This window comes from Oncorhynchus mykiss, chromosome 19 (genome assembly GCF_013265735.2).
Source record: "Oncorhynchus mykiss isolate Arlee chromosome 19, USDA_OmykA_1.1, whole genome shotgun sequence".
Lineage (NCBI taxonomy): Eukaryota > Metazoa > Chordata > Actinopteri > Salmoniformes > Salmonidae > Oncorhynchus > Oncorhynchus mykiss.
In genome coordinates, this window is record NC_048583.1 from 57,827,695 (window position 1) to 57,956,253 (window position 128,559).

Below are 128,559 nucleotides of genomic sequence, written 5' to 3' on the forward strand. Positions count from 1 at the left end.
CTGCCAGCCAAAGTGGACTTCTTCTTGTCCGGGTTGTCAGGAGGTGTTGCCCAGGTAGTCTACTTATAACTAGTATATTAGTCTATACTGTTGCAACGTTACATGAGATGGTTGCTTGGCATGGCCAATATTGGTAAGTTTCAGTCAATTTAATTAGGGGAACTAAAAAAATAAGTTCCCCTAAGCAAAACTGGATCATATTCACTAGGAACCAAATGGGCTGAAACACGACCCTGATGACATCATACCACAACACCTTTGAGTACTCTCTCCCTTGTCCTCTTTAAGGTATCTGTAATGGCACCAGCTGACATAGTAAAAGTACGGATGCAGTGTCAGACGGTACACCAAGGCTTGGACGCTCAGCAACCCAAGTATCGCGGCCCAATGCACTGTCTGCTGACCATCGCTCGTGAAGAGGGCTTCCTCGGGCTGTACAAGGGAGCTGGTGCCCTCGCCCTGCGAGACGGCCCCTCTTTTGCCACCTACTTCACTATTTACCACGTTATCTGTGAGCAGCTATCTCCACCTGAGAACACCCAGCCAGGTAAACACGTAGTACCTGGGAACACCCAGCCAGGTAAACACACAGCACCTGGGAACACCCAGCCAGGTAAACACACAGCACCTGGGAACACCCAGCCAGGTAAACACACAGCACCTGGGAACACCCAGCCAGGTAAACACACAGCACCTGGGAACACCCAGCCAGGTAAACACACAGTACCTGGGAACACCCAGCCAGGTAAACACACAGCACCTGGGAACACCCAGCCAGGTAAACACACAGCACCTGGGAACACCCAGCCAGGTAAACACACAGCACCGGAGAACACCCAGCCAGGTAAACACACACCACCTGGGAACACCCAGCCAGGTAAACACACCACCTGGGAACACCCAGCCAGGTAAACACACAGCACCTGGGAACACCCAGCCAGGTAAACACACAGCACCTGGGAACACCCAGCCAGGTAAACACATGGTACCCGAGAACACCCAGCCAGGTAAACACATGGTACCCGAGAACACCCAGCCAGGTAAACACATAGTACCTGAGAACACCCAGCCAGGTAAACACACAGCACCTGGGAACACCCAGCCAGGTAAACACACAGCACCCGGGTACACCCAGCCAGGTAAACACACAGCACCTGGGTACACCCAGCCAGGTAAACACACAGCACATGGGAACACCCAGCCAGGTAAACACACAGCACCTGGGTACACCCAGCCAGGTAAACACACAGCACATGGGAACACCCAGCCAGGTAAACACACAGCTTCACTCTGTAAGAATCTTCCAAAGCGTATGCTTCTGTATCTCGTATGCTTCTGTCCTCTTAAGTGTACATGGCTGCTTTTGCAATTGGTCATCATGATCCAGGATAATTTAGTGTTGATTATTTGGTGTCTCTTCCCCCCCCCCCCCCAGAGTGGAATGTGGTTCTGCTTGCTGGTGGACTGTCAGGGATGTGTGGCTGGTGCATAGGGACACCCATGGACGTGATCAAATCCCGTCTGCAGGTGGACGGTATGGGCAAGAGGAGATACACAGGTTTCTTCCACTGCATCGCACAGAGCATACGCACTGAGGGGCCGGGTGTTCTCTTCAAAGGCCTGAGCCTCAATTGCATACGGGCCTTCCCTGTCAACATGTCCGTGTTCGCCATGTACGAGGTGGTTGTGCGCCTCCTCCGACCGAAAACTTGAATTTAAAGGCTTGGGTTGTTCATTAGGTGCCGAATGGACTGAAATAGGGAGGAACTACTGGTCCGAGAACAAATTTGGACACGGGCTGCACTAATGAATCCAACCTTGGCTTTGAAGACTTGGGTGATGGGATTCTATTTTAATTGTTTCTCATGCCATTTTCCATGACTAGAATAACACCCAATCCGTTGTTTATGTTGTATCATTATTCACCATTGCCTCAGTTGCTATGTGATTTTTATGTAGTGCCATACTGCACTACATTTCCCCAGTAAGATTTATTTGAAATATTTCTGTATTTCAAGGGAAAATATGAATTGAAAATGAATACTAAGCTAAAAGTTTTATGGTAGAGTTCTGATTGTTTAGAAATAGGACCTAATAGTACTACAGAAACGTCATCATTTTGACTTACCTACTTTTTACACAGCATTCCCTCACTGCCCTTAGAACATAACAGGGGTGTATTTTACACCGCACGATCACTTGATTTCAATGGCTACAACTGAAGCTGATGGACAACGTGTCTTAGAAAATATGAAGTTTTTCCTGAATACTGTATTAATGAAAGTTACTTGTTGATCCTGCCCAAATAATTATCCCACTGTTCATATCGCTCCTATCGGCAGCTCGGAAACAAGCGTCTTTGAAGTAGGGCCACCACCCAGCAAACTGCAGTATACTGGTGGTCGGTCTTTAGGAATTGATTAACTTCTGCCACAGGCTTTCACCTCACCTTCAGTATGAAAGTGAGCTGTGGCTAGGAATTTATCAACTTTGCTTTGTTACTGTAGCCAAGCAGTATCAATTATTTGTCCTTGACTTGGACAGTATTTTCAATGGTACTGGTAAACTCCCAGTTCTCAAAATACTGCAAGTCATTCTCTGTATACCACATGTACTGATGATCCTGTACTTGTGATTTGGTGTTTGAGAAAAAACAAAACTTCCAAGTATCGCATCTGATTTTGCTGTGAGTGAAACGTATAAGGGAGTTTTAACACGCACAAACATTTCAGCAGTGTAAAGTGAAAAAATAAAATATATTTAATGAATGAATAAAGATTCACAAGACAGACATTATTTTATTCATCCAATGGTATTGCTGTTAGCACAAACTAAAATAAGACTTCCTTTGTCAATGCTTGGTAAGTTTGATGTGAAGCCATATCATAGTTGGTTAATCATTAGACACAAACTGCCCAGCATGGGGATATGTCGTTGACACATTTAAGTTTCATGTTTCTAGTATGGCGCATGTGATGAGACCTGGGACACATCCAGTAGGAGGTTGTGGAACGTTGCAGATAGAAATATCATGAATAGAAACGATTCCTTTATTCTACATGTCAGAGGCATATCTATTCTACAAAAGATATTTATATCTGAACGTTCCACAACGTTGTGCTCTGCTGAACACTCCTCTGCTGAGTTTTGACCTGAACGACCTCCAACATTGTGTCAGGACTTAGCACATGAATAAAACTGGCTACGCACGGGCTAGAAACTGTAATTTAGAGGTCTCGGGGTCATGAACTGCTTGACGGTCTCTTCTGTGACCTGCTTGCGTCTCTCCTGATGGGATGTGATCATTGGCTGCAGGGTCTCTATCAGACGCTTCTTCAGCTCACCGGTTAGCAGGGCTCCACTGGCGTAGTCCTGGAGACAGAGATACAACACAGCAATGAGTGGGATTATTATACTTATGACACAATACAGCATAGAACTTTATTTCCTGGAAATCATTAGCCTGGTGGTCCAGTCTGTTTGTGCTTTTGCCAGGCCAAACATGGCATGACATGACATCAATAGAATAGATGGCTACAGCACATCATTGGAGAGTGACCAGGCTAGAAATCTAGACAGTTAATCATTCGGATAAGACTGACACACACAAAGCATCAGTGTTCATTTGGGGAGATTTTTAGAAAACAGACTGGCACAATTTTGTCTGGCACAGTCAAATGTCCCGCCGCGTACAAGAGTTTTAATACCAAATAGAAAACTTAGTTTGCTTATTTCCTATAAGGTTATTTCAGATTATTTTTCAACTGTTAGGGTAGTCATCAATAGTATGGTTGTTTGGGTTAAAAACACCAATTCAAATGTAGGGCTATGTAGCTAGGTACAATAAATACACACACTTCAAAATGTAGGACAGTGTGGCTGTCAATATAACACCAGATTCTAAACCTTGACAGCAATACTGTAAAAAGGTTGATCCATGTCTGTCTATTGTTCCAGTCCAAGTTCATTGGGTTCTCTGGCATTTGTCCAGGCAGCACGCTCCCCCCCCCCCCCCCCCCCCCCCCCCCCCACCTGTCGGATTTTCTCCAGCTGCTCGTCGTCCTCCAGGAAGAAGGTCAGGTACATAAAGGACACGTCCACATCGGGGTTGCCGCCATATTTCCTGTGCTCCTCTACCGTGTCTTTCCCTCCGGAGAAGGCGTGCTTGTTCACCTAGGTGATGACAGCAAAAATGACAACTCGAACATGAATTACAGTTTTTCCCCCTCTTGTTTCCTGTAAACCATTCTCTTATCAATCGATCAAATGTAATATGATTTCCATTTCAGGTGACTGTATTTGACTGCCATGTGGAAGTAATAAATTAAATGTACTGTATTTAGTCTACTAAGCTGGGCTGTACTGTGCCAATCTGGTTAAGCATTCACTATTGATAGAAAGGACGAGGTAAAAATAAAATACCCGAGCCAGTATAGTTCGAGTGGGCAACAGGGTATTAGAAAGCTTCAGTGTCACCTTATTTTTGATCTGCTTGGGCGTGTCTGTGAGGAAGATGGAGGAGTTGGCGTCACTGGCGGACATCTTGGTCTGGGCACCCTGCAGCGCTGGAAAGAAGGTAGAGTGCAACAGGGCAGGCTTGGGGTAGCCGATCCTGGGGGCCACATCCCGGGTCATCCGGAAGTAAGGGTCCTTAAGGGGTAGAGGATGAATATATCGTTATAAAAACCGTTATAGTGCTCTAGATGTAACGCTACATTGAGTCCCAATGAACTTAAACATATCAGACTGAACTTTATAGTTCTTTACTCTCTCAGTGACATGCTGTCGGACCCTGCTACTCAGATCCTTCTGATTTTAACCTTGCAGGATTTTATTCTGGCTAAATGAAAATAAAGTCACAAGCATAGTCTGTAGGAAGAGAGGTTGAGGTTAATCAGTTGCCACTAGTCAGAGTAGTGTAGATGATCAGTCAAAGCATCCAATTTCTAAAATTAACTGTTAAATCTTTAGCAGACAGTGTGTCCTGGTTGTTACAGGTTAGCAGACAGTGTCCTAGCTGTTACAGGTTAGCAGATAGTATGTCCTGGGTGTTACAGGTTAGCAGATAGTATGTCCTGGGTGTTACAGGTTAGCAGTCAGTATGTCCTGGGTGTTACAGGTTAGCAGTCAGTATGTCCTGGTTGTTAAAGGTTAGGGTTAGCAGACAGTGTGTCCTGGTTGTTAAAGGTTAGCAGACAGTGTGTCCTGGTTGTTACAGGTTAGCAGACAGTGTGTCCTGGTTGTTACAGGTTAGCAGACAGTGTGTCCTGGTTGTTACAGGTTAGCAGACAGTGTGTCCTAGTTGTTAAAGGTTAGGGTTAGCAGACAGTATGTCCTGGTTGTTACAGGTTAGCAGACAGTGTGTCCTGGTTGTTACAGGTTAGCAGACAGTGTGTCCTGGTTGTTACAGGTTAGCAGACAGTGTGTCCTGGTTGTTACAGGTTAGCAGACAGTATGTCCTGGTTGCGCTGTGATGCTTGACTGACCTGGTCTATGGCACAGGGAATGAGACACTGGACATCTTTTCTGCCCTTGAAGATCTGAGGGAAAGAGCTACTGAACGACGGAGCGGCCTGGATGGCGGGGAAGGCAATCTTTCCTGGGATGGGTGAGAGAGGGAGGAATACTTAGCTTTTAAAAAGCATTCACCTGGGCTGTATTCATTAGTGCACACCATAGTAAAACAACGTTTTGCATCAGAAAATTAGTGTTTCTTATTGGACAGTTAGTCCCGCTTTGTTTGAGTTAGTTTTTTCCCCGCTTTAGGTTTCTAGTGAATATGACCCTGATCACATTGTAGCAACACTAATGCTACTCAGAAAGTGCTTATTCATAATGAAAGTGAAATCCCGGCATTTGTATAATTCCTCAACAGGTGTTGACTCAATTCCTACAAGTCGTCTCTCTTACCGATGCAGTCACTGTCGCCAAATCCAAAGATGCCTTTGACCTGGTTGAAAGTCACATGCTTCTGTACTTTCACCACATTCCTGTAGAAGTCTGGGGACGCCCTGTAGAGACAAAACAATCAGCAAAAAAGACAACATAGCTGACATGCCAACCTCATTATGAATAAGAATTTGTTCTTAACTGACTTGCCTAGTTAAATAAAGGGTAAAAAATATATATAAACTGAGCAAAAAAAGAAATGTCCCCTTTTCGGGACTCTGTCTTTCAAAGATAATTCATAAAAATCCAAATAACTTCACAGATCTTCATTGTAAAGGGTTTAAACACTGTTTCCCATGCTTGTTCAATGAACCATAAACAATTAATGAACATGCACCTGTGGAACGGTCGTTAAGACACTAACAGCTTACAGACGGTAGGCAATTAAGGTCACAGTTATGAAAACTTAGGACACTAAAGAGGCCTTTCTACTGACTCTGAAAAACACCAAAAGAAAGAAGCCCATGGTCCCTGCTCATCTGCCTGAACGTGCCTTAGACATGCTGCAAGGAGGCATGAGGACTGCAGATGTGGCCAGGGCAATAAATGGCAATGTCCGTACTGTGAGACGCATAAGACAGCGCTACAGGGAGACAGGACGGACAGCTGATCGTCCTTCGCATTTATCGTTGAAGGAACGAGTGTTACACCGAGGCATGTACTCTGGAGCGGGATCAATTTGGAGGTGGAGGGTCCATCATGGTCTGGGGCGGTGTGTCACAGCATCATCGGACTGAGTTTCTTGTTATTGCAGGCAATCTCAATGCTGTGTGTTACAGGGAAGACATCCTCCTCCCTCCTCCCCCATACTGCTAGTTCGGTGTGTGATTTCCTGCAAGACAGGAATGTCAGTCTTCTGCCATGGCCAGCGAAGAGCCCGGATCTCAATCCCATTGAGCACGTCTGGGACCTGTTGGATCAGAGGGTGAGGGCTAGGGCCATTCCCCCCACAAATGTCCGGGAACCTGCAGGTGCCTTGGTGGAAGAGTGGGGTAACATCTCACAGCAAGAACTAGCAAATCTGGCGCAGTCCATGAGGAGGAGATGCACTGCAGTACTTAGTGCAGCTGGTGGCCACACCAGATACTGACTGTTACTTTTGAATTTGATCCCCCCCCCCTCCCTCTTTGTTCAGGGACACATAACATTTCTGTCAGTCACATGACTGTGGAACTTGTTCAGTTTATGTCTGTTGTTAAATCTTGTTATGTTCATACAAATATTTACACGTTAAGTTTGCTGAAAATAAACATAGTTGACAGTGAGAGGACGTTTCTTTATTTGCTGAATTTATATATAAAAATAATTACCACTAGTAGGAATCAGATGCACTTTAAATAGGTAAAGTATTTGTCACTGTGAGCTACTTCTAATTGAAGGATAACCATCAGACTTTAGTATCTCCCAGTCTCATCAGAATTATGATGACAGAAGGCTCATGAGTGAAAGGTTGAGAGCAATGTAGCCTACTATCTAAATATTGACTGCACTATAGCACCACCTTCTGGGAGATCAGTGAACAGACATGGGATTAATATATATACAATGCTCAAAAAAATAAAGGGAACACTCAAATAACACATCCTAGATCTGAATTAATGAAATATTCTTATTAAATACTTTTTTTCTTTTTGTAGTTGAATATGCTGACAACAAAATCACAAAAATGATCAATGGAAATCAAATGTATCAACCCATGGAGGTCTGGATTTGGAGTCACACTCAAAATTTACGTGGAAAACCACACTACAGGCTGATCCAACGTTGATGTAATGTCCTTAAAACAAGTCAAAATGAGGCTCAGTAGTGTGTGTGGCCTCCACGTGCCTGTATGACTTCCCTACAACGCCTGGGCATGCTCCTGATGAGGTGGCGGATGGTCTCCTGAGGGATCTCCTCCCAGACCTGGACTAAAGCATCCGCCAACTCCTGGACAGTCTGTTGGTGGATGGAGCGAGACATGATGTCCCAGATGTGCTCAATTGGATTCAGGTCTGGGGAACGGGCGGGCAAGTCCATAGCATCAATGCCTTCCTCTTGCAGGAACTGCTGACACACTCCAGCCACATGAGGTCTAGCATTATCTTGCATTAGGAGGAACCCAGGGCCAACCGCACCAGTATATGGTCTCACAAGGGGTCTGAGGATCTCATCTCGGTACCTAATGGCAGTCAGGCTACGTCTGGCGAGCACAAGGAGGTATGTGCGGCTCCCCAAAGAAATGCCACCCCACACCATGACTGACCCACCGCCAAACCAGTCATGCTGGAGGATGTTGCAGGCAGCAGAACGTTCTCCACTGCGTCTCCAGACTCTTGTCACATGTTCAGTGTGAACCTGCTTTCATCTGTGAAGAGCACAGGGCGCCAGTGGCGAATTTGCCAATCTTGGTGTTCTCTGGCAAATGCCAAAAGTCCAGCACGGTGTTGGGCTGTAAGCACAACCCCCACCTGTGGACGTCTGGCCCTCATACCACGCTCATGGAGTCTGTTTCTGACCGTTTTAACAGACACATGCACATTTGTGGCCTGCTGGAGGTCATTTTGCAGGGCTCTGGCAGTGCTCATCCTGCTCCTCCTTGCACAAAGGCGGAGGTAGCTGTCCTGCTGCTGGGTTGTTGCCCTCCTACGGCCTCCTCAGCGTCTCCTGATGTACTGGCCTGTCTCCTGGTAGCGCCTCCATGCTCTGGACACTACGCTGACAGACACAGCAAACCTTCTTGCCACAGCTCGCATTGATGTGCCATCCTGGATGAGCTGCACTACCTGAGCCACTTGTGTGGGTTGTAGACTCCGTCTCATGCTACCACTAGAGTGAAAGCACCGCCAGCATTCAAAAGTGACCAAAACATCAGCCAGGAAGCAAAGGAACTGAGAAGTGGTCTGTGGTCACCACCTGGAGAACCACTCCTTTATTGGGGGTGTCTTGCTAATTGCCTATAATTTCCACCTGTTGTCTATTCCATTTGCACAACAGCATGTGAAATTTATTGTCAATCAGTGTTGCTTCCTAAGTGGACAGTTTGATTTCACAGAAGTACGATTGACTTGGAGTTACATTGTGTTGTTTAAGTGTTCCCTTTATTTTTTTGAGCAGTATATATATATATATATATTTTAAATAACTATTGTTTAGTACTCCCATGATGTATAAATGCTCAAAGAGCATGATGAGGGAATTCTGAAACCACTAATATTTAATAGTTCTAAAACACACAGTAGAGTCCCTGCACCTCTTAGGTATATGAGACCCAGGGCCCATATCCACAAAGCATCAGTCAATCTAGGATCAGCCTTTTAGATCATAATGAATAGCATTAGATAGCCGGAGGGGATCTGATCCTTGATCAGGGGTCTGTGATTTAGTTACGTACCCCATGTAGTCCAGGTCAGAGAAGATGAAGGTCTTGTTGATGTCGAAGCCGCAGGCGATGATGTCCTTGGCGTTCTCCATAGTGTAACGGTGACAGTCCTCCAGGGACAGGTCCTTCCACAGGTACTTCTCATCATCCGTCAGCTGGATCACCAGCGGGATGTCAAACGTGTCCTGCAGCCATCTGGGAACAGGTGGAGCAAAAACCCTTTACTCTCAACTCTGATCTGAATCCACTGCCATTCGATCGACCTTAAATCACGAAGTCAGTCTAAAGTAGACCTTTCTTCTACAAACCTGACTTGAAGCGCTGGGGTTTAGGTTATCTGTTATTATAGTCAGTGTTTTACACAGTGTGTTATTATAGACAGTGTTTTATACAGTATGTTATTATAGACAGTGTTATACAGTATCTGTTATTATAAGCAGTGTTTTACAGTATCTGTTATTATAGGCAGTGTTTTATACAGTATGTTATTATAGACAGTGTTATACAGTATCTGTTATTATAAGCAGTGTTTTACAGTATCTGTTATTATAGGCAGTGTTTTATACAGTATGTTATTATAGACAGTGTTATGCAGTATCTGTTATTATAAGCAGTGTGTTATACAGTATCTGTTATTATAGGCAGTGTGTTATACAGTATCTGTTATTATAGGCAGTGTGTTATACAGTATCTGTTATTATAAGCAGTGTGTTATACAGTATCTGTTATTATAAGCAGTGTGTTATACAGTATCTGTTATTATAGGCAGTGTGTTATACAGTATCTGTTATTATAGGCAGTGTGTTATACAGTATCTGTTATTATAAGCAGTGTGTTATACAGCATCTGTTATTATAAGCAGTGTGTTATACAGTATCTGTTATTATAGACAGTGTTATACAGTATCTGTTATTATAAGCAGTGTGTTATACAGTATCTGTTATTATAGGCAGTGTGTTATACAGTATCTGTTATTATAGGCAGTGTGTTATACAGCATCTGTTATTATAAGCAGTGTGTTATACAGTATCTGTTATTATAGACAGTGTTATACAGCATCTGTTATTATAAGCAGTGTGTTATACAGTATCTGTTATTATAGACAGTGTTATACAGTATCTGTTATTATAAGCAGTGTGTTATACAGTATCTGTTATTATAGGCAGTGTGTTATACAGTATCTGTTATTATAGGCAGTGTGTTATACAGTATCTGTTATTATAGGCAGTGTGTTATACAGTATCTGTTATTATAAGCAGTGTGTTATACAGTATCTGTTATTATAGGCAGTGTGTTATACAGTATCTGTTATTATAAGCAGTGTGTTATACAGTATCTGTTATTATAAGCAGTGTGTTATACAGTATCTGTTATTATAGGCAGTGTGTTATACAGTATCTGTTATTATAGGCAGTGTGTTATACAGTATCTGTTATTATAAGCAGTGTGTTATACAGTATCTGTTATTATAGGCAGTGTGTTATACAGTATCTGTTATTATAAGCAGTGTGTTATACAGTATCTGTTATTATAAGCAGTGTGTTATACAGTATCTGTTATTATAGGCAGTGTGTTATACAGTATCTGTTATTATAAGCAGTGTGTTATACAGTATCTGTTATTATAAGCAGTGTGTTATACAGTATCTGTTATTATAGGCAGTGTGTTATACAGTATCTGTTATTATAAGCAGTGTGTTATACAGTATCTGTTATTATAGGCAGTGTTTTATACAGCATCTGTTATTATTGGCAATGTGTTATAAAGTACTGTATTTGTTATTATAGGCAGTTTGTTATACAGTAGGTAGGGTCTAGAGTGTTTCCCGGTCTGGGACAAAAGGTCAGGGATGTACCATAGTGTAGGGAGAACTTTTGGTGGTTATTAATAGTGTCAAGTCCCTCCATCTCACTAATACTAATCAGGGTTGGGGTCAATTCCATTTTAATTCCAGTCAATTCAGGAAGTACACTGGATGTCCAATTCTCTTCTATGCTTTTCACAGAAAAAACTCTGAATTTGGTTTACTTTCTGAATTGACTGGAAGGGAAATGGAATAGATCCCAACCGTGGCTACGTATACCAACAGACTCACTTTGTAAAGATGAAAGGGATGAGGTGGCCCATGTGCAAGGCATCTGAGGAGGGTCCTCTGCCCGTGTAGAGGTAGAAAGACTTGTTCTTCTCATACGTGTCCAGAACCTGGTGCATATCTCTGGAAAAAGACAAACCATAGAGTTACAGCATATGAAACACCCTAAAATGCCCCCAAGACAAGATGAGAGCAGATTAAGACTATATGTTTACTACGTGGTATCAATTGCTCATGCTCAATCCCAGACAGATAGACATAAAGGCAGATGGGCAGATGGACCACCCTCTATAGAGTACATTCAAATAACTGACTAACATAACTGACCTGTGAGAGAAGAAGATTCCTCTGCGTAAAAACCGGTGTGCCTTCTGTCCCGAGACTCTCTCTATTCTGTCCACCAGCTCTTGGTCAATCTTGCTACTGCCAAACCTCACTGAAAAGAAACGTCAGTACACAATCTACCCATACCATTAATTATGCTCTGACAATTATTATTTTTTTTTTAAGAGTTTGACATTCGATAACATCCATGTGTTTGAAGCAAGTTTACAGCAACGTGTGAGATATTGACATATCTCACAAGGCTCTCACAAGGCTCATTCATTTTCAGAGAGGCCCAACTCCTAACTTGAAGATTCATACATAACTCTGACAATTCTTCCATCAATGCATGATTTACACAATTATCAAGTGAAGCGTGCGCTGTGCATAAATTCGGATTCTGCCCAGAGATCTAACATTATGCTTTCTTTCCCCTCTGACCTATCAGCTTGTCGTAGTCCACTCCTTTGGCGTTGGTGGTGGAGACATTCCAGGGGTCGACCATGTCCTCCCCATCTGCAGCTGGCCCGTTGTCTTGTGAAACAGCGCATTCTGAGGGTGGACATCCAGTCTTGTAGTCCTGACCTGTTACCTGCTTGTAGTCCACTTTTAGCTTCAGCAGCAACTGTACAGCAGCGTCAATATCAGCCTGCAATCCAAAAACAATATAAGATAAAAGGTAATACAATAACATCACGGTGGATCATTATCATGGAATAATTCACTATACGAAGACGATATGACCAGTGTTGTATCGGGACTGTATTGCACAACACTTAGCCACTTATTATGACATGATACAGCATAAGAACACACTGGTTGTGTTCTTAACTAATAGAAAACATCCCCATGTGAAAATATTTGTAAATATGTATATGTTATAGGTACTTAGTTTTATATTAGTTGTAGCAGTAGTTTGTTAGTTGTAGGCCTATTATTAGTTTTACAACTTTTCTATGCCGTTTTATTTGTATATCATTGTTATTATTGGACCGTTAGTAATTGCCATATTATTCTTGTTACTAAGTATTGTATTTTTTGGGGGACACTTGAAAACGAGATGGTGCATCTCAATTTTATCCTGCAAAAATAAATGGAATAAATCATTCTAAAAGCTCACTTTTGCAGCCTTTTCAGTTTTCAGAGTTCGGACTGTGTCTCCTTGTGATGTTAGTTTCTCATATAGGTCCATTGGGGTCATATCCCCAGCCCCGTCTCCCAGACAGTCTGTCATCTTCAACTTGGTCAGGACCTAAGAGATACAAGATTGTGTGACACAATTTCATATACAGTAGTTGACGTCAAGTAGCACACATGCCATTGCATTAGTTAACAAGCTATCTAGTGTGTCTTGTCATAAGATGACATTTTGCATGGTAAAGATAAGGCCAGGGTTTTCAGTTCCCTGTGCTAGAGAAAGTAACTAGCTAATCTTGGTTAACTCAGAACTAAAATCTCCGAAATTTGTTCAGTAGTTTGTCCACTAAAATGACTAGCTACCTAATGTATGGGGTATTTCAAATCAACAAAACACACATTGCTGTCAGGGGTGGTTTGAAATCATTTCCACAATGAACAGCAATAGATATCTAGTTTTTCCTATGGTCCATGAAGCCACCTGAACAGAAAGGAAGGTTTAAGGTGCATATGTTGTGATTCAATAACCTCTCTATCTCCACTGCTAAAGCTAGCTTAGCATGGTGGTTAGCCCATATGTTTGCCATAACGTTGTTCTAATCTACTCTACCACGCCATGACAGTGGCTTTCGGTTTGATAGGATGTTTTTTTTTTAAATAAACACGAGTACATCAAAGGAAATATTCAAAATAGTTTCGATTTTGAAATATTCCAAATGTTTCAAAATAATTCAAATGCACGCACCTTTCAGATTCTATGACGCCGGTAAAATCAACTCATTCCACTTGCATCAGCCTGCTTGTTGGCTGGGAAGTGTTCAGGGCAAATGTATCCCCTCACAAACAAGTAGTTGATCTATTCAGTTCCACTGTGAATTTATTTACCGTAATAAGAGAGGTTATAATATTGTTGTCATGTCAAAGAGAAAATCCAGTTACTTTGAATGAGAAGGACATAAAGAGAAATGCGTAAACGACAATGTAAGTCTGTTTAAAACGTCGACGGTGCTTGTCGGAATTGTGTTGGTTCCGACTGACTGATTTCAAAATAAAAGTTGTCAAAAAAGGTTGTGCGCTAATGTAAAGAGCTTGAGATATAATTACAACTTTTATTGCGAAGATGTGGATCAATGGGTTCCTGCACAGGCTTCACACATTTGGAACGGGACAAAATTGATGACCTACATACATTTACTGTACTTTCTCCTGAACCACTGAATTGTAAAGTAGCGTTAGCTACTGCGATTATCCCCCCGTCATGGTACTAGTGACATATCTGTTGTAGTGGCATATCTGCTATAGACACAGGAAGATATTGCTATGCAGCTTCTTGGTTGAGTTACAAAGCTAGCTAACTACTGTGGCTAACCATAGAGCCAAAGATTTTTATAACTAACCAATAGCTCATTTTTCGACTGTATCTGTGATGGAGCTGTTGTGCCTGGCTTCAGCGCGTAGCCAGCTTGCGGGTTCATGTTCGCTAATGCTAAGTGTGTAGCCGTAAATGCAATATGGGTGCATCCACGTTTTGAACTGGGAAATCCCGTCAAAACGTCTTTAGAAGCATTGTGATTGTTTTGCTAATAAAAAAGTACATTCGGATCTGCTTTAACTTTATAAATCAAAAGGAAGTTGAGCAGAATCCATTTTGTATCAACAATTTGTTTTTAGTTCTTACCATAAACAGAGTTGTCCACTATCAATGACCCGTTTGACAGTTTTTTCTCTCAGTCTTAAGTGGCAAATACCACCTTCCTACTTGGTTATGAACGCAGCGTAATAGCCAGCTAGCTAACTAAGGTGAATGGGTTAATGGACAGAGGGGATTCTTCTTTAAGATTGGGTTGGCGGATCGCATCCACATTTTAGGTGTATACATTTTTATTTATTTGTTATGTATTTGTCACATGCGCCAAATAAAACAGACATAGATCTTACAGTGAAATGCTTACTTACAAGCCCTTAATCAACAATGCAGTTTTAAGAAAATCCCTCCAAAAAGTAAGAGAGAAGAATAACAAATCATTAAAGAGCAGCAGTAAATAACAATAGCGGGGGGTATATACAGGGGGTACCCGTACAGAGTCAATGTGTCAATGTGCGGGAGGAACCGTGTCGGGGTAACAGGTAATTATGTACATGTAGGTAGAGTTATTAAAGTGGCTATGCATAGATCAAATCAATTTTATTTATATAGCCCTTCGTACATCAGCTGATGTCTCAAAGTGCTGTACAGAAACCCAGCCTAAAACCCCAAACAGCAAGCAATGCAGGTGTAGAAGCACGGTAGCTAGGAAAAACTCCCTAGAATGGCCAAAACCTAGGATGAAACCTAGAGAGGAACCAGGCTATGTGGGGTGGCCAGTCCTCTTCTGGTTGTGCGGGGTGGAGATTATAACAGAACATGGCCAAGATGTTCAAATGTTCAAAAATGACCAGCATGGTCAAATAATAATAATCACAGTAGTTGTCGAGCGTGCAGCAAGTCAGCACCTCAGGAGTAAATGTCAGTTGGCTTTTCATAGCCGATCATTAAGAATATCTCTACCACTCCTGCTGTATCTAGAGAGTTGAAAACAGCAGGTCTGGGACAGGTAGCACATCCGGTGAACAGGTCAGGATTCCAGAGCCTCAGGCAGAACAGTTGAAACTGGAGCAGGGTATAACAGAATATAACCATGTACTCAATGTAACAGTTGCTGAATGATAAATTATGTTAGACCTTCTGAATATCTCTTCACCCTAGACATGTATGTGACATAGGCTTTGTCCTCAATCCTCTGACAGGTTTTTCACTTATGTCAAATATAGTTGCCCGAGAGGTGTCAGTGAGGGAGGGCAATATGTTTAGGTATCATATTGAGATTGACATTATAAGGGTTTATGATGTTTAGTTCATTGTTTTATTATTTTTCTTATATTCTACATAACTGAGATGGCCTTGCCCGAGGTTAAGAAATGCACATGCTTTAACACTATATGTGAAAGGAGATGTTTGGTCCTGACTCACCAATGTGAATGAGAAACTGGAGATACAATTGTTAAAATGGATGAGAGGTAGATTGCAAACCAGGTGTGACAAAGACAAAACAAATGGAAAATGAAAAGTGGATCGGCGATGGCTAGAAGGCCGGTGACGTCGAAGTCGTGACAACAAGTTAACAAAAAAGTCGTGACAACAAGTTAACAAAAAATTCTGATGACATAGTAAAACAAAAGAAACAAAAAACTAAAACCTTTATGTTAACCTCTCTGGGATCGTTCGGGACGCTAGCGTCCCACCTCGCCAACTGCCAGTGAAATTGCAGGGCGCCAAATTCAAAACAACAGAAATCTCATAATTAAAATTCCTCAACCATATAAGTATTTTACACTATTAAAGATACACTTCTCGTTAATCCAACCACAGTGTCTGATTTCAAAAAGGCTTTTCGGCGAAAGCAGAACATATTAGGTCAGCAACTAGTCACAGAAATCATTCAGCCATTTTCCAAACAAAGGGAGGTGTCACAAAAAGCAGAAATATAGATAAAATTAATCACTAACCTTTGACGATCTTCATCAGATGACACTCCCAGGACTCAATGTTACACAATACATGTATGTTTTGTATGATCAAGTTCATATTTATATCCAAAAACCTTAGTTTACATTGGCGCCATGTTCAGAAATGCCTCCAAAACATCCAGAGAAATTGCAGAGAGCCACATCGAATAACAGAAATACTCATCATAAACTTTGATGAAAGATACATGTTTTACATAGAATTAAAGATAAACTTGCTCTTAATGCAACCGCTGTCAGATTTAAAAAAAAGCTTTACGGCAAAAGCACAGTATTCAATAATCTGAGAACAGCGTTCAGCCACAAAAGTAAGCCATACAGTTACCCGCCAAGTTGTGGAGTCAAACAAAGTCATAAATAGCATTATAAATCTTCAATTACCTTTGCTGATCTTCGTCAGAATGCACTCCCAGGACTCCCACTTCCACAATAAATGTTTGTTTTGTTCGATTACGTCCATATTCCAAATACCTCAGTTTTGTTCGCGCATTTAGTTCACTATTCCAAAGGCACAATGCGCGAGCGCAAAATCCAGACGAAAAGTCAAAAGAGTTCCATTACAGTTTGTAGAAACATGTCAAACGATCTTTACAATCAATCCTTTTTATAATAAATCTTCAATAATATTCCAACCGGACAATAGCGTATTTATTACAGAGGAAAAAGAAGGAACGGCGCGCCTGCGTGACCGCATAGTAAACAACTGATTGGCCACAGCCCAGTCCACTTGTTGAAACAGCTCTTATTCGACCCCCTTCCACAATAGAAGCTTCAAACAACGTTCTAAAGACTGTTGACATCTGCTGGAAGCTGGCCACATAGACACAGTATATTGGATAGGCAATCACTTAAATTAAACTACAAACCTCAGATTTCCCACTTCCTGGTTGAATTTGTCTCAGGTTTTCACCTGCCATATGAGTTCTGTTATACTCACAGACATCATTCAAACAGTTTTAGAAACTTTAGAGTGTTTTCTATCCAATACTACTAATAATATGCATATATTAGCATCTGGGACAGAGTAGCAGGCAGTTTACTCTGGGCACCTTATTCATCCAAGCTACTCAATACTGCCCCCCTGTCACCAAGTTAACCCAAGCTATTATCCAGTAAGTTCTAACAACCTCCCTATCAAAGGATACTTAGAGATAAGGTTTCCAGAGCTTCCCTAGGCCTAATACTTTTAAACAGTGCCCCCAACCCTCACCGTTCAAAAGCAACTCTCTCTTGCTATATCCAAATCATAACTAAAACATTTAATGAATTATCCAACCCAAATTCAGAATAACAGTCCTTAGTTAACTCAAATTCAACCTTCTCAACTTAGCACACATCATCCCTATTAAAATGTACATTTATAAACAAAACCTTTTAGTGCCAGTAATAACTATTCTCATTACAGCCCCCCTTTGTCCCTGTTTTCCCGTCATAAGTGGCCTGGTAATGAAAGATCAGTATCTCAGTGCATACTTACTCCAAACTGTTGGCAGTGTGTAGACTCAGATAGAAGTGATATAATCACTGTCGTATTGCTTCGCCTTTGTCGCTCTTTCTCCAGCCAGTTAGAGAGGGGTTTGAGGTTTACACACACTGTGGTCAAATGATTCCAACCATGCGTTAAGACACAATCTGACGTCACCGTCTATGATAACTCCTTTATTCTACTGGCGACCTCTCGGGAAGAGTTACCAGATCATGAAGTTATCACCCTAACCCCTCCTAGAATCCCACACTCCATAAATCCCAATCTGGTGAAATTTGTATGGAAACAAAAACAAAAAACAAAATCATCAATACATTTATCACAATCCATTTGGAGTAACTGTCATCCCTTATTGACATATATTTTCCCTTCTATATGCAGACTGAACAAAGTACATATTATAGATTTACCCAAAGACCAGGACCCCAGGGAACGGGTCATTTTCCCTATGAACATGTGATTCAAAAACATAATGTTAAATAAAAATAAACAGATTCGAATAACTAATCAACTTTAGAATGACAATTTGTTATAAGTCCCTAAGGAAGTAATAGTATCTCAAAGTAATGTTGCAATTTGAATAGAAACTGGTGTTTTTCATTCATTTTCTAATGAAATCCCACCGGTTTCGATCATTTCTAGTGAGATTGATCAGGCCTCATCAGAAAGTGAGGATACAGGGCATTCGACACCATTAAAATATTTCCTCTCCCTTTTTTTCCCCTGACCTTCAGAAACCATTTAAAAACCTTTCAAAACGTTTCCATCCTACTGCATACCCATTTTAAAACTGAATTGAAAATAAACAATCCGAAAACCCCTTTCCAATAATCTTTTCAGTTTAACATGTTGCATTAGGTTAGTAAAATACAAAACTGTTATTTAACAAATGTAGACCCTTCAAAAAGTTGATGCTGTCTAATCAGCTTGACAGTCAATACTAATTTCATTCTACTTGTATTACTGAACACTGCTCCACGTAATGGAAACCAAGCCACAATAATCAAAAATTGTCAAAGAATGTTTCTCATACCTCTACTTCAAATGTCCCACTACCTCCTTGCTTTCAACCGCAGCTAATCTTTTTTTACAATCTCAATGCTTAATCCCTATACTCATCCTTTACCCTTGTATTGAAACCTCATATTTTCAAATGACTAAAATATCGCATCGTTAGAGTGCTATATAAAAAGGCACTAATAACATATTACCATTCAGATACTCATTATGTTTACACCAATCCTCCTTATCAATGACTATATTTTTATCACTAACCACAGCTTCAAACTCATTAAACATCTATTATTTTAAGATTAATCTGAAAATACATCAGCCAATTCTTAATCAAGCCAAACAATTCAAATTCAAAATTCTTAATTTCCAATTGACTGTCTTTTGTTACCTTCACTAGTCTACATCTCTTCCCTTATCTTAATCAGAGTTTGTTCTGACACTATAATAGGGAGAATTGTTGATCTACCATCAGCTGTTAGACAAACTGGAGCTGTCATTGGAATTAGCTGTGTTTGTCCTGAGAATCCTATATTTTTGGCATATTTTCCAGACATTGGGAGATGAGAGGCATAATTTGGACTTACACATGTGTAAGTGGCTCCAGTATCTGTCATCGTGGGTGTGCCTCTGTTCTCTCTTTGAACCTGCAGCATAGGTTCTTGATCAGCTGACCTTCCCCTGTAGGATTCTCCGGGCATCCCTAGTATCCCTGATTAGGCCCCGCCCATGGGTTCACAGGGCCCTGTGGTTGTCTCTGATTGTTTTGCCAACCACCACAATGTTCATAAACTAACTAAAACATTTTAAAGTTAATTTTAGGTTTAGTAACCTCTTTGCTAAATCATTGTTACCCCTCCCTTCTATAATACACACCTTCTATTAACTATTTTCCAAGGTTGGGCTACCCACTTCCCCGGATAATAATTCATTAGTCACGGCACTAATTATACCTTGTCTTAGAACCTATACTATACTATGTCTGCAAATGTATTACTGGAGAATACGGATGACTTAATGTCTTATTCTAGTAAATCACCTCAAATATCACTATTATTGATAACCCACGTTACCAAAATCATTCACAAAAAAAAGCTCAATTTTAGTCTCATCTGTCCAGAGTACCTTCTTCCATATGTTTGGGGAGTCCCCCACACATGCCTTTTGGTGAACACCAAATGTGTTTGCTTATTTTTTTTCTTTAAATGGCTTTTTCTGGCCACTCTTCTGTAAAACCCAGCTCTGTGGAGTGTACGGCTTAAAGTTGTCCTATGGACAGATACTCCAATCTCCACTGTGGAGCTTTGCAGCTCCTTCAGTGTTATCTTTGGTCTCTTTATTGCCTCTCTGATTACTGCCCTCCTTGCCTGGTCTGTGAGTTTTGGTGGGTGGCCCTCTCTTGGCAGGTTTGTTGTGGTGCCATATTCTTTCCAATTTTTTATAATGGATTTAATGGTGCTCTGTGGGATGTTCAAATTTTCTGATATTTTTTTATAACCCAACCCTGATCTATACTTCTCCACAACTTTGTCCCTGACCTGTTTGGAGAGCTCCTTGATCTTCATGGTGCTGCTTGCTTGCTTGCTTGCTTGCTTGCGCTGCTTGCTTGCTTGCTTGCTTGCGCTGCTTGCTTGCTTGCGCTGCTTGCTTGCTTGCGCTGCTTGCTTGCTTGCGCTGCTTGCTTGCTTGCGCTGCTTGCTTGCTTGCTTGCGCTGCTTGCTTTGTGGTGTTGGAGACCCTGTGGCCTTTCAGAACAAGTTGATATATACTGAGATCATGTGACACTTAGATTGCACACAGGTGGACTTTATTTAACTAATTACGTGACTTCTGAAGGTAATTGGTTGCACCAGATCTTATTTAGAGGCTTCCTAACAAAGGGGTGAATACATATGCACGCACCACTTTTCTGTTGTGTATTTTTTAGAATTTTTTGAAACATTTTTTTTTTTTCATTTCACTTCACCAATTTGGACTATTTTGTGTATATCCATTACATGAAATCCAAATAAAATTCAATTTAAATTACAGATTGTAATGCAACAAAATAGGAAAAACGCCAAGGATGAATACCTTTTGCAAGGCACTGTATCATTTACACTCCCCTCTCCTAGTGCATGATCAAATGTGTCCTTCCTGCCAGGCCACACTTAAGTGACGTCCCAGGAAGGTTGTGCAATCCCTCCCCACCAAGGACAGGCAACTTTCACACCCACTTTCACACTTTTACTCACGTTTTTTCCTAAAACGACCTGCAAATTCAGCCCCTCCCGGATACACTTCCCCCAACACAAGTAGGCGTTATTATACAGGATTTTTCACCTACCAAAACAGACCTTTGCCAAATCGGGTCAAAGCGTTACCGTAGGCTACACACTCACCCAGGCAGACCTTCGCTAAATTGAGCCGAAGCGTTATTGTGAGTGCCCTACCCAATTCAGACCTCCGCTAAATCGAGTCAGAGCGTTATCGTAGGATTTTCCTATTCATTTGTGCTGACCATGCAGACAGACAGCCGCCACTCCAAAGTGAATCAAGCACACCAGCCAGCAGGGCAAACAGATGCACTGAACCAGACTGAATAAATTCTCCAGATGAGCTGCACAGCAAGCCTGATGAACTGAATGACTCATCCAACTCGGAGGCCAACATCATTTTAGAGAATTTGGCAGTACGTCCAACCGGCCTCACAACAGCGGACCATGTGCATGGTGTAGTGTGGGCTAGTGGTTTGCTGATGTCAACATTGTGAACAGAGTGCCCCATGGTGGCGGTGAGGTTAAGGTATGGGCAAGCATAAGCTACGCACAACAAACGCATTTACATTTTATCGGATGGCAATTTGAATGCGCAGAGATACCGTGAAGAGATCTTGTTGTGACATTCATCCGCCACCATCACCTCATGTTTCAGCATGATAATGCACAGCTCCATGGGGCAGAAGGTAGCCTAGTGGTTAGAGCGTTGGACTTGTAACCAGTAGGTTGCAAGATCAAATCCCCAAGGTAATAATCTGTCATTCTGCCCCTGAACAAGGCAGTTAACCCGCTGTCATTGAAAATAAGAATTTGTTTTTAACTGACTTTCCTAGTTAAATAAAGGTAAAATATATATTTTTTAAATGTCACAAGGATCTGTACAAAATTCCTGAGTGTACAAAACATTAGGAACACCTGCCTTATTGCGTTGCACCTCCCTTTGCCCTCAGAGCAGCCACAATTCGTCGGAGCATTTACAAGGTATCGAAAGCATTCCACAGGGATGCTGGCCCATGTTGACTCCAATGCTTCCCACAGTGGAGTCAAGTTGGCTGGATGTCCTTTGGGTGGTGGACCATTCTTGATACACACAGGAAACTGTTGAGGGTGAAGTGTTGCGTTTCTCGACACACTCAAACCGGTGTGCCTGTCACCTATTGCCATATCCCTTTTCAAAGGCTCTTAAATCCTTTTTTCTTGCCCTTTCACCCTCTGAATGGCACACATACACAATCCATATCTCAATTGTTTCTTAAGGCTTGAAAATCTGTATTTAACTTGTCTCCTCCCCTTCGTCTACACTGATTTGCAGTGAATTTAACGGGTGACATCAAAAGAGGATCATAGCTTTCACCTGGTCCGTTTATTTCATGGAAAGAACAGATGTTCCTAATGTTTTGTACCCTCTATAAAGAATAGATTTTAGACTGGTGTGCTATACTTCACTCCAGCAGGTGTCACTCTAATAGTGTCTCTTATTAAATTATTGCTTATCCAGTGTGGATGGAATTAGGGAGGGAATTGCAGATGGACAGAGTTTGTAGTAGGATTATTTGAAACGGTTCTATACCGGTCTCTGTGTTCTTTAATTGACATCGCACAAGGTTCTGGGGAAAGGACAATGACCTCACTAGTGGCCTATGAGGATTCTGACCAGGATGAGGAGGAGGACGAGGCGCTCCCTCCGCTTGCCAACTCTCCCATGGATGATATCAGGCCGTCCCAAAGAAACCAGAAATCATTGGGTTCTAACTTCCATGGACCATTACACAGCCCTCCACTACAAACAACTTGAATAGGACAATGCGTTGGTGGTGGTGGGACAGTGTTAGAACATCACAGGGAGAATTATCCCCCTCCGTTGGGTCTCTCAGCGATGGTGGATAGCAGTTCAAACTCAAAACCATACCCTACTCTCCAACTCCATGATCATGTTAATTCGACAACAGTGAGGAGGCATCAGGCTGCAGCACTTGGTGTCAGGCCATACATTCCCCAGAGGTTGGCCACACCAGGAGTGAGAGAAGAACCAACGTCTTTGGAAACCAACGTCATGTCTGACAGGTCCCCTGTCTCCAGGTTACTGACCATCTCCTAGTGTCTGCCTCCATGGACAAGACTGTCAAGGTAACTGTGAGGATAAGGATGATGACGATGGTAATGGATGTGGCAAAGTGTGTGTGTGTCTGTATCTGTCTGTCTGTGTGAGCGAGTGCTCCATGTTTTTGGTCATACGCGTGGTAGCATAAATCATAGCCGACACACGACATCATTTCAGACTTGTGTCAGTCCGAGGGGCAGGTAAGTGGGCAATCACAGTGTACAGGTTATCTGACATTCAATTGAAGTGGCTCAGTGGTAATCTGGATGATAACCCCCTTGCAGTGAGATGAAGACAGACAGAGACATGCTGCCTTTAGAAACACCTGTGTCACTGTCAGAACAATGTGTGTCAGGACCCATGGGCTACCCTTTCCTGCACTCCTCCATACCACATTTCACCAGGGTTGTATTCATTAGGCACCAAATGGAGGAAAACGGAATGAAACCTGGAAGGACTAGCTGAACTTTACCAATAAGAAAAATGTATTTCTGTTTCCTGTTGCAAAACATTTTTCTCCCGGCTTGTGCCATCAAACCCACAAACCCTTGTAACTTATCCAGAACACCACACGCCTGCCTGGTGTTCAACGTTCCCAAGTTCACCAATGCCACCCTGCTCCTCCCCACACTCCACTGGCTTTCAGTCAAAGCGCGCATCCACTACAAGACCATGGTACTTGCCTATGGAGCAGCAAGAGGACTGCCCCTCCCTACCTTCAGGCTATGCTCAAACCCTACACCACAACCCGAGCACTCCGTTCTGCCACCTCTGGTCTCTTAGCCCTCAAACCCCTACGGGAGGGCAGCTCCCGCTCTGCCCAGTCAACGCTCTTCTCTGTTCTGGCACCCCAATGGTGGAACCAGCTTCCCCCTGAAGCTAGGACAGCAGTCCCTGCCCATCTTCTGAAAATCGTCTGAAAACCTACCTCTTCAGAGAGTATCTTAAAAACTCCCTCAGCCCCTCCCCTTGGAAAGCCCTCCACCTTTCCCCCATTAAATAAAATGAATAAATAACACCCTTGCCTTCCGTTAACTAACACCCCCCCCCCTCCTACTATCACTGACTTTGCTGGTAGCTACCATACATATTCAAAAGTATGTGGACACCTGCTCGTCGAGCATTTCATTCCAGTGTCATGGGCATTAATATGGAGTTAGACCTTGCTGCTATAACAGCCTCCACTCTTCTGGGAAGGCTTTCCACTAGATGTTGGAACATTGCTGCAGAGACTTGCTTTCATTCAGCCACAAGAGCATTAGTAAGGTGGGGGACTGATGTTTGGCGATTAGGCCTGGCTCGCAGTCAGCGTTCCAATTCATCCCAAAGGTGTTCCATGGAGTTGAGGTCAGGGCTCTGTGCAGGCTAGTCAAGTTCTTCCACACCGATCTAAACAAATAATTTCTGTATGGACCTCGCTTTGTGCACAGGGGCATTGTCATACTGAAATAGGAAAAGGCCAACGAAGTTGGAAGCACAGAATCATCTAGAATGTCATTGTATGCTGTATAGCGTTAAGATTTCCCGCCACTGGAACTAAGGGGCCTAGCTCAAACCATGAAAAACAGCCCCAGACCATTATTCCTAATCCACCAAACTTTATAGTTGGCACTATGTAATCGGGCAGGTAGCGTTCTCCTGGCATCCGCCAAACCCAGATTCATTCATCGAACTGCCAGATGGTGAAGCTGATTCATCATTCCAGAGAATGCGTTTCCACTGCTCCAGAATGGCGGTGAGCTTTACACCACTCCAGACGATGCTTGGCATTGCGCATGGGGAGTGTGGCCTACTACTTTGTGGTTGAGCCATTGCTGTTCCTAGACGTTTCCACTTCAGAATAACAGCTAATTTGGTGGTTTGGTGGAGGAGGAAAAATGGTTTGAGGCTGTTTTTCATGGTTCGGGCTAGGCCCCTTAGTTCCAGTGAAGGGAAGTCTTAACGCTACAGTGTACAATGACATTCTAGACCATTCTGTACTTCCAGCTTTGTGGCAACAGTTTGGGGAAGGCCCGTTCCTGTTTCAGCATGACAATGCCCCCGTGCACAAAGCGAGGTCCATACAGAAATGGTTTGCTGAGATTGGTGTGGAAGAACTATAATCAAATCAAATTGTATTGGTCAACTACACATATTTAGCAGATGTTATTGTGGGTGTAGTGAAAAGCTTGTGTTCCTAGCTCCAACAGTGCAGTAGTACTGTATCTAACAGTGCAGTATTATCTAAAAAATGATTCACAACAATACACACAAATCTAAATGTAAAATAATGGAATTAAGATATATATAAATATTAGATTGATTAACAAAAAAATATATATGTATACAGTATATTTTTATTTTTTAGATTGGCCTGTACAGAGCCCTGACCTCAACACCATGGAACACCTTTGGGATGAATTGGAATGACAACTGCGAGCCAGGACTTATCGCCCGACATCAGTGCCCGACCTCACTAATGCTCTTGTGGCTGAATGGAAGCAAGTCTCCACAGCAATGTTACAACATCTAGTGGAAAGCCTTCCCAGAAAAGTGGAGGCTGTTATAGCAGCAAAGGCGGGACCAACTCCATATTAATGCCCATGATTCTGGAATGAGATATTTGACGAGCAGGTGTCAACATACTTTTGGTCGTGTAGTGTATGTGGTTGTCCACCTAGGTAACTGTAAATCACTCTGGATAAGAGTGTCTGCTAAATTACTAAAATGCAAATGCAAATTGTATGAGAGCCCCAATGAATAAGACCCTGGAAGTCCAAAACCAGCTATCTATTCATCTTCTCAAAGGTCAAGTGCTGCAGGTGCAGACAACAAAATATTTCAATATTTAGATCCAGAGGAAATTGGGTCCCCCGCACAGTGCCAGAGAGCATTAGCTGCCTGCTATCCAATTGGCTCGGTATAATTAACAATTTAAATATTCATGATGAGTCTTTTCTATTCATTCAGGAGTACAAGTGTACCGCTGCAAGGCTCCCTCCTCCTCTGGCACCTGGCAAACTAGTTTAGAAACAGATGGCACGGCTTGTGAGGTATTCGTGTGTCTGTATCTCGGCATCAAATCAGTTAATGACACTATATTCATATTGGATTCCTTTATCCAATTATTTAAAGAAAACCTATTTGAGGATAGAAATGAATTTACTCAGATCAATATTTATTGTTCGTGTGATAAACGGTCTTAAATGGATCAATCTCACAAATTATTTGAATGGGGCATCCAATTGGAATATGCAATGTGTAAATATTGTAATGTTCATCCAATTAAACCCAAACAAAGACATGAGCCAAGCTGAGGAAGGCGGGACATGACTGTAGGGGACACAGGCAGTTGTGGAAAAAGTAAAGTAAAGTTGCCCTACTAGAGAATTACTTGAGGGAAAGTCAGCAAGTAAAATAGTACTTGAGTAAAAGTCTAAAAGTTTTTAGGTTTAAATATACTTAAGTATCAAAAGTAAAAGTAAAATAAAAATAATTTCTAATTCCTTATATTAAGCAAACCAGATGTTTTTTTTTTGTTGTATTTCCAGAAAGCCAGGGGCACACTCCAACACTCAGACATATTTTACAAATGAAGCATTCATGTTTAGTGATTCTGCAAGAGAAGAAGCAGTAGGGATGACCAGGGATTTTTTTATTGATAAGTGTTTGAATTAGACCATTTTCCTGTCCTGCTAAGCATTCAAAATGTAACAAATACTTTTGGTGACAGGGAAGAGTTATGTTTGTAGCTGTAGACAGTCACCATGGTTACAGTAGTTTTTTTTTTTTTTGCCAGTGTTTAGGTGGATAGCACGAATACCAATTGTATTTTCATTACTTAGAGCACATTAGGAGGCTGATTTTAAAGAATGAGTCATTTACAAGGACTTGAAGTGACCAGTAAAATGGAAAATGTTGCAAACCATCAAGCATTCATTCTCTACAGTACACATGTATACCTACTGTCAGAATGTATGCTTAAGATGGCAGTGTTTCTCTTACAAAGACTAGTATGCGACACTTCTTTAGATGTTACTGTTGCTGTTGTTCATGATAGGGATGGATATAGCGTTGTGTAGTTATTTTACTCCAGTTATTTTCTGCTCTATTTGTGTCTTAATTTTTGCTCAGGCATTCCCTCAAAATGTCCTTATTACGGCTTTAAATTTCCAAAATATTCCCATAAGGTTCTTGGGAATTCTGTTTGGAATAGCTTGTTCCTGGATTGACGTGTCACACATCCTGTTGACTCTCTCTCTCTGTGAAGTATGGGAGCTGTCATGCCTTTCTCGTTTTATGCTCCGTATAGTACAGTACTGTGTTCAATCGTGAAATAGAGGGAGACAGAACTGACTCATACTGTAGATCTTCACAGCCCCTCTGTGGGTGTGGATATGCTAGGGCATAGAAACTTCTCATCTTTCGTTTCGGCCTTCACACAAAGGAGACCAGCCACTCAACTTTAGAACATTGCCCAGGGAGATTAGACCAAAGGGACTGGCAGATGCCTCTGTTATTCTTATCCTTCTCCTTCAACCTCTCATCAACGAGCTGTTTTCACCCACAGGACTGCCGCTGACTGGATGTTTTTTGTTTGTCCATTCTCAGTAAACCCTTAGACACTCGCGTGTGTGTGAAAAGCCCAGAAGGCCGTCTGTTTCTGAGATACTGGAACCGGTGTGCCTGACAGCGACAATCATGCCACACTCAATGTCGCTTAGGTCACTTGTTTTGCCCATTCTAACGTTCAATCGAACAGTAACTGAATGCCTCAATGCCTGTCTGCCTGCTTTCTATCGCAAGCTACGGCCACGTGACTCACTGTAAAGAGGAGTGAACCATTTTCTCAAACGTGGTGGTGTACCTAATAAACTGAGTGTATATCAAGAGCAGTGTGATCCAGATGCAAAAAACATTAAAGGCTTTTACTAACATTATCAGATTTAGCAGCAGAAAAAAGTACATTGTAATAAAAAAATGCGGAAATAGCAAATCCCAACGTTAGAACATAAACTACTATAGACATAAATATGTAGGCTACATAATCCAATATACTGTATTCATCAACATAGATAATGAGAATTTCAAGAGAAGATAATAAAACATTCAATAAGCATGTTAAACATGATATACCCAAACTGTCCCTTTTAATGCAGGCCTGTCAGTTTGTGTTGCATATGTGTTTGTTTGTTTCCCAGCCAAAGTGAGAGGCGAATACAGAGGTTCAGATTGTCCTCTATCCACCTCTAAAGTAATCCACTGCCATCCTAAAGGACTGTGTGGCTCCCTGAGGCTTCCGATGTGGGAGCCAGTAAAGAGGATGTGAGATTGTCTGTGCTGTACACCAGCCCATGGATTTTACTCCGGTTTCTAGGTCGCTGCCAGCTAGCCAGATCATTATCTCAGCGTGATCCTACTAGGTGTGGATTTCCTCCATTAGCTTGATTGCCTTCATGTTGACATTCATTCACTCCGTCTGAAAAGAGCATGTCATTTTTTGGATCTCTTATGCAACTTGTAATAGATGTCACTCAACTGTGGATGTCAAACACCTTGTTAGTAGATGTTTCCTTTCAGATGCCTCAGGCTTAGTATCTTTGCTTTTCCTCTTGGTAAAAAAAAAATAACTGTGTGGAAAGGCATTAACGGCTGTGGCTAGCTTCAGTTCTCTTTAGGTATCGGCTCTTTGTGTGTTCTGAGTCCTGATTGCACTAGATGAGACGGTAGAGCACCTCAAGATGAAAAGAGACGGACAGGACTTATTAAACCAGTGGTCCTGTCATATCATCACAGGGTCTGCCTCTGGCTCACCTGCCCATGACAGCGAAGATCCATCACAAATAGCTCTGGCTGTCCACCAAAGCCGTTAATCTAGGAGGCAGACATGTTTTGTAGCTAGCTGTCCACCAAATGCCAAAGCCGTTGATCGAGGCAGACATGTTTTGTAGTTAGTTTGAGGGTTTGCTTGTGGACTTAATTTAGCATAAAACCCTTGAGCCAATGCGCTCTTGGAGGCAAATGCCTTTTGAAGATGCTTGCTCTACAGTGGATAGTTGTTTTAATATCCCTCCTGCATAAACATTATAGGTAGACTGAGCAATTTGACAGTTGGGGGCTAGCAACTTCCTCTTTAAGAAATCAACAACAACAAAATGGATGCTTCCAGAAAGGGCACATGTTACAATGTGCCAGTAGTGTCCATCTTGGCATATTTGAATCCTGTTGTTATTGTTTATGTTGATGATGATGTCTCTAAGCAGGAAGTTGCCCTGCTCTGTGTGATGTCATAGCCAAAAACGGGTGGTGCAGCTGTAAGGTGTTTACCCTCATCGTTCGAACAACAGAGTTTATTACCATTGTGAGTAGGCCTCTATGTGTTTCAGTGCTAAAATGGTTGTTACACCAGAGGAGGGAAAGAATATGTCCCAACTTGTTGAATAAAAGAACCGAGGCGATCCTTTTTAATGTAGGCCGATTTTATTTGAAGTGAAGAACTGCAAAAGAAACTAATGAGTATCAATGTATTATAGAGCATTTTTCTTTTCCCCCCATGTCATTTCTAGAGAAATTGTCCAGGCTCTGGTAACAAAGACTGAAAGCCCCCATATTGCTGATTATTTAGCCGTAGTGTGAATGCAACACCTTCTTAAAGAACATTAATTTTCTGATACAGAATAATGTGATGAAAAGCCTCTTTGTGCTCTCTCTGTGCCGTGGATGCGAATTCCCATTACAACTGATAAAGTGCCTGACTAATGTCTAATTAACCACTGCACTGTGTTCAAGGGTGTATTCACTAGGAACCAAACAGAACCAAACACTAAGAACCAAACGGTGAGAGCCCTACTTGAATTTGTCCAATAAGAAACTCTTGTTTTCGTAGGAAAATATGTTGCTACGGTGTTCACTAATGAATACACCCCATGTGCTACAGATTTGGGAATGTGCAGAGAGTGGGTGGTGCCTAATGGTATACTCCTCCCACTCACGGGCGGTGCGAGATGCCTGTTGGTTCCCCTGTGGGCGACGCCTCCTCACTGGCTTCTTTGACAACCCAGCCATGGTAACTGCAGTGGAGACAGGTGAGCAATGCTCTCTGTGGAACAATGGAAGTCACTGGTATTTTATATTAGTGGCAAAACATGCCTTATTCTAAAATTGATTCAACGTTTTTTCTCTCCGCAATCTACACATTATACCCCATAATGAAAAAGCATTTTAATACATTTTTTGCAAATGTATTAAAAATAAACAACAGAAATATCTTATCTAAATAAGTATTCAGACCCTTTGCTATGAGACTGGAAATTGAGCTCAGGTGCAGCCTGTTTCCATTGATCATCCTTGACATGTTTCTACAACTTGATTCGAGTCCTCCTGTGGTAAATTAAATTGGAAAGGCACACACCTGTCTAGATAAGGTCACACAGTTGACAGTGCATGTCAGAGCAAAAACCAAGCTATGAGGTCAACAGAATTGTCTGTAGAGCTACGAGACAGGATTGTGTCGAGGCACAGATTTGGGGATGGGTACCAAAACATTTATGTAGCATTGAAGGTCCCCAAGAAGTGGCCTCCATCATTCTTAAATGGAAGAACTGTGGAACCACCATGACTTATCCAAGAGCTGGCCACCCGGCCAAACTGAGCAATCGGCACTGAAAGGCCTTGGTCAGGGAGGTGACCAAGAACCCAATGGTCACCCTGACAGTGCTCTAGAGTCCCTCTGTGGAGATGGGAGAACCTTCCAGAAGGACAACCATCTCTGCAGCATTCCACCAATCAGGCCTTTATGGTAGATTGGCCAGACGGAAGCCACTCCTCAGTAAAACAGCCCACTTGGAGTTTTCCAAAAGGCACCTAAAGACTCTCAGACCATGAGAAACAAGATTCTCTGGTCTGATGAAACCAAGATTGAACTCTTTGGTCTGTATGCCAAGCGTCACGTCTGGAGGAAACCTGGCACCATCCCTACCGTGAAGCATGGTGGTGGCAGCAGGGACTGGGAGACTGGTAAGGATAGAGGAAACAATGAATAGAGACAAATGCAGCCAAATCCCTGATGAGAACCTGCTTCAGAGTGCAAAACAACCTTAGACTGAGGAAGATTTACATTCCAACAAGACAACGGCCCCAGGCATTAAGCAAAGCAACGGTGGGATGGCTTCAGAACAAGAATGTGAAAGTTCTTGAGTGACTTGAAAGTCTTTGGAAAGACTTGAGGATTGCTGTTCAGCTCCGCTCCCCATCTAACTTAACAGAGCTTGAAGACATTTGCAAGGAAAAATAGCTGAAAATATCCCTAATTAAGATGTGCAAATCTGATACAGACATACCCAAGGCTACTCAAAGCTGACACAGGCATACCCAAGGCTACTCAAAGCTGTAACACAGACATACCCAAGGCTACTCAAAGCTGACACAGACATACCCAAGGCTACTCAAAGCTGTAACACAGACATACCCAAGGCTACTCAAAGCTGACACAGACATACCCAAGGCTACTCAAAGCTGATACAGGCATACCCAAGGCTACTCAAAGCTGACACAGGCATACCCAAGGCTACTCAAAGCTGACACAGACATACCCAAGGCTACTCAAAGCTGACACAGACATACCCAAGGTTACTCAAAGCTGACACAGACATACCCAAGGCTACTCAAAGCTGACACAGACATACCCAAGGCTACTCAAAGCTGACACAGACATACCCAAGGCTACTCAAAGCTGTAACACAGACATACCCAAGGCTACTCAAAGCTGACACAGACATACCCAAGGCTACTCAAAGCTGACACAGACATACCCAAGGCTACTCAAAGCTGTAACACAGACATACCCAAGGCTACTCAAAGCTGTAACACAGACATACCCAAGGCTACTCAAAGCTGACACAGACATACCCAAGGCTACTCAAAGCTGACACAGACATACCCAAGGCTACTCAAAGCTGTAACACAGACATACCCAAGGCTACTCAAAGCTGTAACACAGACATACCCAAGGCTACTCAAAGCTGACACAGACATACCCAAGGCTACTCAAAGCTGACACAGACATACCCAAGGCTACTCAAAGCTGTAACACAGACATACCCAAGGCTACTCAAAGCTGTAACACAGACATACCCAAGGCTACTCAAAGCTGTAACACAGACATACCCAAGGCTACTCAAAGCTGTAACACAGACATACCCAAGGCTACTCAAAGCTGACACAGACATACCCAAGGCTACTCAAAGCTGACACAGACATACCCAAGGCTACTCAAAGCTGTAACACAGACATACCCAAGGCTACTCAAAGCTGTAACAGAGACATACCCAAGGCTACTCAAAGCTGACACAGACATACCCAAGGTTCCTCAAAGCTGACACAGACATACCCAAGGCTACTCAAAGCTGACACAGTTATACCCAAGGCTACTCAAAGCTGTGACACAGACATACCCAAGGCTACTCAAAGCTGTAACACAGACATACCCAAGACTACTCAAAGCTGTAACACAGACATACCCAAGGCTACTCAAACCTTTAATCGGCACCAAAGGTGCTTCTACAAAGTATTGACTCAGGGCTGTGAATACTTATGTAAATTAGATAGTTCTGTATTTCATTTGCAATACATTTGCAAAAATGTCTAAAAACATTTTTTTCACCTTGTCATTATAGGGCCATTGTGTGTAGATGGGTGAGGGGAAAATATATATTTAATCCATTTTGCATTCAGGCTGGAATAAGTCAAGGGGTATGAATACTTTCTGAAGGCACTGTACCACAGATTCTCCAAGGTCTAACATCTGATTTTGTATATTAGACCATTGAAAAATGCCATATGTGGGGGAAAAAAACTAACCCTAACCCAATTATGGAAAATCGTTAAGACAACTGGCATTTGATAAGTGTGTAGGTGATCAGATTGTGCACTTAAAAACCTTCTAATGGCCAAGGTTAATGGGAAATCTTGTAAAAATCCTCTTTGAAGTGATCCATCCCCTTAATGCATGTTATCCTATTTTCTTAAAAGCTCAGTGCATTTGAAATTGTGATTTTTCCTCTGTTTTTATATATATCTTCACATTATGAGGTTGGAATAATACTGTAAAATTGTGAAAATTATGATAATGCCCTTTTAGTGTAAGAGCTGTTTGAAAAGACTGCCTGAAATCACAGCCTGTTTTGGTAGGATGGAGTTTTGGCATGCCTGGTGACATCGCCAGGCAGTAAATTAGTTAATAGACCAATAAGAAAGAGTTCAACACCTCTGCCAATATCAGCTACTATTCAGTTTTCACCTGCCCCATAGACCAAGATAATCACATTTAATTGTTACCCAGAAAGGATTTGATATTGAGATATGAATGGCTGTGTTGGACCTTTTTAAGTGTGTTTTATCAACTGTAAACACACTTAATTGTTTTCTCAACAAACAAGACACCATTCAGTAGGACAATGTTTTAAAGCTCCCAGTGGTGCTCCATCTCTTAGGCCTCCACATTCATTCCCATGTTGAGTCATCTCTTAGGTCACCACATCCCCATGATGAGTCATCTCTTAGGTCACCACATCCCCATGATGAGTCAACTCTTAGGTCACCACATTCATCCCCATAATGAGTCGCTGCAGTGTGCACCTCCTCTACCCGTGCGGCTGTCCAATCTGCCAATAAAGCCCCTAGATAATTGCTTCACCCTCCCATTAAATACCCTGGTAGCTCGGAGTGGTGATCGATAGCATATCCACAGGCAGAAGCCAGCATGCCCACACACCTCCAACCAACCACCAACCCACAATCACCAGCCTGCTGTGACATCATCTCCTGTTTACCCTTCCTTTTATTGGTAAAATAGTGTATTAACTCAATAAGGGACCAGTGACCCAATGACTGTCCCAGCAAACAGGGGATGTCCTAAGGACATAAGAGGACGTTCTCGTTGGGATTTTAGGGAACGGTATCCCACAGATACTCTGAGAACATTCTTGAAAATAATATAATGTTTACCTCAGTTTAGTTGTGACTTGCAACAGAAAATTACAAAAAGGACTCTTGATGACCATTTGGCATGACCTTTGGGCTCTGTCTGTCAACCTTTCCTTTGGCAGGCCAGAACTCTTGAATACCGGTATGCTGTGCACCTTTATCTGGCAGGCAGGGAGACTAGGCTCCCTTGCAACGCCTGAGAATCCTCAGCCGCAATGGCCCGTAGTACTAGATTTATGTTCGTGGTGATGACGCATTCTGGTGAACGGCCACACCCGAGGTATTGAGATAATTAGAATATCAATGCAGCGGTGTTTGTTATGTCTGCGCTGACAGTCACAAATTCATATATATGTTAATAGCAGAGCTGGGGCAGTGGAGCCGGAGTGGTGTGCTTGTGTTAGGAACATCAGCTCGTAATCAACAGATGTGATTCATAGGCTCTTGATGCTCTTCAATAATGTAGAGGCTCTCAACCGCAACGAGGAAGGCTGGGTTGTTTAGAGGATGGGCCCTCGATCAAAACAGCACAGCTCTTGGCTGTCTGACTGGCTGTTAGAGAATCTGCACTTACATTATCTGAACCTCTGACCTCAATGGTCTAGAGTGAGGTACCTCAACAAATGCTCTGCCATTTATATTCATGCAATGGTACCATGTTTCCACCTTTCAAAGAAATCTTAAGTGTTTCATCCGTCTCAAGAAGCTCTGTCCCATTCATTCAATTTGTTGAGTCCTAAGGCAGTCGTATTTGGCCCACAGAGTGACTGTCACAGTTCAGTAGCGAGAGAGAGAGAGTGAGGGATGGATGGATGGATGGAGGGATGGAGAGTTGAATAAATTAATTTCATTTGAAGGGCATTAGTGAGAAGTGGCAGCTGCTGCTTTGGCTTTTCCAAGCTGTTCATGGGCCAATGGGATTGAAAGCGACTGGCAGAAGACATGCCCGCAGGTATAAGTTTACAACAGGAGCTGTGTAGACTTTGCAGGGCACAGTATATATATATATATATACACAATACAAGTCAAAAGTCTGGACACACCTACTCATTCAAGGGTTTTTCTTTATTTTTACTATTCAGGCCTCTTTCTAGACCACACAAGAAGGACCAACGCGACACCTTCCTGTTTTGTATCCTCAGCAATCTACACATAATACCCCATAATGACAAAGCGAAAACAGGTTTTTAGAAATTGTTGCAAATGTAATTAAAAATTAAGAAGTATTCAGACCCTTTGCTATGTGACTTGAAATTGAGCTCAGGTGCATCCTGTTTCCATTGATAATCCTTGAGCTGTTTCTACTACTTGACTGGAGTCCACCTGTGGTAAATTAAATTGATTGGACATGATTTGGAAAGGCACACACCTGTCTATATAGAGTGCCTTGCGAAAGTATTCGGCCCCCTTGAACTTTGCGACCTTTTGCCACATTTCAGGCTTCAAACATAAAGATATAAAACTGTATTTTTTTGTGAAGAATCAACAACAAGTGGGACACAATCGTGAAGTGGAACGACATTTATTGGATATTTCAAATTTTTTTAACAAATCAAAAACTGAAAAATTGGGCGTGCAAAATTATTCAGCCCCTTTACTTTCAGTGCAGCAAACTCTCTCCAAAAGTTCCGTGAGGATCTCTGAATGATCTAATGTTGACCTAAATGACTAATGATGATAAATACAATCCACCTGTGTGTAATCAAGTCTCCGTATAAATGCACCTGCACTGTGATAGTCTCAGAGGTCCGTTAAAAGCGCAGAGAGCATCATGAAGAACAAGGAACACACCAGGCGGTCCGAGATACTGTTGTGAAGAAGTTTAAAGCCGGATTTGGATACAAAAAGATTTCCCATGCTTTAAACATCCCAAGGAGCACTGTGCAAGCGATAATATTGAAATGGAAGGAGTATCAGACCACTGCAAATCTACCAAGACCTGGCCGTCCCTCTAAACTTTCAGCTCATACAAGGAGAAGACTGATCAGAGATGCAGCCAAGAGGCCCATGATCACTCTGGATCAACTGCAGAGATCTACAGCTGAGGTGGGAGACTCTGTCCATAGGACAACAATCAGTCGTATATTGCACAAATCTGGCCTTTATGGAAGAGTGGCAAGAAGAAAGCCATTTCTTAAAGATATCCATAAAAAAGTGTTGTTTAAAGTTTGCCACAAGCCACCTGGGAGACACACCAAACATGTGGAAGAAGGTGCTCTGGTCAGATGAAACCAAAATTGAACTTTTTGGCAATAATGCAAAACGTTATGTTTGGTGTAAAAGCAACACAGCTGAACACACCATGCCCACTGTCAAACATGGTGGTGGCAGCATCATGGTTTGGGCCTGCTTTTCTTCAGCAGGGACAGGGAAGATGGTTAAAATTGATGGGAAGATGGATGGAGCCAAATACAGGACCATTCTGGAAGAAAACCTGATGGAGTCTGCAAAAGACCTGAGACTGGGACGGAGATTTGTCTTCCAACAAGACAATGATCCAAAACATAAAGCAAAATCTACAATGGAATGGTTCAAAAATAAACATATCCAGGTGTTAGAATGGCCAAGTCCAGACCTGAATCCAATCGAGAATCTGTGGAAAGAACTGAAAACTGCTGTTCACAAATGCTCTCCATCCAACCTCACTGAGCTCGAGCTGTTTTGCAAGGAGGAATGGGAAAAAATGTCAGTCTCTCAATGTGCAAAACTGATAGATACATACCCCAAGCGACTTACAGCTGTAATCGCAGCAAAAGGTGGCGCTACAAAGTATTAACTTAAGGGGGCTGAATAATTTTGCACGCCCAATTTTTCAGTTTTTGATTTGTTAAAAAAGTTTTAATTATCCAATAAATGTTGTTCCACTTCATGATTGTGTCCCACTTGTTGTTGATTCTTCACAAAAAAATACAGTTATATATCTTTATGTTTGAAGCCTGAAATGTGGCAAAAGGTCGCAAAGTTTAAGGGGGCCGAATACTTTCGCAAGGCACTGTAAGAGCAAAAACCAAGCCATGAGGTCGAAGTAATTGAGCTAGCCGCCCAGCAAAACGGAGCAATCAGGGGAGAAAAGCCTTGGTTAGGGAGGTAATCAAGAACCCAATGGTCACTCTGACAGAGCTCTAGAGTTCCTCTGTGGAGATGTGAGAACCTTCTAGAAGGACAACCATCTCTGCAGCACTCTACTAATCAGGCCTTTATGGTAGAGTGGCCAGACAGAATCCACTCCTCAGTAAAAGGCACATGACAGCCCGCTTGGAGTTTGCCAAAAGTCACCAAAAGACTCTCATGAATGCCAAGCACTTTTGGAGGAAACCTGCCACTATCCCTACGGTGAAGCATGGTAGTGGCAGCATCATGCTGTGGGGATGTTTTTCAGCAGCAGGGACTGGGAGACTAGTCATAATTGAGGCAGAGATGAACGGAGCAAAGAACAGAGAGATCTTTAATGAAAACCTGCTCCAGAGGGCTCAGGACCTCAGACAGGGGCAAAGATTTACCTTCGCCCCTGTCTGACAACGACTCCAAGCACACACCCAAGACAATGCAGGAGTGGCTTCATGACAAGTCTCTGAATGTTCTTGAGTCACCCAGCCAGAGCCCGGACTTGAAACCGATCAAACATCTCTGGAGAGACCTGAATAAAGCTGTGCAGCAATGCGCCCCATCCAACCTGACAGAGCTTGAGAGGATATGCAGAGAAAAATGGGAAAATCTCCTCAAATACAGGTGTGCCAAGCTTATAGCGTCATACTCAGGAAGACTCGAGTCTGTAATCTCTGTCAAAGATGCTTCAACAAAGTACTGACTAAAGGTTCTGAATACTTATGTAAATGTAATATTTCTGTTTTATTTTTAATAAATCTGCAAACATTTCTAAAAACCTGTTTGTCCTTTGTCATTATGTGGTATTGTGTGTAGATTGATGAGGGAAAAACACAATGGACCAATTTTAGATTAAGGCAGTAACTTAACAAAATGTGGGGAAAATCAAAGGGTCTGAATGCTTTCCGAAGGCACTTTATGTATACTGTTTCTAAGAAAGCAATGCTAAGGGTGTGTTGTGTATTAAGATGTTAATAGCCCATGTGCCTCACCCTAATAATTTGGTCCCTTTCCCCCTCATAATGTAGCCTACTGTTCTGAATTGGAGGTGCACATGTAGCCTATAGCCTGCTTGAGAGAAATGTCATCATCAAATATTGTAAGAGCTTTAATTGTCTGCATATATGCCCCCTTTATTTATCCTATGGTTCTGACCTGGTGTACAGGGAGAATACTGCATAACGGCCCATGTTCTGAATTCTGTCGCTGTACATTTCAAAAGTGCTAAACAAATAGTTATATTGACTATGTCCGTCCTAGCTCGCTCATTAATGTCTTAATCCAAATTACAGATGGCCTCTTATGCGCTCGTCGTCCCCTTATGCCATAGTTTGTACATCTCAACTGTCAGTAGAAACCACATTTGTTTAATCAAGTCAGCCATTTCAGCTATGTTTTTTAAAAAGGCAGTAAATGAGGCTGAATTAACTGTTTCGCTGCCAGACAAGGCTCTGCTGATAGCCAGGTGTAGCAGTGGTGGTAAGGATTCACTCCATGGTGCTGAAAAGAAAGCTCTGCTGTTGGGACAGCTGTACGTATGCCCTAACAGTTTGTGGGAACCATTTATCACCATTTTAGTGCAATTCATTTATTGTTTAGTGTTGTGTAGTGGCTTGGCTGGCATGCATCAAAAATATATATTTTTGTTTGCCCCACCAAGATTTACATGGCAAGATCGACATTGCATGTAGGCCAGCGTTGAGGATCAGACAGCTTTTAATGTTCACTGGCTTTATATTAGGAGTTCAGAGACCAGCTCTAGCACAGGAAACGGTCTCCTCCCCTTATCTTCCAACTTCGCTAAGCTAATTAACGTTTCTTAATTAAAACGTGAAAGGCCTTATTTATTATGCAAATGGTTCTGACTTCTCATCATCGCTCCCAAACATTAACTTTGAATCTCAATGACAGATCTAAGATCTCTCCCACATCACCATGGGGGGACAGCCATTAAAGGCAAAGACAGGAAATCCACCCTTCCTGGCCACACGCCAGAAGAAATTTCCCACAAACTTTGCTGATTGTTTCCTGACCGGTAAAAAGTAATGTTTAAAAAAAATATATATATATTATGTTCTTAGAACAGAAGTGAACATTTAGCATGTTCTGGGAACATTTCTTTTTAGGTTGCAGGGTGGTTCTGACAACGTTTACTCTGGTTGCTTGAAAGTTTTTTCCTGGGAGGTTTTATTAACTAATAGGTTTGTTTAAGGTTGTTGACAAATTCTCTTAAAACTTTCACTGAATGCTTCAATAAGACTTTTAATAACACTCCAAGCACAGATAGGACACATGGACATTCATTTCCTTTGACATTAATCATGCAAACACCTATTTTTTATTGTGACACAGCATCAGTGAGATTCTGTTCTCTATCTATGGAATTAGTCCACTACTCCATTTTTTTACGCATACAAAGCTGTCCTTTTTAGTGTATTCAAATTGACCCCATTTCAAAGGTCAAGTGTGACCAATTAGTGGGCGCGGCCAACACACCTGGACACACTAAAAAGATTAGAGGATAAAGGGAGTTTTGTTTCCACGAGGAAACCTGTAAGAAATGTTATGCTGAAGTATTGAAATTCTATTGAACTATTTGAGAACTTTCCCAATGTCAAACCAGTTGGAGAACGTTCCTAGAACATTACCAAAATGTTAATTAAATGCAACCATGTTCAAACGTTTTGGAAATGTTCTATTAAAGTAATGAAATACCAAGAAAATAACGTTTTTTTTTTTGTCAAGTTCTTTTAATGTGCTGAGAATGTTCCAAAGCCAAGAAACTATCCTGCACAGAAAGTTGTGGGAAGGTTGTATACAAAATAACCATAGGACAACCCCACTCTCACCAAGCTCTAAGAAACATATGGTTCTCAGAACGTTATGTGCTAGCTGGGAAGAGAGTCCCTTGTCTCTAGTTATTTTCTATATTCATGCTCGCCTTGACTGACAGCTGTTTGAAGTGCCTATGCCAAGCAACTTTGATGCAATGAGCAGTATTGCAGTAAAATCATCTCTCAAGCAAATTTGTTGATACACAAAGCAACTCAAACAACATTGAATCAATGATAAAAAATAAAAAAATGTATACATCTCCCGTTTGGCATGTTTGAGGTGATGTAGTTCACAGCAGCACTGACGGATGTGTTGACTTGACAACTGGATCTGAGTTTTGAACGACCCTTCCCCCCGTTTTGTTCCATGCCAGCTGAAGACCTAACTACCCAGTAACAAGCTAACACCAGATATAGAAACACTCAGTGCCTTCAGAAAGTATTCATACCCCTTGACGTATTCCACGTTTTGTTGTGTTACAGCCTGAATTCAAAATGGATTAAATATATTTTTTTCACCCATCTACATGTAACGGATGTGGAACGGCTAGCTAGTCAGCGGTGGTGCGCGCCAAATAGCGTTTCAATCGGTGACGTCCCTTGAATTTTCACATTTACATAAGTATTCAAACCCTTTACTCAGTACTTTGTTGAAGCACCTTTGGCAGCGATTACAGCCTCAAGTGTTCTTGGGTATGACACTACAAGCTTGGCACACCTGTATTTGGGGAGTTTCTCCCATTCTCTGCAGATCCTCTCAGGCTTTGTCAGATTGGATGAGGAGTGTTGCTGCACAGCTATTTTCAGGTCTCTCCAGAGATGATCGATTGGGTTCTAGTCTGTGCTCTGGCTGGGCTACTTAAGGACATTCAGAGACTTGTCCCGAAGCCACTCCTGCTTTGTCTTGGCTGTGTGCTTGTTGGATGGTGAACCTTCGCCCCTGTCTGAGGCCCTGAGCGCTCTGGAGCAGGTTTGCATCAAGGATCTCTCTGTACTTTGCTCCGTTCATTTCTGCCTCGATCCTAACTAGTCTCCCGGTCCCTGCCGTAGAAGAACATCACCACAGCATGATGCTGCCACCACCATGCTTCACCGTAGGGATGGTGCCAGGTTTCTTCCAGATGTGACGCTTGGCATTCAGGCCAAAGATCAGTCTTGGTTTCATCAGACCAGAGAATCTTGTTTCTCATGATCTGAGAGTCTTTAGGTGCCTTTATGCAAACTCCAAGCGGGTCATGTGTCATGTGCTTTTTATTGAGGAGTGGCCACTCTACCATAAAGGTCTGATTGGTGGAGTGCTACAGAGATGGTTGTCCTTCTGGAAGGTTCTCCCATCTCCACAGAGGAACTCTAGAGCCCTGTCAGAGTGACCATCAGGTTTCTTGGTCATCTCCCTGACAATATATGGAAAAAGTCAAGAGGAATACTTTCCGAAGGCACTGTAAGCAATAAAACAATTATTCGCAAATCTATCAGTTCACAGCCAGCTTGTGTGTGCTTGTGTGTGTGTGTGTGTGTGTGTGTGTGTGTGTGTGTGTGTGTGTGTGTGCGTGTGTGTGTGCGTGTGTGTGTGTGTGTGTGTGTGTGTGTGTGTGTGTGTATGTGTGTGTGTGTGTGTGTTTTTGTTTTTGTTCAACAAAACAAGATTTTCTGTTTTATCTTCAAGAAGATTCTGCGTTCCAGAAAGGTGGTCGTTCGGAATCTCAAGCCAGATGACAGTTGTCCACAGACAGAGAATATTCTCTCCACGAACGCTTGGGATGCATGGGTAGAAAGCAGATCCAGTGCCACGGGCCACAGCTTTGGATACACAGCCATCCTTGAAACTGGAGAGGTGATTCTGTAAACATTTTTATTTATTATTTATTTTAATTTCACCTTTATTTAACCAGGTAGGCTAGTTGAGAATAAGTTCTCATTAACAACTGCGACCTGGCCAAGATAAAGCAAAGCAGTGCGACAAAAGCAACAACACAGAGTTACACATAAACAAAGGTACAGTCAAAAACACAAAAGAAAATAAAAATTGAAAAATGTATGTACAGTGTGTGCAAATGTAGAAGAGTAGGGAGGTAGGCAATAAATAGGCCCTAGAACGCATGCAGGTAATGAGGCAGTGATGTCCCCCTTTACCTCTTCCAGGTATTTCCACAGCTCACACAGAGTACTTAATGCCCTGCCAGGTTGACCCTCCGGCTAGACGGTGACCTTAGACACAATCTTCGATGCGAGGAAGCTATATTCCTAAACAATCTGGTCGAGAAGCTTGCTGGATTAATCGGGCTGGCATCTCCCTGGCATCCTGCTGCTCCACGGCTGTACTGTCAAATTTGCTGAAGTGCAAAAGACTCTGCTTGCCTCATCAGTGTCTCCATCTTTGTTGACCGAAGTGGCAGAGACACACTTGGGTCCATCAGACAAGGTGCTGCAGGGTTTGTGTTGATGTTGGCTGCCAGGGGAATCAGTATGCAACCGAAGCGCTCACGCAGTGACTTTAGGAGGACCTGTGCCAACTGTTTTGCAACAGTAGTTGACTGCAAGTGTGTCTCAAAGTTGAGAAAGCACGGCACCACATCAGACCGTGACTTGCTGTCAGTTTGAAGTTGGTTAGTGTGGATTGCAAACGGCTCCAACAACATCACATGCTGTTCTAGCTTGTCTCAGTCATGCTCCGTGCTCGCCCTCAGATTTATGCCCTGTTAGTTAGTGATAGCTAGTGATAGTGATGCAAAAGCTAGGCCTATTTGAAACATCTGCATCTCCCCATTAGCAAAAAAAGCCTGAAAACCCCATTCGCAAAAAAATCTTGAAAAACCCCATTTGATATTTGTCAAAGATTAGAATAAAAAAACTCAAACTAAACAGTTTATTTGAGTTAGTTTTGCAGTCGAAGATAATAGTTTCAGTATAGTTTGTTTTTCAAATGTTTTTAGTTTCTATTTCAGTTTACAAAATTGTTTTTCCAATTGTAGTTTTTATTCTATTTCCAGTTTTTGTTTACTATAGTAACCTTGGTCTTTAACACTGGTGAGGGGGTATTTAACACCGGGGAGGGGGTATTTAACACTGGTGATGGAATCTTTAACACCAGGGAGGGGGTATTTAACACTGGTGATGGAGTTTGTGTGTTAGATTAATTAATGAGGAGAAGCTTGGCCCTGGGGTACATTTTACATTGCCTTTGACAGGGCTGATGCCTGGGCATAGTCTGGAATGGTCCCCCTGCAGGTTTTTACTCTGGATGTCGCACCCTTTCAGGATTAATTATATTTAAGCCCCTCAATGTTTTGGTTTTGTTTAGAAGCTCAACATCGCTATAATTATATAAGAAAACGCTTGCAGACACCCGCTGGCCAAAACAGTGGATTCTTTTTTTTTTTACACATCTTTATATCATCACTTCTTTGTCAGTTTAAATTAGCAACTTTTTTTTTTTTTACTTGTGTGAGATAAAAGCTGCTTTTGGATTTCAAAGACTAATTTGTTCGACATGGTTAAAGGCATAGATCCAAAAATATCACGGCATGCTTCTGTGATTCCTGGATCGAGTTTATCTTTTGTTAAATACATCATACTTTATTTATGTATCACTGACACATTGTACAACGTTTGAAACCCAAGGCAGTGGTTCCCAACTGGATCGAGTTGATCTTTTGTTAAATACATCAATACTTTAGTTATGTATCACTGACACATTGTACAACGTTTGAAACCCAAGGCAGTGGTTCCCAACTGGATCGAGTTGATCTTTTGTTAAATACATCAATACTTTAGTTATGTATCACTTTTATTTAACCAGGGCAAGTTAAGAACAAATTCTTATTTACAATGATTACTTATTTACAATGATGGCCTTGTTCAGGGGCAAAACGTCAGATTTGTACTTTGTCCGCTTGGGGATTTGATCTAGCAACCTTTTGGTTACTGGCCCAATGCTCTAACCACTAGGCTACCTGCCACTCCAGTCCACAGAGGGTACTTGAGAAGATTAGTGAGACCATAGGCCTACTTGTAAAATGCACATGAGGGGTACTCCGGGCAGAGCAAAATGTACTTGGTGGTACATTAACCGGAAAAGGTTTGGAACCACTGTTATAGAGTATTATCCTCCTCCATTGTAATAACTGAGATGACTTTATAGCTCCAGTTCTTCGTTGTAAATATCTTGGAACGTTACCAATCATATATGTGCCTCATGAATTTGAAAGCTCTGCTGAGTTGACGATTACACCCAATGCTGTAAAGTAACAACACAATTTGTCTTGTTTTAATCAGCTTGTTTTCAAAGGAATCCATTCAGTAGAGAGATGCATGGCATATTGCTCAATGTAATTTGCCCAATATTTATAGCCTCAAATCAAATCTTGCCATAACTCCCTACAAGAGATGCAAGTCCACGTAAAGCATTCCTATATTGAACAGGATAAATGCTTTCAGTAAAATGTGCAACCGGAGAGAGAAAATGCTATTTATATATTTGATTGATCTCAATAGCTCAAGACGTGACAAGACAACCACACATGAAAATATTAAACAAAAGCAAATAAAACATGCTTGGTTCTGGATACGGTACCAACAACCACACATGTTGTCTTGGCAATTTCATTTTCAGAACCCATTCTTTCCTTATTTTGCTACATTTGTCTAGACCAAATCTCTACAAGGTGCATGTTGACTCCAATGCTTCCCACAGTTGTGTCAAGTTGACTGGATATCATATGGGTGTTGGACCATTCTTGATACAGACAGGAAACTGTTGAGCTTGAAAGACCCATCAGTGTTGCAGTTCTTGACACAAACCGGAGCGCCTGGCACCTGCTACCATACCTACTACCGAAGGCACTTAAATTGTCGTCTTGCCAACTCACCCTCTGAATGGCACACACAAAATCCATGTCTCAAGGCTTAAAAATCCTTCTTTAACCTGTCTCCTCCCCTTCATCTACACTGATTGAAGTTGATTTAACAAGTAACATCAATAAGGGATCATAGCTTTCACCTGGATTCACCTGGTCAATCAATGTCATGGAAAAACCAGGTGTCCTTAATGTTTTGTACACTCAGTGTACATGTGCAATACACAGCTCTGCTCTAGTTTATAGGCCTATCTCTAACAAGACTTGGCAGTCACCCTCAAATACCCCCCCCCCCAATAATAATAAGTCTGCGTATGATCAGGTAGACCTATGGCTGTTTTAGAATCTGTTTCAACATCCATCAACTGTGGTGCCTGGGCTTGTAGAGTACACAGAAACGGCATGTTGTTAGCATAGCAGCCAGCGACGGTGGCTAACACTGATTCTAAATGGTGATACGGCTAGTGGCTGCCGGTGGTGTGTCAGCGCTGGTCCCTGGTCTCGGATGGGACACTGACAGGGTAATTGCTTTGCTGGATTTTGGATCAGAGAGGGCAGAGCAGGGGGGATTGAAGTGGCCAGGGGAATCAGTTCACAGCTGAGAGAGACAGATGCAGGGCTCTTCTCATCTACACACACACACGTGCGCACACACACACACACGCACACGCACACACACACACACACACACACACACACACGTGTACACACACACACACACACACGCACACACGCACACACACACGTACACACACACACACATACGTACACACACACACATACACACACACACACCACACACAGTGAGCTCCAGAAGTATTGGCACAGTGACAGATGTGTTGTTGTTTTGACTCTGTACTACAGCTCTTTGGATTTGAAATGATACAATGACTATGAGGTTAAAGTGCAGACTGTCAGCTTTAATTTGAGGGTATTTTCTTCCATATCGGCTGAACCGTTTAGAAATAACATCACTTTTTGTACATAGCTCCATTTTAGGGGACCAACAGTATTGGGAAAAATTCCCTTCTGTGTATTAAAGTAGTAAAAAGTTAAGTATGTCATTTCTAAAGGGTTCACCTAATATGGATGAAAATACCCTCATTAAAGCTGACAGTGTGTCCTTTAACCTCATAGTCATTGTCACCCAAAGTGATGTGTCACTGTCCCAATACTTTTGGTGCTCACTGTACAGTGCATTCAGGAAGTATTCAGACCCCTTGACTTTTTCCCCACAATTTTTTTTTACGTTACAGCCTTATTCTAAATTATATATATTTTTAAATCCTCATCAATCTAAACACAATACCCCATAATGACAAAGAAAAAACAGGTTTTTAGAAATGCTTGCAAATTTATTACAAATAAAAAGCAGAAATATCACATTCACGTAAGTATTCAGACCCGTTACTCAGGACTTTGTTGAAGCACCTTTTGCAGTGATTACAGCCTCGAATCTTCTTGGGTATGATGGTACAAGCTTGACACACCTGTATTTGGGGAGTTTCTCCCATTCATCTCTGCAGATCCTCTCTAGCTCTGTCAGGTTGGATGGGGAGCATCGCTGCACAGCTATTTTCAGGTCTCTCCAAAGATGTTGGATCGGTTTCAAGTCTGGGCTCTGGCTGGGCCACTCAACGACATTCAGAGAAGCCACCCCTGCATTCACCGACGATACCCCTGCGTTGTCTTGACTGTGTGCCTAGGGTTGTTATCCTGTTGGAAGGTGAACCTTCACCCCAGTCTGAGGTCTTGAGCGCTCTGGAGCAGGTTTTCATCAAGGATCTCTCTGTACATTGCTCTGTTCATCTTTCCCTTGATCCTGACTAGTCTCCCAGTCCCTGCTGCTGAAAAACATCCCCACAGCATGATTCTGCCACCACCATGCTTCACCGTAGGGATGGTGCCAGGTTTTCTCCAGATGTGACTCATGACAAAGAGTTCAATCTTGGTTTCATCAGACCAGCTAATCTTGTTTCTCATGGTCTGAGAGTCCACATCAACAACTGACACCCACGAAGCATCGTTACCCATCGCTCCACAAAAGCCACGGCCCTTGCAGAGCAAGGGAAACCACTACTTCAAGGTCTCAGAGCAAGTGACGTCACCGATTGAAACGCTATTTAGCGCGCACCGCTAACTAAGCTAGCCGTTTCACATCCGTTACACTAGCACATGAGAATTACTAGAACATTTCAAATATTAGTAAATCATTGCATTCTATACATGCTGGCTGTAACGGGCTACCTGAGATATGAAAGATAGGTGGGAGGGCATGCAGACTGTCGGCAATTTATTAATGCGTAATATGCCTGAATGGGTAATGGAAATACTTCAACCAATACATTTTTATTTAACACTAAGGTTTTTGCAAATAAGTATTTTTCTTAGGTCATTAGGTCCAGCAGTTTTTATAGAACACACGGTAGTTGAATGGAAATGCACCCTAGCAAGCAATCTTTTTTCTATTTTCTAAATTTCAAAATGTCTGAAAAAAAATCACTGGACAAGTTAATGGAAACATACACTAGCTACTGTCATTGTCCCTGTAAAGAGGCGTTCTTCTAGTTTCATGTTGATCATGATTAATGGGAGCAGCTCTATGGTGATCCTCGTGAAGGCCACTGTATCATTAGTCAAATCCTGGAAAATGACAAAAACATAGATATTGCACACTGACATACATAAAGGTGATTGCACATGACGTTCAATCTGACAGCGTAATAACGTCGACCGAGGTAGAATTTGGCAGTATGGGACGGCGAGTGACAACGATAAACTCCTCGACTTCAAAGACGACCACTCAAGTTTCATACTTATACATTTGAGAGGACGCAAATTGATTAATGACTTTCAAAATGACGCTGTGTCCATTTGCTCTGTCATATATGCTTAATCAAAGCTGTAAGTTCTGTACGTGTCTCCTGTTTGTAAAACGTTTGCTAGAGGTTTGCTAGAGGTTTGTTAGAGGTTCTCTGGGGAGCTCTTATGGCGGTTTCTGTTTGGTTCCTCAAGACAGCAGATCGTGAAGGTGGGGAACCAGTTCAAGGTGATGTGCTTGGCTGTGTAGCCCAACGACCCCGAAGTGTTCCTGTCTGGGGGTTACAGTGCAGAAGTCAAGGCTTGGGACGCCCATACCTGCAAGGTCAGCCGCATCATTAACCCTCTCTTCTCCCCAGCACTGTAGGCCTATTTCTGTTAGATCTGAATTCAAACAGTATTTGTTTTCTTTAGAATCATTTCACAATGGAACCAATGGAATAGCCATACAAGTGAAAACCTTGCCCATCTGGCACTAGAAGCAGGCTCTATCAGACAATCAATCTGAAAGATATTTCAACCCAGGTCTGATCTCTCTGTGGCTCTTCAGTCACCAAGACAGAGAGAGTAATTCATAGGGCTAACAACATTGTCAAGGCCTGCTGATCTACTCTATGGTGCACTGTACCCCTTTTTGGTATGAGTTCAAACGGGCACGTTCCCAAGTGGCTAGCCGCTAGTACATTTTAAAGCAACAGCAATTTGTTCTGCGAGATAAGGTGTCAATGCAGGTTGCAGATAATATGGAATTGTCATATCTGCTAGAGGAGCCAAGCTTCACCAGCATGTTTTATTTATTCTATTTATGCCCTATATTCTCTTCTCAGAGGGTGTACAGAGCAGGAATCCTGCAAACTTTGGCCATCCTATTCCTGACCGGGAGCAGGGAGTTTGTGACCAGCAGCGACTCAGTCAGCCAGGACTCTGCGGAGCGCACGCTCATCGCATGGGACTTCCAAACTATTGCTAAGGTCTCCAAACAGATCTACCATGTATGTAAGACCACGGACATGTTCAGTAGGGCATACTGTACCAAAATGTTTTGCAACGGATGTAAATTAGCGTTTCTTATTGGACAATTTCAGTTAGTACTTCCCCAGTTCTATCAGTTAGTACCTTCCCAGTTCTTCAAATCAAATCACATTTTATTTGTCACATACACATGGTTAGCAGATGTTAATGCGAGTGCAGCGAAATGCTTGTGCTTCTAGTTCCGACAATGCAGTAATAACCAACAAGTAATCTAGCTAACAATTCCAAAACTACTACCTTATAGACACAAGTGTAAGGGGATAAAGAATATGTACATAAAGATATATGAATGAGTGATGGTACAGAGCGGCATAGGCAAGATACAGTAGATGGTATTGAGTGCAGTATATACATATGAGATGAGTATGTAAACAAAGTGGCATAGTTTAAAGTGGCTAGTGATACATGTATTACATAAAGATGCAGTAGATTATATAGAGTACAGTATATACATATGAGATGAATAATGTAGGGTATGTAAACATTATATTAGGTAGCATTGTTTAAAGTGGCTAGTGATATATTTTACATCATTTCCCATCAATTCCAATTATTAAAGTGGCTGGAGTTGAGTCAGTGTGTTGGCAGCAGCCACTCAATGTTAGTGGTGGCTGTTTAACAGTCTGATGGCCTTGAGATAGAAGCTGTTTTTCAGTCTCTCGGTCCCAGCTTTGATGCACCTGTACTGACCTCGCCTTCTGGATGATAGCGGGGTGAACAGGCAGTGGCTCGGGTGGTTGTTGTCCTTGATGATCTTTATGGCCTTCCTGTGACATCGGGTGGTGTAGGTGTCCTGGAGGGCAGGTAGTTTGCCCCCGGTGATGCGTTGTGCAGACTTCACTACCCTCTGGAGAGCCTTACGGTTGTGGGCGGAGCAGTTGCCGTACCAGGCCGACAGGATGCTCTCGATTGTGCATCTGTAGAAGTTTGTGAGTGTTTTTGGTGACAAGCCGAATTTCTTCAGCCTCCTGAGGTTGAAGAGGCGCTGCTGCGCCTTCTTCACGATGCTGTCTGTGTGGGTGGACCAATTCAGTTTGTCTGTGATGTGTACGCCGAGGAACTTAAAACTTACTACCCTCTCCACTACTGTTCCATCGATGTGGATAGGGGGGTGTTCCCTCTGCTGTTTCCTGAAGTCCACAATCATCTCCTTAGTTTTGTTGACGTTGAGTGTGAGGTTATTTTCCTGACACCACACTCCGAGGGCCCTCACCTCCTCCCTGTAGGCTGTCTCGTAATTGGACATGACATAGCTTGTTTCACCTCAGCCATGTTGTCCGTGCAAACATACTGTAGTTAACCGATCCTCTCTACCCATTCATCACCATTTTACCTGTTGTTGTTGTCTTAGCTGATTAGCTGTTGTTGTCTTACCCGTTGTTGTCTTAGCTAGCTCTCCCAATCAACACCTGTGATTGCTTTATGCCTCACTTTATGTCTCTCTCAAATGTCAAATGCCTTGTACACTGTTGTTTAGGATAGTTATTATTGTCTTAGTTTATTGCGGAGCCCCTAGTCCCACTCAACATGCCTCAGATACCTCCTTTGTCCCACCTCCCACACATGCAGTGACCTCACCCAGCATAACTAGCCCGTCCAGAGATGCAACCTCTCTTATCATCACTCGGTGCCTGGGTTTACCTCCACTGTACCCGCACCCCACCATACCCATGCCCTGAATCTATTCTACCACTCCCAGAAATCTGCTCCTTTTATTCTCTGTCCCCAACGCACTAGATAACCAGTTTTGATTTCCTTTAGCCGTACCCTCATCCTACTCCTCCTCTGTTCCTCGGGTGATGTAGAGGTTAACCCACGACCTGCGTGTCCCCAGGCACTCTCATTTGTTGACTTCTGAAACCGAAAAAAGCCTTGGTTTCATGCATGTTAACATTAGAAGCCTCCTCCCTAAGTTTATTTTACTCACTGCTTTAGCACACTCTGCCAACCCTGATGTCCTTGCTGTGTCTGAATCCTGGCTTAGGAAGGCCACCAAAAATTCTGCGATTTCCATACCCAACTACAACATTTTCCGTCAAGATACAACTGCCAAAGGGGGAGGAGTTGTAATCTACTCCAGAGATAGCCTGCAAAGTTCTGTCATACTTTCCAGGTCTATGCCCAAACAGTTCGAGCTACTAATTTAAAGAATTAATCTCTCCAGAAATAAGTCTCTCACTGTTGCCGCCTGTTATAGACCCCCTCAGCTCCCAGCTGTGCCCTGGACACCATATGTGAATTGATTGCCCCCCATCTATCTTCAGAGTTCCTCATTGCCTGCATCCGCTATGGGTCCGCTGTCAAACGAACACCCCCCAACAATGCCAAACGCTCCCAAAAACACTTCTGTGAACAGGCCTTTCTAATCGACCTGGCCCAGGTGTCCTGGAAGGATATTGACTTCATCCCGTCAGTCGAGGATGCCTGGTCTTTCATTAAAAGTAATTTCCTCACCATCTTAAATAAGCATGTACTGTCTTTCAATTTTTTTTAAAACTAAGAACAGACATAGACCTTGGTTCACTCCAGACATGACTGCACTTGACCAGCACAAAAACATCCTGTGGCGGACTGCACTAGCATCGAATAGTCCCCGCGATATGCAACTTTCAGGGAAGTCAGGAACCAATACATGCAGTCAGTCAGGAATGCAAAGGCTAGCTTTTTCTAACAGAAATGTGCATCCTGTAGCTCTAACTGGGACACTGTAAAGCCCATGGAGAATAAGAGCACCTCCTCCCAGCTGCCCACTGCACTGAGGCTAGGTAATACTGTCAACACCGATAAATCCACAATAATCGAGAATTTCAATAAGCTTTTCTCTACGGCTGGTCATGCTTTCCTCCTGGCTATCCCAACCCCGGCCAACAGCTACGCACTCCCCCGCAGCTACTTGCCCAAGCCTCCCAGCTTCTCCTTCACCTAAATCCAGATAGCAGATGTTCTGAAAGAGCTGCAAAACCTGGACCTGTACAAATTAGCTGGGCTAGACAATCTGGACCCTCTCTTTCTAAAATCATCCACCACCATTGTTGCAACCCCTATTACCAGTCTGTTCAACCTCTCTTTCGTATCGTCCGAGATCCCTAAAGATTGGAAAGCTCCCACGGTCATCCCCCTCTTCAAAGGGGGAGACACTCTAGACCCAAACTGTTACAGACCTATATCCATCCTGCTCTGCCTTTCTAAAGTCTTTGAAAGACAAGTTAATAAACAAATCACTGACCATTTTGAATCCCACCCTACCTTCTCCACTATGCAATCCAGTTTTTGAGCTGGTCATAGGTCCACCTCAGCCACGCTCAAGGTACTAAATAATATTATAACTGCCATCGATAAAAGACAGTACTTTGCAGCCGTCTTCATCGACCTGGCCAAGGCTTTCGACTCTGTCAATATTCTTATCGGCAGACTCAACAGCCTTGGTTTGTCAAATGAGTGCCTGGCCTGGCTCACCAACTACTTCTCAGACAGAGTTCAGTGTGTCAAATTGGAGGGCCTGTTGTCCAGACCTCTGGCAGTCTCTATGGAGGTTTGAAAATTAAAGAGAGCCGCACACTCTAATTACCAACGTTTCGACAGCCAAGCTGTCTTCATCAGGGTATAATCACAAACACTGCGGGATGACTCGTTTATGTAGTGTCAAAAGACACAGGTGTCTGTAATCATGGCCAAGAGTGGCCTAATATCATTGGTTAATTATCAAATATTAAAATGGCATACAAAGAACAGCATACAAACAACAAATGGATAGCATACGAACATAAATTAATTTGACTACAAAAGCTTACAAACAATTACAATGGCAGAGTCACAATAATCACAAGAATGGCTTCAGATCAAAGTCTACATTGAGACCGAAGGGAGCAAGGGTCTTTAAATTAAAGATCCAGGCAGCCTCTCGTTTTAACAATAAATTATCAAGGTCACCCACTCTCCTAGGGAGGGTGACATGTTCGATGCCAATATAATGCAGAGACGAAATCGAGTGGCCTGCCACAGGGTTCAATTCTCGGGACGACTCTTTTCTCTGTATATATCAACGATGTTGCTGTTGCTGCTGGTGATTCCCTGATCCACCTCTACGCAGATGACACCATTCTGTATCCATCTGGCCCTTCTTTGGACACCATGTTAACTAACCTCCAAACGAGCTTCAATGCCATACAACACTCCTTCCGTGGCCTCCAACTGCTCTCAAACACTCGTAATGTAACGGCCGTTGGTGGAAGAAGGTGAGGACCAAAGCGCAGCGTGGTACGTGTTCGTCATTTATTAAATAGAACTGAACACTAAATACAAAATAACAAAAAGAACAACCGCAACAGCTCCGTCAGGTGCAAAACACAAAACAGAAACAAAACTACCCACAAAACCCATGTGGGCAAGAGCTACCTAAGTATGGTTCTCAATCAGAGACAACGATAGACAGCTGTCCCTGATTGAGAACCATACCCGGCCAAAAACAAAGAAATACAAAAACATAGAAAAAGGAACATAGAATGCCCACCCTAGTCACAACAAGTAAAACCAAATGCATGCTTTTCAACCGTTCGCTGCCCGCACCCGCCCGCCCGACTAGCATCACTACTCTGGACAGTTCTGAATATGTAGACAACTACAAATACCTAGGTGTCTGACTAGACTGTAAACTCTCCTTACAGACTCATATTAAACATCTCCAATCCAAAATTAAATCTAGAATTGGCTTCCTATTTCACAACAAAGCCTCCAAACACACCCTTGTAAAACTGACTATCCTACCGATCCCCGACTTTGGCGATGTCATATACCCTACTCGGCAAACTGGATGCAGTCTATGACAGTGCCATCCGTTTTATCACCAAAGCCCCTTATACCACCCGCCACTGCGACCTGTATGCTCTAGTCGGCTGGACCTCGCCAGACCCACTGGCTTCAGGTCATCTATAAGTATTTGCTAGGTAAAGCTCCGCCTTATCTCAGCTCACTGGTCACGATAACCACACCCACCCGTAGCACGCGCTCCAACAGGTATATCTCACTGGTCATCCCCAAAGCCAACACCTGCTTTGGCCGCCTTTCCTTCCAGTTCTCTGCTGCCAATGACTGGAACGAATTGCAAACATTTCTGAAGCTGGAGTCTTATATTTCCCTCACTAATTTTAAACATCAGCTATCTGAGCAGCTAACCGATCGCTGCAGCTGTATGTAAATAGCCCATCTGTAAATAGCTCACCGAATCTACCTACCTCATCCCCATATTGTTTTTATTTACTTTTCTGCTCTTTGGCACACCAGTATTTCTACTTGCACATCACCATCTGTTCATCTATCACTCCAGTCTTAATTTGCTAAATTGTAATTACTTCGCTACTATGGCCTATTTATTGCCTACCGCCTCACGCCATTTGCACACACTGTATATAGACATTTTTTTTTTGTTATTGTGTTATTGACTGTACGCTTGTTTATTCCATGTGTAACTCTGTGTTGTTGATTGTGTCGCACTGCTTTGCTTTATCTTGGCCAGGTCCCAGTTAGCTTACCAACTAGCTTACCTGGTTAAATAAAGGTGAATTATATATTTTTTTAATTAAGGAGCAAATAAATAACTAGTAATAATGGAATGTACAGTATGTATGTACAGTATCTATCTTAAAGCTCTCACTTGTTTTGTCTTCCATAATACACAATTATTCCTCTCCCTGTAATGTATGTAAGTGTTGGACCAAATTGACTATTTAAGTCAATTACACTTTTTTTTGTGGCAGAAAATACAGTATTATTGAGTATGAATGCCAAGCCAGTTGAATGTTCTCTGACCTTCTACCATTCAGTTGAATGTTCTCTGACATTCTACCATTCAGTTGAATGTTCTCTGACCTTCTACCATTCAGTTGAATGAATCCAGGAGCTGTACATGTGCCCCAGCCTTTACCTCAAGGAAGACTCCTTTGTAGCGCACACCAATGACAACTACATGGCCCTATTGTCTGCACAGCGGCCATACAGAATGACAAGAGGAGGCGGTATGAGGGACACAAGGTCAGTGGTGATTAGGCTGTGAGAGATCCATACGCTCCACACACAGATCTATAGCTGATAGCAGTGCTCCTTTTGGCCTGTCATTTACAGTACTCTATAAACAAACATGGTTACCCAGAAACAATAACGCTAATGAGTCACAGAGAGAATGTGACATTCAGATATGTGTGATGTGAATATTGAAAGAACCTGCTGAGTTTTCTTCTGCCAATATTTGTCCAATGAGGGAGTAGCCTATAGCTAGCTCTCATGCCGATGTAAGAAAGCATGTTTAGCTGTCACTAAAGTGTAGTTTCAACATTGATCCTTTGTGTAAAAAAAAGCTACAATAAACAAGCATAATGTCACGTCCTGACCTTAGTTCCTTTTGTATGTTTCTATTTTAGGTTGGTCAGGGCGTGAGTTGGGGTGGGCATTCGATGTTTTAGTTCTATGTTTGGTATTTCTATGTGTTTGGCCTGGTTTGGTTCCCAATCAGAGGCAGCTGTCAATCGTTGTCTCTGATTGAGAACCATACTTAGGTAGCCTGTTTTCCCACTCTTGTTTGTGGGTGGTTGTTTTCTGTTTAGTGTATGTCACCTTACAGAACTGTTTCGTTTCTTCCATTTCCCTTTGTTATTTTGTTTTGTGCGTTCAGTCAATAAATTATGACGGCCACTTACCACGCTGCATATTGGTCCGATCCTTCTTACTCTTCCTCAGACGAAGAGGATATTCGTTACACATAAGCATAATAAATATGTCATTTATTTGTTTATGCATGTTATTTCCCCAGTTTACTACGGGTTATATGCAAAACAGCACTGAGATACCTATTACTCACAATAGGATAGGAAGTCTATATCTTGAAACCTCTCATGTGAAGACATCATTAATAAAGTAAACTTTGTGCTGTATATGAAATGCATGCAATGCCACAGTAATAATAATTGATTGGATTTATATAGGGCTTTTTCACAAGCTAGTCTAATGGCTTTACATAGTAGCGTAAGGCGGAATCTCAGGCAGGCAGCACAGGATTACAACCTCAACGCAATGTTGATCTTCAGTATTGCAAACTTGTTTTGCAAGAATAGCCAACATTTATAATTATTTTGTGCACTGCAAGTGTCCGACTAAAAGTGGAAAATGTGAGCCTGGGCCATTTGCAATGTACACTGAGTGTACAAAACATTAAAGACACTTTCCTAATAGTTTTTATTTAATTTATTTCACCTTTATTTAACCAGGTGGGCTAGTTGAGAACAAGTTCTCATTTAAAACTGCGACCTGGCCAAGATAAAGCAAAGCAGTGCGACACAAACAACAACACAGAGTTGCACATAGAATAAACAAACATACAGTCAATAATACAATAGAACAAGTCTATATACAGTGTGTGAAAATGAGGTAGGATAAGGGAGGTAATAAGGCAATAAATAGGCCATAGCGGCAAAATAATTACAGTTTAGCAATTAAACACTGGATTGATAGATGTGCAGAAGATGAGTGTGCAAGTAGAGATACTGGGGTTCAAAGGAGCAAAATAAATCAAATAAATAACAGTATGGGGATGAGGTAGTTGGATGGGCTATTTACAGATGGGCTATGTACAGGTGCAGTGATCTGTGAGCTGCTCTGACAGCTGGTGCTTAAAGCTAGTGAGGGAGATGAGTCTCCAGCTTATTGAGTTGCACCAAGTCTTAAAAATCCTTCTTTAACCTGTCTCCTCCCCTTCATCTACACTGACTGAAGTGGATTTAACAAGGGAGATCAATATAGGATCCTAGCTTACACCTGGATTCACCTGTTCAGTCTATGTCATGGAAAGAGCAGGTGTCCTTAATGTTTTGTACACTCAGTGTATAGTCTATTAATTGATTTTAGTGTGTTGCTAATGGTGTGGGGGTTTAAACAGCAATGCTTGCTGTTTGGGGTTTTAGGCTGGGTTTCTGTACAGCACTTTGAGATATCAGCTGATGTACGAAGGGCTATATAAATACATTTGATTTGATTTGATTTGTTTAGGCGGAGGCCTATCACACGGATGCTGAATATGCTGCACTCACACCAGCAGGCCTGCGAGTGTCTCTGCACCCTGTGCTGCCCGCTGTGGTGACTACGTGTGACTGGGGTGACGAGATCAGGATCTCGCAGCGATTGACACAGAAGAGGGTAAGGGGAATGACTCTGAGAGCTCTCATAGATGATTTTCTACTTTGGGGATTTAATTATAACACCCAGATACTGCAAACATTCAACCCGTCCTTCCTACCTGAGCTGCCGGAAGAAGAAACTGCTAAGGGATGTTAACATGACACTTAGTCACTTAGTCACACTGACATTCGCTTCCATTCAAAGACTTGCCTGTTTATCAAACTGCTGTCAGTTGTCCATTGGTTAGCTCATATCATAACTTCAATCAAATGGACTGTATGTGTATTGTAAAATAGCTTACTTAGGAATTAGTGCATAGGATGTTCACTCATATTGTAGATGAACGGTGTGATCAACCTCTGGCACAGCTATAATAAAAGTGTTTCATTCCATTTTACAACCTATTCTAAATTCATTGTCATGTGTTGTACTGTGTGTGTGGTCGTTGTATACGAAAGTTGTATGCTTGCCTACAACACTGCGCAAGGTGGCAACGCGAAAGGTGGCAACACAAAGGCTTTTTATGGAAATGTTGGGTTTTAAGTATGTCACTCCCAAAGGGCTCGACTGCTGTTGTTTAGGCTGCCGTAATCTTGCATGGTGGGTAAAATGCAGTCAGGCTACGTTACAGTGCAGAGGATCAAAGACACGTTTTTGAATTAACATTTCAAAGGGTAAACTGTTAAAAGCATTGGCTTTGTGAGTTTATTATTATTATCAGACAGTAGCGGGTATGGATCCAGCTCAAGCCTATCTGCCTTATTCAGACACTGACCCAATTACATAGCAAGTCAGTATTACTCTCTATATTCAGCAACTTATTCTACCAATATGGTCTCTACCAATACAGAAATGTGTTCAGGAAATGTGCTTGCCAACTCATTGTGAAACTCATAGACTCATCTAAAAACGGAGAAAGTAGTTATTGGATCCTGAAAGACTTTGGCAAGCAAACTTTCCTAACATTCTTGCTGGGTGAAATCTAAACGTTTTGATATCATGTGATGATTTGTTGTTTTCCTATCTGTGGTATCCAGCTTCTCCTGCTTGGTTCAGTCTGCTTTGTGTCATTGTTGAGAGCAGCCACTTCTTCAACCTCCATGACAGTCAAATGAAATCAGAATGGAGTCAACAACATTTGTTACAGCGCTTGGGCTACAGTCAGCTGTAGGATGAGGAGTTGAACCTATAGTTCTAATCTGTGTGCTGCAACATACTTTACCAAACTGGGAATTCCAAATTCTGTAACTCAAATTCCAAATTCTGTAACTCAAATTCCAAATTCTGAACTCAAATTCCAAATTCTGTAACTCAAATTCCAAATTCTGTAACTCAAATTCCAAATTCTGCAACTCAAATTCCAAATTCTGTAACTCAAATTTCAAATTCTGTAACTCAAATTCCAAATTCTGTAACTCAAATTCCAAATTCTGTAACTCAAATTCCAAATTCTGTAACTCAAATTCCAAATTCTGTAACTCAAATTCCAAATTCTGTAACTCAAATTCCAAATTCTGTAACTCAAATTTCAAATTCTGTAACTCAAATTCCAAATTCTGTAACTCAAATTCCAAATTCTGTAACTCAAATTCCAAATTCTGTAACTCAAATTCCAAATTCTCACCTGATAACCTGTTCGTCCTCTCCTTGTACCTTTTAATTTAATGTTTTATCTAATTTAAACTTTATTTAATAGACAAGTCAGTTGAGAACAAATTCAAATTTTCAATGATGGCCTACCTCAACATCGGCAGTGCTCAGGTTGAAAGATGTTACCTGAACGATTTAGCGGATTGCTTAGTTCAAATGAACAGACTAATTATTTCAACATGAATAGCTTGGTGTATTTCGAGGTAAGAAGTGCTTATTTTTCCCAATAGCCTGCTGGAATAGGCTACTGAGGACGGGGTCGTAATTTCAATCACTGAATCAAATAAATCATACTGTAAAAAAATCACACTACAGCATTCTGCAGTGATACGCCATCCCATCTGGTTTGCACTTAGTGGGACTATCATTTGTTTTTCAACAGGACAATGACCCTACACACCTCCAGGCTGTGTAAGGGCTATTTGACCAAGAAGGAGAGTGATGGAGTGCTGCATCAGATGACCTGGCCTCTACAATCACCTGACCTCAACCCAATGGAGATGGTGCAGCAGGGTGTCCCCCCCCACTAACACTACACAGCTCATCCAAATAACCGAGTTTGGGAAACCCTGGCCTACAGAAGCCTACAATGGCATATAAATGATGTACTTGATGGCCAACAGATGCAAATGTATCATTCTCCACATTTAATGTCAGTTTCAATGAGGACTTTTCCCCATAACAGAAGCATGCAGGGGAGTTCCATACCTTCCATTTCAAATGTCCACTCGTGCATAATGAGAAGTGAATTAGCCTTCACAGTGTGTGCTGCTCGGTCTCCTCTCACTCATGTGTGTCAGCCAATAGTGGACTATGCTGCAGTGCTCTCTCAACATACACCTCTCCGGCCCTCCACACCACTCACTCAGCAACAGCCGGCCTCACTGCCTGAGTCAGCAGCAGCAGGTCACAGTGAAATATATATAAAAGAGAAATGCCATGCCGGCCACAGTGGAACTTAGAAGGAGCCCAAAAATCCTCAAACCGTAACCAATACATTTTCACCCACAATGTAATTTTCAAAGTAGCCCAATTTGGCGGGAAAACCACTGAAATGGCAATCCTGGCAGTGCTCTCTCTCTCTCTCTCTCTCTCTCTCTCTCTCTCTCTCTCTCTCTCTCTCTCTCTATCTCTCTCTCTCTTTTTTTTTTCTCTCTCTCTCTCTCTCTCTGTCTCTCTCTCTCTCTTTCTCTCTCTCTCTGTCTCTCTCTCTGTCTCTCTCTCTCTCTCTCTCTCTCTCTCTCTCTCTGTGCTTTTATATACGCTACAGTCAATTATGAGTGCATGTCTACTTATATTAATATACGCTTACTGTATGATAGCTAGAAAATTAATTAATTAGCTAACTAACGTTAGCCTGCCTAGCTGGAAATTCTGAAGAAGGAAAATATTTTATTTCAACAACTTCCAAAAGATAACCAAACAAAAACATATTTACTTTTTACGAGACGCGTTTGTACCGTCGTGTGCATTAGTAGCACAATTTCTAACTTATTTGAATTAGTTTTTACTTACACTTGTATGTTGACTTCTCCATTGATGTTGCTTTTAAGTTTTTGCTGACTTTTCTTAGTGGATGTTCAATCGTCGCTGGGAGTTTCAGGCCCTGATGTGAACATAGCAAGCTAGCTAGCTATGTAGACATTTACTCATTTACTTAGTCCTCGGCATTCCCCCTAAAGAAATCTTATGTCCTGTCAATTATATTATGCCAGACCAGCTAGTTCTACTGTCTCTATTATATTACTACAGACCAGCTACATCTGTCTTTATTATTTTACAAGTTTGATCTACTGTCTCTATTATATTATGACAGACCAGCTAGATCTTCTGTCTTTTCTCCTCTTTGGCATTGGTACCTACATTAAGGGCACTAGCTACTTTTTCACTAAGGGTGACCACTGACTCACTGAGTGCAGCTCATCGGAAAGTGAAGTAGAAAACAGGAAGATCCAGATACTGTGCTAGGTTTGGTGCTAGCTTAGCTAGCTAGCTAATGTTAGCCTCGCTAAAATAGACAACCTAGCATTGCATCACTGTATAAAACTATTTTTACACAATATCACCTATAGTTCGCTAGTTACACAACAACATAGGAATACATTTATGAAATGGTTACATGTTATAAACTTTAAAAACATTTATACATTGGAAATCTTGTGAATATAGCTAGCTACTTCTCCTCAGCAAACACCACAAAAAGAAAGAAAGAGAGCATGTAGTGAGCTGCTAAACTAACTGCAGACCAAAGCAAAAACATTGCAGACCGATGAAATGGGAAAGAGAGGAGAAATTGCTTGTTTCTTTGTTCTCCTTACAAGCCGTGCTCAGCTCTTTTTCCCTTTATCACAAACTAGCTCTGGGTGACCGAGCGCAACTGAAAATTTGGTGCTGAGTCAATGCGGTGCAAAGCCAGTAGTTGCCTGGCACTTACAGTGGCGATTTTACTTAGGGGGGAGGGAGTCAAATTAGCCAGTTTCTAATATTGGGGTCATGTCCCCCCTGCCAGTAAAGCGCCTGGCTCCAACACAACAAAAAAGCTTTGTATGAGAAAGAAAGGGGGGATACCTAGTCAGTTGTACAACTGAATGTATTCAACTGAATGCATTCAACTGAAATGTGTCTTCCACATTTAACCCAGGCTCTGAATCAGAGAGGTGCGGGGGGCTGCCTTAACCGACATCCATGTCTTCGGCGCCTGGGGAACAGTGGGTTAACTGCCTTGTTCAGGGGCAGAACGACAGATTTTTACCTTGTCACCTCTGGGATTCAATCCAGCAACCTTTCGGTTACTGGGCCAACGCTCCTACCCGCCCGGCTACAGGTAGAATATTAAAGAGACACGTATCAAAGGAATGTCAATGCCTGTCACAGTCCAATTTGTCAATCTGAAGAAATGTTCCCAAAGGCCAGAGATTCTGTGTACCAGGTGGCATTGATTACATCTGCAGGTGTATTACTGGTGATTGATGTCACTTGTTAAATCCACTTCAATCAGTGTAGATGAAGGGGAGGAGACAGGTTAAAGATGGATTTTTAAGCCTTGAGACAATTGAGATATGGATTGTGTATATGTGCCATTCAGAGGGTGAGTGTGCAAGACAGAAAATGTATGTGCCTTTGAAGGGGGTATGGTGGTGGAAGGGGGTATGGTGGTGGAAGGGGGTATGGTGGTGGAAGGGGGTATGGTGGTGGAAGGGGGTATGGTGGTGGAAGGGGGTATTGTAGTGGAAGGGTAGTGGAAGGGGGTATGGTGGTGGAAGGGGGTATGGTGGTGGAAGGGGGTATGGTGGTGGAAGGGGGTATGGTGGTGGAAGGGGGTATTGTAGTGGAAGGGTAGTGGAAGGGGGTATGGTAGAAGGCAGCGGTGGAAAAAGTACACAATTATCATATTTGAGTAAAAGTAAAAATACCTTAATAGAAAATGATTCAAGTAAAAGCAAAAGTCACCCTGTAAAATTCTACTGAGTAAAAGTCTAAAAGTATTTGGTTTAAAATATACTGACGTATCAAAAGTAAATATAATTACTAGATGTTTTTTGAGGGCAAAGGGGGGGGGGGTGCAACTCAATAGTTGGAAGGTGTTCTTAATGTTGTGTACACTCAGTGTATAATTATGATAGGTGATCACAACGTGTCAGTCCAATACTCCTCTTTATTAGGTAAATGAACATACAACAAAAATATAGAAACATGCATCAAACAACCAGCTGCCCTGTTGTTCCTTGAAAAGTAATTTGTCGTACGGAGTTTGAGGTAGAACAGGACAGGTGGATATTTATTCAGGGGTCAAAGTAAAGAGCATCAACTTAACCAGGATAAAAATATCAATAGTAATGATGACATATATTTATATTTTCTTATGTTACATCCACAACAAAAATACTCTGTCTATCGGGGTCAGAATCTCGTACCCTTCTGTACAGCAGTTAAGATTGAAGTACTGTTGCTCTTTAGGGAAATCATCAGGTCTGTTCACAATGTCACCTCTGCAAAAATGGACACAAAGAACCAAAATGGACGCCTGGTGGAAGAGCTACAGTGACGCCAGTGCACAGAGGGGAAGCATCGCCTCTTTGCCCTCTCTGTCCCTGGCTTCAGCAGTATTTTGGAGGTGTTCACGTCCCCCAGATGGTATCCTGAGACCAGGGCATGAACAATGTATCTCGGTCATAAAGTTTTGGGGGAAGTTAATTCCCAAAATAAATCGCCACAGTGAGAGGACTTGTCAGAGCAAGAAGTGCTTTGTTTTGGTTAGAGATCAATGTGGCTGCTGCCGACAATGTTCAAGATTGTAGAGTAGAAAATCTGTCTGGTATATTAATGGTCTGTTTGAAATATTATTAACAACATACAGGGCCTAAAGAAAGTGTACACCCCCTTGAACTTTTTTCACATTTTGTTGCGTCACAAAGTGCGATTGAAATAGATTTAATTGTAATGTTTTGTAATTGAGCTACACAAAATACTCCAAAATGTCAAAGTTAACATTTAATTCTACATTATTTTTTTACCAATAATAATATGCAATAACTGAACTAAAATATAGTAATTGCATAAGTATTCAACCCCTTTGTTTAGGCAAGCCTTAATTATTTCAGAAATAAAATGTGGCTTAACAAATCATAAGTTGTATGGACTCACTCTGTGTGAGATAATAGGGGTTGACGTGATTTTTAAATGACAACCCCTTCCTCTGTCCCCCATATAACATCTGTAAGGTCCCTCAGTCATGTATGGAATTTCAAGCACAGATTCAACTACTAAGACCAAGGAGCTTTTTAAAAGCCTCATAAAAAGCACAGTGATTGGTAGATGGGTAGCAATAACAAATCAGACATTGAATATATCTTTAAGCATGGTCAAGTTAGTAATTATGCTATGGATGATGTATTACACCACTCAGACACATCAACGATGCATTCGTCATTTTGAACTGAGCTGCAGGACAGGAAGGACACTGCTTAGGGATGTTACCATGAGGCCATTGGTGATTTTATAACAGCTACAGAGGTCAATGGTTGTGATGGAAGTGACGACAACAATGGAGTGACTCCACAATAATGACCTACAGTTGAAGTCAGAAGTTTACATACACCTTAGCCAAATACTCATACTACTTTAAACTCATTTATTTACTACTTTAGTATTTACTACTTTAAATACTTTAAACTCATTTTTTTCACAATTCCTGACATTTAATCCTAGTAAAAATTCCCTGTCTTTGGTCAGTTAGGATAACCACTTTATTTTAAGAATGTGAAATGGCAGAGTAATAGGAGAGGGAATTATTTATTTCAGCTTTTGTTTCTTTCATCACATTCCCAGTGGGTCAGAAGTTTACAAAGACTCAATTAGTATTTGGTAGCATTGCCTTTAAATTGTTTTACTTGGGTCAAACGTTTTGGATAGCCTTCCACAAGCTTCCCACAATAAGTTGGGTGAATTTTGGCCCATTCCTCCTGACAGAGCTCTTGTAACTGAGTCAGATTTGTAGGCCTCCTTGCTCGCACACGCTTTTTCAGTTCTGCCCACAGATTGTCTATAGGATTGAGGTCAGAGCTTTGTGATGGCCACTCCAGTACCTTGACTTTGTTGTCCTTAAGCCATTTTGCCACAACTTTGGAAGTATGCTTGGGGGTCATTTTCCATTTGGAAGACACATTTGTGACCATGCTTTAACTTCCTGACTGATGTCTTGAGATGTTTCTTCAAAGTATCCACATAATTTTTCATCCTCATGATGCCATCTATTTTGTCAAGTGCACCAGTCCCTCCTGCAGCAAAGCACCCCCACAACATGATGCTGCCATCCCTGTGCTTCATGGTTGGGATGGTGTTCTTCGGCTTGCAAGCCTCCCCCTTTTTCCTCCAAACATATCAATGGTCATTATGGCCAAACAGTTCTATTTTTGTTTCATCAGACCAGAGGACATTTCTCCAAAAAGTACGATCTTTGTCCCCATGTGCAGTTGCAAACCGTAGTCTGGCTAGTTTATGGCGGTTTTGGAGCAGTTGCTTTTTCCTTGCTGAGCGGCCTTTCAAGTTATGTCGATATAGGACTCGTTTTCCTGTGGATATAGATACTTTTGTGCCCGTTTCCTCCAGCATCTTCACAAGGTCATTTGCTGTTGTTCTGGGATTGATTTGCACTTCTCGCACCACTTTTTGTACCTTCATCTCTAGGAGACAGAATGCGTCTCCTTCCTGAGCGGAATGACAGCTGCGTGGTCCCATGGTGTTTATACTTGCGTACTATTGTTTGTACAGATGTGGTACCTTCAGGTGTTTGGAAATTGCTCCCAAGGATGAAACAGACTTGTGGAGGTCTACAATTGTTTTATGAGGTCTTGGCTGATTTCTTTGGATTTTCCCATGATGTCAAGCAAAGTGGCACTGAGTTTGAAGGTAGGCCTTGAAATACATCCACAGGTTCACCTCCAATTGACTCAAATTATGTCAATTAGCCTATCAGAAGCTTCTAAAGCCATGACATCATTTTCTGGAATTTTCCAAGCTGTTTATAGGCACAGTCAACTTCTGACCCACTGGAATTGTGATACAGTGAATTATAAGTGAAATAATCTGTCTGTAAACAATTGTTGGAAAAATCACTTGTGTCATGCACAAAGTAGATGTCCTAACCGACTTGCCAAAACTATAGTTTGTTAACAAGAGATTTGTGGAGTGGTTGAAAAACGAGTTTTAATGACTCCTACCTAAGTTTATGTAAACTTCCGAATTCAACTCTAAATGAAAGAGTAAAAAGAAGAATACAAATATACAGAATAAAAATGTACCAATACCTGCATATATACGCAACAAGGCACTAAAGTAATATTGCAACAACAAAAAAAAACACAGCGAAGGAATACAGTCTATGGCAAGACTTGAAAATGGTTGCTTAGCAATGATACCCAACACCATAACAGAGCTTGAAGGATTTTGAAAAGAAAAATGTGCAAATATTGCACAATCCAGGTATGCAATGCTCTTATGAGACTAACCCAAGAAGACTCACTGTAATCACTCCCAAAGGTATTTCTATCACGTATTGGGTGGGTGGGTGGGGGGTGGGGGGGGGGGGTATATTAGTGGTTTGTTTCCTCCCCCATTAATCAACAACAACAAAAAACACTTTTGAGATGAGAGTATTTTGTGTGGATTGTTGACCAAATAAATACAATTAAATCATTTTTAATGCCACTTTGTAAGACAATAAAATGTGATGAAATCCAAGTGGGGTTGTAGACTTTCTATAGGCACTGTATACATGTATATACATACATACACACACATATATATATACACACACAAACACACACACACACACACATACCTATATATATATATATATATATATATATATATATATATATATATATATATATATATATATATATACAGTATATCATAAAAGTGAGTGCACCCCTCACATTTTTGTAAATATTTGAGTATATCTTCTCATGTGACAACACTGAAGAAATGGCACTTTGCTACAATGTAAAGTAGTGAGTGTACAGCTTGTATAACAGTGTAAATTTGCTGTCCCCTCAAAATAACTCAACACACAGCCATTAATGTCTAAACCGCTGGCAGCAAAAGTGAGGGGTGTACTCACTTTTGTGATATACTGTAGATACACACACACAAATACCACTGTCAGACTTGTAGTAAAGGAGTAGACTAGCTACTGAACAGAATTAAGGCAAAATGTACTTACTAGTTGTTGGGTATTCATAAATTCAAGCAACAGCATTTTAATTCATGCTTTTTTTCCAATTTTGGCATTAAAACGTTGGGTGCTTTGGGCCAAATTCCTACATGTAATATTCATACAGAGTAACACTAGCCTGGATACATGGAATATTGGACAACCTGCTGTGCAACTTTTTAAATCATTTATCTCTTGTCAATGTCTGCTCTGTGGGGGTACATTCCTGCCAATCATATTGTAAATATATTCCTTTATATTGTTAGTATTATCGGCAGGAAAATACCCCAAACTGCGCCACCAACTTTACAGTTGTTGTATTTACAATGTCTTTGATATTGTGTTACCGACAGTATATGTATTTTAAATCTGTCTTTGATTTCTCTAATTCCAATACACACCGAATGTATTTTTCAGACGTGTTCCTCCTAAGTATCAATATGCTAATTGAGTGAGAGAAAAAAAACATTTATTTCTGTAGTGCCTCTCTAATGTTCAGGAGATATCCATGACTTTCTGCCTAGAAGAACCAGTCCATTCATATATGCATAATTAACATGCAGTTTGTCGATGAGAAAATGAGGCCTTGGAAGCAGGACGTCCTATACATAATGGATAGCCTTTAGTTGGTGTTATGCCATGCTAATGAAGTTCTAATAGTCAGTCTGTTGCCCAAATGAATGGGACGCGTTATGCTTGGTACTAAAGGATACCAATGTGCTTGGTACTAAATGGCATGTTTTACTGACATACTTCAAATGCTAATAGTGCATGTACAGTAGTTACTGCCTCAATGCTGTCATTGTTAAGGTTAAGGGATAATTTGACTTATGAGCCTTCCACAAAATAGCTCTGAGCTTGCTGAATGGCTGTCTGAGAGACTAAGGGATGATATACTGTAAGAAACGGTACGGAAATCTAGTGGCTGTTATCTCTGATAACTACACCGTATCATGACATAAACAAACAGCCAAAACAACAACAACAGCTGTATAGCTTCTCATACAGCTTGAAACGTGCCTTCGCCGGATTACAAGAACATCTCACATCCACACCAACTGTGTGTTTGCCACCGGAAACATGGAGACCTACACAATCATCATGCATAAGAGTAGAAGCTGTTGGTTACACTACTTGAATCCAGCAGGTATAATGCTTCATTACTTGTTGTAAGCACGTATGAGCTTTCATGTCTTATTACAAGGTTTACAGTTTGTTATGTCCTTTTATGAAACACATTTTCAAAATTGCTATCATCTAGTCATTGAGATAATATTAAGAATTTCTAAGCGGGGTCATACGTGCTTATGACAAGTCTTACAATGCATTATAACCGCATCATAATGCATTATACCTGTCAGGTCCAAGTAAAGTGTTACCGAGCGGTTCAATTCAGGAGGGTGCCGTACAGCTGGGCCTTGGTCAGACTGTCCTTCCTGCTCAGTCCTGTTCCTGTGCTTCCAAATTTTTGGTATTGTTGAGAACTCTTTTTGGGAAGTGCCGGGCTAGGACTGGGCCTCATTCTCTCCCTCTGGCAGTGCTGCAGACTGGAGGCTTCCAGAGAGCTTTGGTGGTGTAAGGACTCAGCTGAGCTGTTGGGGCTCACGTCCACGTATTCCTTGTTCATGCTCCCCCCTGACGCTCCAGCAGCCCCGCTCTCCTTATCCTTAAGGCTCCCTGAGAGGAACTGCAGGCTGCACTCTGAGTCCTGGCTGTCTACCTTGGCTCTGTACAGGGGCGGGGGATTGTCCGGCTTGCCCCGCAGGCCCAGGCTGGGGTGTTTGGGACTGGGACTGGGGCTGGGTGAGAGGCCACCACTGGCGGCAGCAGCCAAGCACTGGTCCAGCACATGGCTGTGGAGGAAGACGTTGTCGTCCCCCTCATGGAAGCTGCTGTAGAGAGGCCCCAGTTTAATCTTGGCCGGGCCCATGGCAAAGTGCTGCTCGGAGAAGCTGTAGGGAGACACACGGCCAGGGTTGCGGTTGAAGGAGTACGAGTTGATGTCCTCTACGCTCAGCTGCCTCCAGCGTCCAGTCAGTTCCTCCTCGGTGGGGACACCCATGCTGACCATGCTGGCCTGACTATCGGAGCGCTCCACACCCCGGGGTCCTCCTCCCTGGGCTGAGCCCACACTGTGTGACGATGCGATGAGCGGCGAGTGGTAGGGCTCACTGTAGCCGCAGGATGCTGTGCATACGTATGCCGGTGAAGAGCCACTGCCGCCTTTTGCAGGGCTGGGGGAAGGTGGCATTGCCATGTGCTGGAAGCTGTGGGATTTGGGGAAGACGCTGTGGCCAGGAGGGCTGTCCTTCTCATAGGATGAAGTGCTCTTTCGCTCGCCGTAACCTCCATCCCGCCAGTCCATGTAGAGCCCATGGTGGGAGGAGGACATGGTGCTACTGGGGCCACCGCCGCAGCCTTCCCCGCCCTTCTCGTCTTCCGATGCCTGGCTGAAGCTGGAGTAGGAGCTAGAGGCCCTCAAGGAGCCCGCGGCAAACTCTCCATGGAAGGAGTGGGCCCCGTGATGGGAAAAGTTACCCGATTGGAAGGCTTCCTCCTCGGGGTTGGAGTCTGTGGAGTTCTGGGACTGGAGGAGGAGACCCATGGGGCGGGCATGGACATCCACGCTCTGTCTGCGCTCCTGCCAGCGCTCGGGGCAGTAGAGGGCTGTGTCGCTGCAGTACAGGTCCGATGTGCGGTAAGCTGTACGGCGCCGGAGGCTTTCGGTGCCGCCGCCCGCGCTAGTGGGCACAAAGTTATGGTCATGGCCCTCATCCTCCAATGGCTGGGGGCTGGGCGAACTGGTGTTGGGGCAGCTGCTGCCCGGCTCCGGCTTCTCTAGCACCTTGGCGATGACTGCGGTGGGCACAGCGTCGGAGTAGGGCGAGTGGCACAGCGCCATGGTGACGCCCCGGCCTTGCTTCTCCATGTGGGAGCTCACCCGCTCCTGGAAGTCAATGGGCAGCTGGAGAGAGAGAAGTAGAAAGGGGCGTTGAGGAGAAATATTAAACGATAGAAAGGAGAAAGACATGGATAGACAAACATGAATAAATGGGAGTTCATTGAAGAGAAGTTGATTCAGAAATTACAGCAATAAATAACAGAAAGGAGGACTCTAACAAAGTAATGTTTTAAAGATTTTTCCAGCAAATCTTTATCGACCAACGAAATATTCCTTAATTGACCATGCTGTCTGACAACCACTATCATATCTCCCCATTCATATTCACAAACTCGCCGTTATGGAATGCTCGCCACATCCGCACAGCTGTTTTATCAACGCTGTTCCCTAGGCTCCAATCTAGAGTTTGAGTTTAGAGAAGTAATTTATTCCTGTGTGTTTACTCAGTCCAGCTCGGAGACCCGGTGGGACTTTCACAACCCCTCCGCTCCTGGGCTTTATTTAGGAGCTTGTCTTCTTATACCTCAGTTGTTAACTTCGCTGAGTTTTAGGTTACATCCACCAGCATGGACACAGGTACATCAATACACACACACACACACACACACACACACACACACACACACACACACACACACACACACACACACACACACACACACACACACACACACACACACACACACACACACACACACACGACTGTCCCCTCTGCTAACCGTACATACGACTGTCCCCTCTGCTAACAGTGCATACGACTGTCCCCTCTGCTAACAGTACATACGACTGTCCCCTCTGCTGACATTACATCCGACTGTCCCCTCTGCTAACAGTGCATACGACTGTCCCCTCTGCTAACATTACATCCGACTGTCCCCTCTGCTAACAGTGCATACGACTGTCCCCTCTGCTAACATTACATACAACTGTCCCCTCTGCTAACATTACATCCGACTGTCCCCTCTGCTAACAGTTTGTACGACTGTCCCCTCTGCTAACATTACATCCGACTGTCCCCTCTGCTAACAGTGCATACGACTGTCCCCTCTGCTAACATTACATACGACTGTCCCCTCTGCTAACAGTGCATACGACTGTCCCCTCTGCTAACATTACATCTGACTGTCCCCTCTGCTAACAGTACGTACGACTGTAACCTCTGCTAACATTGCATACGACTGTCCCCTCTGCTAACAGTGCATACGACTGTCCCCTCTGCTAACATTACATCTGACTGTCCCCTCTGCTAACATTACATGCAACTGTCCCCTCTGCTAACAGTGCATACGACTGTCCTTTCTGCTAACAGTACGAAAGACTGTCCCCTCTGCTAACAGTACGTACGACTGTCCCCTCTGCTAACAGTGCATACGACTGTCCGCTCTGCTAACAGTGCATACGACTGTCCCCTCTGCTAACAGTACATCCGACTGTCCCCTCTGCTAACATTGTCTCCTTTCCCCCGCTCCCTCTGTCTCTTCTCCCTGCTCTCTGTGTCTCCTGTCCCCCGCTCTCTGTGTCTCCTGTCCCCCGCTCTCTGTGTCTCCTTTCCCCCGCTCTCTGTGTCTCCTCTCCCCCGCTCTCTGTGTCTCCTTTCCCCCGCTCTCTGTGTCTCCTCTCCCCCTGCTCTCTGTGTCTCCTGTCCCCCGCTCTCTGTGTCTCCTCTCCCCCGCTCTCTGTGTCTCCTTTCCCCCGCTCCCTCTGTCTCTTCTCCCTGCTCTCTGTGTCTCCTGTCGCTTCCCTTCCCTTTCGTCCCTCCACTATCAAACATAGAGCTACAGGTTAAAAACAAGAGAGAAATAGACGATGTACCCTATGTTGCTTTTTGGTTGACAATAGACGCTTGGCAGAAAAATAACATTGTTGTTTTAAAACTACGGAGCAACTGTTGAAGTCAGAAGTTTATGTACACCTTTGCCAAATATATTTAAACTAAGTTTTTCACGATTCCTGACATTTAATCATAGTAAAATGTACCTGTCTTAGGTCAGTTAGGATCACCACTTTATTTTAAGAATGTGAAATGTCAGAATAATAGTAGAGAGAATGATTTATTTCAGCTTTTATTTATTTCATCACATTCCCTGTGGGTCAGAAGTTAACATACACTGAATTAGTATTTGGTAGGATTGCCTTTAAATTGTTTACCTTGGGTCAAACGTTTTGGGTAGCCTTCCACAAGCTTCCCACAATAAGGGGTGATTTTGTAACTGAGTCAGGTTTGTAGGCCTCCATGCTCGCACACGCTTTTTCAGTTCTGCCCACAAATTCTCTATAGGATTGAGGTAAGGGCTTTGTGATGGCCACTCCAATACCTTGACTTGGTTGTCCTTAAGCCATTTTGCCACAACTTTGCAAGCATGCTTGGGGTCATTGTCCATTTGGAAGACCCATTTGCGACCAAGCTTTAACTTCCTGACTGATGTCTTGAGATGTTGCTTCAATATATCCACATAATTTTTCATCCTCATGATGCCATCTATTTTGTGAAGTACATCAGTCCTCCTGCAGCAAAGCACCCCCACAACATGATGCTGCCACTCCTGTGCTTCACCGTTGGGATGGTGTTCTTCGGCTTGCAAGCCTCTCCCTTCTTACCTTCAAACATAACTGTAGTCTGTTTTTTATGGCGGTTTAGGAGCAGTGGCTTCTTCCTTGCTGAGTGGCCTTTCAGGTTATGTCGATATAGGACTTGTTTTACTGTGGATATAGATACTTTTGAACCTGTTTCCTCCAGCATCTTCACAAGTGTCCTTTGCTGTTGTTCTGGTATTGATTTGCACTTTTCGCACCAATGTACGTTCATCTCTAGGAGACAGAACGCGTCTCCTTCCTGAGCGGTATGACGGCTGCGTGGTCCCATGGTGTTTATACTTGCGTACTATCGTTTGTACAGATGAACGTGGTTTCTTCAGGTGTTTGGAAATTGCTCCCAAGGATGAACCATACTTGTGGAGGTCTACCATTTTTTTCCTGAGGTCTTGGCTGATTTCTTTTGATTTTCCTATGATGTCAAGCAAAGAGGCACTGAGTTTGAAGGTAGGCCTTGAAATGTAAACTAGTTTTAATCACTCCAACCTAAGTGTATGTAAACTTCCCATTTCAGCTGTATTTTTAGCAGCCTGCCTACCCCATTGAGAATTGAGTGGGGAAGCAGGTGAGACTGCAGGGTTAACTAGCGCCTCCAACATGCCGTGTTCAGCAGCTTTCCTGAGGGGCTCATCTGCACACCGATCAATTTATCTGGCTGGTAATTAGCAGAGTTAAGTCCCAATGAGAATCATGCAGCATCCCTTTGATCGCGCTCAGTTATATTCACCGCTGCATTTTTTAACAGATTCGTCAATGCTCCGAGAATTGGTCATTGACATTCATTACTACTGCTGCGTCTCACTTTCAGTTGACTCAGAGGGATGTGCTTTCAAAAAACAATCACTGTTATTTCAGTATGAAAATATGAGTGTTATTATTGACAGCTGAATGTGTCATAACAACCTCTGTGGTCCCTGTTATCTTATTGTATTTCAGTAACTCCTTCAATTTCATTCCGTAGCAGCTTTGCTACTTGGCCCATACATGCTTGACATTACGTTGAAGAAATTGTCCCATGTCTGTGAGGCATTTCTAAGAGAATTGATGAGGATTTTCGCTCATGCTTCACTTCTTACTTCCCCTTTGTGTGGACTAGATGTTGTTGGAGACAGTTTGTCCTCTGTTGTGCTCAGTTGTATGGTCAAATCAACAGGGGGAGAATTAAGTGGCCATCAAGAGCCTGACAGAACAGCATTTGAGACGGGGCTGTTTGTTAGCAGTGAGTGAGTGTACAGCAGATCAGAACTCACCTCAGATAGCTTGTGGGCTCTGTGGTGTGACTTGGAGCACTGTAGGAGCTGTGCTGCCAGGTTACAGTCCTTTCTGTACAGGTCCTGGCATGGGAAAGATAGACACTGTTGTTTAGTCATAGGTTGGGGTGCCATGCAAACTTAAGAACAGTATTAATTGTAATGGGAGTAAGTGACCTAAATCTATTTAAAATGGGTTACTACAATAATTGCTTTGCAGTTATATTAAATGTACAAATAAATGTAAATTCCATGTAATTTCATGGTATTTGTACATCAGAGTAGAATGGGACCAAACAGTAATTTCAGCGTGTGGCATTCGCGTACACACCAATGCTCGACAAACAAAGAATTGTGTCCTCAAAAATTATATTACAAATTGACTACTAGTCTTTATCTGTTCTTCTCCCTCGAGTCTCTTGTGACAACCCAAAAGTTGACTTCCATTTAAAGTTGAGGGTCTCACAAGGCAAGCCTCCACTTAGGGAGAACACAATCAAAGGAACGAACACACTATCAATTACCGAACAAATTCATCCGCCCAGAGACAAATTGTGCTAGTTTTTCTGATCAGGCCCCTATTGATTTGAGGGTCACTACTGTACATCTTACTCTAGCAATTTAAAGAATGAAGAAGTTGTGATGATGAAAATGTACCGAGACTTTTATGTTTATGTTAGAGTTGGCATGGTAGGCAAGGCCATCACCAGGCTTTGGTCTAATTGGGTGTTTAGTTTTTTTCAGTGAATCCCTTCAAAAACTCATGAAGTAAGGATTTTGCGCAATGGCTGGCTATATACTCACATTGTCCTCTCTGAGCTTTTCAATGGTGATCTTGGCCTCCATGAGGTGATTGTTGAGGACGATAATCTCTCGACTCAGCGCTCTTTTCTCATCCTCATGGTGCTGGGACTAAATCACAGAGGAGAGGTGGAAAGAGGAGAGAAAGAGAGGAAATTAGGAATTGAGAGACCAAGAAGAGGGAGAAGGGGAAGTGAAAGGAGAGGAAGAGAAAGTCAAAGGAAAGCAGGAGAAAACGAATGAGAGAAGAGGTGGAGAGCAGTCAGTCAGGGGTTCACGCTCTTTCTCTGCCAGTAGCAGGTCGTAATTAAAGGAAGATTACATTGGCCAGTGCCCATATCAAATCAATTACGCTGCCAGGGTGAGAGAAAGTAGCAATCTTGGAGTCCTGAGAAATTAAAGCTTCTTGTAATTGCGGTTGCAGCGACTGTCATTTTTTACCCCGAAACCTGACAAACCTGTGATTTAGCCTCAAACAATAAACGGTTACTAGATGCTTTCTCCCCTCACCCAATCATTTTCAACATCCTGTTGTGTGGCAGGATTTGACAAAAGATGCATCATCAAGTCCCCGACGCACAATAGTCATAATTGTTTTGAAATTCAGGGGTGGGAGATAAATTAAATACAAGTCAATTAATGTCAGTTTGAGCAATAGGTTGGTATTGATATCCAAATCCATTCTGTAAGCCTCTTATTAATCAGCTCTGGGATGTTGCTTTGGCAGTCTCATTCATTCCTATGACGTTCCACATTGCAATCATATTTCACTCTGGATGGTCTTTGGCAGTCTCATTCATTCCTATGACGTTCCACATTGTAATCATATTTCACTTTGGATGGTCTTTGGCAGACTCATTCATTCCTATGACGTTCCACATTGTAATCATATTTCACTCTGGATGGTCTTTGGCGGTCTCATTCATTCCACATTGTAATCATAAATTCATAAAAAATCCTACAATGTGATTTTCTGGATTGTTTTCTTCTTCTCATTTTGTCTGTCATAGTTGAAGTGTACCTATGATGAAAATTACAGTCCTCTCTCATCTTTTTAAGTGGGAGAACTTGCACAATTGGTGGCTGACTAAATACTTTTTTGCCCCACTGTATATCTTTACTTTTAATACATTTAAAAACATTTCTACAAAATTGTTTATCACTTTGTCATTATGGGTAGATTGTGTAGATTGTGTAGATTGCTTAGGATATTTTTTAAAATCCTTTAGAATAAGCCTGTAACGTATCAAAATGTGTAAAAAGTCAAGGGGTCTGAATACTTTCCTAAGGCACTGTAAAGCAACATATTAAATAAATGAATGGGGAGAATGGGTGAGTTGATGAGTGATGGAAGCCTTATTATGTAATCACCAATTGTGAATGAAGAACAGGGCGGGCTGTGTGTATATAATGCCGGAAAAATAATAATTTTATGTGTTTTCATTTCAGGCTGTTAGGCAACAAATTACATTTTGACTTTCTATACCCACTGTATATTCATCATAATGCCGTTATTGATTTCGTGCTAAGTTTCACTATTTATCAAGACCACTTGGCGCTTATAATGTTGTTTAGGCTACTGATGTTTTCATAATTTGAACACGTGTCTTGACCGGTGGTTGGGGTATTTATTTAGATTTTTTTTGTTGTTTTAAAAAGGAGCAGTTACCGTGTTCCAAACAAATGCATTCGGTTTCATAATTCTAACAAAGACACTCCACAAATAAAATTGAAAATACTACTGTATTTTTGAGAAAAAAAGGTCAATTGTAGGCCCTTTTTAGACCTATACATGCCTCCTGTATGACCCTATGATCTGTGAACCGTACATGATACAGACAACATCTTGGTGTCATTATCCTCCTTATCGTGTGCTCTAACATATGTCTAGATTCTAAAATACACATTTTCACATTAACCTCTAAGAGTTTAAAACTTCTTCAGGATCTGTGTCCCGTCCATGGCACGGTTGAGCTAACGTAGGCTAATGTAATTAGCGTGAGGTTGTAAGCAACAAGATATTGGCAGAAAGCTTAAATTCTTGTTAATCTAACTGCACTGTCCAATTTACAGTAGCTATTACAGTGAAAGAATACCAAGCGATTGTTTGAGGAGAGTGCACAATTCTGATCATGAAAAGTTATTAATAAACAAATGAGGTACATTCGGGCAGTCCTGATACAACATTTTGAACAGAAATGCATTGTTTTTTTCTTTGTATCATCTTTTACCAGATAACGACGTGTAATGTCAATTTCCATATAAAATGTGTCATATCATTTAAAAGTACCAGAGGGCCCACTCTGACGTATTTGAAGAGTATGTTGTTACGAACAATGTCTAAAATATTAGACATTGTTGATGAGACAAAAAAAATTATAATCATGTTGAATAAATTAATAACAAATCACAGCCCTTCTTTAGGATTAAGAGTTCCCTTTGAATCCACTTTCCCATTCACTGTGTTTTTACAAACAGTACTTCTTAAAACAACCGCTTCATAGCACAGTATTGGTTTTGACTGACAGCTGTTCTGAACTTGAACACCGCTTGTGACAAGATGCCTCCCTCCCTCCTGCTAATGGGCAACTTTTGCACATTATTTGTTGTCTGAGTGAGGGAAATGCTGTAAATAAAGATGATTATTTTGAAAGATGAAATGTTAAGGACTACAATAAATACTGCTTTGATGTCATACAAGTGTAACGGATGTGAAACAGCTAGCTAGTTAGCGGTGGTGCGCACTAAATAGCGTTTCAATCGGTGACGTCACGTGACGGCCGTGGCTTTTGTGGAGCGATGGTTAACGATGCTTCGTGGGTGACTGTTGTTGATGTGTGCAGAGGGTCCCTGGTTCGCGCCCGGGTATGGGCGAGGGGACGGTCTAAAGTTATACTGTTACACAAGCAAGCCAAACATCCATCAGTCCAAATGTGCACTTCACATGTCCATATCATAAAACTCAGGTCATATACAGTACAATGTCAACGTTTATGATCACTGTGTTTGATGTACAGTTACAATATGACACAGCGTGGGTTGTTCTGAACAGAATGAGTCTATGTTTGTTGTATTGTGAGAAATTTGGCGGGAACACACATCTGAATGCACGAGTCGTGACTATTCTATGCGCACTAAAATGACGATCTGCTTCTCTGAATTGCCTAACACTGTGAGATCATATCTTGTAACTTCCATGTTGGCAATAGAACATGCTTTCAAATGATGTCCACACGCTGATTGCGATTTATAATGGACCATTTTTGGAATGTGCAAACATTGTGTAAAAGTGGGGATGCAGGGCTGTTTTCAAAATAAAACAATTTCAAGTGTGCTTGCTCTAGTTCCTCAATGGCACAGCTAAGAAAAAATAGCACCTTACAGTTGAAGACTCTTCTTTGAGTCATAAAATTGCATTGAAATTACACAGTAACTGTGCACACTTTGAAGAGTTGTGCGACCACTTGGAGACTCCAGTTAGACCTCTCACTCAAACCATTGTCATTTTATTGTCTTGTGTTCCATCTACCCCAAATTTCCCAAGAATATTCTTAGCATGTTACTGAATGTATCCAGAGTATTTTCAGATTTAGTAATATACAAATGTGTCGAAAAGCACAGTAAAAATAACATTCATTGCTGTAATCTCCAAACCTTTATCTTTTGATTGCTACCATGGGTATGCATATGCTTTCCATAGTTCTTCTGGAAGAAACATTTCAATGTAGCCCTATTCATATAGACCAATTCCCACAAGGGAAAAGGTAAAGGTAAAGGGTAAAGGGTTAATTTTTAATAAATTAATGTGGGAAATTGTATTTAATAATCAAGACATACAGTGCCTTGCGAAAGTATTCGGCCACCTTGAACTTTGCGACCTTTTGCCACATTTCAGGCTTCAAACATAAAGATATAAAACTGTATTTTTTTTGTGAAGAATCAACAACAAGTGGGACACAATCATGAAGTGGAACGACATTTATTGGATATTTCAAACTTTTTTAACAAATCAAAAACTGAAAAATTGGGTGTGCAAAATTATTCAGCCCCTTTACTTTCAGTGCAGCAAACTCTCTCCAGAAGTTCAGTGAGGATCTCTGAATGATCCAATGTTGACCTAAATGACTAATGATGATAAATACAATCCACCTGTGTGTAATCAAGTCTCCGTATAAATGCACCTGCACTGTGATACTGTTGTGAAGAAGTTTAAAGCCGGATTTGGATACAAAAAGATTTCCCAAGCTTTAAACATCCCAAGGAGCACTGTGCAAGCGATAATATTGAAATGGAAGGAGTATCAGACCACTGCAAATCTACCAAGACCTGGCCGTCCCTCTAAACTTTCAGCTCATACAAGGAGAAGACTGATCAGAGATGCAGCCAAGAGGCCCATGATCACTCTGGATGAACTGCAGAGATCTACAGCTGAGGTGGGAGACTCTGTCCATAGGACAACAATCAGTCGTATATTGCACAAATCTGGCCTTTATGGAAGAGTGGCAAGAAGAAAGCCATTTCTTAAAGATATCCATAAAAAAGTGTCGTTTAAAGAAGGTGCTCTGGTCAGATGAAACCAAAATTGAACTTTTTGGCAACAATGCAAAACGTTATGTTTGGCGTAAAAGCAACACAGCTCATTACCCTGAACACACCATGCCCACTGTCAAACATGGTGGTGGCAGCATCATGGTTTGGGCCTGCTTTTCTTCAGCAGGGACAGGGAAGATGGTTAAAATTGATGGGAAGATGGATGGAGCCAAATACAGGACCATTCTGGAAGAAAACCTGATGGAGTCTGCAAAAGACCTGAGACTGGGACGGAGATTTGTCTTCCAACAAGACAATGATCCAAAACATAAAGCAAAATCTACAATGGAATGGTTCAAAAATAAACATATCCAGGTGTTAGAATGGCCAAGTCAAAGTCCAGACCTGAATCCAATCGAGAATCTGTGGAAAGAACTGAAAACTGCTGTTCACAAATGCTCTCCATCCAACCTCACTGAGCTCGAGCTATTTTGCAAGGAGGAATGGGAAAAAATGTCAGTCTCTCGATGTGCAAAACTGATAGAGACATACCCCAAGCGACTTACAGCTGTAATCGCAGCAAAAGGTGGCGCTACAAAGTATTAACTTAAGGGGGCTGAATAATTTTGCACGCCCAATTTGTCAGTTTTTGATTTGTTAAAAAAGTTTGAAATATCCAATAAATGTCATTCCACTTCATGATTGTGTCCCACTTGTTGTTGATTCTTCACAAAAAAATACAGTTTTATATCTTTATGTTTGAAGCCTAAAATGTGGCAAAAGGTCGCAAAGTTCAAGGGGGCCGAATACTTTCGCAAGGCACTGTAGTCCATATTTTAGAGCACACTATAAGGACTCTGGACACCAAGATGTTGTCTGTTTCATGTACAGTTCAAAGATCACATGGTCTTACAGGAGGCATGTACTGTATATAAAAAGGGCCTAAAGTGTCCACTTTCATCACGATTTTCTCAAAATTGATTTGTCATACAAATCTTAAAAGCTTTTCAAACATCCTTCCTCCCAATAATTTTTTTTTGTGAAAGTTGCCAAAACAACCTGATACCCCAAAATACTTTCCACTCCCGCTGCCTTGGAATCCCCCATATATGACAAATCCAGAATACTACTGGGTTTATAGATGAATATCGAAAGATTGTATTCTGACATGCAGATGTAATCTATCTCCCTCACTTGTGATATTCTTGTCAATTTGTAGCTAAACTGTGTTTTTCAGTGGATTTATTTATATATTACACTCCCAAGGGAACAATGAAAACTTTTATCTCTTGACATCAGATTGACAAATGGCTCATGCACCGTCATTTTAATCAAACCTGAGTCAGCCGTTCCTTGCGTAAATCATGAGATGAGGAAACATGATGAGAATAGATAACACCAACCTCACTCGTAAATTGCTATTGTATCTACATCCAGATTGGCTCTGTATAGACTAAGGTAACAACCAAACAATTTGTAATGACCAAGGTTACATTTTGTCCTCTCTGCTGAATAGAACGCTCCGTGGGTGACAATGAAGCGAGAATTACTCCTAGATTGAGTCGTGTCCTGCTCCATTTCCTACTGTACAATATAACGATGCCGAAGGTCACATTGACACGAATTGTGACTGACTGTTATTAGGGTCAGAGCACAGGGCAATTAGACATTTCCCCTCACCTTCCCATCCAACCACTGCTGCAGGATTGGGCGAAGTGGTTTCCATGACAACCTTTCAAATCAAAACGGTACCCTGTTTTGCACAAACCCAACAGATGTTGATTCCTCTCGCCGTATGATGTAAAATTCTAATGGAATAGTAAGATAAACAAGGTCTGACTTCCGGGTTCTGTTTTCCTGTAATGATTTTGAGAGGAGAGGGTTTAATAAGTACAAATGTGTGTTGGGTGAGAAAGAACCTGGTTTGTGAATGACTGCGGTATTGTGATTTCCCCATGCTGTTTCGGCTGTCTGTCTGTCTCCACTGAACTGCTATCTTCTCCAGGCCAACAAACACTGAAGTTGGGGGATGGGAGAAAACTTTTTTTGTTTATTTAACTAGGCAAGTCAGTTAAGAACAAATTCTTATTTACAATGATGGCCTAGGAACAGTGGGTTAACTGCCTTGTTCAGGGTGCAGAACAACCTATTTTTACCTTGTCAGTTGGGGGTTTGATCTAGCAACCTTTTGATTACTGGCCCAATGCTCTAACCACTAGGCTACCTGCCGCCTCTACGCTCTAACCACTAGGCTACCTGCCGCCTCTACGCTCTAACCGCTAGGCTACCTGCCACCCCAAGTTGGGGAAGGGGAGAGAAAAACACAAGGTTATATAGGCTTCTGTGGAAAAAAATACAAATTCTAACCTTAAGAAAAAGAATTTCCAACCGTCTCATAAATAACCACCTACCATAAAGTTTTAAATGCTCAATCGGTAAAATATTTTGTGAAATATCTACAAGTCCCTAAAGGAGAGGGCTATGTGACATAAAAGCCATTTAATTTAAAGTTTGATGTGCTTCAACTGAACATTAGGTTTTCTTTTCCCCTTTTGGCACAATTTCAATTCTTAGGTTGAGAGACAGTATTTTTGAAGAAGTTCATATCGTTATCTAGGTCCAGTTTGATAGTTGTTTGAGATATTTCCATCAATCGACGACAAGCCCAGTTAATGGATGAGGGGTAACGCATTCTGGTAGGTCAAATGTGAAGACGGGCAGACGAGCAAGAGGAGCAAAACAACGGGATGATTTAAGAAGATCAAGTTAAACATTTCAGCATATCATCAAATCCTCTCTGATATCTTTGGCACCTCGAGTAGCAACATCAATACAATGGAAACTCAACTAGCATGTGACTTTTTTCGCTGAACAAAGCAGAATGATGCTTTGTTTTCATTGAAAAGCTTTGACTAATGAGAACATAGTGAATGGCACCTTGAGAAATCTGTGACTCAGAAAACATGCACTTCTGGCATACTAGTGAGCATGGCAGAAATGCAACACACACTGATGAGAACTGTTATTATGGATGAAGTGTCTCTGAACCACCCACTGCAGTGTGAGTAGGGCCGGGAGCTGCCTGCTTAGTCGAGGTCTAGGAAAGCACACACACACACCCTTAATCAGAACAGCCTCAATTCCATCGGGGCGTGGACTTTACAAGGTGTCGAAAGCATTCCACAGGGATGCTGGCCTATATTGACTCCAATGAAGTCACTTGTAAAACCCACTTCAATCAGTGTAGATGAAGGAGAAGAGACAGGTTAAATAATGATTTTTTGTGAGTACCAGCCAACCAGCCAACTTGAGACAACTGTTGGAACACTGCTGTGTCAAGTTGGCTGGATATCTTTTCGGGAAACTGCTGAGCATGAAAAACCCAACAGCGTTGCAGTTCTTGACACAAACCGTTGCGCCTGGCACCTACTACCATACCCTGTTCAAAGGCACTTAAATATTTTTTCTTGCCCATTCAGCCTCAAACCTGACTAGTCTCCCAGTCCCTGCAGCTGAAAAACATCCCCACAGCATGACGCTGCCACCACCATGCTTCACTGTAGAGATGGTGACAGGTTTCCACCGGAGGTGACGCTTGGCATTCAGGCCAAAGAGTTCAATCTTGGTTTCATCAGACCAGAGAATCTTGTTTCTCATGGTCTGAGAGTCCTTTATGTGCCTTTTTGGCAAACTCCAAGCAGGCTGTCATGTGCCTTTTACTGAGGAGTGGCTTCCGTCTGGGCACTCAGTGATTCAGAAATGGTTGTCCTTCTGGAATGTTCTCAAAACTCCACAGAGGAACTCTGGAGCTCTGTCAGAGTGACCATCGGGATCTTGGTCACCTCCCTGACCAAGGCCCTTCTCCCCTGATTGCTCAGTTCGGCTGGCGGCCAGCTCTAAGAAGAGTCTTGGTGGTTCCAAACTTCTTCCATTTAAGAATGATTGAGGCCACTTTGTTCTTGGGGACCTTCAATGTTCCATAAATAAATAGGTAACCCTCCTCAGATCTGTGCCTTGACACAATCCTGTCTCGGAGCTCTACGTACAATTCCTTCAACCTTATGACTTGGTTTTTGCTCTGATATGCACTGTCAACTGTGGAACCTTATATAGACAGGTGTGTGCCTTTCCTAATCATGTCCGATCAATTTAATTTACCACAGGTGGACTCCAATCAAACGTGTGCAAAGCTGTCATCAAGAAAAGGGGTGGCTATTTGAAGAATCTAAAATATAACATATCTTTTGATTTGTTTAACACTTTTTTGGTTACTACATGATTCCATATGTGTTATTTGATAGTTTGATGTCTTCACTATTATTATACAATGTAGAAAATAGTACAAGTAAAGAAAAACCCTTGAATGAGTCAGTGTTCTAAAACTTTTGACTGGTAGTGTAATTCTTCTCAACAACGGGCTATGGTCAATAATTTCAAAGGCTGCACTGAAATCTAACAGTACAGCTCCCACCATCCTCTTATTATCAATTTCTTTCAACCAATCATCAGTCATATGTGTCAGTGCAGTACATGTTGAGTGCCCTTCTCTATAAGCATGATGAAAGTCTGTTGTTAATTTGTTTATCGAGAAATAGCATTGTATTTGGTTAATCACATTTTTTCCAACAGTTTGCTAAGAGCTGTTAGCAAGTGAATAGGTCTGCTGTTAAAATCAGTAAAGGCCGCTTTGGGTAGCGGAATGACTTCCTGGCTTCCCTCCAGGCCTGAGGACAAACACTTTCCTCCAGGCTCAGATTAAAGATATGATAGAGAGGAGTAGCTATAGAGTCAGCTACCATCCTCAGTAGCTTTCCATCTAAGTTGTCAATGCCAGGTTCGTCATTCTTGATCAATATCAATTTATCCACCTTTCCCACACTAACTTTACAAAATTCAGACTTATAATGCCTATCTTTAATTTAATTTAATTTTTATGCATTAATATGATCGCTCATTATTCGTTGTTGACATTTCCTGCCTAAGTTTGTCCACTTTGCCAATTAAGTAATGATTTAACGATGGAGTATGAACGATGGAGTTAAATTTGTCTTTCTGCCCATAATTTCATTTAAAGTACTCCAAAATGGTTTTTCCCTCATTCTTTATATCATTGATGTTGGCTTCAAAATACAGTTTATTTTTCTTTTTGTTGTCACATAATTTCTCAATTTGCAGTAAGATGTGCAGCCATACAATTGTTCAATTCCTCATCAATCCATGGAGCCTTAACAGTTCTAACAGCCAGTATATTAACAGGTGCATGTCTATCAATAATTGAAAGAAGCAATATCATAAATTCACAAAGTGCAGTGTCTAGATGCTCCTTATTACTAGCATCAGACCAACAAATACGTTTAACATCATCCCTATAAGAGTCACAGGAAAATATTTTTGGGAACTTTGGCTTTCCTGGATATAGCCACTATATTGTGATCACTGTATCCAATGGGTATGGAAACAGTTTTAGAACAAAGTTTTACAGTATTAGTAAAAATGTGATCAATACACATGGATGATCTTGTTCCTGTAGTGTTTGTAAACAACCTGGTACAGTTGAAGTCGGAAGTTGACATACACTTGGGTTGGAGTCATTAAAATTAGTTTTTCAACCACTCCACAAATTTCTTGTTAACAATCTATAGTTTTAGCAAGTCGGTTAGGACATCTACTTTGTGCACGACAGAAGGGATTTTTCCAACAATTGTTAACAGACAGATTATTTCACTTATAATTCACTGTATCACAATTCCAGTGGGTCAGAGGTTTACATGCACTAAATTGACTGTGCCTTTATACAGCTTGGAAAATTCCAGAAAATGTTGTCATGGCTTTAGAAGCTTCTGATAGGCTAATTGACATAATTTGAGTCAATTGGAGGTTTACCTGAGGATGTATTTCAAGGCCTACCTTCAAACGCTGTGCCCCTTTGCTTGACATCATGGGAAAATCAAAAGAAATCAGCCAAGAGATCAGACAAAACATTATAGACCTCCACAAGTCTGGTTCATCCTTGGGAGCAATTTCCAAATGCCTGAAGGTACCACGCTCATCTGTACAAACAGTAGTACGCAAGTATAAACACCATGGGACCACGCAGCCGTCCTACCGCTCAGGAAGGAGATGATTCTGTCTCCTAGAGATGAATGTACTTTGGTGCGAAAAGTGCAAATCAATCCCAGAACAACAGCAAAGGACCTTGTGATGATGCTGGAGGAAACAGGTACAAAAGTTTCTATAGCCACTCTAAAACCAGTCCTATGTCAACATTACCTGAAAGGCCGCTCAGCAAGGAAGAAGCCACTGCTCCAAAACCAACAAAAAAAAAGCCAGACTACGGTTTGCAACTGCACATTGGGACAAAGATTTTACTTTTTTGAGAAATGTCCTCTGGTCTGATGAAACAAAAATATAACTGTTTGGCCATAATGACCATCGTTATGTTTGGAGGAGAAAGGGGGAGGCTTGCAAGCAGAAGAACACCATTCCAACTGTTCAGCACGGGGTGGCAGCATCATGTTGTGGGGGTGTTTGCTGCAGGAGGGACTGGTGCACTTCACAAAATAGATGGCATCATGAAGCAGGAAAATTATGTGGATATACTGAAGCAACATCTCAAGACATCAGTCAGGAAGTTAAATCTTGGTCGCAAATGGGTCTTCCAAATTAACATTGACCACAAGCATACTTACAAAGCCGTCGCAAAATGGCTTAAGGACAACAAAGTCAAGGTATTGGAGTGTCCATCACAAAGCCCTGACCTCAATCCTATAGAAAATGTGTGGGCAGAACTGAAAAAGAGTGTGCGTGCAAGGAGGCCTACAAACCTGACTCAGTTACACCAGCTCTCTCAGGAGGAATGGGCCAAAATTAATTTATTGTGGGAAGGTTGTGGAAGGCTCCCTGAAACTTTTGACCCAAGGTAAACAATTTAAAGGCAATGCTACCAAATACTAATTGAGTGTATGTAAACATCTGACCCACTGGGAATGTGATGAAAGAAATAAAAGCTGAAATAAAATGATCTCTCCTATTATTCTGACATTCTTAAAATAAAGTGATGATCATAACTGACCTAAAATGGGAATAGTTTACTAGGATTAATTGTCAGGAATTGTGAAAAACTGAGTTTAAATGTATTTGGCTAAGGTGTATGTAAACTTCTGACTTTAACTGTAGGTTGATTAACAACCTGGTCCAGATTACAGGCACTGGTTACAGTGAGAAGCTTCCTCTTGAGCGGACAGCTAGAAAGTAGACCTCTCTGTTTACATCACATATACTATCAAGCATTTCACACACATTATTTAAATACTGACTGTTGAGTATTTGGTGGCCTATGGCAGCACCCCAAAATAATAGGCTTTAGATCAGGCAGGTGAACCTGCAACCACAACAATTTGATAATGCTTGACATGAGATCTTCTCTAAGCATTACAGGGATATGGCTCTGAATATATACAGAAACACCTCCCCATAAGCACTACTGTCTCTTCTTTAGATGTTATATCCTTGTATTGCTTCTGCTGTATCATCAAAGGGATTATGTAAATGAGTCTCAGAAATGGTTAAAGAACTAATGTTATCTGATGTTAGCAAGTTATTGATTTCATGAACCTTATTTCTAAGGCTACACACTGTATATTACTATGGGCTATTTTTAGCCCTTTCCTTTGAAGCTTCTCAGAGATTGACGTAATATGGTAAAGAGCAAACCAGGAAAGATAAAAAAACAAACATTCAGAAGTCCATTAATCAGTTGTAAGTGTGCGTAAGTGTGTGTGTGTGCTTTGGGGTTGAAGCTACAAACCCATAGGCTTGGCTCTCTCATCCCTTCCTGGCTTTTGGGAGGGAGGGTTGACAATGAGGCTGTCATAGCAGATGTAAGCAATGTCCCCAAGCGCTCTGGAAGCTTTCACTGGTGAGTTCTTTCCTCTTTTGGAGCACAGTTTCAGGATAGTCCTCGTTGAGGAAGATGTACGTTCCGCTACCTTGTCCTTGAACCTCAGGAACTTGACCACTATCAGCCTGGGCCTGTCACCTAGACCGGTGGTGGGTTTACCAGTCCTGTGGGAGCGCTCCACCTCTTCAGTTTCTCAGAGATAATTTCCCTCACTTTGTCCTCAGACTCCATCCATGTGGAGATTCTGCAATTCTGTCCACAGCAATGTTGTTCCTTTTTGACTGTGCATCAAAATAGTCAGATTTCTCCATCATTTATATCATAGATTCACATGCTGTCACGTCCTGACCATAGAGAGTCCTTATTTTCTATGGTTAGAGTAGGTCAGGGCATGACTGGAGGGTTAGTCTAGTGTCATGACATTGGCCTGGGAGTAGGTTTATGACAGTCATAAATACCTCTTTCCCCCCTCTTTCCTCTCTCTACCCTACTGATGTTACATTTGCAAAAACCCTTGGTTAACATAGAGATTCTGGGAACATCAGAAGGTGGGGGGAAATGAACTATATTCTGGTAATCCGACCAATTGAACATATGCGGTGGTACTTAATGAATATGATGTCAGTTCGGTTGTCATCTGAGACATTCTCATCAATGATAAGATGACATAAACTCTAGAGTGGAAAGTCTACACATCAGAATTATCAGATTCACATGGAACTGTTGTTCAATTTAAATGTTTGAATATGAAATTATTCGTGATGGGATGAAATGTGATTTTAGCTTCTTAAATGTGACATTTGGGTTTTCATAAGATAGGGCTCTGCACAATCAGTGGCCCGCTCCTGTGAAGGGACATGGGCTATAAAACTTTTCAAACATGCCTTCTCCCTTCCTATATAAGCCCTTGACGACAATATAACCTCCTGTTCCGAGGACGTGAGGACGACGGTCCTATGTCAGAATGGTTCAGAAAATAACTACAGAAAAAAGCCAACATCAGAGTGAACTTTGGTTGCAAATGGTATGAACTTTGAACTCATATTCACTACAGAAGTGATACCTCCTAGCCGTTGAGTTGGCAACAGCCGCTGCAAACGAGGGTTAGGAAGGAACAGACAGAGTATCCCGTCTACCACACAACAACGCTACTACAACGTATCCAATTTACCAGCAGAGACATTCTTCAAAGGACTCGGTTGGGCAACGCGGCCTTCCATCTACCACCAACCTACAGAAGCGCAGCTCAGAGTAAATATTTATTGCATTTTCCTTTTCCAAATGGGTGGTAATTTAGAATGCATCAGATACTGTATTTACGATAGCACAGCTTCGCCTTTGTTCCTCAGTCTTCCCGCTCTTTCACTCAAACCCAGCCCCTTTTCTTTTGTGTAACCAGCTGTCATATCTGTTCCTTCCGCTAGGGACGTTTTCCTTTATGACGTAATTTGTAATCAAGTTATGATTTAATTATGTGTATGTGTAATTCTTTGTGATTAGCTAGGTATTTAGTAAATAAATAATTAAACCCAATTTTGTATTGCTGATTCAACTTGTGAGCCAGGGTTCGTGCAGATAACCAAAAATGTACAACTTTCAGATGAGACTGAATTAAGATGACGATTAATATTGACTGCTATTGATGTAAAATATTACTAGGTCTTTCAGAGTTTATTCAGAAGATAACAGCTCTATAAATATTATTTTGTGGTGCCCGACTCTCTAGTTAATTACATTTACATGATTAGCTCGATCAGGTAATATTAATTACGGATAAATTATTTTATAGAATAGCATGTCATATCACTTAATCCGGCATAGCCAAAGACATGACACTAGTTTATTATTTCTATGTGGGGTTCTAGGTTTGTTTTTCTATGTCGGTTATTGTTTATGATTCCCAATTAGAGGCAGCTGGTAATCGTTGTCTCTAATTGGGGATCATATTTAAGTAGCTGTTTTTCCACCTGTGTTTATGGGGTATTGTTTTGAGTTAGTGCACATAGCATCTCTGTTGTCACGGTTCGTTGTTAGTTTATTTTTTATTTGTTTTTGTCTTTGCTCAGTTTCACTTTCTATTAAATAATGTGGAACTCAACATCTGCTGTGCCTTGGTCCGACATTTATTCTAGCGAACGTAACAGAATATCCCGTCACAACAGGACCAAGCAGCGTGCCCAGGAGGAGAGGGTAACATGGACTTGGGAGGAGATTCTGGACGGGAAGGGATCCTGGACTTGGGAAGAAATCCTGGCAGGACAGGATCACCTTCAATGGCGGGAGTCGCAAGGAGAGAAGGGAGAACAGCGACGATGCCGGGATTTGTGGCCACAAGGAAAGCCCAAAAGACAGGGGGAACACGGGGTGGTACACGGTGTGGTCGGCGGAGCAGAGGTGTGAACCAGTGACAACATGGGAGGAGGTAGAGAGGTGGTCGGTCGAGTGCCAGAACCCGCCTAGGAGTCAATGGAACAGTGCGAAGAGGGATAACGGAGATTGGAGTTAGCGAGGAGTATTTATTTCATTTAACCTTTATTTAACCAGGAAGGGCTCATTGAGATTTAAAATCTCTTTTTCAAGAGTGTCCTGGCCAAGATAGGCAGCACCAAGTCATTACAAACATTACAGACAAATAACATGAAAAACTACAAGCAATCTAGTAAAAACCATAGAATTCACAAGAGTATAACAAAATCAAAAACAGCAAATTAAAAACATTGACAGGTCAGGGAATCAGTCTCAAGATCATTCATCAGTGATTTAAAAATACCAATCGGGACAAGTTCTTCCAGTTTAAAAGTATTTTGTAAGGTGTTCCAAGACGATGGCGCAGAGTACATAAAAGCCCTTTTACCAAATTCAGTTCGGACATTCGGAACAGTAGGATAAAGTCCAGCGAACGAAGAGAGTACCCACCACATTTCTGAACAATAAAAATGCCAAAATAAAAAGGTAGTAAACCCAAAATGGCTTTGTAAATAAAAATATACCAGTGCCTGAGCCTACGAGTGACTAGAGAAGGCTAGCCAACCCTGGTATACAAAGTGCAGTGGTGCGTAAGGGTTTTGCAGTTTAAAATAAATCTCAAAGTGCCATGGTAAAGGGTGTCAATTGATCTCAAACACTGAGCGGAAGCATTCATATATAAAATATCCCCTTAGTCTAGTAAAGGCATAAATGGAGATGATACTAGCCTCCTTCTGGCTTCAAAAGAAAAACAGCCCATGTTCCTAAAATTAAATCCCAATTTCAACTTCAGTTTTTGTTGAATATGCAATTTAAAAGAGAGGCCGTCATCCATTAAAATTATATTTATTTATATGAGGATACAACCTCAATCTCCTTGCCCTGGCAGGTAGTAATAGGTGAAAGGTTCAGAGGTCTATTTCTTGCTTTAGAAAACACCATTAGATTAGTTTTGTCAGTATTGAGGAAAAGCTTCAATTGACACAAGGTATGTTGAACAGTATAAAAAGCAGTTTGCAAGTTCTGAAAAGCTTTTGTAAGAGACGAGGCATAACAGTAAATAACAGTATCATTAGCATAAAAATGAAGTTGCGTATTTTGGACATTTTTGTCTAAATAATTTATATAAATAGTGAATAAGAGAGGACCACGTACAGAGCCTTGGGGCACACCATTAAAGACAGACAATTTAACAGACATAAGCCCATCAAATTGAGGGCACTGAGTTCTATAAGACAGATAGTTAGCAAACCATGCAACTGCATGCTCTGAAAGACCTACACTCGACAATCTCTGCCTTAGTATAGCATGATCAACTGTATCAAAAGCCTTAGGGAGATCAATAAAAAGTGAGACAGTGCTTCAGTGATCTCCTTTAAAACTCCTTCCTGAAGCCCAATTAGTACATTGATAAAATAGAGTTTGTAAATAAAAACTATTTTAGCTGTTCACTCACAAGGGTTTCAAGTATTTTCACCAGGTGTGACAGCTTTGAGATTGGCCTATAATTATTTAAAAGAGTTGGATCTCCCCCTTTTAAAAGTGGTTGGACAAATGCTGATTTCCAGATCTTTGGAATTTCATTACATTCCAGGGTTAGATTGAACAGAGATGTAAGTGGTTCAGCTATGAAATCAGCTGCCAGATTTAAAAAGCAGGGATCCAAAAGATCAGGACCTGCAGGCTTTATCTGTTCTAAGGATTTCAGGGCTATGTACCACCTGCACTGAGAATGGCAAAAAGCTGAAAGTTTGACCAGCTCTCACTGGTTCATCCACACAGGGTTGTACAGAGACAGAGGACACTGAATCAAACAGCCTACCAGATGAAACAAAGTGCTCATTGAAACAATTCAGCATTTCAGTTTTGTCATATACAGCAACAGAGTCCTTCAAAACACATGACGGTAATTCATTAACATTACTGTTACCAGACATAGGCTTAATAGCCTTCCAAAACTTTCTAGGGTCATTCAGGTTATCAGTGGTAACAGACATAAAATACTCAGACTTGGCCTTCCTGAGAAGAAAATAACAATTGTTTCTTAACTGCCTAAAAATAAGCCAATCAGCATCAGAACATGATTTCCTTGCTTTAGCCCAGGCTAGATTACTGTCGTGAATAATACAAGACAGCTCAGAAGAAAACCATGGATTATCCCGGCCTTTAACCCTGAACCTGCGGAATGGGGCATGTTTGTTTACTATTTGGAAAAAAACACCATGAAAGAATTTCCAGGCAGTTTCCACATCAGGGATAAACTCAATCTTACTCCCGTCAAAATAAAACAAATCATGAAAGAAAGCCTGCTCATTAAAACACTGCAGATTTCTCTTACGAATAAAACGTGGGTTTGTCTTTGGAACCTTAGTATTTCTAACAGCAACAACAGCACAATGGTCACTTAAATCATTACAAAAAACACCAACCGCAGAATATTTATGTGGAACATTTGTCAATATCAAATCAATCAGGGTAGATTTATCTGGGCATTTAAGAGTTGGGCGAGTGGGTGAGTTAATCAACTCGGTAAGATTCATAGAATTACATGCTGGTCCCAGTGCGCCTCCCCAGTCCCCTACGTCCTGTGCCTGCTCCTCGTCCTCGCCCAGATGTACGCCCCCACAGCCTAGTACGTCCTATGCTAGCTCCTCGCACCATGCGAAGTGTGTCATCGTTCCGGTACAATTTGTGCCGGTTCTACGCACCAGGTCTTCAGTTTTCCTCCACAGCCCAGTGCGTCCTGTGCTAGCTCCTCGCACTTGCCGTGTGAGGTGTGTCATCGAACCGGTACCATTGATGCAGGCTATACGCACCAGGTCTCCGGTGCGCCTTCACAACCCAGTACGTCCTGTTCCTTCTCCCCGCACTCGCCCTGAAGTGCGTGTCACCAGTCCGGTGCCACCTGTACCGGCCCCACGCATCAGGCCTCCAGTGCGCCTCCCCAGTCCAGTACGTCATGTGCCTGCTCCTCGCGCTCGCCTTGAGGTGCGTGTCACCAGTCCGGTACCACCAGTGCCGGCTACACGCACCAGGCTTTCTGCGACGATCCCCAGTCCAGAGCTTCCGGCGACAGTTCCCAGTCCAGAGCTTCCGGCGACAGTTCCCAGTCCAGAGTTTCTGGCGACGGTTCCCAGTCCAGAGCTTCCGGCGACGGTTCCCAGTCCAGAGCTTCCGGCGACAGTTCCTAGCCCAGAGCTTCCGGCAACAGTTCCCAGTCCAGAGCTTCCAGCGACAGTTCCCAGTCCAGAGCTTCCGGCGACAGTTCCCAGTCCAGAGCTTCCGGCGACATTTCCCAGTCCAGATCTTCCGGCAACAGTTCCACAGCCCAGAACCTCCAACGACGGTCCACAGTCCGGAACCTCCAACGACGGTCCACAGTCTGGAACCTCCAAATACGGTCCACAGTCCAGAACCTCCTGAGACGGTCCACAGCCAGGAACCTCCTGAGATGGTCCACGGTCCAGAACCTCCTGAGGTGGTCCACGGTCCGGAACCTCCTGAGGTGGTCCACGGTCCAGAACCTCCTGAGGTGGTCCACGGTCCGGAACCTCCTGAGGTGGTCAACGGTCCGGAACCTCCAGCTCAATGGCAGGAGCCTTCCCCTGCACCGATGTCCAGTCCAAACATGGCGTCCAGTCCAGCTCCATGGCAAGAGTCTTCCTCTGCACCGATGCCCAGTCCAGACATGGCGTCCAGTCCCTCTCCATGGCAAGGAGTCTTCCTCTGAACCAATGTCCAGGCCAGGGTCAGTGTCCAGTCTCGCTCCATGGCAGGAGCCTTCCTCAGCATCTAGGTCCAGTCTATGCACAATGTTCAGCCTGGGTCCATGGCTGAATCCGCAGGATGAGCAGGTTCTTCGGCCCGCACCAGAGCCGCCACCAAAGATGGTGGATCTGCAAGCGGAGCGGGTTCTTCGTCCCGCACCAGAGCCGCCTCCGATGCTGGCAGATCCGCGGGATGAGCGGGTTCTTCGTCCCGCACCAGAGCCGCCTCCGATGCTGGCGGATCCGCGGGATGAGAGTGTACTTCGTCCTGCACCAGAGCCGCCACCGACACTAGACACCCACTCCCTAACCCTCCCTTTTGGTTTCAGGTTTTGCGGCCGGAGTCCGCACCTTTGGGGGGTGGTACTGTCACGTCCTGACCATAGAGAGTCCTTATTTTCTATGGTAGAGAAGGTCAGGGTGTGACTGGGGGGTTAGTCTAGTTTATTATTTCTATATGGGGTTCTAAGTTTGTTTTTCAATGTCGGTGATTGTGTATGATTCCCAATTAGAGGCAGCTGGTAATCGTTGTCTCTACTTGGGGATCATATTTAAGTAGCTGTTTTTCCCACCTGTGTTTATGGGATATTGTAGTTCGTGCACGTAGCATCTCTGTTGTCACGGTTTGTTGTTAGTTTATTGTTAATTGTTTTTTGTCTTTGCTTAGTTTCACTTTCTATTAAATAATGTGGAACTCAACATCCGCTGTGCCTTGGTCCAACATTTATTCTAGCGAACGTGACACATGCAGAACTGACGTCCTCTCTCAATGACTTACAGATTGGTGTCATCTTATTATGGATATATATGAATAGAAGACATTATGGATATATATGAATAGAAGACATTATGGATATATATGAATAGAAAACATTATGGATATATATGAATAGAAGACATTATGGATATATATGAATAGAAAACATTATGGATATATATGAATAGAAGACATTATGGATATATATGAATAGAAAACATTATGGATATATATGAATATGTATATATTAGTATATGAATAGAAAAGGTGTGCAAAGGAGCAGTAGTTATATAGGATGAGACTCGACTAGAAAACAGTATATACATATAAAGTGGGTAAAGCAGTATGTAAACATTCGTAAAGTGACCAGTGTTCAGTTGAAGTCGGACGTTTACATACACCTTAGCCAAAAACATTTAAACTCAGTGTTTCACAATTCCTGACATTTAATCCCACTAATCGTTCCCTGTGTTAGCTCAGTTAAGATCACCACTTTATTTTAAGAATGTGAAATGTCAGAACAATAGTAGAGATAAATATTTATTTCAGCTTTTATTTCTTTCATCACATTCCCAGTGGGTCAGAAGTTTACATACACTCAATTAGTATTTGGTAGCATTGCCTTTAGATTGTTTAACTTGGGTCAAACGTTTCGGGTAGCATTCCACAAGCTTCCCACAATAAGTTGGGTGAATTTTGGCCCATTCCTCCTGACAGAGCTGGTGTAACTGAGTCAGGTTTAGTTTAGTTTAGTTTATTAATTCAACTATTTTATAAAACAAGAACACATAAATCATAAAAGCCATACATGCACATGAATAAAATCATTGAGGATAACACACAAAGTCTGGGACTTATTTCCATTGTGGCAAGATGGCTAGACAAGATCGAACAAAGCATGGCAGTGAAATGATAAAACAAAAATAGAGAAGAAGAATATCTCTCATTATTCCAGGTACATCATGGGAAAATTTGTTTGTAGGCCTCCTTGGTCACAAACGCTTTTTCAGTTCTGCCCACAAATTTCCTATAGGATTGAGGTCAGGGCTTTGTGATGGCCATTCCAAAACCTTGATTTTGTTGTCCTTAAGCCATAACTTTGTAAGTATGCTTGGGGTCATTGTCCATTTGAAAGACCCATTTGGGACCAAGCTTTAACTTCCTGACTGATATATTGAAGCAACATCTCAAGACATCTACATAATCTTCCATTCCCATGATTCCATCTATTTTGTGAAGTGCACCGGTTTGTCCTGAAGCAAAGCACCCCCACTTCATGATGCTGCCACCCCCGTGCTTCACGGTTGGGATGGTGTTCTTCGGCTTGCAAGCCGCCCATTTTTCCCTCCAAACATAACGATGGTCATTATGGCCAAACAGCTCTATTTTTGTTTCATTAGACCCGAAGACATTTCTCCAAAAAGTATGATCTTTGTCCCCGTGTGCAGTTGCAAACCGTAGTCTAGCTTTTTTATGGAGGTTTTGGAGCAGTGTCTTCTTCCTTGATGAGCGGCTTTTCAGGTTATGACGATATAGGACTCGTTTTTACTGTGGATATAGATACTTTTGTACCTGTTTCCTCCAGCATCTTCACAAGGTCCTTTGCTGTTGTTCTGGGATTGATTTGCACTTTTCGCACCAAAGTACGTTCATCTCTAGGAGACAGAACAAATCTCCTTCCTGAGCGGTATGATGGCTACATGGTCCCACAGTGTTTATACTTGCGTTCTATTGTTTGTACAGATGAACATGATACCTTCAGGCATTTAGAAATTGCTCCCGAGGATGAACCATACTTGTGGAGCTCCACACTTTTTTTTCTGAGGCCTTGGCTGATTTCCTTTGATTTTTCCATGATGTCAAGCAAAGAGACACTGAGTTTGAAGGTAGGCCTTGAAATACATCCACAGGTACAACTCCAATTGACTCAAATTATGTTAATTAGCCTATCAGAAGCTTCTAAAGCCATGCTCAGGCACAGTCAACTTAGTGTATGTAAACTTTTGCCCCACTGGAGTTGTGATACAGTGAATGAAAAGTGAAATATTCTCTCTGTGAACAATTTTTGGGAAAATTACTTGTGTCATACACCAAGTAGATGTCCTAATCGACTTGCCAAAACTATAGTTATTTTACAATACTTTTTATGGAGTGGCTGAAAAATGACTGTTTAACAGTCATAACGATGGTCATTATGGCGAAACAGTTCTATTGGCTGGGAGATACAATCTGTTTTTCAGTCTCTCGATCCCAGCTTTGATGCACCTGTGCTGTCTCCACCTTCTAGATGGTGGGGGGTGAACTGGCCGTGGCTTGGGTTGCTGAAGTCCTTGATGATCCTTTGGCCTTCCTGTGACACTGGGTGCTGTAGATGTCCTGGAGGGCAGGCAGTGTGCCCCCGGCTAACCACACCACCCTCTGGAGAGCCCTGCGGTTATTGACGGTGCAGTTGCTGTACTGGGCAGGGATAAAGCCCAACAGGATGCTCTCAATGGTGTATCTCTAGAAGTTTATGAGTGTCTTAGGGGCCAAGACAAATTCCTTCAGCCTCATGAGGTTGAAGAGGCGCTGTTGCGCCTTCTTCACCACACTGTCTGTGTGGATTGACCATTTCAGGTTGTCAGTAATGTGAACACCGAGGAATTTGCAGCTTTTCACCCTCTCCAATGCGGCCTATTGATGTGGATAGGGCGTGTTCCTTCTGCTGTCTCCTGAAGATCACGATCAGCTCCTTCATTTTGCTGACGGTGATGGAGAGGTTATTTCCTGGCACCACTCCGCCAGAGCCCTCACCTCCTCCCTGTAGGCTAACTCGTCGTTGTTGGTAATCAGGCCTACCACTGTTGTGTCATCTGCAAACTTGATGATGGAGAAAGAGACCATGCAGTCATGAGTGAACTGGGAGTACAGGAGGGGGCTGAGCACGCACCCTTGTGGGGCCCCCCTTGTTGAGGATCAGCATAGCGGAGCAGTTGTAGCCTACCTTCACCAACTGGGGTCGGCCCGTCATGAAGTCCAGGACCCAGTTGCACAGGGCAGAGTTCAGACCCAGGGCCCCGCGTTTAGTGATGAGCTTGGAGTGTACTGTGGTGTTGAAGGCTGAGCTGTTGTCTGAACAGCATTCTTACATAGGTATTCCTCTTGTCAAGATGGGATAGGGCTGTGTACAGGCAATTGCATCAGTATGGATCTGTTGGGGCGGTATGCAAATTGTAGTGGGTCTTGGTTGTCAGGTAAGGTGGAGGTGATATGATCCTTAACTAGCCTCTCAAAGCGCGTCATGATGACAGAAGTGAGCGTTACGGGGCGATTGTCATTTAGTTAATTTACCTTTGCTTTCTTGGGTTCAGGAACTGGGATGGGGAGAGATTGAATATGTCTGTAAACACTCCAGCCAGCTGGTCTGCACATGCTCTGAGGACGCTGCTATAGATGCTGTCTGTGCCGGGAACCTTGCGAGGGTTAACACTCTTAAATGTGTTACTCATGTCAGCCACGGAGAACAAGAGCTCACTCTCCTCGTGAGTGGTGGTGGCCCGCATTGGTCCCCGCCACATACGTCTCATGTCTGAGCTGTTGAATTGTGACTCCACTGTTTTGCCTGTCTGTTTGCCTTATAGAGGTCATAGCTGGACTGTTTGTACTCGTCCATGTTCCCAGTCACTTTGCCGTGGTTAAATGCGATGTTCGTGCTTCCAGTTTTGTGAGAATGCTGCCATCTATCCACGTTTTTTGGATTGAATAAGTTATAATTGTCACAGTGGTAACAACATCTTCTATGCACTTCCTGGTGAACTTAGTCACTGTGTATGCGTCAATATTATTCTCAGAGGCAACCCGGGAACATATCACAATCTTGAAGCATAGATTCCGATTGGTCAGACCAATGTTGAACAGTCCTTACTTTGGGTACTTCCTGTTTAAGTGTCTGCCTATAGAAGGGGGGGTGGGGGGGGGGCAGAATGGAGGTGTGATCTGATTTTCCTAAGGGCCGTCCCAGAAGGGGGCATCCCAGAAGGGGGTAGCCGTCCCAGAAGGGGGAGTAGCAATGGTCAAGAATCCTCTGTCAACACTACAGTCAGCACAGCCAGGGAGGGCTGCATTCCACACAAATAGGGCCAGGAGTTGTTCCCTGACCATGTGACTTGACCAGGAAAATCTCTGGGCCCTAGTCAGGTAACACGTTTAGAAACAACTCCTGTCGCTACATAAAATAATGTAAACACTTTCAGACAACCCGCTTACACTACATTCTACATTCTACATTCTACATTCTACATTCTACATTCTACATTCTACATTCTCTTCCTAGGGTGTTGGTTCAATTGTTTGGTTTTGTATTTTTTTTGAGTGACCTTCTTGGTTTCTGCTCAGAACGTTTTAATTGCATGTTTGATTTGCTTGAACCTATTTTCTCGCAGTGTCTATCTAAGACCGTTTCCTACTCTATAAATATTTTCCCCTTGAAAATACCATTGTGAGACATAATAAAGGAATGGCAATCAGAAGGAGGCATACTTCTGAGGAAATACTTGACTATTTCCTGTCATGAACAGTGATTAGTTACACCAAGGTCGCTAGACAGACTATTATTTTGAAAAGCCAACCACCAATAATTTCACAACTGGAATACAAAAGAAGTGTGCGTGACAGAATATGATTTGTGATTCATTTTTCGGCTCTTGTCTTTTCTCCGTATGACAATGCAATGAGGATTACTCAGACCTTACAAAAATCCAGGCTAAGCGATGGGTGAAGAAACAACGAATAATACACAAACACTATAGAATTGGTGTAAATTATAGAGTTTTCTTAGATTAATGTTCAAAATCGGTCATGTCGTCTTATACCTCAGCACCAATGGATAGAATACAAAACATGTAGCACACAAATAGGGATGGCTGGAATCAACGTTGAGACAATGTTGTGCGTTGGTTGTGCTTTGATGGCCATACTTTTGGAACTAGTCAAATCACTATCTTCTGTATGAACAGTTGCCTGAGGAAATCACTTTGTCTTTAATCTTCTAAGAAGAGGTGATTGGGAAAATAAATTAATTTCACACACGGTCGTCTTCTATTAAAACGTCCTCACAGATAGGGAGCCATGGTGACTCAAATTTCTATTCTGATGAGATAAAAAAAAATATATAGTTTTAATCATGATACGTCTTAAATATGGACCTGTAGCGTGGCCGCGGTCTCATCTTGAACAGTAATGACATTGTCTTCGGTGTCTGAAGGAGGAACGAATGGGGAAGGGGAGCTCTCGACTGGGGAGACAGGGGGAGTAATAGTTTTCTAACAAGGTTCCATGGCAGGGCAATCACTTTGGACATTGATTGCGCTGCGTCTCTGATCATGTAACTACTTTGAGAGTGGCAAGAGAGGGGCCTCTCACCATGAGACTGCTTGTGTTTCGATCGATTTATACCGGAGTTCTCATCTAAGATCTCACACCAAAGACCACATACAGTAGCCGATCACTGAGAGAGACCGCCCCACCTCAATTCAGCAGCAGTATGGAATAATCATTAAACCCTTCTCAGGTGTTTTTACTCTTATCATTTTCCTCATACATTTTTGGATAGTTTTTTTTTTACATGATAGTTGTTGTTGGTTATTATGCCTATGTTATAATGGGTCCTACTGTAAACAAAGTACAACTTATAACGATTTCATATAGCATACATAAAGGCTTCATAAGCGCTACATGAATGCCTACATAGACACCATTTAGAGTGTGACATATGCTTATAGATGATTCATGTGTGTGTGTGTGTGTGTGTGTGTGTGTGTGTGTGTGTGTGTGTGTGTGTGTGTGTGCGTGTGTGTGTGTGTGTGCGTGTGCATGTGTGTGTGCGTGCATGCGTGCGTGCGTTTGTGTGTGAGTGAAGGGTGGTTGAGTGTGTGTAATCTCGGAAACCACCCCGAAAATCTTGCGTAATTACATCAGATGCTCGATTAGGTTCTGGAGAAGATGCATGAGAAAATACACTAATGAGATTAGCTAAGTCTCCACTAGCCTAAAACAGAAACTCAGCCAATGCCCCACCCCCTTTCCAAAAACGTTCTGCTTGAAACGCCGCACCCACCACCTCCACCAAACCTTATACATCCAAATAACCAGTGACGGAACATCAAAGCACTAGAACTACTGTCGCTCGTTAGTTGTCACATCCAGCAATCTTTTGACTGACGTTAAAGATACCATTTATGTTATGTAGTCTGTCCACGAGAGATTAGGGTGTATGTGTGGTGTTCTCTATGCTCTGTGTGTTGCTCAGTGAGACAGAGATGGAGCTCTCCTTTTTTTAATGCACTCATGCTTGACCCTGAGCAACAGGTCAGCCTTATCATCAACATTAATATTTGATAGCCTTTTCGTGTTTAAACGCTATAAAATATTCAAAGAACTCCATTGTAAATGTCACATAAGGAGTGCCGTGGAGACCTGTGAACCAATAACTATCAAGCCATCGACTTGTTTATTTACCAAGCGGAATTTAAATCTAATTGGAATGGTGAGAGGGGAGGTAAACATGATTTCTCAAGTCACTAGAGTGTGACGCATATAGAGAGCTGCCTGACCGCCTGTATTATAAAGAGCTGTCTCATAGAGAACTGTCTTATGGAGAGCTGCCTTATAGAGAGCTGTCTTATAGAGAGATGCCTGCGGACTGCCTTATAGAGAGCTGTCTTATAGAGAGCTGCCTGTCCAGCTGCCTTAGAAAGATATTCCTGGCCAGCTGCTTTAAAGATCGCTTATTCCTTAGATGCTTTATTGACGTGGCGAGCTGCAAGACCCCAGGGAATGACTGGAATGGCTGACGGGGAGAGCAGAGCAAGCCTCTGTACACCTCCTACATTATTTATGAGAACAAAGTGAGTGAGAGCTGAGGTACTTACAGGGATCATTAGGACACAACAAATCTATCCCAGTAATGTCAATACCAGCATCTCATTAATGCCCCTCCATCCCAGCTGTGAAGAGAAGGGGGAAAGAAGTGGATGCTTAAGCGACAGGACTTTATGGGCGCATAAGGTGATGTAACACACGGTAACTTTAAGGTCGGAATGCCAATTAAGGTCGGAATGCCAATTAAGGTCGGAATGCCAATTAAGGTCGGAATGTTGCCAATTCAAATTGTCTTTCTGGTATAAACAAGGCTAGTCCTTCACAAGTCTGGCTAAATGGAATGCACTTTAGTTCAATAGCCTATAGGTTAGGAAAGGGCTGTAGGAGAGCCATTGGCAACCCACACTGTCGGATGTAGGCTGGTCTTGGATGTCCGTTTCCAGGAGAACTAAGATGAGATGGTGTATCTGAGCTGCTTCGTTGACACCAGTATAGAGTGTCAGAGGCTGACACCATGCTGCTGGCAACTTGCAACAAACTGCCAACAACAATAGAGTTGATTTTAGGTCATTACACAATGCATATCAGCTCAATGATGTCAAATGGGAAGGTTGATGTTACTTTAGTTCTGCCTGATTGAGATTGACTGGCGGAACCAATCGAAAAGTCCCCAAGGTGCCAACACGGTGTGCAGAGGAGGCTGGTGGGAGGAGCTATAGGAGGACGGGCTCATTGTAATGGCTGGAATGGAATTAATGGAACGGTATCAAACACATCAAATATATGGAAACCACATGTTTGACTCCGTTCCATTTATTTAATTCCAGCCATTACAATGAGCCTGTCCTCCTATAGCTCTTCCCACTAGCTTCCACTGACTGTGTGGTATAGTAGTGGGCTTCAAATGAATGTATGGCTGTAGCAGTGTGGTGTATGGCTGAAGCAGTGTGGTGCATAGCTGTAGCAGTGTGATGTATGGCTGTAGCAGTGTGGTGTATAGCTGAAGCAGTGTGGTGTACGGCTGAAGCAGTGTGGTGTATGGCTGAAGCAGTGTGGTGTATGGCTGAAGCAGTGTGGTGTACGGCTGAAGCAGTGTGGTGTATGTCTGAAGCAGTGTGATGTATGGCTGTAGCAGTGTGGTGTATGGCTGAAGCAGTGTGGTGTACGGCTGAAGCAGTGTGGTGTATGGCTGAAGCAGTGTGGTGTACGGCTGAAGCAGTGTGATGTATGGCTGTAGCAGTGTGGTGTATGGCTGAAGCAGTGTGGTGTACGGCTGAAGCAGTGTGGTGTATGGCTGTAGCAGTGTGGTGTATGGCTGAAGCAGTGTGATGTATGGCTGTAGCAGTGTGGCGTATGGCTGTAGCAGTGTGGTATATGGCTGAAACAGTGTGGTGTATGGCTGAAACAGTGTGATGTATGGCTGTAGCAGTGTGGTGTATAGCTGTAGCAGGGTGGTGTATGTCTGAAGCAGTGTGGTGTACGGCTGAAGCAGTGTGGTGTATGGCTGAAGCAGTGTGGTGTACGGCTGAAGCAGTGTGGTGTATGTCTGAAGCAGTGTGATGTATGGCTGTAGCAGTGTGGTGTATGGCTGAAGCAGTGTGGTGTACGGCTGAAGCAGTGTGGTGTATGGCTGAAGCAGTGTGGTGTATGGCTGAAGCAGTGTGATGTATGGCTGAAGCAGTGCGATGTATGGCTGAATCAGTGTGGTGTACGGCTGAAGCAGTGTGATGTATGGCTGAAGCAGTGTGGTGTTCGGCTGAAGCAGTGTGGTGTACGGCTGAAGCAGTGTGGTGTACGGCTGAAGCAGTGTGGTGTATGGCTGAAACAGTGTGATGTACGGCTGAAGCAGTGTGGTGTATGGCTGAAGCAGTGTGATGTACGGCTGAAGCAGTGTGGTGTATGGCTGAAGCAGTGTGGTGTATGGCTGAAACAGTGTGATGTACGGCTGAAGCAGTGTGGTGTATGGCTGAAGCAGTGTGGTGTACAGTATGGCTGTAGCAGTGTGGTGTATGGCTGAAGCAGTGTGGTGTATGGCTGAAGCAGTGTGGTGTATGGCTGAAGCAGCGTGATGTACGGCTGAAGCAGTGTGGTGTATGGCTGAAACAGTGTGATGTACGGCTGAAGCAGTGTGGTGTATGGCTGAAGCAGTGTGATGTACGGCTGAAGCAGTGTGGTGTACGGCTGAAGCATTGTGGTGTACAGTATGGCTGAAACAGGTGCCTTACCGTCCTGTGCACCTTGTCCTCCAGGTCTTGATTGATCCTCTGTTGAGCTGCATAACTGCTCTGGATCCTGCATGACAGGAAAGAGTACATATTGGTGAAACATTGGCTATGTAAGTCAGAGAATGAACATGCTTTCAAAACCAAGTATTCATTGACTTCTTTTTTCAAGATGAATATGAAAATCCAAAGCAATGGATTTGGATTTGAAAATTATTCAATGGATATCTCTGGTTGTCTGTACTGCACAGTAATTCTTTTTGGACGAGAATCCTAGCCTCACAATGGAAGCATGGAAAAAACAATTTCATGTGATCAAAGCAGAATTTTGAATTCCTTTCGTGCTTTTTTTGGGGGGGGGGGGGGGGGGAGAGAAAAGCCGATGAAGAATGCATAATCAAACCCATAGGACTGACGCATGACTCATGAATGAGCGGAGGAATTTTGGCAACGTTTCAGCGCGAGGTGTGTTTCCTTGCACAAAACACTGTTTCTGGTCGGCTTCCAAAACATTAGTGGGTTTTAATGGAATAAGCTACTCTTCCATCTCCACTTTCCATTAGTTCAATCATTACCAGCATTAGGCTACTATCTCTTTTTTTAAAACCACACAGTGCTGCATGCCATTATCACTGGCCCTGGTCTCATGGGGGTTTGGCTACATTGTAGCATTTTTGACCCCATTGACGAAGCAGCTGTGGAGATCCATTATCACTGGCCCTGGTCTCATGGGGGGTTTGGATACATTGTAGCATTTTTGACCCCATTGACAAAGCAGCTGTGGAGATCCATTGTCACTGGCCCTGGTCTCATGGGGGGTTTGGATACATTGTAGCATTTTTGACCCCATTGACGAAGCAGCTGTTGAGATCCATTATCACTGGCCCTGGTCTCATGGGGGTTTGGATACATTGTAGCATTTTTGACCCCATTGACGAAGCAGCTGTGGAGATCCATTGTCACTGGCCCTGGTCTCATGGGGTTTGGATACATTGTAGCATTTTTGACCCCATTGACGAAGCAGCTGTGGAGATCCATTGTCACTGGCTCTGGTCTCTGTTATAGAAGAAATGACGTCGCTCTAGAACTGAAGTGGGCCTGGAGGTTACGTCAACAATGATTTCTCTCACAACATGTTCTGTATGCTTTAACTGTTCGCTGTCACATGTTCAATTGATATTGCTATTGCATTGGACAATTGTAACACAGGTTAGTTGTAACAGGTTAAATAACTCAAATTAGAAACAAAAGGTTTTATTCAATGTGCCAATGCTTGATTAGTGTCTCCACATGTCTATGAAGATTTTTTTCAAATTAACCATTGTTTTGGATTTTATATATATATATATATTTTTAAATAAGGTTATTTCTCTTTTTGGATTTTTGATCTGTGGAACATTCTCCATGTATCTAAACATATATAATTTTTATCAATAAGATATGATCTTTTGATTAGTATTGACTTTAATTAATAAGTAAAGGCTCCTGTGCTTGGGGTTGGTTTTAACGCCGTGGTAACGCAACTTACTCTCATCTAGAATTATATAATATAGAGATACATTCATATATTTATAGCACATTTCCACTGCTTTATGGCAACTTTGGCAGTGCAACTAAGAACATTTTGACAACTAATACAGAATATAATATTAAACTATGACATCCCTAAAAGATCAAAGTAATTAAAACAATTTTTTTTGTGTGTGTAATTTCATCCAAATATCAGTGGTATTGTTATACTACCCGTCATTTTGACAATTAAAGACATTGGTACAACTGTCCCATATACTGTTACAGCTAACCGTGCTATTGGGGTTAATTGTAACATCAGGACATTTTCTGACTTTGGGTCTTCAAGATATAATTGTGAAGAATCCACATTTTACACAGGTTTCTAAAACTTTGCAGAGAAATGTAAATTGTTTGTGTGACATTTTTTAATCTCTACACTGTTAGAGTAAATACATATTTTGTTTTAAACAACTCCAAAATGTGTTAGAATTGTCTCCGTCTCCCCTAAGTAATTTGTTATGTTTATTACTTTAAGTAAATATGGTAACTTCCAAATCAAAACATATTTTTTCTCTGTATCTGGCTCAAATGAGGCCAGTAATTTAGGGAAATGAAAAGCCACTGGCTACATAAGTAATTTGGTTGTAAATTGCTTTACCTTTCAGAGTTACTGGCTTTTGATCCAGCTCTACAGTAACACAGATGATTTAGCTAATTATGGTCTGGACTGAAGACATTGATTAGTTGAATCAAGGTATGTTACTGCAGGGAGGAATCACAGACAACAGTTGGAGAACCTTGCATTAGATTATTCCCAATGCAGATTCAGTTGAATTAGGTGATGTGTAAATACATTGACTCATTGAGTTAAGATGAACGATGACATAGTCATGATTTGTTAGACACAACAGCTGTGGTAAGATACTAAAGATGGTGTAACAGGACTGACATGTTGTAACAGGACTGAGATGGTGTAACAGGACTGAGATGGTGTAATGGGACTGACATGGTGTAACAGGACTGACATGTTGTAACAGGACTGAGATGGTGTAACAGGACTGAGATGTTGTAACAGGACTGACATGTTGTAACAGGACTGACATGTTGTAACAGGACTGAGATGGTGTAACAGGACTGACATGTTGTAACAGGACTGACATGTTGTAACAGGACTGAGATGGTGTAACAGGACTGAGATGGTGTAACAGGACTGAGATGGTGTAACAGGACTGACATGTTGTAACAGGACTGACATGTTGTAACAGGACTGACATGTTGTAACAGGACTGAGATGGTGTAACAGGACTGACATGTTGTAACAGGACTGACATGTTGTAACAGGACTGAGATGGTGTAACAGGACTGAGATGTTGTAACAGGACTGACATGTTGTAACAGGACTGACATGTTGTAACAGGACTGAGATGGTGTAACAGGACTGACATGTTGTAACAGGACTGACATGTTGTAACAGGACTGAGATGGTGTAACAGGACTGAGATGGTGTAACAGGACTGAGATGGTGTAACAGGACTGACATGTTGTAACAGGACTGACATGTTGTAACAGGACTGACATGTTGTAACAGGACTGAGATGGTGTAACAGGACTGACATGTTGTAACAGGACTGACATGTTGTAACAGGACTGAGATGGTGTAACAGGACTGAGATGGTGTAATGGGACTGACATGGTGTAACAGGACTGACATGTTGTAACAGGACTGAGATGGTGTAACAGGACTGAGATGTTGTAACAGGACTGACATGTTGTAACAGGACTGACATGTTGTAACAGGACTGAGATGGTGTAACAGGACTGACATGTTGTAACAGGACTGACATGTTGTAACAGGACTGAGATGGTGTAACAGGACTGAGATGGTGTAACAGGACTGAGATGGTGTAACAGGACTGACATGTTGTAACAGGACTGACATGTTGTAACAGGACTGACATGTTGTAACAGGACTGAGATGGTGTAACAGGACTGACATGTTGTAACAGGACTGACATGTTGTAACAGGACTGAGATGGTGTAACAGGACTGAGATGGTGTAACAGGACTGACATGTTGTAACAGGACTGACATGTTGTAACAGGACTGACATGTTGTAACAGGACTGAGATAGTGTAACAGGACTGAGATGGTGTAACAGGACTGACATGTTGTAACAGGACTGACATGTTGTAACAGGACTGACATGTTGTAACAGGACTGAGATGGTGTAACAGGACTGACATGTTGTAACAGGACTGACATGTTGTAACAGGACTGAGATGGTGTAACAGGACTGACATACCTGCGTAGTTTGTCAGTGAATTTCTCCAACTCTTCCTGGGCTCGACGGAGTTCCGTCTCCAGGTACTGACGGGTGGAGTCAAACTCAGACTCCACCATCTCTAGTTTGTGGGTGGTGTAAGACAGACGCTTGCGAAGATCATCCTTGTGATCATGTAGAGAACTAGGCAGGAAGTAGAGTGACAGGCAGACAGACAACGAGGTCAAAACAGCTCATGGTATCATTAGGTCTTAATTCAGGCTGTGAGCAGGGTTGGGGAGGTTATATTCTAAATGTAATCTGTTAGTTACTAGTTACCTGTCCGAACTTGTAATCAGTAACATAACTTTTGGATTACCCAAAATCAGTCATGTAATCTGATTACTTTCAGTTGCTTTTGGATTACTTTCCCCTTAAGAGGCAGTAGAAGAAAACAAAAAATATCCATCAAATGCATTTGGTGTGTCATCATAGTGGTCTCTGACATCATACTAGTCTCTGACATCATAGTGGTCTCTGACATCATAGTGGTCTCTGACATCATAGTGGTCTCTGACATCATAGTGGTCTCTGACATCATAGTGATCTCTGACATCATACTAGTCTCTGACATCGTAGTGGTCTCTGACATCATAGTGGTCTCTGACATCATAGTGGTCTCTGACATCATAGTGATCTCTGACATCATACTAGTCTCTGACATCATAGTGGTCTCTGACATCATAGTGGTCTCTGACATCATAGTGGTCTCTGACATCATAGTGGTCTCTGACATCATAGTGGTCTCTGACATCATAGTGGTCTCTGACATCATACTAGTCTCTGACATCATAGTGGTCTCTGACATCATAGTGGTCTCTGACATCATAGTGGTCTCTGACATCATAGTGGTCTCTGACATCATAGTGGTCTCTGACATCATAGTGGTCTCTGACATCATAGTGGTCTCGGACATCATAGTGGTCTCGGACTTGTGGTCAGGCTTGCTAAGGTCGAACAAATTTAAACTAACGCATTTTTTCAATGTTGAATTAAATGTAATTGATAAAACAGAAAAGTGATAAAATATATATATTATATTATATATTATATATTATATTATAGATATTATATTATATATTTCACGAATGTAACTGTATGTGAGCAATGCTAAATATTATTTATGTACAAATTCAAGTTCATGACTAGACATAACATACGTTAGATATTCATGACCTAAACAAAATGTTTCTGCACATGTATTGATAATTATACAATATGTCATCTACATATTGACTGTCTTCTGAAGTGGGATTCAAAATATACATTTGACATTCTCAAAAGGTATTAATTGTTTACAGTATGGTTGCATGACATGCATTTGTTCAGAACTGACTTAGTTAAATAAAGGGTCAAAATAAAAACACAATCGGACTTAGATAAGAGCAAAAGAGACAGGCATGAAATGGAGGTGAAATCTAATTCAGCTGGTGTGAAAATCCCCAGCCAAGGAAGGCCTGTGGGTATGTATTGATGGATGGAAGCTAGAGCGCTAATGATTTTCCATTGACAGCCAGGGAACAGGAACCAGCTCACAATTCTGTAATGGGTCACTCCCGTTACACACCTCTCCAGCATGAAATCACTGGCAAACCAGGAAGAGATTCTGATTCTATCGAGATGCAGCACCATGAGGGATTTGTGTGTGTGTAGGAGGAAGGATGTGAATGGGGTTATGGGGCTTGGTTGGTGAATAAGTTTGGTTTTATATAGATGGTGTACAGTATGTATCCATAGGAGAATACGGATAATTTTTATCTGGAGAGTGCATGAGTCAATAAGTTTCTCTGACGTAATGAGTTTCTCTGACCTTCTATGGTAAATGAGAGAGAGAATATTTGTGTGTGTGTGTGTGTGTGTGTGTGTGTGTGTGTGTGTGTGTGTGTGTGTGTGTGTGTGTGTGTGTGTGTGTGTGTGTGTGTGTGTGTGTGTGCTTGTGTGAGAGACAAAGACATACACAGACAAAGAAAAAGAGAGAGGCTGGGAATGAAATAGGTAGGAAAGGGAATGAAGAGCAGGGGGACAGTTTTCTCTGGGGATTTAGATTCTGGCTCAGAGACAATACTCCTGGAGACGTTCACTATCACACTGCCAGTGCCACACTGGTCTCATGTCACAGCAGTCCAGCGCCAAACTCAGAGGACGGCCCCTTTTAAGGGATCATGTGACTCTCTCACAGCCTGGTTGGCTATTGCAGAAATAGATTGACACGGCTAACCAGCTTGAAAGACATTACAGTGCATTAGAACGATGTAGGACAAAGGCTTGACTCTGTCTGCTTACAAATTATTGATGCATGGTATTCAAAACTGCAGTGAGGTTGTAGGAAATACGTCAGTTAAAGATGCGCTATGCAGGAATCGCTCCGGCATTTCCTGGTTTCAAAAATTTAAATAGTTTGCCTAATTTGAGTTTATATGACAAAACAAGCAAGTAGAGTGTAGAGAATCGCTGTACCATCTAAACCGCTGTGAAATATATGTCCCAGAACCAAAAAGATTGTACTTTCAACTGTTTGAAGCTGGTGTACAAAAACTAAACTTAAGAACGGGAAGAGAATAGAAATAGCAACATATCTACCACTTCTTAGACTTGCTTTCAATGAGAATGACAGATCTATAACCCACATTTCTATGTGAATTTAGTTGGGTCACATATTGCAGCTTTAATACGTCTACTGTAAACACATTATGCCTGCCAGTCTGGACGTTATGATAGGTGTCTTAGGGACTTAAGTTGTGGGTTAAACCCAGACTCTGACAGGCTAGGCTAGCCCTTGCATTTCCTACAAAGTCTTTACAAGACTGTCACTGAAAGCAGTAAGTGATTGGCAGGCATAGTATGCACATTGCATTGATTTCTGTGGCATAAAACACATCAGCTTTTCAAGGTTGCCTGTCTTCGTTATCTGAATAGTTGACACAGAAATAAGGTGTTAAATGAATAAGAGACTGATGTAATGAAATTGGTACCATGACAATGGCTTTTAATTGAGATTAAATTTGAACAGTGGTCTAAAGTACTTAAGTAAACATACTTTAAAGTACTACTTAAGTAGGTTTTTATTGGTATATGTACTTTACTTTACTATTTATATTTTTGACCACCTTTAGCTTTACTTCACTCTGTCCCTGAAGAAAATAATGTACTTTCTATTCCATGCATTTTCCCTGACATCCAAAAGTACTCGTTACATTTTGAATGCTTAGCAGGACAGGAAAATGGTCCAACTCATGAAGAGAACATCCCTGCTCATCTCTACTGCCTTTGATTTGCCAGACTCACTAAACACGAATGCTTAATTTGAAAAACTAATTCTGAGTGTTGGAGTGTGCCCCTGACTATCCGTAAATTTAAAAAGCAAGAAAATCGTCACTATTTAAGGATTTTTAAATGATTTATACTTTTACTTTTGATACTTAAGTACATTTTTTTAAATTACATTTACTTTTGATACTTAAGTATATTTTAAAATCAAATACTTTTAGACTTTTACTCAAGTAGTATTTTACTGGGTGACTTTCACGTTCATGTTAAGGTATCTTTACTTTTACTCAAGTATGGCAATTGGGTACTTTTTCTACCACAGCATTTTAAATTGTTTATGGTGTTAAGAAATAAAATGAATGAAGTGGATTCTTGGCTTGAAGTGGATATGATTGAATGAAATGAAAAGGGTGGCTTTTAAAAGTGGAAACTTCCATCTTACCTTCTTTTCTGATGCTTGCAACCATTTCTCCCGGCTTTGAGTGCTGTTTTCCCAATATATATCTTTTTCATATTCTTCGCTCTGCATTCACTTTCATGTGTTTTCTAGTCGATTCCCAATAATGCTGATGCAGAGTGTGACGTCTAACCTCAACCACTCAGGCCATAAGTCTTGCCTGTGGAGTCAGATAGCAGTTGTCTATCTGTGTTGACCCTGCCAACAGATCACAGAAACAGCGCTGCAGTCACAGATTAAATTGTATATGTTATACATTACTACGACTAGCTTTTAGGTTCTGTGAACTCATGCATTAATTTGCTCTTTTTGAACAAGCTCACATTCTTCACAGATGATATCGACGAAGGTCAAAGGTAAGATTAGTACTTCCTCCAAAGGCTCCAATGTGCCACTTGATGAGTTCCCCTTTCATATCTCTCCCTTTGTCCAATTCATAATCATCAACAGACACATCCACAAACAGCTAAATCCTATGAAGCATCGATGAAATGACCTGGCAGGTTATTCCCCTATAAATCAGTATTACAGAGCTGACAGAACCTACTGGTATTGTGTGTCTATTCATCACGCTCCACCTGGGCTGACTGTTATATCAGTAGAGGAGCTAGCTAGCGTTTATAACCTTGTCACTGTCACCCTGGAAATGCAGAGTAGTAGGGATGGGTCTGGTTGACTAACTGTGAGATGGAGGTAAATGAAAGTAGAGATGGCCTGCTGCTTTGCTGCTAGGCTAATGTTGGCAGTATTGACTGCATGGTTTACGAGATGAGACTAACACAGGACAAAGAGGAGCTTGAAGGGTGGGAGGTGATCAGACATCTTATTTCCACTGATTCCTCAATCACTAATTTCTCTAACACTGATTCCTCTATCACTCATTTCCAGTGGTATAAAGTACTTAAGTAAAAAATACTTTGAAGTACTACTTTTTTTCCCTAAAGAAAATAATGGATTTTTAATTTCATAAATTTTCCCTTACACCCTAAGGTACTCGTTACGTTTTGAATGCTTAGAAAGACAATTCCCGCACTTATCAAGGGAACATCCCTGGTTGTCCCCACTGCCTCTGATCTGACGGCCTCACTAAACAGAGAACATCCCTGGTTGTCCCCACTGCCTCTGATCTGGCGGCCTCACTAAACAGAGAACATCCCTGGTTGTCCCCACTGCCTCTGATCTGACGGCCTCACTAAACAGAGAACATCCCTGGTTGTCCCCACTGCCTCTGATCTGGCGGCCTCACTAAACAGAGAACATCCCTGGTTGTCCCCACTGCCTCTGATCTGACGGCCTCACTAAACAGAGAACATCCCTGGTTGTCCCCACTGCCTCTGATCTGGCGGCCTCACTAAACAGAGAACATCCCTGGTTGTCCCCACTGCCTCTGATCTGGCGGCCTCACTAAACAGAGAACATCCCTGGTTGTCCCCACTGCCTCTGATCTGGCGGCCTCACTAAACAGAGAACATCCCTGGTTGTCCCCACTGCCTCTGATCTGGCGGCCTCACTAAAAACAAACGCTTTGTTTGTCAATTACGCGTTGGAGTGTGCCCCTGGCTATCTGTACATTTTAAAAAAAGTGCCTTCTGGTTTGCTTAATATAAGAAATGATTTCTACTTTTTACTTACTTGCTTCTACACCTGCATTGCTTGCTGTTTGGGGTTTCAGGTTGGGTTTCTGTACAGCACTTTGAGATATCAGCTGATGTACAAAGGGCTATATAAATTTATTTGATTTAATTTGATACTTAAGTATATTTGAGCAATTCCATTTACTTTTGATACTTAAGTATATTTAAAACCAAATACTTTTAGACTTTTACTCATTTAGTATTTTCACTTGAACTTGAGTAATTTTCTATTAAGGTAACACAGATTTTTTTTTTTAACAGATTTTGTTCACAGATTTTTTTTTTTTTCAACACAGATTTTTTCAACACTGGTTTCTGTCCTTCAAACATTTGAAAGTAGAATGTGATGGATCAGTACCAACTCTAATTCACTCTAATTCAGTTAATTCAAATTTTCGAAAATGAAAGAGAAACTTCAGGCTGTAGATAATTCACATTGACACCAGTCTTAATGCTCGTCCCAACTCCAGGATCTGGACTACGGTGAGTGATTAGTCAAAAGGAACCTTCCGCCATTGTATGCTTTTGACAGTTAGTAAACGAAATATCTCCACTAATGGTCTCTTTTCAAGATTTCAAGAGGTTGAAGGCATAAACGAAGTTGAAATACAAGAGGGAATTTCGAAATGAACGTCAAGTGTAAATTTGTGACTCCACTTAGTACGCCCCATCACTCAGATAGCATCCTATTGAAATAACAGCACAAAACAAAATAGGCCTAGACACTGTAAATGTCTAGCAATTCACCCGATAAACGATACTCCTGCCAACTACAGGCACCTATTAACCTGATAATATCATGACAAAGAAGTTCTACATATCCCTGGGAAAGTGTTATCACTGTGCTTAAAGAGCCAAAGCCTCAGTGTAAATACTAACAGGGCTGCAGTAAAACTTTATCGGGGGCCTGGCAGAACACCGAGGCAAAATGAATGTTTGTCGCCTGCCTCATTCGCTCCAAAGACGCCACTACTTATTGTATTTTAATCTCGCTTTGACACTGCCGGGTAGAAGACAAAGAGGAGCCGGGATAGACGCTGAATACGGTCGCTAGCTGTGGCTTATCTGTCAGCTGCAGTGTGAGAGGTCGGAACTATGTAGTTGCTGGAGTAAGGAATTGTGCTTGTAGCTACCCGCCCCCCCCCCCCCCCCCCCCCCCCCTTCCCCTTTACTCCCCAGTGCTATTGTGACTCCCTCCCTGTGTGTCCGCTATTGTGACTCCCTCCCTGTGTGTCCCCTATTGTGACTCCCTCCCTGTGTGTCCGCTATTGTGACTCCCTCCCTGTGTGTCCCCTATTGTGACTCCCTTCCTGTGTGTCCCCTATTGTGACTTCCTCCCTGTGTGTCCGCTATTGTGACTCCCTTCCTGTGTGTCCCCTATTGTGACTTCCTCCCTGTGTGTCCGCTATTGTGACTCCCTCCCTGTGTGTCCCCTATTGTGACTCCCTCCCTGTGTGTCCGCTATTGTGACTCCCTCCCTGTGTGTCCCCTTCTGTGACTCCCTCCCTGTGTGTCCGCTATTGTGACTCCCTCCCTGTGTGTCCCCTATTGTGACTCCCTCTCTGTGTGTCCGCTATTGTGACTTCCTCCCTGTGTGTCCCCTATTGTGACTCCCTCCCTCCCATTCTATTCTCAGAGAGAGCAGCTCTCGTGGTTCTTTGTGTTAATGAAATATAAACGCTGTTTAATTCAGATGAACAGGTCTGCAATGCGCCATCCATCTTAAGTGTGGTGCCTGGTGCCAGCGTCAGGAGGTTATTTGGTGTCTATGAGTCATGGGAGGTGAGATCGAGCTACCTCCCAGATATATTCATAAATGATCAAACGGACATCTGAAATGTTAATGCCCACAATGTAATGTAATGTAATCACTCTTTATAGCCTAGAGACTGTGTGGGCCTTTCATCGAAAACAAATCTGTTAAAATCTTATTCAAGGAACCAGATTGACTTCATTTATGACAACAAAATGTACTGGCTGAGTAGCCGTCCCACTTTACATGATGGAGTATAACAGTTGTAAGTACTAGGTCAGAGGTCAACTGGGTTCAGCCGCGGGCCAATTTCTGTCGGAGCGAATAGTCGGGGGGGGGGGGGGGGGGGGTGGGGTGGAACATAATTATTTAAAAAAGAGATCGTATTTGAAAATAACAATAATTTCATACCTTGATTACATTGAGACATGATCACATATCCATCTTTTTTGTTAGTTTGTGGGACGACATAGGAACAGATTTCCTAAAATGAAGCACATTTTTTGCACTTGCGGGCTGAACTTGGCCTGCAGGTTGCCTGTTGCCAACCCTTGTACTAGGTAATAATATCTACAGTACTTACATTGCAATGACACCGGTGTAAGTATGAGAACAAACCAAAAATAAGTACATGCACCTGGTGTAAATCAATGCAAAAACAGTGTATATGTAAACAACATTATGAAATGTTGGCTGTACGAATTGCATGAATTTAAAAAAGGTTTCGTCCAACTTTTTTCAATATTTTCTGTGGGCAAAGCACAGAAATGGATTGTGATGCAACACTCCAGAAATGTACGCTTCTCTTGTATATTCCCCTGTGTACTTCACCGAAGGCAATAACCAACACTGTGGATCTTGTCAGCAGAGTAATTACTAATCGGCAGGGTAGCCTAGTGGTTTGACTAGTAACCGGAAGGTTGCAAGTTCAAATCCCCGAGCTGACAAGGTACAAAACTGCCGTTCGGCCCCTGAACAGGCAGTTAACCCACTGTTCCTAGGCTGTCATTGAAAATAAGAATTTGTTCTTAAGTGACTTGCCTAGTTAAATAAATAAATAAATAAAAATCAACAATATGAGACAAGGGAACTGTGCAATGACTGGGGAAAAATACAACTCAAAGTTCACATCCTCACAACAAGCTCTATCCACGAGAAGAAGAACATTAATGATGTTGTGAGTAGCCACGACAAGCAGCCCACATCATCTGTTTAATCTGATCATAGTCCTTGATTTGCCAGTTGTTTACCTGGGTTCAAATAGTATTAAAAAATAAATTTGTCAAATGCAATGGAACCCAAAGGCATAGTTCCAAAAGTGCACAACCATCCCAATCTGTCACTCCAGGCAGGTTTAACCAAACGTTCATCAAGGTATTAGAAATATTTCAAATACTACTTGAACCCAGGTCTGGTATATTGTTTAAGAAACACAAGTGTATTGGCCATGTTTGAATTTAGTTACTTGTGGATCAGGTGGAGGATGATGATGCTTGATGAGCATCTGCATTATAGAGATAAACCGTAGAGGTATACCATAACGAGGAGGGAATCCCTCACATTGTGTTATTGTAACACTTGAAGCTCATTGGGAGGAAATTGTTCATAATAAATAGTTCTCCCCTGCTGTGGTGACTCATCACTAAACTCACTAAACTCACTAATACTCCCTCATGCCTCATCCCTGCCTTTGAAACTGCATGCCTGTCACAACGAGGCCAAGGGTAAGTGTGTGTGTTTGTGTGTTTGTTGTGTATGTGTTTGTCTGGGGGGTTGGGGGTGGGTGGGCTTAAGTGCTACAATGGCTGACCCTGAGTACTACTATGGCTGACCCTAAGTACTACTATGGCTGACCCTGAGTACTACTATGGCTGACCCTGAGTACTACTATGGCTTACCCTGAGTACTACTATGGCTGACCCTGTGTACTACTATGGCTGACCCTGAGTACTACTATGGCTTACCCTGAGTACTACTATGGCTGACCCTGAGTACTACTATGGCTGACCCTGAGTACTACTATGGCTGACCCTGAGTACTACTATGGCAGACCCTGAGTACTACTATGGCTGACCCTGAGTACTACTATGGCTGACCCTGAGTACTACTATGGCTGACCCTGAGTGCTACTATGGCTGACCCTGAGTAATCCCAGAACACATGGCTGTGTTCCGAGATTCATCCAATGGCAGTGAGGAGTATACCACCTCAGTCACAGGCTTCAGCAATAAGTGCATTGACGACGTTGTCCCCACAGTGACCGTACGTACTTATCCCAACCAGAAGCCATGGATTATAGGCAACATCCTCACCGAGCTAAAGGCTAGAGCTTCAGCTTTCAAGGAGCGGGACACTTAGGACACTTAGGCCCTCAGACAAACCATCAAACAGGCAAAGCAACAATACATGACTAAGATTGAATCCAACTACACCGACTACACAAAGGGAAAGCCAGCCGTAAGCTGCCTAGTTACGCGAGCCTTCCAGACGGGCTAAATGCCTTTTATGCTCGCTTCGAGGCAAGCAACACTGAAGCATGCATGAGAGCACCACCTGTTCCGGATGACTGTGTGATCACGCTCTCCGTAGCCGATGTAAGCAAGACCTCTAAAACTTTATTACCAGGACGTGTACTTACTTACTTACTGACTTTATTGTCCCCATGGGGAAACTTTGTTGCAGTGTCATGTACACATTTAAAGTGGATTTTAAATGCAAATCAAAATTGACAATACAACTTTCATAACAGTTACATACCAATAAAACTTCATTTTTTTTAAGACTAGCCTGCTGGCCTTACTGAGTCGATAGGAACATTATTGATTGTCTATTTATGTTTTTCCTGCTGAGGGGTGCCCTATACCTGCGCCTAGAGGGGAGTAGTTCAATGTTGTATCTCAATTAAAGATTTGTAAAACACAGTCAGTATAGTATAGTCTACATTAAAAGATCCCAGCTTTTTGAGAAAGTACAGTTTCTGTAGATCAGGTCTGTACATTTACTCCACTGAAGCTTATTGTCCAAGAGGACACCCAGGTATTTGTATTCCTCTACAATCTCTATATTCTGACCTCTTATAGATGTTGCAGAGGTAGGTGTTGTACTATTCCTGAAGTCTATGCACATCTCTTTGGTCTTGTTGGTATTGAGGACCAAGTGTAATTCCTCACACCACTCTACAAAGTCATCTAGGACCGGGCCATAATGTTCCTCGTCATCATGCAACAGGCTGATCAAGGCAGTACTCAGAGAATGCCTGGACCAACTGGCAAGTGTCTTCACTGACATTTCCAACTCTCCCGGACCAAGTCTGTAATAGCTACATGTTTCAAGCAGACCACCATAGTCCCTGTGCTCAAGAAATCAAAGGTAACCTGCCTAAATGACTACTGCCCTGTGTAGTAAGAGGTGTCAGTGTGTAGAGGTGTCAGTATGTAGAGGTGTCAGTGTCAGTGTGTAGAGGTGTCAGTGTGTAGAGGTGTCATTGTGTAGAGGTGTCAGTGTGTAGAGGTGTCAGTGTGTAGAGGTGTCAGTTTGTAGAGGTGTCAGTTTGTAGAGGTGTCATTGTGTAAAGGTGTCATTGTGTAGAGGTGTCAGTGTGTAGAGGTGTCAGTGTGTAGAGTTGTGACAAGCACATCGAGAACTGGATCAGTCTCTGACACCTCTCCAGAGGAAGCATGTGGCTCTATGAGATTGGTTAGATTGGAAAACCTTAAAGGAAAATCAATCTAATCAATCTCACTGAGCCACATGCTCCCTCTGGAGAGTTCTCCAATGAAGAGTCAACGTTCTAACAGCATCAAGACCAGTTTGCCCTGCGGCCCTGCCATTCATGCCATGGCAAGATTGAACATCTTGCCTAGAGGAACCATCTCCATATGGCTAGGCACAGATTGAGTGTTGAGCCTTGGAGGTAGGCACTTTAAATGGGTGGAAATTACAAGAAGTACTTGGCTCCTGTCTAAGAGTTGTTGGTTCACACAGTCCAATTTAAAATCACTTTGTCATGATGTGTATTCAGTGATGTCCTCTACGCTGGTTTCTGCATAGCATCTGTCCCTTTACAATATCTGGCACAGGATCTTAGACATATTGAAGCACAATTTGAAAAGACGCCCAAATAGCTTCACTAATTAGTTAGAACAAAGTTTTTACAAAATCGCCAAATTTCATCACGATGAAAAAGTTGTTAAAGACATTATAACGATGTTTGAAATACCACATAAAAAGATAAGATTAGAATTTGCGGCAATAAAAAATATCACAGGAGTCATTAACCAGACAAATGAAGGTTGTGAATTATGGGGAAACTTATGAGGACGGCCAGTCTTTCCAGTCACTGACCATCTGGAAAGTTGAACACCAACTGTTCATATCCTCCATCCTTATTATCCTGTTGCCCAGCAACAACACCCATTAACACAGTCTGATTCCAGATTTCTTTGTGCAGTATTGTCAACTCCAATGGTTATTGTTATTGCTATGTGACCATAAGAATTGGCTGTACAACACAGACAGAGGGCGGCAGGGTGGAGGTTAGAGCGTTGGACTAGTAACCGGAAGGTTACCGTGCTGACAAGGTACAAATCTGTCGTTCTGCCCCTGAACAGGCAGTTAACCCACTGTTCCTAGGCCATCATTGTAAATAAGAATTTGTTCTTAACTGACTTGCCTAGTTAAATAAAGGTAAAATAAATAAATAGATATTTAAATATGTTGGGCCAGTTACCGAAAGGTTGCTGGATAGAATCCCTGAGCCACAAGGAAAGACATCTGCAGTTGTGCCCTTGAGCAAGGCAATTAACCCTAATTGCTCCAGGGTAGCCATCAATAATGGCTGATCCCCTGGCTGTGACCCCAGGGAAAGTGGGATATGCACCTCATACTCGTACTGGTTAGTACTGGTTAGTACTGGTTAGTACTGGTTAGCCACTTCATACAGTGAAACAGGATTATATAAGCACTCTGTATTATTATTATGCTAGAGTGAGATGACAATCCTTGAAATTTATTTCAATTAACAGTGTTTCCGATACAGGAAGAAAAAGCTTTGAAACTATCAACAGCCTCCAGAACCAAGTAGGTTTAGCTAGGACAGTAACTTCAGCCATGCCTCACATTTCTCGTGAACAATATGATATGGAGTGCTTTACAGACCTAATCTGCCTTCTTCCTCTCTCCTGCTCCATTTCTTCTCTGCTGATGAAGTATAACCAACTTCCTTCAAGATCTGTAGAAACACAGATATTCAGCAGAGAGGAAGTCTAGGCTAGAGAGAGTAAGAAGGGAGGAAGTTGAACCATCTACTGTAGGGCTAAAGGAGAGAAGAGATGCTCTGCTGGGAAAGGATCCAAAGCAGCATGAGCTTTCTCTCTGACTGCTCTTATCTGTCAGGAGGGCTAAACTGTCTCTCCCTCCTGAGTCCTGATGTTCCTGACTGCTCTTATCTGTCAGGAGGGCTAAACTTTCTCTCCCTCCTGAGTCCTGACGTTCCTGACTGCTCTTATCAGTCAGGAGGGCTAAACTGTCTCTCCCTCCTGAGTCCTGACGTTCCTGACAGCTCTCATCTGTCAGGAGGGCTAAACTTTCTCTCCCTCCCGAGTCCTGACGTTCCTGCGGCTCTTATCTGTCAGGAGGGTTAAACTTTCTCTCCCTCCTGAGTCCTGACGTTCCTGACTGCTCTTATCAGTCAGGAGGGCTAAACTTTCTCTCCCTCCTGAGTCCTGACGTTCCTGACTGCTCTTATCTGTCAGGTGGGCTAAACTTTCTCTCCCTCCCGAGTCCTGACGTTCCTGCGGCTCTTATCAGTCAGGAGGGCTAAACTTTCTCTCCCTCCCGAGTCCTGACGTTCCTGCGGCTCTTATCAGTCAGGAGGGCTAAACTTTCTCTCCCTCCTTAGTCCTGACCAGGCTGTGTAAGGGTTATTTAACCAAGAAGGAGAGTGATGGATGACCTAGCCTCCACAATTTCAAGACTTCAACTCAATTGAGATGGGATGAGTTGGACCGCAGAGTGAAGGAAAAGCAGCCAACAAGTGCTCAGCATATGTGGGAACTTCTTCAAGACTGTTGGAAAAACATTCCAGGTGAGGCTGGAAGGCAAAGGGTGGCTACTTTGAAGAGTCTCAAATATAAAATATGTTTAGATTTGTTTAATAACTTTTGGGTTACTACATGATTCCATATGTGTTATTTCATAGTTTTGATATCTACAATGTAGAAAATAGTAAAAATAAAGAAAAACCCTGGAATGAGTAGGTTTGTCCAACTTTTTGACTGGTACTGTATATATATATATTTGTTTTTCATATTTGAAAACATATTTGTTTTCTCGTGATTTGGTTGAGTCGAATTCTCTCTCTCTCTCTCTCTCTCTCTCTCTCTCTCTCTCTCTCTCTCTCTCTCTCTCTCTCTCTCTCTGTCTCTGTCTCTGTCTCTGTTACTTCAAAAGACAACATCTAAGTTAACCAAGATTGAACCCAGGTATCCATCATCATATTGTCTGTATAATATTGTGATTCATTGCAAACCCTGGTTTAGAGAAAGGTGAAAATAATTTAACTCGTCTCTGCATGCTGCCTAACCTGAGAGAAATCTGATTTGATACTGTGTAAAATCCTTACTGATCCTGATGTTGCCAAGACAACACCAGTCACTAGGGAAAGTCTACACACCCCTTGCACTCTTAATGTATCTAAAAATATAATACATTTGATTTTTACCCTACTTATCTACACAACTTACTCTACATTTTGAAAGTGAAAGAAAAATATAGAAATCTTCCAAATTAATAAAAATTAAAAATTGTGTGTGATTGCGTGTGTCTTCACATCCCAGAGTTAATACTTGATGGGGAAGCACCTTTGGCAGCCATTACAGCTGTAAATCATTGTGAATTAGATTCTACCAACTTTGCACAGGGCAACATTTATCCATTTTTATTCATCAAAATTACACAAGTCATAACTTTGGGATGTGAGGACATACTCAAAAAGGTGGGAACACAATGTGTAGATGTAATTTAAAGGCAGCAAAATGTAAAGACTGTGCAAAAGGGTGGGTAGACTTTCACAAGGAACTGTGAACAGACCACCCAAATTCAGCATGCATTGTTGCTAGCAATTACATTTACTGAGCACCAATAAGACAAGGAAGTTACTGAAAACCTAAAGAATGACGGATATGCATGTTTTAGTTTACAACCAGCAGTGGGGCTATCCTGTATCTCCTCTGCACAGTGCAGCACAGCAGAGGAGCGTGGCATTCACATTTGGCTCCTCAGCAAAGGCTTTTACATTAAAAACCATTTTCACTTCATCAGCCCAATCCAGAGGTTGTGAATCCACAGCTGTATATATTTCCCCTACAAAAGCCCTGTGCTGGGCTGGGAAAGGGGGTGGAGGGAAGTCTCTGTACCTCTGTCTTTGGAGGAGTCAGCATTCCCTTGAGAGAGAGAGAGAGAGAGAGAGAGAGAGAGAGAGAGAGAGAGAGAGAGAACCAGCCATCCAGAGATGTCAGGCTTTGCTAGGGTGTTCTGGTTCCCCCTGCTTCCTATCTGCTCTCTGACATATTGGTCAAATGGCTCTGTGACAGTTGGACACATTTCCAATTGGCTAGATTTGTCCTAGGACTGACATGTAGGCAGTTAACAGGAGCACAGGTAGTATGGGATGGAGATGAGATGGAGGAGGAGGGACTGGGCATTTACAGTTGAAGTCGGAAGTTTACAAACACTTAGGTTGGAGTCATTGGAGTGGCCATCACAAAGTCCTGACCTCAATCCTATAGAAAATGTGTGGGCAGAACTGAAAAAGCGTGTGTGAGCAAGGAGGCCTACTAACCTGACTCAGTTACACCAGCTCTGTCAGGAGGAATGGGCCAAAATTCACCCAACTTATTGTGGGAAGCTTGTGGAAGGCTACCAAAATATGTTTAACCAAGTTAAACAATTTAAAGACAATGCAACCAAATACTAATTGTAAACTGAAATGTAAACTGGCCCATTGGGAATGTGATGAAAAAAATAAAACCTGAAAAAAATCATTCTCTCTACTATTATTCTGACATTTCACATTCTTAAAATAAAGAGGTGATCCTAACTGACCGACTAATTCCAAAGACTACTGACTGGCAGGAGCCAGTAATTCACATATGTCAGTACGTGTTAAGGTTAATAAACTAAAACTTACATTATGGGATTCCTGTCAATGGCAAATACTGTGAGCCCTTAGTTAAAATGACATTTTGGAATGTGTGACTCACAGTGCTTATAGCTGTGACACACTGGTCTGGACAGGAGGCCTTTGTAAATGCAATATTCACTCCGAAAATTGGTTCACTCAAATGTATTTTTTTTCCTGGGGGGGTAGAGACCTCTCTTTGTTTGGATCAAACAGTTGTAATGGAAGGGGGTGGAACTATGGGGCTATGTGTGGCTGTGCGTGGCTGTGCGTGGCTGTGTGTGGCTGTGCGTGGCTGTGCGCAGCTGTGCGTGGCTGTGCGTGGCTGTGCGTGGCTGTGCGTGGCTGTGTGTGGCTGTGCGTGTGGGTATTTGAGTGAGAAAGCCAGACTAGATGTATTGAACCTGTCAGACAAATCCTCAATAAACAGAAATTGATTTGTTTAGTAACTCTCACCAGATTCGATGGGATGTGTAACCAAACCATAACCCTGGAGTTCCGAGTCCAATTATTTCTCCTCAACCTCCTCCAGATGCCAGACCACACAAATTGCTTTTATAAACATCAGATCTCATCCACTTGGAAATAATAAGAGTGAGAGTGTGTTAGAGAGAGAGAGAGAGAGAGAGAGAGAGAGAGAGAGAGAGAGAGAGAGCGAGAGAGAGAGAGAGAGCGAGAGAGAGAGAGAGAGAGAGTGTGAGAGAGAGAGAGAGTTACAGAGCAATACTCATTCATGAGGCATCAAAGCCAAAGGAACTGAGTAACATTAGGAAATGCTATAGATGGAAGGAATGCAGTTTGGAAACCTACCAAAAAACAATTAGGCAACAGCAAATTCAATCCCTTTTAGACAATTTCCTGGGTAAAACGTTCTACTGTAATAGTGAAGGTGTAAACTTGTCAGTAGAAAATCTTAACAATATATTTGACCTCTCAGCTTCCCTATCAAATCAAAATCTCAAATAGAAAACCGAAGAAAATGAACAACAATGACAAATGGTTTGATGAAGAATGCAAAAATCTAAGAAAGAAATTGAGAAATCTGTCCAAACAAAAACATAGAGACTACGCCTTCACTATGGTGAATCACTAAAACAATACAAATCTTAGAATCAACTATTAAAGACTACCAGAACCCACTGGATTCTCCAATTACCTTGAATGAGTTACAGGACAAAATAAAAACCCTCCAACCCAAAAAGGCCTGTGGTGTTGAGGGTATCCTTAATGAAATGATAAAATATACAGACAACAAATTCCAATTGGCTATACTAAAACTCTTTAACATCATCTTTAGCTCTGGCATCTTCCCCAATACTTGGAACCAAGGACTGATCACCCCAATCCACAAAAGTAGAGACAAATTTGACCCGAATAACTACCGTGTGATATGCGTCAACAGTAACCTTGAGAAAATCCTCTGCATTATCATTAACAGCAGACTCGTACATTTCCTCAATGAAAACAACGTACTGAGCAAATGTCAAATTGGCTTTTTACCAAATTACCGTACAACAGACCATGTATTCACCCTACACACCCTAATTGACAACCAAACAAACCAAAACAAAGGCAAAGCCTTCTCATTCTTTGTTGATTTCAAAAAAGCCTTCAATTTGGCATGAGGGTCTGCTATACAAATTGATGGAAAGTGGTGTTGGGGGAAAAACATACGACATTATAAAATCCATGTACACAAACAACAAGTGTGCGGTAAAAATTGGCAAAAAACACACATTTCTTCACACAGGGCCGTGGGGTGAGACAGGGATGCAGCTTAAGCCCCACCCTCTTCAACATATATATCAACGAATTGGCGCGGGCACTAGAAAAGTCTGCAGCACCCGGCCTCACCCTACTAGAATCCGAAGTCAAATGTCTACAGTTTGCTGATGATCTGGTGCTTCTGTCACCAACCAAGGAGGGCCTACAGCAGCACCCAGATCTTCTGCACAGATTCTGTCAGACCTGGGCCCTGACAGTAAATCTCAGTAAGACCAAAATAATGGTGTTCCAAAAAAGGTCCAGTTGCCAGGGCCACAAATACAAATTCCATCTAGACACTGTTTCCCTAGAGCACACAAAAAACGATACATACCTTGGCCTAAACATCAGCGCCACAGGTAACTTCCACAAAGCTGTGAACAATCTGAGAGACAAGGCAAGAAGGGCATTCTATGCCATCAAAAGGAACATAAAATTCAACATACCAATTAGGATCTAGCTAAAAATACTTGAATCAGTCATAGAGCCCATTGCCCTTTATGGTTGTGAGATCTGGGGTCCGCTCACCAACCAAGACTTCACAAAATGGGACAAACACCAAATTGAGACTCTGCATGCAGAATTCTGCAAAAATATCCTTTGTGTACAACGTAGAACACTAAATAATGCATGCAGAGCAGAATTAGGCCGATTCCCGCTAATTATCAAAATCCAGAAAAGAGCCGTTAAATTCTAAACCACCTAAAAGGAAGCGATTCCCAAAACTTCCATAACAAAGCCATCACCTACAGAGAGATGAACCTGGAGAAGAGTCCCCTAAGCAAGCTGGTCCTGGGGCTCTGTTCACAAACACAAACACACCCTACAGAGCCCCAGGACAACAGCACAATTAGACCCAACCAAATCATGAGAAAACAAAAAGATAATTACTTAACACATTGGAAAGAATTAACAAAAAAACAGAGCAAACTAGAATGCTATTTGGCCCTACACAGAGAGTACACAGCGGCAGAATACCTGACCACTGTGACTGACCCAAAATTAAGGAAAGCTTTGACTATGTACAGACTCAGTGAGCATAGCCTTGCTATTGAGAAAGGCCGCCGTAGGCAGACATGGCTCTCAAGAGAAGACAGGCTATGTGCACACTGCCCAAAAATGAGGTGGAAACTGAGCTGCACTTCCTAACCTCCTGCCCAATGTATGACCATATTAGAGAGACATATTTCCCTCAGATTACACAGATCCACAAAGAATTCGAAAACAAATCCAATTTAGATAAACTCCCATATCTACTGGGAATTCCACAGTGTGCCATCACAGCAGCAAGATTTGTGACCTGTTGCCACAAGAAAAGGGCAACCAGTGAAGAACAAACACCATTGTTACAACACTGTATATATATGTAATATGACATTTGCAATGTCTTTATTGTTTTGAAACTTCTGTATGTGTAATGCTTACTGTTAATTTTTATTGTTTATTTCACTTCTGTATATTATCTACCTCACTTGCTTTGGCAATGTCAACACGTTTCCCATGCCAATAAAACGCCTTGAATTGAATTGAATTGAATTGAATTGAGAGAGAGAGAGAGAGAGAGAGAGAGAGAGAGTTAGACAGAGAGAAATAGTGTTAGACATAGAGAGAGAGAGAGAGAGAGAGAGAGAGTAGAGTGTTAGACAGAGATAGAGAGGGAGAGTGTTAGACAGAGATAGAGAGGGAGGGTTATGCAGAGATAGAGAGGGAGGGTTAGACAGAGATAGAGAGGGATGGTTAGACAGAGATAGAGAGGGAGGGTTAGACAGAGATAGAGAGGGAGGGTTAGACAGAGATAGAGAGGGAGGGTTAGACAGAGCGAGAGAGAATTAGACAGAGCGAGTGTTAGAGAGGGAGGGTTAGACAGAGCGAGAGAGAGTTAGACAGAGCGAGTGTTAGAGAGGGAGAGTTAGACAGAGCGAGAGAGAATTAGACAGAGCAAGAGAGAATTAGACAGAGCGAGTGTTAGAGAGGGAGAGTTAGACAGAGAGAAAGAGTGTTAGGCAGAGAGAGAGAGAGAGTAGAGTGTTAGACAGAGAGAGAGAGAGAGAGAGAGAGAGAGAGAGAGAGAGAGAGAGAGTAGAGTGTTAGACATAGAGAGTGTTAGCCAGAGATAGAGAGGGAGAGTTAGACAGAGAGTGAGAGCGACTTTAAACCAGCTGTACATCGTTACAACACTGTACATGTACATAATATGCCATTTGAAATGTCTTTACTCTTTTGGAACTTCTGTGAGTGTAATGTTTACTGTTCATTTGCATTGTTTATTTCACGTTTGTATATTATCTACCTCACTTGCTTTGGCAATGTTAACATACGTTTCCCATGCCAATAAAGCCCCTTGTTAGAGAGACATATTGTTAGAGAGAGAGAGAGAGAGAGAGAGAGAGAGAGAGAGAGAGAGAGAGAGAGAGAGAGAGAGAGAGAGAGAGAGAGAGAGAGAGAGAGAGAGAGGGGGAGAGAGCCAGAGCGAGAGAGAGAGAGAGAGAGGTAGAGAGAGCGAGATAGAGAGAGAGAGAGAGAGAGAGAGAGAGAGAGAGAGAGAGAGAGAGAGAGAGAAAGAGAAAGAGAAAGAGAGAGGTTGTACCATTCAGTACATTCAGTACACTGCTCCAGGCTAGGTAAACACCAACCTCCTAGCTTTATGCTACTCCTCACACTGTTCAAGTGGAAAGACTAACGGTGTACTGTATCCACAACAATACACAAGCATTTATCTCAAAGTCTAAATAAAAGAAGCCTGGCTTAACTTGGTCTCGGAGCAACTGTTGGTGTGAGGCCTTAGTCTCAGGAGAATAGAACTACAGGTTACTGTCCTGTGGCTGATGTGTACATCTAATAGAAAAATTAGAAAATGTGTACGGTGTGTATTGACGACGGACGCATCATACTCATGATACTAACATCATATGATAGGGAGAGCTAATAGATGTGGTGTACTGTTAATGTCCTCCTTCACTATTCAGGTAGTGGAGCACTGCAGTAACACAGTGGTTCTGTGGTGCGTTCAGTACAGCGTTTGCTATGTTACGTGCAGTTTGTACTGAACAACACATTTCCCCAAAATGGTGTGCACCGTTCTTATTAAACAGTCTTTGAGGTACGTTTGTTCCCGCTTGGTGGGCGTGGCGTCTGGCGAGGTGTTGCTTGATCAATGTGGGTGTGACCATTTGAAATCCCAAAATCTCGTGATGTACACAATCGCTTTCTGGACCATCATAATCACGCCACTATTCAACTGGTCGTTCGGTACAGTACCGTTTACATTGAACAAAACTTTTAACACAGTTCCGTCTTACGTTTTGAGCCTTCACCTTGGTGTCAACTACCTTTGTCATGGCACTAAGAACATCACAGGGAGGTCAACGCTGTTTCCCTGTTTGAGTGGATAAATTAGATGCATCACCTCGGGCTGTTGGTGAAACACTTCAGAGATTCCAAATATCCCTCTGGACGCAGTCAAGGCAAAGGTGCTATTTGTTGTAAAGGGGCAATCTGCGGTAGAAACAACAACAAAAGCGAACACCCCGCCACTGTTTTGGTAAACAGATGGTGCTGGAGAAATGGAGCTGCTGTTACCACCCTTCAATTCATAGACAGAGCTATGGATGCATCCATGATATCAAAATTATAGTTTTAACCATGTCTGGAGGCCATACGGTGTTTGTTTACATTTACGTTGTTTACAAACATTGGAGTAAAACAAGCTTATTATTTTGGTTTCTGATGTGTTACGACATTTTGAATTAAGATCATGAAGCATTATAAATTATATTCTTCAAGAATCAATGGGTATATATCATTCAGAAATCGATGTAGTAACTGAAGATTGCCCATTTAATTTACTGATGGCAAATGGGCATCATCTCAATCAATCAATTTCCCACCTCAAGGTTAATTCTTGAGGTGAAGACAATTAACTCCTAAGATGTTATGGTCACAATGTGCTGAAGACAACATTATAAATTCGATGGAGAGCTGGAAATAGCGTTGTAATTCACTCAGCGTTTTGCAAAATAAAATATTAACCAATCTCCCATGTTCCGTCAAAAATATTGTCGTCATGAGTTTGGACACATGAAAAGAGGAAGGATTCAGGTGAAGATAATAACAACTTTGTTTCATGTCACACATTCCTCCATCATGGTCTCTCTTGGTACCATCTTTGTAAAGCTACAGAGGTGTCACTGAATGACAGATAAAATGCTTAGCCTATTATATAATTCACGATACAAATAAACTCAACGGGCAAAGAGAAAAATAATTGTTAACACACCTCTAATAACCATATCCATTATCCAACTGACTGGGAGATCTCTCAGTAACACACAGCACAGATAAATACACATGCCAGTCCACTTCCTGTACTGCATACATTCTACAAACATATAATTTGGAGCTCATTGAATGCCCGGCAATTTCCCCTCATCATCTCATCACTCAGCCAATGGTTATTTCACAGAGTGTCAGATTAGCAACAAGGCAAAGCACCACAAAGCACGCAATAAGACCCACAGCAAAGAATTCCCAATCATTACGTGTAAATGGTATGGCAGCTTTTTCTCTCACACGCACACCCACTCATGAACGTATGCTTCCCTCAATCTCCTCTGCTTACCGTTTATATGCTTTACGTCTCATTTTCAACGGGTGAGATCACAGTATTCATGTGTCTGTGCATCCGGAGCTATGAGCAGTAGCAGCAGTAGCGGTATGCACTATGAAATAAGCCCTCCACCAATACTGACTGGACACAGACATCAGAGCTGAATGAAGCAGGAGGGAAGCGAGATGAGTGGGAGAGAGAGAGAGAGAGTGAGATAGAGAGAGAGAGAGGAAGAGGGTGAAGAAAGAGAGAGAGAGAGGGGGTTGTGGTGTTTCAGCATGGCAGAAAAGTGGAAAAGTGAAAGTGGCCTACCTCATGTCATACATCTTCCCATCAGACACCTAGTGGGGGAAGATATGCAGGAAAGGGGGAAGAAATTAAAAGATTAGATGGATAAAGCAATTTTTCATCCCGGGTGTTACTGAGCTGAGACACTCAGTCTAGTATCTTTAACGAGGCTTTCGTGGTATAAGTGTCTTTCAAAGACGCTCATACACAAATACATACTCACTAACACACTCCACATCAGCAGAGAGAGAGGAGAGGAAAAAGCTTTCCCTACACAGGTGCCCCAGGGCCATGGGTAGGGAAAGAGAGAGAGAG

The 128,559-nt window shown here is 42.3% G+C and overlaps 3 protein-coding genes and 1 pseudogene across 9 annotated transcripts in view; 2 read left to right on the forward strand and 2 right to left on the reverse strand.

Annotated features, from left to right (window-relative positions):
* slc25a47b (solute carrier family 25 member 47b) overlaps positions 1-2,791 on the forward strand; it is a 3,810-nt gene extending 1,019 nt beyond the window's left edge. Inside the window, exons 4-6 of one of the 4 annotated variants that reach the window (XR_005037806.1) lie at positions 1-54; positions 289-1,073; positions 1,436-1,575. The exon at positions 1-54 is cut by the window's left edge and continues 135 nt beyond it. Coding sequence is in view for 2 of the 4 variants with exons in the window: in XM_036955166.1 (XP_036811061.1) it covers positions 1-54; positions 289-912 (678 nt within the window). In the remaining 2 variants the exon portion in view is untranslated. The other 3 variants (XR_005037805.1, XM_036955167.1, XM_036955166.1) reach the window with 3 other exon arrangements.
* wars1 (tryptophanyl-tRNA synthetase 1) lies at positions 2,738-20,524 on the reverse strand. 4 transcript variants are annotated; one of them, XM_036955162.1, is made up of 11 exons: positions 20,463-20,524; positions 12,847-12,978; positions 12,168-12,375; positions 11,730-11,838; positions 11,406-11,525; positions 9,323-9,505; positions 5,911-6,011; positions 5,487-5,599; positions 4,477-4,650; positions 4,033-4,173; positions 2,738-3,372 (listed from the first exon to the last, which is right to left on the reverse strand). In XM_036955162.1, the coding sequence occupies exons 1-11, from the start codon at positions 20,487-20,489 to the stop codon at positions 3,214-3,216; spliced, it is 1,467 nt and encodes a 488-aa protein (XP_036811057.1). In that variant the 5' UTR covers positions 20,490-20,524; the 3' UTR covers positions 2,738-3,213. The 4 variants fall into 4 exon arrangements, with proteins under 4 accessions (XP_036811057.1, XP_036811056.1, XP_036811059.1 ...); XM_036955161.1 differs by lacking the exon at positions 20,463-20,524 and adding an exon at positions 19,512-19,556; XM_036955164.1 differs by lacking the exon at positions 20,463-20,524 and adding an exon at positions 14,542-14,624.
* Positions 20,525-30,175: 9,651 nt separating this feature from the next.
* Positions 30,176-60,320, forward strand: LOC110498394 (annotated as a pseudogene).
* Positions 60,321-66,262: 5,942 nt separating this feature from the next.
* Positions 66,263-110,211, reverse strand: LOC110498179 (brain-enriched guanylate kinase-associated protein-like). The gene is made up of 6 exons (XM_036955168.1): positions 110,006-110,211; positions 106,279-106,440; positions 102,468-102,534; positions 73,968-74,075; positions 73,164-73,247; positions 66,263-69,384 (listed from the first exon to the last, which is right to left on the reverse strand). Exons 1-6 carry the CDS (start codon positions 110,074-110,076, stop codon positions 67,807-67,809), a joined length of 2,070 nt encoding a protein of 689 aa, XP_036811063.1. The 5' UTR covers positions 110,077-110,211; the 3' UTR covers positions 66,263-67,806.
* Positions 110,212-128,559: the final 18,348 nt, after the last annotated feature.

Bases quoted from the DNA above. Each gene is read 5' to 3' on its own strand.
- LOC110498179 (XM_036955168.1), bottom strand. From the start codon at position 110,076: ATGAAAAAGATATATATTGGGAAAACAGCACTCAAAGCCGGGAGAAAT. The intron at 102,535-106,278 runs GTATGTCAGTCC...CCTGTCATGCAG, and splicing joins TTCACTGACAAACTACGCAG to GATCCAGAGCAGTTATGCAG. The intron at 69,385-73,163 runs GTGAGTTCTGAT...CTCTCTCTCCAG, and splicing joins GAGCCCACAAGCTATCTGAG to CTGCCCATTGACTTCCAGGA.
- wars1 (XM_036955161.1), bottom strand. From the start codon at position 19,541: ATGACAGATACTGGAGCCACTTACACATGT. The intron at 12,376-12,846 runs GTGAGCTTTTAG...TTTGGATTGCAG, and splicing joins AAACTGAAAAGGCTGCAAAA to GCTGATATTGACGCTGCTGT. The intron at 4,174-4,476 runs GTGACACTGAAG...GTCATCACCTAG, and splicing joins CCAAGCAGATCAAAAATAAG to GTGAACAAGCACGCCTTCTC.